At 38.6% G+C, this 144,179-nt stretch overlaps 2 protein-coding genes across 3 annotated transcripts; both read left to right on the top strand.

Moving 5' to 3' along the window:
* Window positions 1-27,487: 27,487 nt before the first annotated feature.
* Window positions 27,488-105,916, top strand: LOC306885312 (AT-rich interactive domain-containing protein 1A-like). Of its 2 annotated transcripts, XM_079441755.1 has the most exons (20): window positions 27,488-28,638; window positions 54,908-55,120; window positions 59,312-59,869; window positions 59,974-60,090; window positions 86,869-87,109; window positions 87,704-87,778; window positions 88,588-88,752; window positions 88,844-89,153; window positions 90,791-90,930; window positions 91,061-91,158; window positions 91,550-91,759; window positions 93,405-93,609; window positions 99,445-99,577; window positions 99,661-99,833; window positions 100,145-100,286; window positions 100,493-100,597; window positions 100,719-100,815; window positions 100,909-101,743; window positions 101,833-101,963; window positions 102,243-105,916. In XM_079441755.1, exons 1-20 carry the CDS (start codon window positions 27,775-27,777, stop codon window positions 104,148-104,150), a joined length of 6,720 nt encoding a protein of 2,239 aa, XP_079297881.1. In that variant the 5' UTR covers window positions 27,488-27,774; the 3' UTR covers window positions 104,151-105,916. The 2 variants fall into 2 exon arrangements, with proteins under 2 accessions (XP_079297881.1, XP_079297882.1); XM_079441756.1 differs by lacking the exons at window positions 59,312-59,869; window positions 59,974-60,090.
* Window positions 105,917-117,256: 11,340 nt separating this feature from the next.
* LOC306885132 (palmitoyltransferase ZDHHC18-B-like) lies at window positions 117,257-135,641 on the top strand (the record flags this gene model as incomplete). Its single annotated transcript, XM_079441480.1, has 9 exons — window positions 117,257-117,784; window positions 119,720-119,880; window positions 124,151-124,306; window positions 126,232-126,369; window positions 127,928-127,993; window positions 128,700-128,788; window positions 131,264-131,376; window positions 131,491-131,587; window positions 135,306-135,641. Exons 1-9 carry the CDS (start codon window positions 117,558-117,560, stop codon window positions 135,639-135,641), a joined length of 1,383 nt encoding a protein of 460 aa, XP_079297606.1. The 5' UTR covers window positions 117,257-117,557.
* Between the last annotated feature and the right edge of the window lie 8,538 nt (window positions 135,642-144,179).

Raw genomic sequence — 144,179 nt, 5'->3', positions numbered from 1 at the left:
TTGAGTCTTTCTGCTTCAAAATTTCACATTTCATTTGATGTGTTACTTTGTAATTGTGCAATTTGATAATAATTTGTGAAAAGATGTCATAAATCAGAACTGCTGCAAACAAACAAGCTAAAATCGAATAACTTGCTCTCGCCGTCCCATATCTGAATTTTCTTATCAAACTATGCATTTGCTGCAGCGTAACACTCAAGGCCTGGACGCTTTTGTCTGCGCGATTGGCGGCAGAAAGGTCAACATCCTTATCCCTCACGCTGCATGTGTTTTGATTCCTCCTGCATTAGCATAAGCTACATCCATCCTGTTTTATCCTTAACACCCCCCCCCCCACACACACACACACACACACACACACACACACACGTTCTCCCCTCCCTCCATTCTTCCTGATTGTCACGTCTGGGTGTCACAAAGTGCTGCCACGGCGGCTGGGTCGCCCCTCCTCTGCTCGCCCAGCTGTCACTGGTTACATAATAGCAAGGCCTTGTTGTGCTTGCTGTCTGGCTTTGTGCGCCTGTCACTGAGCATGATTGCGGGTGAGATTAAGCAGTGGGTGAGAAGACGCCACGAAGGGCTTTCTACCTGCTTCCCAGCAGTGGAAACACAGCCGGCACAGATCTGAGGCCTGTGGAGGAAATTGGAAGCTCTTTTAGCGCTCACTCTCACACTGGTATTTGTTTGTGATGTCTCGCTTGTTGTGGTTTCTGAACGTCTCGACTGCATTAAAGGAGCAGTATGCACACCATGAGCACCTTTTGATTGTTTTTTACCTTTGTTTCCATTCGTTTTGGAAAATAATGTCATACAAATACGCTGTTGCGAGGAGATGACCTGAATGGGATCTTTTTGTTGATGTTTTATTGTGGCGTTGAGTTTTTGGTCGCATATACACATTACAGCTGAATGCGTATGCAAAATACTGTTTGCTCAAGACATTTCATTAAGTTAAGGAAAACGTTTCCACTCAATTAGTGTAGGTTCATTCAACGAGACTAAAACAAGTTCATTTAAACAAAGAATGTTTTGTTCAACCAACTTAAATTTTTAAATTTAAAATTATTTTTAAAATGATGATAAATCACCCCAAAATGTAATTTCTGTCAAGATTTGCTCTGCTAAGTACACATCACTGTTATCATGTACAACCACAAAACTCATAAACATCATTGAAATTATTCTATCTCCAACATAACTGAACATTAAACACTAACAGCTGTTTCTCTTTACTGAAAAACGTTTCTCTCCTGCTAATGCTAATGATTTTAATGAGTTATGTCCAAACACACAAGTTAACTTACATTTTAGAGACTTAGGGGATTGAACATAGTTAAAGGGGTAATATGACGTTGCTAAAAAGAACATTATTTGGTGTAATGCAATGTGTTTATGCAGTTTAAGGTTCAGAAAACACATTATTTTCCAGGTACCGTAAATTATTGTTGCTCCTCTATGCTCCGCCTTTCTGAAACGCGTCGATTTATACAAAGCTCATCGTTCTGAGAAGCGAGGCGTGCTCTGATTGGCCAGCTATCCAGTGCATCGTGATTGGCCAAATACCTCAAGCGTGAGACGGAAATGTTACGCCCCTTACCGTATTGTGATGCCGTGTCCCGGCACGACGAGAAAAAACTCACTATAAACGAGGCATTTGTTGCATCCAGTGAGGACATAATTACTTATTATAATGACTTGTGCAGTCTGCGACAAGCAACAAGTGCTACTCTACACAGCTCAAAACTCACGTTTGAATAGTCAGTGGCAAATTCTTTAAATTAAAAAAACATACTTACAGGCTGTGAGTCAGAAGCGTCAGGCTGTCCTTTCAAAGTTGTTTTTGCCCCACTTTATAGAAACTGCTGTCATTGTAGACTTCTCTCACAGGTTCAGGAAATAGTCCTCTGTAAAATGCGCTGCACACACTCTAATATTTGTGTTGAACTGTTCTGGAACAGTGTTGTAAATATAACTTAACCACTGATTTCTAGTTGTGTCCTCTTCTGGAAGCCCAAACAAAGTAGTTTCGCTTTCACAATGAAACACAGCATCTCCAGGACATGGCGCCGGCAGCAACAACACTACAGCTAGAATAATAGTTACGCCTTCTTTCATTGCGTATATTTTTGGGTGGTGTTTTGCAAATTTTCCCACACCATGACGTAGACATGTGGGGCGTGTTTAAATGAGCCGTTTTAGGAAGGTGTGGACGAGTCTTAACTTTGATAAAGAATATCTCTTTGGTTTTGAGACTTTAGTCTTTGCAACTTCAGGGATCGTATCTATGCACAAACAGCTTGTAACACTCCAAAGAGGAAGGAAAACTAGAATCATATGACCCTTTTAAGCTTCGGTTTATTTTTATTGAACATTTTAGCGTCATCCCTAAGTACAGACAGATAAATTCCTTAATTGTGTATAGAGTCACTCCCAAACACAAACCAGTTAATAAAGTGCTAAACAATGCATTGTTTTGGAGTTTCTCACAAATGTAATCGAAAAATATGAATGCCAGCAGTTCAGTGGTATCATTTTATGAAGCTCATGAATAGCAATACATATTATTTTGACAAACTTTCTGGTCAGTCAGTGTTTTCTCTCTGTAATACATTTTGGTTCATTTCATTTGAAAAATATGTAAAGTTTTTACACGTTTTATTGGAGTTAGGCTGTAGGATGCACTTGTCACTTGTGTAAGACTCTGTTATAGTACAGAATGGCATTCATCAGACTAGTTGTTAAAAGCACGAGACAGTCCATGGAGATCATGCAGCTTAATGAGCATAAATCACACGCATCTGTTGACAGCAGTTTACTGGCAATTGCCGAGCGATAGTGCTAATGAAGCTTAGGCAGATAGGTTTTCACACCTATGGGATTTTTTTAGATTTGATACTAGAGTAAAGGTCAGAGTTTGAGGCGAATAGGGCATTAAATAAGCCTGTTCAATACAAAATTTCAATACAGAGTTTCTCGCTAAGAAATTGCATGCTTTACCCCTCGTCTCTTACTGAACAGCATCCGCATCTGTCAGCTTTGCTCTGAATCTGCGACATTGCAACTGGCATGTTATTCTGTTACAGCGTTCCTTTTCTTATTTGCTATCTAGTGAACAATAAAAATGCTTCCAGACGTTCTCAAACTGAATTTTTTATAGTGCATTTTAGGTTTTGATTCACGGCTAATGCATCTTTATTGAAAATGAAGATCCAATTGAAGCGTTCGTTTCAACTTTTTCGCCGTTTGGTTAAATTGGTGTTTATCGCTGTGGCAGATGGCAACCTTTCTACTTCATATATCTAATTCAGAGATGCATGCGAGCTTCTTCTAAACCTACTTTAATAACAAGGTTATTGAGCTTGAAACTATAAATAAGGGAGTGGAAGGGTGTGGGCATTGTCAATTTACAGCAAGTTTCCCTGATTTCCCCTGGGTGTGGGTTGTTCATTTAATGCGGGATGGCATTGTGGACAACAGGGAATCCTAAAGGCCTTTTCAAATCCAGTCCAGCACTCTGGGTTTTGAAACGTGACCTATTTCACAGGGGCTAGGGGTGTATGATATTTATCATCTGCGATAATATCGTAATTGTTGTTGTAACGATATGCGAGCTGACATTATCGAGTATGCCACTCACTTTGCAGAAAACACACAGAAAAAAACACGTCTTGAAAATCCAAAAGCATTCGTTATGAAGCCTATTAGAATGCAGTTACAATGTTCCTTTAAATCAAATTATGAAAGCAAAAAATATTCCTGTATGAGTTTTTGTTTTTTACATTTATATAGTTACGTAATATCACACCAGCAACGGTGCAGTTTTAGCACGGGAGGTGAGCGTGATCGCGAATGTGATATTAATTTTATACAACAGTTCAGAAAACAAGAAGTTAATACAGAGTAAGTTACATTTTAGACACAACATTGTCTGTTTTTTTTTCTGTTTCGTAGATGATAATAGTTCCAATCAAACCATTTGTGCGTCTCAGAGCAACACTGTGGTGTTTTTTTTTAATGAATCTGTTTTTGAACCAACCATTTGAGTCAATGATCAATTCATAAAGATAGTCACTTGCTTCGTTTCTAAATGAATCAGCCGTTTAATACTTTCTTTGTTTCTAAATGAATCAGCCATTTTGAATGAATCGTTTGAGTCCATGATTCAATGATCCATTCATAAAGACAGTCACTTGCTTAGTTTCTGAATGAATCAGGGTTTTGAACGAATTGTTTGAATCGATGAATCATTTGCTGCCACCTACAGGCGGTTTTAGTGTGATATTTATTTATCCATGACAGGCCTGTACCAGCACAAAAACATACTCAGCAAAATAGTGTTTAATAATCCTTAAATTAAATCTGGTAAATATAGAGATATTTTTTTGACAATATTGTACTCATCTGCAGGACCATCAGTTCACAGACGTCCTGTTCACACGAGCACAGGAAGCTGTTTTTTCATGCCTCTCTCCTTCTCTGTCAGATCCAGACCAGCTTTTCTGTCTCTCTGCCGACCATAACAGGGAGCCAAGCCTTACATTAAATCTGTGTTTCTGCATAACGGGGCCTCTGGTGTTTTTTTCTGGGCTGCTGGGCCTCTCTGTCTCTCTCTTTTGCTCTCCTTGCAGAGCAAGTGCTTTATTGCCTTATACAGGCAAATGCAGCCGTACTCTTTTATCTCTCTGTGTGCATATATATATATATATATATATATATAAATATATATATATATGTATATATATATAACACCAGATCTGAATGCACATCAGAGTCTGCTAAAACTGATCTGATGTTACAACGCTCAGTTATTGATCAGCGATTATGCTGTTTCTTGTTAACAGTGTTTGCTTAGACATCAGTATTATTATTGCTCATACTAGGGTTAATGATTTGAGCAGACCTTAAATATGAAACTTTTGCACATAAATCAGACATTAATTATACCTTAGACATTAATAATACATTAGATTACACTCAGTTAATGTTATTGGTTTCACTGAGGAGTCTGTGGATTCCACCTAACAACCACAGAGAACGTCCTAGAAACCACTTATCAACAGCCATGTAATCAACTAGAACACCCTGGCAAACATCAAGCAATGGTCTAGTAACTACATAGCAACTCCCTAGCAACAGCTTAGTGATTAACTAGAGGAACTACAGCCTAGTAACTACTTAGAACATTCTAGCAACAGCCATAACACCCTAGCAACCACCCAGCAATGGCCTAGTATCTACTTAGAACACCCTAGCAACAGCCAAAACACCCTGGCAACCTCCTAGTAATCAACTTGAACACCTTGGCAACCACCTAATAATGGTCTAGTACTTACAACACCCTAGCAACAGCCACCCCCTAGCAATGGCCTAGTAATTTCATACAACTCCATAGCAACAGTTTAGTAATTAAATAGAGGATCCTGGCAACCACCTTGCTGTGATCTATCTACTTGGAACACCCTAGCTACACCCAAAATACCCTAGTAACCACCTAGCAACGGCCTAATGTCTACTTAGAACACCCTAGCAACCACCTAGCAATGACCTAGTATCTACTTATAACACCCTAGCAACACTCAAAATACCCTCGTAACCAACAAGCAACAGCCTAGTATCCACTTAGAAAACCCTAGCAACATCCAGAACACCATAGCAACCACCTAGCAATGACCTAGTATCTACTTTGAACACTCTAGCAACATCCAGAACACCCTAGCAACCGCCTAGCAATGGCCAAGTAACCTCATATAACTCCATAGCAACAGTTTAGAAATTAACTAGAGGATCCAGGCAGTCACCTTGCTGTGATCTATTGTCTACTTGGAACACCCTGGCAACAGCCAAAACACCCTAGCAATGTCCTAGCAATAGCCTACTATCTACCTAGAACACCCTAGCAATGGCCTAGTTATCAACTAGAAGATCCTGGCAACCACCTAGCAACTGTTAGTAACTACTTAGAACACCCTAGCAACCACCTAGCAATGGTTTAATATATACTTAGAACACCCTGGCAACAGCCCAAACACCCTAGCAATGTCCTAGCAATAGCCTACTATCTACCAAGAACACCCTAGCAATGGCCTAGTTATCAACTAGAAGACCCTGGCAACCACCTAGCAACTGTTAGTAACTACTTAGAATACCCTAGCAACCACCTAGCAATGGTCTAATATATACTTAGAACACCCTGGCAACAGCCCAAACACCCTAGCAATGTCCTAGCAATAGCCTACTATCTACCAAGAACACCCAGCAATGGCCTAGTTATCAACTAGAAGACCCTGGCAACCACCTAGCAACTGTTAGTAACTACTTAGAATACCCTAGCAACAACCAGAACACCCTGGCAACCACCTAGTAACAGTATAGTAGCTACTTAGAGCACCCCAGCAATGGCCTAGTAATTAACAAGAAGACCCTGGCAACCACATAGCAACAGTCTAGGACAAGGACACCTGAAGGAGTTGAGTTTGGATGGCTGCCGCTAGTGGGAAATCTTGTATCCGTGTTGTGTTTTGTGATCTGGTTGCTATATTCACTCAAATCTACGGTCTTCTCTTTTAAATAAGCTGTGTTGTAGTACAAATGAAATGGACTGAAGCAGAAGCTTTTTCATTTCATATTTCACCTTTCCATATTCTCTCATCTAAAAATGTCCCTGTGCTGCCAGAAAAAAATGAACAGTGGATTTGTGCAGCGTAACCTTGTTTCTAAAGCACTAGTCTTTTCTTCTGTTTGTGGCTCCAACTGCTATCAAAAAGAGATGACAGAAAAATACAGCGTTTGCGTCTTTTCTTTCTTCGGCTGATGTCTTGCTCACGTCAGTCATTCTTCATTAGCGCACACATCCTGACAGCGAGAGCTTTGTTTGTTTGCACCTCTGCGCTCCTGTGCAGTGACCCGCCTAAAACAATAAAGATGACGGCATCTGAACATCAGCATCATCGAGTCCTGTTTCTGTTTTCATAAAGGGCCAAACATGACAGGCAATGGCACTTGCCAAGCAACTCCATAGCGGGCATCCTGCCCTCTGCCAGGCACTGTGTTCAAGGGTCGGGTGCCAGCATTGAGCTAATGCCCGATTAGTTCAGAGGCAATCCCAGCATCCTTTCCAGTCGACGGATGTTGTCCAAAGCTCTGGGATCCCGGATATTTCCAATAACACATGTCAAAGGTCAAAACCATATGGTGGTAATACTCCATAAACTGGCAGGATTGTTCTGTGAGGAAATGTGGGAAATTCAACTGAATGGATTTAAAGGTATAGTTCAACCAAAAATGACAATTCTGTCATCACACTGTTGTTCCAAACTATGATCTGTTGAACACAAAAGATATATATTTTAAAGAATGTTGGTAACCAAACAGCCATTGACATCCATAATATATTTTCCCATTTTTGAGGAATTCTGGTAACCAAAAAATTGCTGGTATCCATTGACTTCCATTGTATATTTTTCTGCCCATTTTTGAAGAAATTCGGTAACCAAACAGTTGTAGCTATTGACTTCCATAGTAATTTTTTATTTATTTATTTATGTATTTATTTATTTATTTTGAAGAATGTTGGTTATCCAAACAGTTGCTGATAGCCACTCACTACCATAGTATAATCCCCCCCCCCCCCCCCCCCCCCCATTTTTTGAATTGTTTTTTGGTAACCAAACAATCGATGGTAGCCATTGACATCTATAGTATATTTCCCCCAATTTTTGAACAATTTTGGTAACCAAACAATCGATGGTAGCCATTGACATCTATAGTATATTTCCCCCAATTTTTGAAAAATTTTGGTAACCAAACAATTGCTGGTAGCCATTGTAATGTTTTCTCTTCTTTTTATTTTCATTTTTTTTTGAAGAAGAAGAAGATAAAGAATGTTGGTATCCAAACAGTTCCAGGTAGCCATTGACTTCCATAGTATATGTAGCCATGGCTACCAACAACTGTGTGGTTACCAACATTCTTCAACAATGTTCTTCTGTGTTCAACAGGAGAAACAAACTCACACAAGTTTGGAGTAAATTATGACTTTTCATTTTAGGGTGATCTATCCCTTTAAACATGTTCAAATGTGTTAAACAGAGCTACTACTACACAATTGGTCACATAAAATTAAATTAGCCAAAATAATCCATTCTACAAGCGTAATAAGATATTTTTCCATTTGAAACAGGAGATCCAATGAGAGAAGGAAAAAAATGCTGAGTGGGACGTTATCAGAAATTGACTGAATTGTGAAAAGTGTGTGTTACATACCACAATGTTGGCAGGTGGTTGGAGGAGAGGTGTTGAAAAATAAGAGCGATATATGCAGAGCAAGCTATTACATTTTTATAAAATATCATTATTTATTTATTTAGAATTAATATTTTATTCACAAGAATGTTAATTGCTGAATTGTGCAAGATAAGATCAGGATTGTGCATAAAAATTGAATGCTGTAATTTTTTCTTTCATGTTGACAGAAACTAACACACAAAGGGAGGAGTATGTCGTGAGTTTGAATTCTCAGAAAATGTGTAGGCACAGATTTCATGTGAGAAAACAGGAAAAGCCAAATAAGTGTGCTTAGTTGTATTAACTGTGCACTTGTAGTGTACTTCAAATTTCCGTTTTTAATAGAATAGTAATGAAACAATAGGCCGCTTAAGTGTACTTAAAAACAGGTTTCTTTCATGACTATGTTTAAGTACACATACAAAAAGTCACTTTGTAATAATGTTGAATTAAAAGTTATTTTAAAGTACATTTTAAATCATTGTTTCAATCATCTTTTATCATGTTTTAAAGAAGTACACTTATTTTGTTGACTAACATAACTAAAGCACGCTGATTAAACTGCCGTGTGATATTCAGTATTCAATTTAATATATGCTAAATGTACTAAATTGCAACTTCATTTCATATGTGTATTTACAAAAAATTTAAATACATGACATACAGTTTTCAATAGAAATTACATTGAAGGATATTTTAGTTGATCATAAATGCAGCAGTTCACTTTAACCATATTTCATTACATATTTCATCAAAAGTCCACACCAGCCCCCCCCCCCAAACCTCAAGGAGCATTCAGGCCTCCTGCAGGGCAGCAGCACGTCTTGTTTTCACAGTTGACTGGTGGGTGGTGTTGGAGAGTTTAGGGTCCCGCCTAAAGTGTGCCGCTCCACACAGAGATGTCCCAGCTGTCCCGGAGGTGGACCACACAGTCAACCTGTACAGACCGGGCCGGGAAATATGTGATTCCATCAGTTTATCCCAAATATTAGAGGTACAGGCTGAGTAAAATATGATGTCTACTAGATGCACTTTTCTTTAGGTTTTTTTCTCTGTATTCCTCCATTCGGTCTCCATCCCGCACCGCTTCCCCTCCCCCTTCCTCTCACAGATCAAACTGCGCAGTTAATATATTCCCTGTATTTGAATTTTAGGCCCTGGGTGCACAGCGCTGCTTACACGGCAAACAAGATAAAGTCTAAAGCAGAACCCTACATTAGCCCAGGAGCACAAAGGCACTTCTGCACACTACCAGCCTCTTGAGGGACAATGAGCGATATTATACTAGGAGCAGCAAGACCTGAAACGTACTCCACATCGAAGCATGCTAATGCAAATGCTTGTAGCTACCCTTGAAAAAGAAGTACGCTTAATTGTTCTGAATGTGCACTTTAGAGAATTTCACATCTTAAAAGTGTTTTGTAAAAATATGTACATGCAGTAATGTAATATGAATTTAATGCATATATTAATGTAATATATGTATTAGAATATAAATAAAAAGTCGGTGAAAGAGAGTTGACATTCATGACTGTTTCGTAACACAGTGAAGTAGACTTTTAAAAGGGTTTTTGCACTTTAAGGGTTACTCCACCCCAAAATGAAAATTTTGTCATTAATTACTCACCCTCATGTCGTTCCAAACCCGTAACGCCTCCGTTCATCATCAGAACACAAATTAAGATATTTCTGATGCATCCCATGAGCGCTCTGACCCTCCATAGACAGCAAGAGTCCTTACATGATCAACGTCCAGAAACGTAGTAAGGAGATCGGTGAAATAATCCATGTGACATCAGGGGTTCAACCGTAATTTTACGGCGCGACAAGAATACTTTTTGTATGCAAAGAAAACAAAAATAACGACTTTGTCGAATTTGTCTCCTCCACGTCACCATAGCACCATTTTGGAGAGTATCAACTGAAACAGCGTATGCTATTCTGTGTCAGCCACACCACACGGAGACAAATTCATGTAAAGTCGTTATTTTTGTTTTCTTTGTGCACAAAAAGTATTCTCGTAGCTTCGTAGAATTCCCTTGCTGTCTATGGGAGGGTCAGAGAGCTCTCAGAAAGCATCAAAAATATCTTAAATGTGTTGTGAAGATGAACGAAGGTCTTATGGGTTTGGAACGACATGAGGGGGAATAATTAATGACACAATTTTCATTTTGGGGTGGAGTAACCCTTTAAGATTTACTTGTTTTAATAATCTTTTGTCTTGCTTTAAAGAAATAAGTTATTTTGATGTGTTGACTAACATACTAAGAGGGTGTACACTACATAGTCTTCAACTGAAGAAGGAGAACTTTTAGCATTTGGGCCGTTCCTTTACACGACAGCAGTGTTCTTGGGAGACTGAGAAATGCGAACTTTTTGCGAAGTTTTTGAAAACAATGTTGTTGTTGTCTCCTTGAGAACTATGAAAATGCAAATTTGTAAAAACGGTGACGCCCTGCGAATGTGTATTATGTGTTCAGTCTATAGTTATGAATATGTTTGCGCCATCTACTGGTCTGTGTTTAAAGTCATTTTTGCGAATCCGTGTGAACAGGGATCGTTTTGATAATGCGGTCATTTGTATGCAAAAAAATGCAAAGGAAAATGTTTTCATTGTTGTCAAGTAAATGTACCCTGAAGCACATGTAAAGTACTTGATTACAATTTTAACTACATATATTATAATTGCTATTTTATAATTTTAGTGTTATTCAATATTACATTTAAATTCAATGGATTTTAAATGCGCTAAATTGCAACTTCATCATTACAAATATATTTAAATGCATGGCATAAGTTTCAATAGAAATGACATTAAAGTATATTTTAGTTAATCACAAATGCTTGTCAGTACATTCAGCAGTAACTTTAACTATGTTTCAAAGACAATAGAAGTAAATTATACATAAAAATGTACTTAAGTTATGTACTTAAGCATCAGAAAATCACTTTTAAATTCAAAATGAACATGGAGTTAAGCGTCTGAAAACATTACATTGTTTTTTTATTCATATTCTTTTATTATTTCCATAATAAATACTCTTTTTAAATGCAAGTGCACTTTTTCATGAAGGTTCACAAGCCCGATTTCACCCAAACTGCAGATTCATAGTTGCACGCTGTTGTTACCGGAAAGTGCCATTTCCACTTGATTTAACCCATAAAATGTATGTTTTTCTTGGTATAATGTACGTACTTAGGTTGATTTAGTGATATCAAATAATATTTCTGCCTTATCAGTTATAAAACCAGTTAATGTTTAGATGTTTATCTTTTTTCAGTGCATTGTCTGCATTACCACAAGAGGCGCTATAGCGGGCTTCAGCGAAAACCGTCGTCTTCTGCAGTCAGTTTCTCGTTCAGGTAAATTACCGTCATGATGGTGCAGCAATTTCAAGAGATTCTTGCTGAGCAGAGTTAGTTATAGTTAGTTAAACTGTAAACATGTTTACAGCTAGCTGAACATTGACACACTCGGTTTAAAGGCAAGACATTTGAAGTGAACTCTACTGCCCCCTTAAGTACTGAAGTTTGTTACTCCCACAGCAACGCATAAACACATACAACTGAACAAGCATTCATGCCTTCTTTTGCATACTTGAGGAAAAGCATGTTTATGGCCCTACTCTTGAGGTTTCTTCATCCTGGGCGGTCGCTGCTCTTCACGGGATCCATCCATCTTCTCAGGCTGTCAGATTCAAGACTGATACGAGCAGCTAGGCATGAACTCACTCATCCCATCTGTAGTATGTCGATAGCATCCATTCCAGGGCCTGATCTCTTACTGGTCAACTGAAGCATCTGTAAAGCACAATTGACACTTCCTTGGCCTTAAGATTACAGGGATAATTCATCTCCTCAACAAGTGTCCATCCAAGAGATTGAATCATTAGGGTCTCATTGGAAATGCACAGCAGATGTTATCTGACAAACCAGCTTGTTATAAAAACTCTCTTATATTTCAATGAAGCATGAGCTTTTTAATATGTTTTTCCTTTGGAGAATTAATAAGAGACACAAATGTTGACATACAGCAAGAGTACAGAGCTGTAAATTGAATAGTATAGCTCAAATCATTTGGTCTTGGAAGAATTAGGTAGTAAATATTTAGAAATGTTTGCATTCGATTGCAGATTTTGGTATCTCGGCGAGTGTGAGCATAGTTTGAGGCATTGTTGAGATCTCCTCTGAAACTCTACATCTCAGAGATCTGAACAGTTATTTCATAGCTGTTATTTTGCTCTCAGTGAAAGGACATTTCAGCACTTAAAGAGCGCATGCAATGGTTTGACGAATGTCATTTTCCGTCATGTTAAATCAGAAATGTGGGCTGGTATTTTTTAGATAGCCAATACACGGTTAAGACACCAAAGATCTAACCCACGTTTGCAGTGGCCTTGGATCTGGAAGTACTTTTCCCATATAGCCAATTAAAAATTAAAAATAAAAATAAAACAAAATGAAATCATTATTGGTGGATATTTCAATGCAGAATCATGGAAAATATTGTTTCTAACCAGAAATTCTGCTATTAAACATGTTTACTTAATAAAATTAAATAAAATTAAAAAATAGTTGAAATTATGTGGGCTGATGGCTTCAAAAAAGCATATATCATAGTAACCCAAATTTCCCCATGGGTTACACCATTGGTTAACAGTAGTTCAGTCTTTACAATTCAGTTCTCCTGTGAAGAAAATGAATGGGATTTTAACTATTGCAATAGGACTGTTGCACTGTATTGCTACACTCTCAGAAAAAAGGTACCTTATTCAATGCTAACTTAAAGGTACTTGTTAGTGACTTTTGAAATGTATTGGGGAGGTAAAGGATGGCATTGGGGGAGTAACATAGTCTCATCCCAACTCGTCACATATTGACACTTGGTTTTTGCGTCGCTTTTTGACGCTCAAGGTACCCCTTTAGTGTCACTTTTCGACGTGAAGGGAAGGTAATTTTTTTAAATAGGAAACACTTAGCGTATATTAATCATTTTTAAATAAATTGTGCCAGTACTTGCATCTGCCTCCTATATCTTGCGTTTTCTTCACAGATGGTAGGTTTAGGGGCAGGGGTTGGGTAAGTCATATAAATAAAACTATTTTGACTCTTTACATTGAAAAATCACACCCCTACATACACTCACCTAAAGGATTATTAGGAACACCTGTTCAATTTCTCATTAATGCAATTATCTAATCAACCAATCACATGGCAGTTGCTTCAATGCATTTAGGGGTGTGGTCCTGGTCAAGACAATCTCCTGAACTCCAAACTGAATGTCAGAATGGGAAAGAAAGGTGATTTAAGCAATTTTGAGCGTGGCATGGTTGTTGGTGCCAGACGGGCCGGTCTGAGTATTTCACAATCTGCTCAGTTACTGGGATTTTCACGCACAACCATTTCTAGGGTTTACAAAGAATGGTGTGAAAAGGGAAAAACATCCAGTATGCGGCAGTCCTGTGGGCGAAAATGCCTTGTTGATGCTAGAGGTCAGAGGAGAATGGGCCGACTGATTCAAGCTGATAGAAGAGCAACTTTGACTGAAATAACCACTCGTTACAACCGAGGTATGCAGCAAAGCATTTGTGAAGCCACAACACGCACAACCTTGAGGCGGATGGGCTACAACAGCAGAAGACCCCACCGGGTACCACTCATCTCCACTACAAATAGGAAAAAGAGGCTACAATTTGCACGAGCTCACCAAAATTGGACGGTTGAAGACTGGAAAAATGTTGCCTGGTCTGATGAGTCTCGATTTCTGTTGAGACATTCAGATGGTAGAGTCAGAATTTGGCGTAAACAGAATGAGAACATGGATCCATCATGCCTTGTTACCACTGTGCAGGCTGGTGGTGGTGGTGTAATGGTGTGGGGGATGTTTTCTGGGCACACTTTAGGCCCCTTAGTGCCAATTGGGCATCGTTTAAATGCCACGGCCTACCTGAGCATTGTTTCTGACCATGTCCATCCCTTTATGACCACCATGTACCCATCCTCTGATGGCTATTTCCAGCAGGATAATGCACCATGTCACAAAGCTCGAATCATTTCAAATTGGTTTCTTGAACATGACAATGAGTTCACTGTACTAAAATGGCCCCCACAGTCACCAGATCTCAACCCAATAGAGCATCTTTGGGATGTGGTGGAACGGGAGCTTCATGCCCTGGATGTGCATCCCACAAATCTCCATCAACTGCAAGATGCTATCCTATCAATATGGGCCAACATTTCTAAAGAATGCTTTCAGCACCTTGTTGAATCAAAAACTATCATTTTGATTTCATGGGATCTAAAAGAAACGAGTGGCGCTCTTAACCTTGCAGTGTTTTGTTAGGTCCACGGGGGTCTATTGGTATATTAACATTATTTAAATGTAAATTTAAGTTAAAACCATTAAACCTAAAATGTTGCTACTCTATTTTTTACGGTAAAATTCTGGCAACCACAGCTGCCGTTTTTTTACCTCACATTTTACAGCTTTTTTTTTTTTGTTTACAGTAAATGAGGGTATTCCTCAGAGTTTCAGTGTGAAACACCTCGGGCGAGGTGAGTGTAAAGACAGCAGGAGGAGTCCCTCTCACTGACAGGACAATGCTGTGTGCTTCAGCCTGAATATGTAGGCCTGCTATTAGCTTTGTGTTAGTGTTTGTCAGCGTGACAGCTACAGATTTCTCTGGTCTATTTTCACTTTTTGAAACGGGTGACATGCCGATATGATGAGCCGGGGCTACACTTCTTTGCTAAAAGGGATTAAATGGCCACTTAGCATTTAGTGATAACGCTGTCACAGCAGTATTTGAAGGCAAGCATGATCTTATTCTCTCTCTGTGTGTGTGTGTGTTTTTACTGAGGCTGAAAGGTGCCTGCTTGTAGAGAAAAACAAGACCTTTTCAATATCTCAAATGTTTCTTTTACACAAAAAAATGAAAAGGAGATCAAATGGAAACGTTTGCTTAGTTCACCCCAAAATTAATATTCGTTCATCTTTTACTCACTGTTCTAAACCCGTATTTATTTTTTCAAAACACAAATGAAGATATTTTTCATCTTTTCTCATCATTTTTGTGCAAGTACTTAACCATGCAAAAAAAATTATAATTTGCATACGTCATAAAAATAGTCCATATAATTCAATTTGTCTAACTTCTGAAGAGACACAGTGAGTTTATATGATGAACAGATTTAATATAGGCTTTTATTTATTCTCAAGTCTTCTGTGTTTGAAACAACATGAGAGTGATAGATGATGACCGCAGTGTCATTTTTAAGTGAACTATGACTTTAAGTCTCTTGCTTCCCAAATTTTATCACCAACAATGTCTCCAATTGTGTCTGACTTGCTAACATCTGCTAAAGCCTGCAATCAAAAACCAGAGATTGCGATATGATGTTAAATGATGTTTAAAATGATGTTAAAAAAATTCTCATTAAATCTTAAATTCAAAGTCAGAGCAAATTTGATTGTCCTCAAGGGGAAATCTGAACCTTCAACTATTAAAAACATTGCATTTATACAGGCACAAATGAATTATACCCATTTGAATTTATAATATGGAAATCTGTACCTTCTCTCAGAAGGAAGTAATTCATACTGTAAGTACAAATCTTGAGATGGATCAGTCAGCTTTTTCTTTACCTGGCAAAGTATAAAGTGCTCTTATAAAAACTGAAGCTTGTACTATTCTTTGCACTCCATTATTATTCTCCTTCCTGTCTGTACCAAGTGCAGACATAATTTTATATATATATAAATTTTATTTTGTTGTGTTTTTATCATTTTTATAGTAGTATTTTTTTTTTTAATAAGCCTACATACTTATTCTGTGTATGCTCTCTCTCTCTCTCTCTCTCTCTCTCTCTCTCTCTCTCTATATATATATATATATATGACCCTTGAGCACAAAAGCAGTCTTAAGTCGCTGGGGTATATTTGTAGCAATAGCCAAAAATACACTGTATGGGTCAAAATTATAGATTTTTCTAAGGATTAGAAAGGGTTACTTCCTGGGTTTGTGACGTAACAACCCAGATAAACCCCGCCTCCAGGAACATGCAGCAAAGGGGGCGAGGCCCTGCTGTGCTGCTTTAGAGAAGAGGAAGAGAAAACTAGGGCTGCACCTGCACGGAAAAATCTATTCATATATGAATCGTGATTCTGTCTTCTAACGAGTTTCAAAATCAATGTTCTAAAGCAGCGGTTCTTAATCCTGTTCTTCGCGTCCCCTTCTCTGCATCTCTCTCTCACCTGATTCAGATCATCAGCTCAGCTCCAACAATGAACTGTTCCATTTATACACTTATTTTCACATAGCTATGAGAAGCGTTAAACATGGACTCGCATGCGGTTGCCGTACTGTATTAAAGCTTTAATCATGATAAAACCGTATATTAAAAGCTAACATAAAGAGTAGCATAATAACAGCGTATCTAAAAGAATGAGACAAAAACAACAACAACAAAAAAAAATAGGCCTGCCATTAAAAGCCGTGCTTGCACAGGTTCTGCTCGATCATCTTCACTAATATTCTCTGCGTCTCAATCGGGCTCAAATTCATAAACAATATAGACAATGCCATTGTTTACAATACAACCGGAGCACATGCCGCTGAGCTGAGGAGCGCGCACTAGAGGCGGTTTAACCAATCACAACACACTGGACCAGCTAACCAATCTGAGCCCATTGCGTATTTCTGTGGGAGGGGCTTTATAAAACCAGGAAATCATCAGCGTGTTTATAGGAGAAGGGACAGAGGGGTGTAGAATAAAGGTAAATTGTGTGAAAAATAATGTGTTTTTTTTTAAACGCAACATTAACACAATTAGATTGCACCACATAAACACAATCAAGCCTAGAAAAAAAAAAAAAACAGTCAACCATCCCTTTAAATAAATGAAAACTTTTATTTTGGATGTGATTAATCGTTGCCCAGCACTAATATATACGTATATATATTCTTTATCAATGATTTAAGTAAGATACTACTGACTGCAGCCAAGCCAAAGCCATGTAGATAAATCCAAAGTAATAATGAAAATATGTTGTGTATCTATCTTCAGTACTTCACTGTAACTTTTATAAATTGTCTGTATAGAACTAATAATACTCTTCTGTAGTTTATTTTTCATCAAAGGCCAATTTTCAGCTCTTGACGCTGAGTTTAGAGTGGTGTTTTGATAGGGATGAGTGTGCAGCTGCCAGCTGTATGTCAGTTATGTAAATTTCAGATGTTTGAGCCAAATGCTAAATACACAATCATATCACAAATAACGTCCAATGAAAATGAATTCCATTAGTTTTATCACTGGAGTGTTTGGATTAAATATTCAGGATACAAACCTAATTTTATGTCAGTGTGTGTGAGACAGAGCGAGTGTTAGTCTGGTCAGTTTGGTTATCTGCTTGTCTGTGAATGAGCTCAAATTCAATTGCTCTGCTCAAAGTGCCACTTCCTTCCTCTGCACACTCCAGACAATGTGTTTTACAGCTACTCAACAATACACTGGATTTTGTTTAGTTCACGTGAAGAACACAGCTCCAGTGCCGGTTAGCGTTCACACCAGGCATGTGTTGCTGAATGTGCATGAGCAATACTGTGAACCGTGTGTTTCCATGCCAAACCCGACTCTTGTTAGAAAATTCCACTCTGGATTATTGAGTTGTCTTGACAATCCAATGGCTCCATTCCCAGACTGGATTCCATGGGATTTACGAAAAATTGGGAAAAAAGTACCTGCCATGAGGACTCTTTTTCTCATGCCTGACAGTTTTACTGTCTTTTGACTGGGTCATAAATGATTATTAATTCACGGTACACTGGATTTATCTATGACATTTTTTGATACGCATGCGCTGATTTGTGACTGCGTGCTTTGAGTTTGAGCTCCATCAAGTTGAATATCCATCAACTCCATCATCTATTTTCTATCTTAAAAACAAATTTATACACTATCATTTTCGTTTCTATAACGTGTGAATATATCCACTATAGCATTCTAAAACAGAACCAATCAGAGCACCTTGTTATCACTAGTTTTATTTTGATTTCTCGAGTCTGCTATTAGCTTATAGCCCGTTAGCATCGGCAGCGTGGCTGCCGCTAATCTCGCTTAGATTGCTAATACTCTATTCACACACATTACCATTGCTTCACAGTTACTTGCTTAAATGGCGGATTTGTGTCTACCTTTCAGTGCAGGTGAGGACACATTTGAGCTGCATTCGGTGCAGCTGGAGCTGGAGGCCTTGGAGAAGCAGATCTGTGACCTGGTGGAGAAGCAGGGCCAGCTGAGAGAGCGGAGAGCCGCGCTGGAAACATCCTGGGCTGATGCTCACAAGTCTGGGGTAAGTATACAGCACACTGCTAACACTCCCACCACCTCTGAAGGTAAAGTGCACACTCACTGTTTCCCCGGTGCTCGTGTTCTCAATGTTTCTGCGCAGATACCCGCGATCCTGAAGGGCGACGAGAGCATCGGTGCTGTCGTGCTAATTACAGACCCATTTCAAATCTTCTGTTCATGTCTAAAATTTTAGAAAAAGTTGTGTTTGCTCAATTGTGCTCCTTCTTGCAAAAAAAATTATCTCTATGAAGAATTTCAGTCAAAGTATGGAGTACCACAAGGATCTGTCCTAGGTCCTCTGCTATTTTCAATATACATGTTGCCTCTTGGTAATATTATTAGAAAATACGGGATTAGTTTTCATTGTTATGCTGATGATACTCAACTATATATCTCAACAAGACCAGATGAAACTTATGAAACTTGTAATGCACTGCTAGCTGGTTGTCCTGCATCTTTAATAAACAAGCTACAGATAGTCCAAAGTGCAGCAGCTAGAGTTCTTACCAGGTCAAGAAAATATGATCATATTAACCCAATTCTCTGCACTGGCTACCTATTAAGTTCTGTATCATTTACAAAATATTATTGCTTGCCTATAAGGCCCTAAATGGTTTAGCTCCTGCGTGCCTAACTTGTCTTCTACCACGCTACAATCCAACCCGCTCCCTAAGGTCGCAAAACTCTGGACTTTTGGTAGTACCTAGGATAGCAAAGTCCACTAAAGGAGGTAGAGTACAGGGAATACAAATTCCCTGTCTTCCTGTCCTGTCCACCCCCTTGTCATATTGTATTGTATGTATGTTTGTGTATGTATGGACAGGTTGATGGCTAATTTCGCTGGTACTTGTGACTAGTGACAATAAAGGGCTACTACTACTACTACTAGAGCTTTTTCACATTTGGCTCCCAAACTCTGGAATAGCCTTCCTGATAACGTTCGGGGCCAGACACACTCTACCTGTTTAAATCTAGATTAAAGACACATCTCTTTAGCTAAGCATTCACATAATGAATCTTATAATCTTGTACTGCATTTATATCTGATCAAATGTACATTATTATTATTCTTTAGCTTGGGTTGAACAAATCATTTTTGCTTAGATGGAACAGCAGCTACGCTAATTATGTCTCTATTTGTTTCTCTGTTTCTGATTAACATCCCGTGGTAGCTAGGAATTACAGAAGCTTCAGTCTGGATCCAACCCTTAAATGATCTGAGATGACCGAACACCTGAGAAAAGATAATGCCAACCCCTCAGAGGACGCCAACGCTCAGACAACATACAGAATTACCAAATTTAGCCATAAGTTAAATATATTAAGGTTCTGCAATATATAAATATATTGTGGAAACTTAATTTCCTGTAGAGCTGCTTTGCAACGATTTGTATCGTAAAAGGGCTATACAAATAAACTTGAACTTATTCTTGCAGTTAAAACAGTTAAGTTTTTTACAGATCAGAAAAACCAGAGTGTGGTTACAAACCCTCTCAGTGAACTTTAACAGTGTACAGTTCGAGGAAAACTGCAAATGTAGCAAGCATGCAAAGCTGTGTGGTTGAGTCACACTATGAAGACAAATCTATATAGCCTCAGATGCCTTTGGTTTAGGATCAAAACCTGTGGCTTTCACCTCAGAGCCCTATAATCACAATGTGGTTTATAACGTGTCAGCAGCAAGTGGTTTTCAGCATCTTATAAGAAAAGAATGTGATTTGTTGCCTTTTGGAAAGTGAGAGATTTGGTCACGATTCAGTCCTTAGAAAGCACTGAATCAATTGTCACGATGATACCGAATACAAAGGTCTAGATCAATGAGGCACGTTTCATGAACCTATGACTTCTTTGGTGATGCAAATCTTTCACGCTCCTTATCACACTTCTTAAAAAGTCATTGCGGTTTTGCACTGATTACTGTTGGTTATTTCTAGGCCTTTTTGCTTCCCTTTCTTTAGACTGTGAGCTTAATAACAAACACTTAAGTCAAGCTCAAGAATTAAAGATTATTAAGTCATTGCATTAGACAACAAATTGTCATTTATTTTCAAGAAAGACAGCACAAGCACACTTTTCAAGCAAATATTTTACAAATAGATGTCAGTTATGTTTGAAATGATGGAAGAATAAATACACTGTCAAACTGAAGTTAAGAAGTATTTGGATGCTTAAAACTGTACGAATGTAATTAGAAGTCCAAAAATAACACGGGGACAATTTATAAGGTTTTTCTTTTTTTAAATATAAGATAAAACAATATACAAGTTATGTTCCAATTCAAATCGGAGAAATACAAAATTACAATGTGTCAAACAATTGAATGCATCTAACCTGTATTTACAGACAATATAATATTAATGACATAAAAAGTAAAAATAAATGTGTAATTATAAATATATTTAACTACAATGTTGGGCAAACTTAAAAGTTTAAGGTAACCAGCTTCAGCAGATTTTTTAGTTTTCTCAACATATTTTTGTTGGATATTTTTGGGTTCTCTCAACTTTTTGTTGTATAAACTTAAAACAACAAGTTGAGAAAACTCAAAAATCTGCTGAAGCTGGTTGCCTTAAATGTTTAAGTTCTCTCAACTTTTGATTTTTTTACAGCACTGTAAAAAAAAAACTATAGATAAATAAAAAGTTGAGCAAACTTAAAAAGTTTAAGACAACCAGCTTCAGCAGATTTATACAACAAGAAGTTGAGAAAACTCAGACATTTCCTAAAAAATAAGTTGAGATAACTCAACTCAAATGTGTTGAAGCTGGTTGCCTTAAAGGAACACTGCACTTTTTTGAAAATAGGCTCATTTTCCAACTCCCCAAAACTTAAACAGTTGAGTTTTGAGCAGTTGAACTTTGCTGCCTTGCCATGGTTGCAGCAGGCGCAGTGATATGACGCAGCGCCTGAAAGTAGTCCCCAGCTAGGTAACTGCTTATGATATAGCTGGGGACTAGTTTCAGGTGCTGCGTAATTTCGCTACAGAATGAGAGTATAGTTCCTAGCCATATCGGCCTAGAAAATCACAACTTTTCACTTTCCGTCGGTCTTAGTACACGATGTAACTACATAAGAGTCAAGTATTAAATAGGAAAAATATCGAAACTCTTTGGTCATTTTTGAGCGAGATGCTAACGGTCTAATCAGATTCAATGATCTATGCTAAGCTACGCTAAAAGTGCTACCGCCAGACCCGGAGATCGGCTGAATGGATTCAAAAACGGTCAAACTCAACAGTTTAACTCTTGGGGAGATGCAAAATTAGCCTATTTAAAAAAAAAAATAGAAAAAGAGTGTTCCTTTAAACTTTTAAGTTTGCTCAACTTTTTTTTTTTTTTTTACAGTGTACGTGACATACAAGATTATTAGAAATTACATTAAAGTTTCATTTAATTTACATATTTATTGGCAGTACACTTTAATATTTCAAAGACCACATAAGTAATTATGAAATTAAAGGAGTCCTTGAAAATTTATTAAAAAAAGTACAAAGTTAGCCAAAAAACACAAACAAAAAACAAAAACAAACATAAAATGTACTAGTAAGTAGTTTCTGCTATAGGACACAAAATAAAATAAAATAATACAATAAAAAATCCTTCATATTAATACAGTATACTGTGCCCTATTTTTTCTGTTTTTTTTGTGTAGCAGCATTTCATTATCATGTGATGACACTTCAAATGTGACTTGTTATCTTTGGAATTAAAGATGTTGGCTTACAATTAATACAAAGGTTAAAATATTAATTTCAAGCCAACAGAGCTTCTCTTAATAACTCTAATCAGTGGCTGCTCACCGCGTATCTGTTGTAATAAATAGCCTCCACTTACTATTCCAGTGAGTTTTTGTGCTTAATATTTGAGTAAGGTTGTGTAAATCTTGTGTGTTTTTGGCCAGGCTCCTCGTGGTGGTGGGGGGAGCCCTCGGCGACGGACCACAGGTGATGCATCACGCTCAGACTCATGGTGGAGGGGTACAGAGTAAACAGTCGTAGATCACGCCGCTGTCACAGATGGGCTGTGTCACAGCCAGAGGCCTGCTGCTATCTGACTTTGAGAAAGCTCCTCATCCGAGTTCATCAGAAGGCTTTCACAGCAGAAATTAGAGGTAAAGACACGCATGTAGACGCTTGGTTTATCCTTGGACAACTATGACTAAGAGAGTGAATGTGAACTGCATGTAGGTGGAAAGATCTGTGATTCACTCTTTTCAAGAGGGGGAGAGCTGGCGGCCAAGCATTTCTGTTGCAATACAACCTGGTCCCTCAGTCTGAAAGCCCAGGAGCTGCAGCCGGAGCCAAGGGTTTCAAAGGAGCGTGGCCCCTAAAGTCCATGATGTTCAATGAGCCCTGGATCTAAAGGTCTTTGTGCTGGATTCTTAGCATTCAACCTAAATCTTCCCATTATATCTGCCTATCTGCTTAAGTGCTGTTCAAATGTGGCTTTCCTTTTCAGTAGCCTGCTGTCAGTTTATTCTTTTTGTATTCATGTGTTTATTGACAAATAACATGTCCATGAACCTCATTTGTTAATAAAATCTAGATTTAAGCTTAACCTTCATGAAAAAGAAGCACAGCTTACATTTAAAAATAATATATATATATATTAGTGCTGTCAAGCGATAATCGTGATTAATCGCATCCAAAATAAAAGTTTTTGTTTACATTATATATGTGTGTGTACTGTGTATATTTATCATGTATATATAAATACACACACATACAGTATATATATATATATGTTAAAAAACACTTGCTTTGCATCTATTGTCCTCATTTGTAAGTCACTTTGGATAAAACCGTCTGCTAAATGACTAAATGTAAATATAAGTACACTTAAGTATACTATAACTCTATATTTATATTAACTTTAAATGTAATATTGAATAACACTACAGTTATTAATATAATCAAGTACTTTAAATGTGTTTTAGTATGTTAGTAAGCACATCAAAATAAGCGCACTTCTTCAAAGCAAGACACGATTATTAAACATTGATTTAAAATGTACTTTAACGTACATTTTATACTTTGACATTATTAAGTGCACTTAAGTGTTTTAAGAAACATAAAAGTGTATTTTAAGTACAATTATTTGATTAGTAATATATTATTTTAAATTAGTTTTATTTTTTTTATAAAAAATATATATTTATGATTTGTAATACACTACAAGTGCACAGTCAATACAATTAAGTGTTGTTAAGGGTTAAGTGCATTGTGGGAAAAGTGTTGATTATAGAGTGCAGCCAGAATAAATGTGAGTATGCTAAAAACAAAGACTAATTAGAAATGTTACAGCCATGTGTCATCTGCAGTGAGGGAGCGTCGCATATTCTGATCAAGGGATATGAATAAAAACACTTCCTTAGGAAAAACATGCATCAGTGAACTGCACTCAATATGACTAAGAACATGCATTAAGAAAGCAATTCTGATTTCATATTCACCAACGATAATATTAATTTGCCAGAGTAACAGCAGAAATGCTTCGAAACAGACATTAAATTGATTTTAAATGCAAAAACGCTGGAGAGAGAGAGATCCCAACCCCCTCTGCTGCCTGCCTGTCTACATTCTCCCTGCACAACACTTGCACTTCTGCTGATATAGTGAGCGACTGACCCTCCTCACACACACATGAGTGCGGTTATAACAGCGACTCTATTTTACTTCACAACAGTAAAAACCAGTTTGTGAGCAGCAGCGAGCGACACGGGTCAGACGCAGGCGCAGGTTCTTTCATTGAAGCAAGAGCCTCCCATCCCCCACAGCCAGATAGCAAAGTTCTGCTGCTTCTGCAAGCACAGAGAGAGAGAGAGAGAGAGAGAGAGAGAGAGAGAGAGAGAGAGAGAGAGAGAGACACTCAGAGAGAGAGAGAGAGAGAGAGAGACACTCAGAGAGAGAGAGAGAGAGACTGCACAGCTTCTGTCAGTCATGGGCCCTGTCAGTTAACCACAAAAAGACAAAAATAATGATTTTCAGAAAAAGACCCAGCAACCAAGACCAACATCTTAGTTTTAAATTAGACAACATGCTCCTTGAGCGCATTCAGAACTACACTTATCTTGGCATAAATATTAACAACACAGGGAATATTAACAACACAGGACGCAACAGCCCTACAAAGTACACTGGAATGCTATTTGGCCCTAAATAGAGAATATGAACTGGCAGGATACCTGAGTACAGTGAGTGACCCTAAACTGAGGAAAGTCCTGAGCATGTACAGACTCAGTCAACACAATCTCACTATAGAGACCAGCAGACACAGACAGACCTGGCTACCAGAAGAAGACCGGCTGTGTCCCCACTGCACAGGAAATGATGTGGAACCAGAACTGCACTTCCTGACATCCTGCCCTAAATATGCACAAATTAGGGACACTTTCTATCCCCATTTCACAACTCACCACAAAGACTTCCTTCAGAAACCAAATATGGACAAACTCCCATACCTGCTAGGAGAAAGCCCAGCAAGCTCAACCCTGGCCGCCAGGTGAGGTCCTGTCACGACCAAAGAGCCTCCAGCGGGACAGAACTACCAACACACTCACTATATGCCTAGAGGCACTTCTATAAAAAAATATTAATATTTTTATTTTTTTATAGTGTTATTAAAGCTTTGGCAATGTAAAGATTTCTTTCACCATGCCAATAAAGCTATTTGAATCTTGAATCTTGAGAAAGAGAGAAATAGAGAGAGAGAGACACTCAGAGAGAGAGAGAGAGAGGGAGGGGGTGGGGAGCGAGCAGCAGTGTTTGAGTGGGGGAAAGAGCATGGCTGTTTCCATTTGGTTATTTACTTTGAGCTGTCTCTAAGCTCTCGGTATCTCTTTACCAAACCAAATACACGTTGCGCTGTTGAATTTGGGGTTGGATTCGGTGTGCCAGATTTGATTGCTGCGGCCTACGCAGTTTTTTCTCTCTCTCTCTTTCTCTCTGGCTTGCTCTGCATTTCACTTTTTTTCATTTTCACTTCCTGCTCTCGGTCCATCCCCCATCCTGCTTCCCTTTCCCTCTCTCTCTCTCTCTCTATGAACACATGCGCACATACACATTAGCACACAGGCTGTAATTTCATGCTGTCCTCTGCACAGATCAAACATAATGCTGCTGCAGTAAACCCTCTCATTTGCTGTCTGAAATATGCAAGAACACACTTGGGCCTAAACATTTGTGTATATTAGCAATGCCTTGTTGTACATTCATGTGATATATAATAGTTTGAGTAATATTTTTCTGTTGTTGTATAATTGTTTTATTCCATTATTAGCAGCATGCACGATTTGAACAAACACCTCGTCCTAAACACTGAAGTGTGAAGTGTTTTACCTTGTTGTATCCCAGTTTAATATACCGAGAGACATTGTAAACACTGTGGCACCATTGCAGTGTTGTTATTGTTAACTGAGACAAAAACTACTACTAACTGAAAAAAAAGTACTAAAATTACTGGAAAACTGAAATAAATATAAATGAAAGCTAAATAAAAAACGTTAAACTAAACTAAAAGTGAAAACTGGCAATATAAAAATAGTTGCTAATGCAAAATATAAATAAATTATTATAATAGTAAATAAAAATATATAAAAATAACTGATTCCTCATTGAGCACCATGACAGTCAAACACAGCAACATGGCTTCAACCAATGGCGTGAGTTTGGGGGCGGGGCTTATCTTTTCGCCTGACCAATGGTAGATGGGAGGAGTGTTCATGAAACCTGTTTGAAAACAGTCATGATCATTAATTCTATTTGATGCCACTTTGGCAGTTTCTCCTTTAAAAGTGAACTGTTTTGTGCTGTGGACATGAATGAGATCTCGTTCGGTTTGAGGCGTGCTCAGCCTGAAGACATATTTCCACTTGGCAGGTGATAATTGGGAGAATAAATGCCAGCTTAGACTATAAGAGGGAACTGATGCACAGATACAAAAGTGTTATCAATACATGGAGGTGGGCCACCACCTAGCAACCACCCAAAAACCCTAGCAACACACTCCGAACACCATAGCAACAGCATAATGTCCCGGAAACAGCACCCTGGTATTGTAACAGTGAGCTTTGAACAGACACATTTTCTTATGAAAAAAATTTAGTTTCAATTTTTAATTGCACACAACATATGTTTTTAAATAATAATAATAAAAATACCGTAGATTCATTTACATTTATGCATTTAGCAGACACTTTTATCCAAAGCGACTTACAAATGAGGACAATAGAAGCAATCAAAATAAAAAAAGAGCAATAATATATGTGTTGTGATAAGTCTCAGTTGAGTTTAATATAATAAATAAAAAGAAAACAAGTAGATAGAATAGAAAAATAATAGAGAATGTTAGTGTTAGATGGTCTCTTTTTATTATAAAGAAAAAAAGTCGAAAGAATATAAAAAGAATAGAGGATGCTAGGTTTAGAGGATCATTTTTATAATAAATAAAAATAAAAGATATAGAAAAAGTGAATACTAGTGTTTGAGGTACAACGCAAGCATTGTAAAGAGTGCAAGTGTTAAAGGTCCTGTTTTTAGTTTTTTAAAATAAATAAATAAAAAGAAAACAAGTAGATATAATAGAAATAGAAGAGAGAGTGCTAGTGTTAGAGGGTCAAGTGTATTATATAAAATATAATATAAAAGATTCAGTCAGAAAATATTATATAATAATAATACATATTTCATGCATTATTTCACAATAAAAGCCGAGGCTCACAGGCGTGTTTTGTGTCAAAGTAGCTCGAGATGACACACTTCTCTCTCGCGCTCCGCTCCGCATCCGCGCTCCGTTACGCGTTTTGCACGTGACCTCGCGCTTCGGTAAAATGGCTGTGTCTCGCGGAGCCTCGTGCTGGTTTGATCGGTTTCTCTCTGGCGCTCTCGCTCTGTAAGAGGCCCCCCCTCCACACACACACATACATACAGTCACACACACATTGGTGTCGGTTAAATCCATTCCCGGGACCTTTATTTATATTCTCCAGGAAACTTTTTCCACTCGAGCCGTGTTCGGGAGCGAGGACCGACTCCGGTCTGAAAGTGGAAGGAATGCTACGGGACGCGGGCTTTATAACGTCTTCATAAGAGCGTTGTGTTTATATTCAAAGTGACTCGCGGTGAACGAGAGAGAGAGAGAGATCATGGCCGCTCAGGTCGCCACTCTCAACGCTAGCCCGCCCGCCGAGCTCAAGAAACCGGAGCGGGAGCCGCAGGACGAGCCGGTGCTCGGAGAGAAGCCGCAGGAGAGCGACGCCGGGTCCCCGGGACTGAAGGAGCTGCGCGACGGGGCCGATGTGGGAAACGCTGCTGCCGGGGGAGGAGGAGGAGGAGGAGCAGGCGACCCTGACATGAAGAACGGTAACGGGAATCCGTCCAGGGTGAACAATAACAACAGCCAGAATGATCCCGACGGGAATAACCACCCCGGTATGGCTCCACAACACCCGGCCGCCTTCCCTCCGCCTCCGTACGGCTACAACCGGCCCGCTTTTCATCAACATGGCGGACAACAAAGCCCTGGCATGGCAGGGCCGGCGGGGATGGACCCATATCCGCCCAATTCACACGAGCAAGGCTACCAGAACCACTTTAACAACTCCAGCCCCTTCCTCAACCGGACTCAGTACCACCAGGGCCCGGGCTACGGCGTGAATTCCCCGCGAAACAGCCAGCCGCCTTCAGCCGGGGGGCAGCCGGGCAAGCAGCCGCCTCCGGTAGGAACTAACGTTAACGTGACCGCCGCTTCCTACAACAGCCAGAGGTACAACATGGGGACCCCTCAGCCCACATCCACCCCGACTCTGAACCAGCTCCTCACCTCCCCCAGCTCGGCCAGGAGCTACCAGAGCTTCCCCGCCGCGGAGCTCGCAGGCCAGGAAGCGGCTGCCAAAGTAGCGGGCGACATGGGTCAGTTCGGCGGGGGTCATCCAGCCTGGCAACAAAGAAGCCATCACCCGTCTCCCATGAGCCCTGGAAACACCGGACAGACCCTCAACAGGAGCCAGGTAAACTTCTCTTAACTCGGCGCTCGGCTGCGAGAGAGTCTGCCATTGTTTCTCAGTCTGCTCTAAAATGGCTGCCTGTGTTTTTCCAGAGAACACGGTCCATATAAGCAGCTGTTTCTGAGCGGTGTTGTCTCACTTTGGGCTAGTTGTGTCCAGGGTGAGAGGGGCACGAGGAATCGGGAAGTAATGCTAATTTTCAAAGAGCAGCGCTTAGACTCACTTAGTCTTAAAAGGTTAGTCTAATGTGGTTTCATCTAGACTGCTTACGTTACAGAAATCTAGGCTGGCCCAGTTTGAATCGGAAAAGCGAGACTGCTTATTTTTTGGCTAAGTGCTAACGTTGGTCAAACTAGTTCTTGAGACAGTCTTAACATGGTGGCTATGTTTATGCAGCTGGCTCCAGCACAGATGCGGTTTAAGGAGTGTTTTAGCTTCGGTTTGGAGCGAAATGCTATCGCTAGTTGTCTGATCACGGCTAGTTTATTCCTGGCTCTTCTCTGATGCTAAAAACACCGAATATGTTAGCATCCGCGGGCTAAACGTGAACACTGTCGCCTTGTGAACCGTTAAGCTCGGTTTGCTTTGAAACGCGCCTCGTTTGGGTGTGTTTTGAGGCGTTTTTCGGCCGTGAGTGAGTGTGTAAACAGGCTGGGAGCTGTGAGTAAGTGCAGCGGGCTGCTTTGCTTTGGGATTTGAATTATGGAGGTAAAATCCTTCTGTCAAAGGCAGGAGACAGTTGGTCTTAGGTTGACACGCGAGCTCAAATCTGATTGGCTGCCTCATCTCCTGCGCTTGGCCATTTATAATTGCATCTAATGCAGCAAAGAGCTGCTCCACTTACACTCGCGGTGTGCATGCACGCACTCTTAAGGCTTTTTAAGGGTTTAAATGCATGCGATATGATTGTTAACTAGATAATTAAGTCATTTTTGAGACACGATGGTTGCTATAAAACATTTTGTGCTTGTTTTTATGTGTAGCATTTCGTAAACAAAGGGCATTCACCATGCACACGTCTGATTGGTTTTCAACAATTAAATTGATTAATTAAATTTAAGGTCTTATTTAAATGCATGCAGTAAAGATACACGTGTGTTATTTTTGTAGCAATGCATCTTTTGTTAATTTAGTAAGTTTTAAATGCACATCTTACGAGTCTGTTTAGTTGAAATGCACACATCTTAGTGTTACTATTTGTAACATCCTGATATTTGTAGCATCCAAAGGTCTTAGAAGAATAGTTCACCACAAAATAGGAATTTCTTGATTTGCTTGCACACCAAAAAGAAAAAAAAAAATCCTGAAATGTTTTTCTCCAAAACCGTATAGTTTCTTTTTGGCTGAAGCAACAAAGGCCTATATATCTTAAATGGCCAGGGGGTGTGTAGCATCAAAATGCATGTAATTTAGAGGACTTTTACTTGCATGGCCTGAAATTACCAATAATAGCAGTGTATTAATGTCAGAGATTAGTATTCAGAGATTAACTTTCCATAACTTGAGGATGTTTATGTATGTTATCTACATCCAGGTTTCTTAGTATTTAAATTTCCGGTTGTAACTCATTAGATGCATTAGGAGGGAGAATCCCTGCTGTATGCATCGCCTCTCAGCACTGATCCCAGTACAGGTGATAATGAACGTCACATGCTTGTGTGTTTACAAGCAGTGTAGGAGATCCAAGAGTCACTGCTGTATTATTCTGTCTTTCTTAGGATCACACCTCTCCTGAACGCTCCTCTTGTTTCTGAATGAGAGAATAACGCTTAAAGATTGCTGTGCTCTCATTGTGGAAATGAAGGGTTTTAATGACCCTCAGAGGCAGAGATTTTCTTACTGGGTTTGCTATGCAATAACCTTGATGGAAAAACAAGAATGTTTCTCTTAAAACGATGAATGTGTTTTAATTTTTAGGTGAGAACTTTAAAACTTTGCATTTGTGGTGGTTGTGTTAAGTGCTTGCACAGGTTAATTAAAGTAACAGTCTTATTTTGATTAACATTACAAGTGGTTTAGTGTAGATGTGACTCTTGGATGTTGACGCACAAACGGTTGTTTGTAAGTTTGATTGCACGCACTATAATAGTGCATGGATTTGTGTATTTGAAGGTCTGGCTGTAAGCAAGAGAAATGTGTGGCGTTCAGGGTTTGGGACCACAGATTTGCATCAGTGATGCAGAGGACGACGTGAACTTGATGGTGTGTAATTTTTAACAGCATCCAGCCTTGCCCATATCTATGCTAATACTAAGCAGGCTTGTTTTGTGGACAAATACAGTACTGTACGTTCTGAGTGCCAAAATAAACTAGTGGTTTCTAGTGCATCATTCTTTTTTTTTTTTTCTGCATGTGAGCTTGTTTCATGTCAGATTAATTAGCCCAGCGATAAACGTCCTGAAGATAAAACGAGTAAAACCTTAAGAAGCCAGGAACGATTTTCTCTAGCCGATTATTATTTTGAAGTCATAAACTAGGGCATTAATGTCTGTGTTTGGCAGCTATTGCTTTAATGCAAACAAGGAAAACCATGCAGATATTCTATATTAGCCACTATAGAAAAATGTTCTCTGAATTTTTATTTGCAAATGACTTAAAAGTAGTGCTCTCAAAACGATTAATCGCATCCAAAATAAATGTTTTTGTTTACATAATGTGTGTACGGTTTATATTTATATAAAGACAGAAGTACACACAGAAGTTTAAAAATATTTACATGTATTTACGTGTAGGCCTATATATTTATATTCATATAAATTATCATATATAAATGTTTAATATATAAAGTAACATTTTTCCTAAATGTATACATACATGTGTCTATTTATATATTCATAATAAATATACACAGTACACAGACATGTATTATAAACAAACTTTTATTTTGGATGCCATTAATCGTTTGACAGCACTACCTAAAAGGGTACATTTTTCATTCATTTCCAGAACCCATCATTTTAACCCAAAAGCCATATTTAAAAGTAGGTTCTTTGTATGAAAAATGTGGTTAAATGTTATCGTGTTATGAAGATATTTCTATTAGGTTTTCACTAAAATGTTTTACTAATTGTAACTTGTGCACACCAGTATTACACATTTATTTATTAATAATGAGACTTCTGTGAACTTTTTGAGCAGTTATTTTGGATTGAGCAAGAGTTTTGAATGAATTGAAGTGAGAATAGATGGCAATTATTGAATAGTTTATTATGGAATCGTGGAACTATGTAAATGAATCGGTGGTATTATAACACTGCAGATTATGATTAATATTTACATGTAACACCCAGATTCTCCAAAGGATACTATTGTTTTACAGGTCTGTTTGAATGTGTCCCGGGTTGCCCTTTGAACTGGTCTCAGACCAGTCTTTCTGACCCAGACTTTGGCATTGACCGGTCCGGTTGCGCTGAGAGCAGCGTGTTTCTGATTGAGAGGGAGAATCCTATCCCAGCATCCTCGAGTGAAGGGCACAATCTCAGTAGCCTGCGGGGTAATGAGTGAACTGTTGCTGCCACAGCACACTGTCTGCACTGCTGAGTAATGAATCTCCACATGCTGCCTCACTCTCTCTCTCTGTGTGTGTGTGTGTGTGTGTCATAGATACTTAGGGAAACAGAGCCGGGAGGGGGGTGTTTTTGTGAATGATCCTTTGCTGCCTGCCGGTGACAGCTGTGCGCTTGTGAATGTGGGTGTCTGAGCGCGCACATGTTAGCGGACGCCGGGAGAAGCGCTCTGACCCGCTCATGCTGCATGAGCCACCGGCCATCCGTCCGTCTCTTCAGGAGTGTTTAGGTTGCACAAATTGGCCTCTCGTACGCTTGCTGTACCCACGCAAAAGCACTCGTGCAGCCCTCGAACTCTTCTGCACACAGCATCCACTCCCTGTATTTCTCTGGCTCGGTCTTGTCATGCCTCTGTCTTCACTTTTCACTTGCTCAAGCTGTATACTGCTTTGCATTCGGCTCGGCTGTGCACTAGATAATTCTGGTGAGTGCAAAGAATGTACTTCTAAGGTAAATAAAGCAATAGTATGTGATTTCAAAATGGTCTAGTCGCTGGGTTGCCTGAACGACTAGTTGATTAGTTCAGGAAGCCTTATATAATTAAGCTAGTTTTGAGTTCACCCTGATTGGACACATTTGAGTTTTTGTCATGCTAACTGTATTAAATCAGGTTCTCAGTCACGGTCCTGGAGGCACCCAACACTCAAATTTTGGATGTCTTCCTTCAAGTCCAAGTCTGGTAGCTCTACTAATGATCTGTGTAGAGTTGCTCAAATCATTTGTATTTTTTATTTTTTTTTGCTTGCTTAAATTGGAAAGTAAAATCCTTGTTAACTTTAGTTTGTAACTTAGTTGTGTTGCACGATTGGTTCTTAAGGCAGAACGTTCCTAATAGGTCATGAAATCTTATTAAAGTAATGCATTAGTCTAAGGATTTGACTATCTTAAGTATTGAAATCAGTGTTGACATAATTATAGAAACATTGCAATTTGCTAATTATAATGCTTACATTTCCTCAGTTATTCAAACAGCAGCTACAGAAAACAAAGAACATTTACATTATCAAAGAACATCACTGACTTCAGTCTAGCACGAGTTTATGCTCTTTAAAAAAACACGTGTACGCTGTATGATGAATAAATCTCTTATACTTGCTTTGCACGTACATCTGATTGGTTATATTGGTATGATTGGTTAAAACGTGCAACACCGTAAAAATGCGAAAAAAGAAGAAATAAGCTCTAATTTTAAACGAGATGCTATTACTAGCCTAATAAAAATCTTGCTTCGTCAAAGGCATTAGCCCCAGACTGTATCTTTTAAATATTATATCATCTATCGGCACAACCCTTATTGAAATAACATTAGGCATTTTTATGTTAATAACATTTAGTAATGTGTCTTAAAGGAGGCAGCACATTAATATTGGTTTAAAAAAACATAAATTATGTTCTTTTTTTTTTTTTTTTTTTTGCCATGAACACCAAGTTGCACTGTTTAGATCAGCTTCATGTAATTCATTCACATAATGTTCTCTCTTAATGTAAATATGCATAACATGGACTGAAGTCTGTCAGATAAAACAGGATCATTTAATCAATCTATTTCATTTCAATTTCATACATATTTAGTTTGTACATGGTTACAAGTTTTAATATTCAGTACTATGCAAATAGTAGTCTATTTGGGGAAGTCGTGGCCTAATGGTTAGAGAGTCAGACTCGTAATCCAAAGGTTGCGGGTTCGAGTCCCCGGCCGGCAGGAATTGTAGGTGGGGGGAGGGAATGTCCAGCGCTCTCTCCACCCTCAATACCACGACTGAGGTGCCCTTGAGCAAGGCACCGAACCCCCAACTGCTCCCCGGGCGCCGCAGCATGGCTGCCCACTGCTCCGGGTGTGTGTTCACGGTGTGTGTGTGTGTGTGTGTGCATTTGTTCACTACTTAAACGCAGAGCACCAATTTCGAGTATGGGTCACCATACTTGACAATACGTAAAAAAAAAATAAAAAAATAAAAAATGGCAACCTAACGCCCATTTACGCCACAACTAGGCTAGGCGAAGATTTAATTTGTGCGCACGGCTAGTGCAGTCGTCAGCCCCAGATGATCAAAATATTGTGTTAAATAAAGGCGGCATCCAAAATGTGCCGTTTTGTGGTACTTCACTTCCAGGACTGAAAAGCGCTGGTCTCTCATTTAAAGCACAGCACACTGTGAGCATACTAATTACAGCACTGCCAGTGAAAATATTACTCAACAAAGAAGAATCCAGATAAAATGCATCGATATTCTGCTGACACATTGACTTATTTATATCTAAAAATAAATAAGTGAATGTGTGTTTCAATTGTACCAGTGGGCAATTTATATTAAATATCTTCAGAAGCGTTAACCGTTTTCAAATGCTTTTGTTTTTTCCCCATCTTTTAGTTGGTTTACAGCTGCAAAAACTAAATCTCGTAACAGTGTCTATTGATGTGCATCAGAAAATAGACTTGTTGCATATTTGCATCTGCCTAAATATGCTTACTATAATTGATTATTTTTACTGTAATGCTTTTTAAGCACTTGAAGTGCTGTATTGTAAAACCTTGAACTTTTAATTGTAAAGCACTTCAAGCTGCATTTTTTTTTGTTTTTTTTTTTAAAAGTGCTATACAAATAAAGTTTCTTATTATTAATAATTTGATAACTTAAGTTCTCAAGTATGGCTGGTTCAGTCTTTCATATTTTTTGTCATTTATTTTCACAACCAAGACAGTTGTAAGAGTAGCGCCAGGTGCAAAGCAGAAAAAGCCAAGCATTTAAAAATCCATTTGTGGTGTTATGATTTGGTTTGTACCAAGTCCAATATTACTGTCTAGGACTGAGTGCATGCAAATTCACATGCATCTTGTTTGACTTTATTCAATGTCCCTTGTTTCTTTTCTCCTTCCCTTCTTCTGGGCTGGACGTTCTGCATGTTCCTACAATGAGGAATAGTCTAGGACGCTCATCTCGGCGCAATCAATTGTTAGAAATTCAGTGCTAATCATTTGCCGTAGCGTACGGTTTATGATGAGGTGTTCCCTTTCTCCTCTGTGATTGGGGGAAATATCACATTTAAGCAATTCCACAGGGCTTTTTGGAAATGTGAGGGTAATGTATTTTCTTTTGACATTTATTTTTAAAATATAGCAGATTAGCATAGTAATTTCCTTCTTCAAACTTATGGTCCCGGAGTCTGCAGGCTTCATTTACATGACACACGTGTGTGTGTGTGTGTGTGTGTGTGTGTTGTGCGGAGAACACCATTAACCTTTTACTGCCTACTAGAGTCAAGACACACAAATCAGAAATCACACTAAACCCCAGTGATATGAAACCACAACTTACGAATTGGTGGGAAAGGTGCTTTTCAGGTTGTATCAAAATGCATACAAAATACTTACTGCTGTAATGTCTAACCATACATGTGCATCACTCAAGTCGCCTTTGTCTTTTTATTAGTCGTCTGTCAGTGAATGTCACGATCACACTCTTCAATTTGAAGACTTTTTGTCTTGCTGTTGGAAAACACACTAGTTTTTGGCTACTTGTAATTATTTCTGCGCTATTGCTCCTCTAAAGGTTATAAATCAGAACATAAAGGTGATTTTGAGGTCTTCAGCATTGTTTGTGGAGTTACAGAGTCTCTCCGTTCACAAACATTGGCCTGAGGATTTGCATGCCCGCAATCCAACGGTATCTGAGAAGTATGCAACGGACTGGAGCCGCTAAACAAACCTATTGTTAATGTTACCATATGTTTTGGCAGCGTGATGTGAATGATCTGTCAGTGTGTAGTCTGAAATGTTTTTTGATGTACTTTATTTCAGTGCCTTATTTGTTTTTCAGGCCAGAGTTATTTATGTGAATGCTGCCTTGTTCAGTTTTATTTTATGAAGAAATGTCTGACAATAAAAACCTTTTTAAGCTACAGTAGTGAAGTCCTGTAACTAATGGCTGAGTGATAGTTTTTATTGTATTATTTTATATATCTACATCTCAGTGCTGTCAAAGTTAAAGTCCCATGCACCGTCAAAACAAGTTGCAACTTCCTGACCAAAGAGAACAGAATTACTGGCTGATGCTGCTATTTACTGTTGAGCAGATTCATAAACGGCGCTGACTGGTCATTGTGTTCACGTGCTCAACAGATACATCTGTGATTGGCTACAATGATCATCGCTTCACGCTCTTCACCGCTCGTACAGAAACACTGTTACACTTTATTTTGATAGTCCGCTTTAGACATTCTACTAACTTTAAGTATCTTTGTAACTACATGTCAACTAATTCTCATTCATTTGCATACAGTCAAACATGTATCTTTTATACTCCATTTCACAGTGTGTGCGAATGCAAGCAGTTGACACATGCGCTCTAGAAAGCTTCATCTTTGTCCAGTGTCTGCACTGTTTTTCTCCAGAAGTTATGTTTGTGCTCAACCCTCTCACACAAGTGCTTATCAATGTTATTGTTGCAGTCTCCGCTGTTTTGTTGTTGTTCCGTCTCTTTAGTTTTTATTTTTCTAATGTGAAACAACGGCCTGGGCCAGTGCTGCCACCTTGTGGAACAACTGATTAGTGCAAAACAAAATTAGTGCGCATGTGTAGTCTCCTCCTCAGACGTCACGCCCAACTTCTGATGAATACGGCACACTTAGCTGGAGTCACTTCAGGATTTTCGAGGTCGTCGTCGGATTGGTTAGATTATTCAGGATTTCCGGGAGACGTGTGTGTCGTGTTCTTTGACGTTCCACCTGGAAACAAAAATGCCGTGGCGTCAAACCCCCTCATGAAAGAAAGCAGTCATGTTTACAACTGATAACGAGCGCTCGTCAGGATCAAATAAACGCTGGATTTTTAAAAATACGTGAAAAATTAAGTCGTGGCATAGAATCTTTAAAATATGTCCGAGTTTTACCTGTCAGTCATATGGCCTCTTGGGTGGGCTAAAGTTTCCTGACCTTCTGCTGTCGGTCTGAAGGTCTGGCTACGTGAGACTAGTGCATGTGCGACCTGTGCGTACAAAGTATGCGTGGTTACAAAAATTGGACGTACTATTCTGGTGATGAAATTTGCATCATGCGCACTGTACGCCTCGCATATGCACAAAAAACAAAGTATACTTTGGGCTTTAGACTACTGAAGTCCTATGATTGAACAATGTATTTTTTGTCAACTGATGCCTGTATCTTTGGCCGATATCTTTGTGCTGTCAAAATAAAAGTCCAGTGCAACATCAAAATAAAAGTTCTGACATGGAAAAAAAACAACATTACTGGCCATGCAGCTAAATAAAAAAAATCCCACTTTTCAGCCAGTATATCAGCATTGGCAATATATCAGTCGGCCACTACCTGTAACATCATTGCTTTGTCCTCAAGACTGTCTTTCTAATGTCTCTTCCTGTAATAGTTTGCTGAGGTCATGGCTAACTCTCAGCTGTCACCACAAAGCAGTGAAGCTAACCACCTTCTCCTGATGTTTCAAAAGCACTGGCTGAACAGCGGCCTGGCTGACAGGTCCAAATCAGCGTGCTAACTAGAAATATGCCATCTCTGCTGTCAGTGTAGTCGTTTCCTTAAGGAATGCTTATTCGGACAGCTTGTGATTGACGTGGACTGAGTGCAGCTGGAAACACATGCCACTTTATCACACGGTGACTCCATATTCTCCCACATTGGTCCTGTAGTATGCTAGAAGTCTGTCAGCTGGTAGAGGTTTTGTTTTTGCACAGAGAGCAGGACTGCTTTACTCTGCTTTATTTACACAAGAGGGAGATAAGAAACATGGGCTAATGTGAGAGTGGGATGTGTCTTAAACAAATGAGGTTGGACGTGGAGAGAGTACAACGTGAAGCAAAGTTTGTTTGTTTACTGCTGCCTAGAGACTTGTATCTATATTTGACATAAAATAACAGATTTGAACTGATATGCAGTCACAGGTGTGTATCAACCTTATTTTTAAAGTAAGATTGGATGTATCCTGAGTCTTGTGGTGTCATTCATTTCCAGTTATTTTGTACAAAAGCAGTTCATTATGCTGATTTATATTGCAAACTGGTATTTATCAAATTTTAGTTCATTATCATAATCATAAACATGGTTTGTGGCTCAAATAAGTTTACTGCACTTCATTCTTCTAGTTATTTACCTATAGTGGATGATGAGTCAAAAGGCTCACTTATTGACAGAAATGTGCTTTTCCACATCGTAGGAAAAGGTGGGTTTTGGCAGTTTGAAATATGACTCGATTAAGAGTTTGAGCCATTTAAAAAATATAAATTTTTATTTTTCTGAACTCATGTTTTTGCACACATGCAAAACATTCCAAACCACATTAGTTAAATGAAGTCAAGTAAGTTTTTTTTAATTTTTAAAGTGTTTAATTGAATTAAGGACCATTCACACTATGCATGATAACTGTAATGAAAACTATATTATTTAAATTTTTACATTATTTTTAATAATTTTTAAATCTACCACTCTCAGGCAGTGTTGGGGAAAGTTAATGCATTATAAATATTGCATTACTCCCTAAAAAGTAACTAATTACATTACTCATGGAAAGTAATGCATAACATTACTTTTAGGTTACATTTTCTCATCTGGCCTGGGCTTGCTTGTTTGTTTTTAATTAGGGCTGTCAATGTTAACGCATGCATAAATTAATCGTTTGATAAGGTTTGACCCCGATTTCTTGCCGTCATCGCAGCGCGAAAGGTAATCAATCATTGCCTGCATCCCAATGTGCATGCTATCCATCCTAAATTCTGTGATTATTAGTAATTTTAAATACTATTTAGGGCAGATAGGGTGAATAGTATGCACATTGGGATGCAGGGATTGTGTGATTATGAGGTGCCGGGCTCGACAAAAGTGAAGCGAACATGGAGAGAGAGAGCGAGAGAGATGAGTACTCATATTTGATAAGGGTACAGCGAACCAGTGTTGCCAGGGTCGTGGTTTTTGGGGCTACTTTTATAATGTACCTCGGCCGCCGTGTGTGTGTGCGTATATGCATATATACACATGTGATCGCAAAAGGAAGTTATTACAAACACTTGATGGCGGTTTAAAGTGAGTTCTGAGTAAAAGTGTACTATTAATCTCATAAATTGTCTTATGTAGCATGATGCTAATGTTAGCTCTAATGCACGTCTGCAGATAGGGCTGGGTATCGTTCAAAAATGTTTGATACCGATACCTTGAGTTCGATACCGGTTCCTGAATGATACTTTTTTTCGATATCAGTTTTAATAAGATTACATTATCTCAAAAAACAATTTTTTAATGTTGATATTTATACAGACTCAAAGCCTCATCTCCTGAGCCACTGCACAAAGGAACAAAATATATCCAACACGATAAATAAATAAATAATTTTAATAAAGTTCAAATAGTTTTCAGTTTACACATCTGTTAGGCTACGTTTACATTAGTGCACATCATTTCTAGGTTGTTAAAGACTTAAAGAAATTTAAAATCTTCATCCACTTTCATAAGTGGGTGTTTTATTTTCTTTCACCACATGTTTTATTGTTATTAAATTCTGGTGTAGTATGTCTAATTATTTGAATGCATATAAACAACTTAGTTTATTTAAATTTATTCTTAAAATAGCCTTATGAAATGTTTTATTTTTCCTCAGAAATTCTGTGTTCTGTATCTGGTTTTCAAATGAAGAGATAAAACATTAATTTAATTTCTTTAAATTATTGAAAATCAAAGTTTATTTATTTTGGCAAACAAAGGGGGTTAACTATTAAAATTAAAACATGGAATAACTGTTGTGTGATCATTACAAAAAAATACAATAATAAAGTTTTAATAATTTTAATAGTAGCCTAGTAATCGCAGTATGTACTGTCCGCTGAACAATAATATTTCTGCCGCAGTGTCTTCCGAGTGAAACCGAACTTTTATTTTGACGGGTTTCCGGGAATACCTTTACAGTTCTGTGTGTAGATGATATGAGTTAGTTTTACTCGAATCAAACGGTAAAATGCTCATTAATTGACTCTCACAGCAGTTCTGGAGATGTTGTTCTTGTGTTTATGTCCTCATGTAGTGAGGCGGCAGACGCTGAAATGACCGCGAGCGTCACGCGAGCTTCAGTCTGTGTGTAATAAACAAACCGCGCGATATAGAGAGCAGACTGCTCCGTGCGCTTTCGAATCGCTCTCGCGGATGTCAAACACTGATCTATCAGCGCCGCGCCGCTTCTAGTCAAACACACCTAGTGCTGCAGGATTATTGGCTCACTGACGGTGATGAGATTAACCCCTTAGGTATCGAAATTTGGTACCTAACGACAAGACGTTTTTCGATACTCGGTGGTATCGAGGCAATTCGGTCGGTGCCTAAAAAGTATCGAACTCGATACCCAGCCCTACCTGCAGAACAGGTCCAATTCTTCTTCATAATGCATTTTATCATAATACTTCATGTAAGGTCGCAAGAAAATGTTTTGTTGTATTCATTTAGAAAAACGTTTGATAATAGTTGGGTTAATGTATTCTGGGATTGAAGCGATGTGGCTTGGGAAACGTTTTCTTAACAGTATAAAGGCTGATAATGGCTGAATAAATACAAAAGAATAATGATAAGAATAATAAGGATAATGTCTCATACCTGGCGGAGATATGAAAGGTTATGTTTTCTTAAACTAGTTTACATTTACATTTACATTTATTCATTTAGCTGACGCTTTTATCCAAAGCGACTTACAATTGCTATATATGTCAGAGGTCGCACGCCTCTGGAGCAACTAGGGGTTAAGTGTCTTGCTCAGGGACACATTGGTGTCTCACAGTGGATTCGAACCCGGGTCTCTCACACCAAAGGCATGTGTCTTATCCACTGCGCCATCGCCATCCAGTTTGTCATGCATTCCTTTATTTCAACACATTTACAGGTAAACCCTAGTATTTTAAATTTGCGATTAATTGTGATTTAATTAATTGTCCAGGACTGTGATTATCGTGATTACATTTTTTTTAATCGATTGACAGCACTTTTTAATATAAAAAAGTTCTATTTTTGGCAAAAGTAAAAGCCCTTTCACACCAAAAGTTAAAAAGTGAGTAAGATTCAGGCTGAAGGAAATGTGAATTTGAAGTCATACTTGTTAGTATGGTTGAATTAGATCATCAAAGGTCAGCAGCAATAATAAAATGGGATTAAATACATAAAGGATATTTGTGTTATATAACATTTAATTATTGCAGGTTTGTGTCATTCTTGGTTTGCATTTGACCGTTTTCATTCATTTTAAGGAATACTGAATCTGTTCTTATGTGATTGAGAACTCATCTCAAATGCATGTTCACATCTAGATCTACAGAACAACACCTTACTCCTGATTTCTCTCAACATGGGGACAGGAGAGCTGTCAGGCAATACATCAGGCCGTAACTTATTTGCAAAAGTAATATTTTCTTGTAAATTAAAAAGTAATGCATTACTTTATTAGTTACTTGAAAAAAGTAATCTGATTACAATACTCGCGTTACTTGAATTCCGTTACCCCCAACGCTGTTATCAGACCTCTTTTTTTTCCAGCTGATGAACAAAAACTCATTGAATCCACATGGCTTTAAAGAATGTTTAATGCATTTAAAGTGGCAGACAACACAGCTGCATTGCAGCTTATAATGCAGAACAGAATGTTACTGTCTGTTAGTATGGACCAGGGGTGTCCAAACTACGGCCCGCGGGCCATCTGCGGCCTGCTATCACTCCTGTGGCGGCCCGCGAGGGATTTAAAAAAAAATACGAATCTGCAGAGGTGGGCAAACTACGGGTGTTTTCATCCAGTCCGTGAGGCAGTTGTTCCAATATGCAGTATCAGTAAAATCCAATAGATGGCGCTGTAGCCTGTAGTGCAGTATATAACCCGTGATGTACACCATCCCGCTGCTCCGACGCGAACACCGGAGCTGATCGCGCCCGCTCCAGTCGATCCGCGGCGCGTTTCAATAGCGGCTCTCCGCGCGGCTTCACTAAAGACAGGCGCCGCGTCTATTTTTGACGGACGCCGCCGCGTTCAAACCGCACAGCGAATACAAAATAAAAAGTCAAAATAGCTATATACACTACAAAACTGGCACAATAGTAAATAAGTTAATGTTTTAAAAATGTGAAAGTGTTCATTGGTTTTGAAAAATTCCTTGTATTGGAACTGTTTTAAAAATGCTTAAAAGACTTTCCAGCATCAGAACAAATGCCAGCGTTATCCTCCTGCTCACGGGTGCTGTCATTTTATCTTGGAAAGATATGATTTCTGATTCTGTTTCCCACACACATTTTTGTGAAAATGAATATAGTACTGTTTTTTTCTAGATTACATATCGCATTTTTTTTTTTTATCTGAAACGTGCTGTAATTTCCAAGGTGACTTATATAAAGCAATCAAGGTCAAGCGCAAAGTGTGCTCATCAGGATTGGTGATGAATGAGAAAAGGCAATCGAGTTTAAATTGTGCATATTCCAGCAACCATGCCGCTAGTTTCAGTTTCGCTTGAAATATTTAAGGCTGGGCGTTTATAATATGTTTATGGTGAATGCAACTATAATTTGTTTGTTTTTTACTTATGTTTTTGTTCTTTTTTTCTATTCTGAACACTGCTAAATTTACAGGACTTTTTGTGGAGTGTAGGGAATATAAAAAAACATGTTTCTAATGTTGGTAAACGTTTCGTTTATTTTACATTTATTTCTGAATGAAATGATAAAATGTGTCTTATACATAGACTTGTACACCAATGCAACTTATCTGTGTCATAAAGTGCTCATAAAAATAGGTAGAGATGGTACAAGAAAAGAACTGCCATGTATGCACAAGTATACACAGTACAGTAGTAAGTGAGTGTAAATTTAGAAAATAAATAAAATAAAATCAAAGCTTCATTTGTCATAAACACATTATGCTGCCCCTCACTTAATGTGGAAAATTTGATGTGGCCCTCGAGTCAAAAAGTTTGCCCACCCCTGGTATGGACACTAACATTGAGGTATTCGGCCAATCACAACGCACTGGATAGCTGGCCAATCAGAGCCCTCACACTGTTCAGAATGATGAGCTTTGTAAAAATCGCCATGTTTCAGAAAGACAGGGCAGAGAGGAGCAACAATAATGTACGGCCTGTGGAAAATAATGTGTTTTTGAACCTTAAACTGTGTAAACACATTGCATTACACCAAATAATGTTATTTTTAGCATTGTCATATGACCCCTTTAATATAAAAATATATTTAATGTAAACATGGTGGAAAGAACTATATTACATTAGGATATAATGCTTTGTTCATCCTTGCGTATGTTACATGCTGGATGTGAAGATCAGTGGGTCTTTTCTGCATTTGTAAATTCGTGAAGGTGTGTAACATGCCTTTTTCCTTCGCTCCGGTTCTTTGGAGTTCACCAGGACACCAGGACGAGCATCAGGGCTGTTGAGTTTGTCTGATGTAGTACCATTACGTGAGTCGAGCGCATGGAAAAGCTTGTTGACTGTAAAAGTCACTAATAATTCCTCTTTGCCGTGTCGCCACTGGTGGTCGTTTTCTCAATTTAGAAATAGCTTTTGTATTCCTCAAGCCGGTGAGGTGTAATTGAGAATTGAGGGAGTCCGGCTTTCTCCTTCAGCGAGTCCTTTACTCAACAAATGAGGAGAATTTGCTGTTTAAATTGCTGTTGAGAAGATGAGACTAGTCTAAGAGAGGACCGGATCTCATATGGAGTCGCACTCCCATTGCTGAGAAAATCAGGGGACAGATGAGTTGAAAGCATTGCTTCTGACTCGTGTTTTTGTGACGCTTGACCTCAGACTGTAAACGTTACAAATTGAACCACTGTCGACACACAAGTTTTTGAGAATGATTAAAAAAAATGTTAGTATTCGAATTAAGGCTAGGCGATAAACTATCATATTGTAATGACAATAAAATTTGTCAACAACTATAAGTTTTGGACATAATGTGGTTTTGTCTGATACACAAACTCAAACATACGTGACGTTCAGCATCTGTGTTTCAATATACGAGGACATGACCACATGAACTTCATCTTCAGAGCTCACTTCACAAGCTTTTCACCATTTCATTTGAGATCTTCACAACAAACCACCAAATCAAAAAATGTAACTTGTAGAAATTATGGAAATATATTAATATTGAATCGTGTTTTTCAAAATGAATAGTAATAGTAGTAATAGTAATTAGTGTTGTCACGATACTGGAATTTCTAACTTCGATACGATACCTTGAAAAATATCGATACTCGATACCATTTTCGATACCACGGTGAAAAAAACTGCCACAATATTAAGGGGGTAATTTTTTTTTAATTTAAAGATAAATGTAACAAGTTGAGAACATGCGGTATATTTTACATGAACAAAAAAATGTCTTGAGGTACTGCATTTGTTGATTTATTAATTAATCTTTTATTAATCTTAGCTAAATGTTAATTGAAACTAACGTTTACTAATACATGTACTAATTAAAATCCAAAGTTCTATTTGTTGATATTCTCATTTGCTTCATAACCAAAATATTTCCAGATATAGGGCCCTATGAAATCAGTTTTATTTTTCCCCAAATTCCGTTTTATTTTTTTTCTAAATTAAATTTTTTCCATTTTAATTTTTCTGGATTACGTTTTTTTCCGTTTGAATTTTTCTGGACTCTTTTTTTTTTTTTTTTTTTTTTTTTTTAATGGTCAAATTAAATGCTATTAATCTAAAAGCATGTCTAATTCATTAAAATCATGAAAATTATACAATTTAACATTTAATTTATTAAAAGTGTGACAAAAATGACACGTTTAGGGCCGTATGAAATGTTTTATTTTTTTCTCACCTTATGTTTTATTGTTACCAAATTCTGTGTTTTAGCATGTCTATTAGGCTATTTGAATGCATACAAACTATTTTTATTTATTCTTACAGTAGCCTTATGAAATCTGTTTTCCCCCTCAGAAATTCTGTGTTGTGTATTTAAATTTTACTGGATATCAGATGAAGGCATAAAACAATTTTAATTAATTTATATTTGAATTAATGAAAATTAAACATTTATATTTTTGGCAAATGAAGGGGATTTACTATTAAAATTAAAATATTTTGTGATTATTTCTTTAAAAAAAATGAACAGTAGTAGTAAGTAGTAGTATTATGTACATTCTACTAATAATAGTAATATAGCCTATTTCTGACACACAGTCTTTAATAGGCTGTTAAACTGAACTTTTATTTTGACGGGTTGCCGTGAATACTTCTAAAGTTCTGTGTGTGTATGATATGATGCTAGTTTTACTCAAATTAAATGGTAAAATGCTCGTAAAGTGCCTTTCAGATCAGTTCTGAAGATATTGTTGATGTATTTATGTCCTCATTGAGACGGCAGACGCTGAAATCACCGCGAGCGCCACATTAGTAAACACAACCGCACGTGCAGCACATTCACACAGAGACGCGCAGAACATGCAGGATTCATATTTAAATCCACTTTTGCAGCTTAATATTTACAGATACTAGTCCATATCGCGATTTGATTTAAGTGTAATGACCTACTTTTGATTAATTCATCCAAACTTTGACAAATTCCGTGACATTCCGCGTTAAACTGTAAATTCCGTTTTTATGACTGGATTCCGTGGCGTTCTCTGCATCGCGGAGATCATAGATCCCTACAGATAGCGCTCCTGCTGTGTTCTTTAACAACCAGAGCAGTCATCTTTCTATTCACTTCACTTTTGCTATTTAACCAGAGCGAAGGAGACGAGTGCGGTCACGTGTGGTGCTTGTCCACGCGCCTTTGGAGGGAAGTGAAAGTGACCGCTCGGCTAGTATCGGTGTATCCATACTTCGGGAAATTAATATTGGTACCGTTCAGATATTTCAGTATCGATATTTATCGAAATATCAATATTTTTGACAACACTAATAGTAATAATACCAATACTAATAGTAGTAGTAGTAGTAGTAGTAGTAATAATAATAACAACAACAACAATACTAATAGTAGTAATAGTAATAATACTAGTAGTAGTAGTAGTAGTAATAATAATAATAATAATAATAATAACAACAACAACAATACTAATAGTAGTAGTAATAATAATAACAACAACAACAACAACAATACTAATAGTAGTAATAGTAATAATAGTAATAATTAATAATAGTAGTAATAGTAATATTCAATAATAATAGTAATAATACCAACACTAGTAGTAATAGTAATAACAATACTAATACTACTAGTAGTAATAATAATAATAGTAATAATACCAACACTAGTAGTAGTAGTAGTAATAGTAATAATACCAATACTAATACTAGTAGTAGTAGTAGTAATAATAATAATAATACCAACACTAGTAGTAGTAGTAATAGTAATACCAATACTAATACTAGTAGTAGTAGTAGTAGTAATAATAATAATAATAATAATAATAATAATAATAATAGTAATAACAATACTAATACTACTAGTAGTAGTAATAATAATAATAATAATAATAATAATAATAATAGTAATAATAATAGTAATAACAATACTTATACTACTAGTAGTAGTTAATAATAATAATAATAATAATAACAATACTAATACTACTACTAGTAGTAATAATAATAATAATAATAATAATAGTAATAACAATACTTATACTACTAGTAGTAGTAAATAATAATAATAATAATAATAATAATAATAACAATACTAATACTACTAGTAGTAGTAATAATAATAGTAATAATACCAATACTAATAGTAGTAGTAGTAGCAATAATAATACTAGTAGTAGTAGTAGTAATAATAATAAACGAGACTGCTTAGTGCTGCATCTCATGGCTCTGATGAGAAGAGGAAGAGGTGGTTGCTGCAGGTTACTGTGATGATTGAAATGGTAAATAAACTGCTAAATGTTATGTTTTCAAATACACGCACGGATTGCATTCAAAAAGTGCTGCACGAGCTCTCAACGCCAGGGTTCAAAGTCCAAAGCGAGGAAAATCTTTGCTAAAACACTGTTACTCGTCATTTGCTCAATAACATTATCTTTTTTTTAAGCACATGTGACAATGTGATACGTGTGACACATCTTCCCAAATTCGTAATGAGAATCATTTAAGTATCTGCATGCTGTTGTCAACAAAAAGAAGCTTTAAGATTTTCCTGTGGGTTTCTGCCAAAATAAAATCTAAGAAAAAGCAACAACTCCAACATTCATAAATGTTAATATTGTTATTTTACTGTTGTTCTGTAAAATCAAATAAGACTATAATAATGATAATAATTACCCTACAACAGCTCTATACATATATTACAGATCCCAATTTGAACACTATGTGCGAATGTTATAATACATTTTAAAAGACGTCTCTTCTGCTCAGCAAGGCGGCATTTATTTGTACAGCAAAAAAATACATGCCTGATTCAAGAAGGGGGTCCCAAAAATGGCCAAAAAATATGAATTCAGTAACTTATTAATTTTAAGTTAAATTGTGCATTGTTGGTATAATGTCTGATAGAATGTTAAAAAATGTTCAGTGTAAATATTTTTTAATTGATTTTATTATTTGAAAAGCAGGACAAAACAGTAAAAAGCACATTTTGGCTATTTAATTTCTGCAATAGTGAAAAAAAAAGAAGACAAAATAGGCCTAAATGGGGGAAAAAATGCGAAAAACCGTATTCGGCCTTCAGCCCAGTGTTTCACTTTGTTTGGCTTCGGCCAAGAATTTTCATTTCGGAGCGTCCCTAATCCAAATGCATGCTACGGGATGCGAAAACACAAAGTCGAACCTGACTTTTTTTAATGGACCGTTTCGGAGGCAGCGCTCAGCTTCAGCACGTTCTGGAGGAGCTGACATCTTTACGCTTGTTACGATTGTACAAATCGTCCTGATTTCCGTGTGCCTGTACATGTTCAGCTCTAACTGCTCCGCGCTTTACGCTCCTGGATAAACTACACACGAGTGCTGTGAATTGTATTAGTGTGTGTTGGTGTTTGGCACAGCAATAGTCCTGTGCTGTAGGCCTGGAGCGTTTGTCCGTGTGGAGGATTAAATTAGCAGCAGTTGTTTATCGTCCGTACCCAATCCATCTGTCTGGCTCAGTAGAGCCGGCGCTATCTGTGCTATCATACTTTACTCCAACGGGCCGACGTCTCAAACACACACACACACACACACCCTTCCCGCTTCCCCAGCAGACAGTGAGACATGCCACCCGGTGTAACCTCCTCTGCCAAGAGCGCTTGGCTTTCCTCTATGCAGATTAGCCATGTGCTAATTGCAGTTATTTATTTTTTTCCCACCCTTTTTGGAGAGGGAGTGAGAGAGGAAGGAAATCAGCCATGGACCAGCGATTGATTGGTGGATGAGGAGGAGGGAGGGGTTGAGAGAGCGGAGCCAAATTGCATGAGTTTCTCTGAGCCTTAACATGACTTCAGCGGAGAAGAGATGTTATGCCAGTGATTCACAGACGCTAGTGATGATATTTAAATCAAGGTATTTTAAAATCTGTGGAATCAAAATAAACTATGCATATATTACATTTAAAGGGGTCATCGGATGCAAAGTTCACTTTTACATGTTTGAACTGAAATGTGTGTTGGCAGTGTTTGTACACAACCACACTATAATGATAAAAATCCACCCAGTGTGTTTTTTTTTTTTTTTTTTTTTTAATCCCTATAAATGATATTTTTAAAGTGAACAGTAAAAGAGTAAACGGTATGATTAGAACTGTTTGTGACCCCATGAGAGAGAGGGGCATGGTGAGCAAAGCTCATTAGTTTAAAGAAACATGCACTAAAACGGGTTGCTGTGAAAAGAGCTGATTTTGACGGTAAAAAGGGTATTGTTTTACACTACCATTGAGTAATTTTAACCAAAGTATGTTATAGACTTTCCATTAAGACTAGAGGTCGACAGATTGATCGGCCAATTTTTGGCATTTTTTAAATTAATCGGCATCGGCCGATTGTGCTGCAAATTAGGCCGATTAATATACAGGGCGTCTGCAAGCAGCACGTGATGCTGCCTCGTGCGGCAAGCAGATTGCCATTCCACTGGCACAACGCATAACCCTGTGATGTCCCCCTCTGCCTGCTAACTTTTTGAAGAGAGAACTACCTGGTAGGACTGTGCGATTAATCGAAATCGAATCGCAATCACGATTTGAGACTTTGCTATTTTGCAAAGCCTGCGATGTGGACGCGATATTACTCTGATCCAGATCATATGCACGACTGTATTAACATGTAATACTTTAATAATTGACTAAAGAAATACAGTTTTTTATTTATAAAAAATAAACAAATCTTTCCTGTGAAATTCAGTAATTCTGTAAAGTACAGGTGCATCTCAATAAATTAGAATGTTGTGGAAAAGTTAATTTATTTCAGTAATTCAACTCAAATTATGAAACTCGTGTATTAAATAAATTCATGCACACAGACTGAAGTAGTTTAAGTCTTTGGTTCTTTTAATTGTGATGATTTAGGCTTACATTTAACAAAAACCCACCAATTCACTCTCAACAAATTAGAATACTTCATAAGACCAATAAAAAACATTTTTAGTGAATTGTTGGCCTTCTGGAAAGTATGTTAATTTACTGTATATGTACTCAATACTTGATAGGGGCTCCTGCTTTAATTACTGCCTCAATGCGGCGTGGCATGGAGGTGATCAGTTTGTGGCACTGCTGAGGTGGTATGGAAGCCCAGGTTGCTTTGATAGCGGTCTTCAGGTCATCTGCATTGTTGGGTCTGGTGTCTCTCATCTTCCTCTTGACAATACATAGATTCTCTATGGGGTTCAGGTCAGGCAATGAATCTAAAATATATGAAAGTTTCACTTTTTGAAATAACTTAAAAGAAAAAAATGAACTTTTTCACAACATTCTAATTTGAGATGCACCTGTCCTGTACATAATAAATAATATTTTGGCATTGAAATACATCGCGAATACGGACACATTTGATTTTGTGTCGAATGAGAGACCCAGCGTTGGTTTCAGTTTCGTTTTAGCTTAAATTAATTAGTTTTGGCTTGTCGTTTATAGCTAGCTTCTTATATTTTTAATTCTTGTTCTTTTCTAAATACTGTTAATTGAAAGAATTTGTTGTGGAGTGAGGGGAACTAAAATAGCCTAGCTATGTTTACAGTGTTTATTATAATGTTTGTAAACATTTTGCGTCGGCATTAGGCCTATTTCTGAATGAAATAATAAAATGTGACTTATACATGACTTTTCTCTCTCTGTCTCTGTCTCTAAAAAACAATTTTTTTTTATACGCACAGCATATTTTAACCATGCAGCAAACCTTTTTAAATATTTTGATAAATTACTGAAAAAAAGAACATCCCTGAGATGAAGGGGGGAAAAAAAGAAAAGAAACAAAATCGGCCAAATATATCGGCCAAACAAAATCGGCATCATATATCGGCCATCGGCTGCCCTGATTTCTAAATATCGGCATCGGCCAGAGAAAAACCCATATCGGTCGACCTCTAATTAAGACCCTAAAGAATCATATCAACTTGTGGAAAATGGGCATCCGATGACCTCTTTAAAAGTTTGGGGTCTGTTTTTAAAGTAATTAATACTTTTATTTAGCAGGGATGGATTAAATTGTTCAAAAGTGACAGTAAAGACATTGTCAATGTTTTAAAAAAATAAATAAAATAAGTTAAATTTGAATTATAAATTCAAATTTCAAATAAATTTGAACTTTCTATTAAATTAAAGAATCCTTAAAAAACAAACACATTTTTTCACGGTTTTCCAAAATAAAACAAAACATTAAGCACACAATGTGTGTTCAGCATTGATGATGATCAAATTTTATTATTAAATCGACACCATGGTTTATTGCTGTAAATTAAAGTAATTCTTGAATTAAAATATTGTTATTTTTAGTCTTCATTATTTAATTATTTGTACACTTTAAGAATATATTTCACACTGCTCTTCTTCTTTTTAGTTTTTACTCTGAGTAACTTTGAGCTTTTCTTGAAAGATGCAAGTAAAATATTCTCATTAGCATAATTTTTCCCTGATCCAGTCAGTTGCTAATCAGTAATTCCCACCCTGCACTTATTTCTCTCTAAGTATCCCATTTCAAATAGCCGCTGTTTCAAATAGATTTTGTTTCTGCAAGGTCTTGTTTTCAAGAAAACCCAGTGGTGTTTCAAGAGAAAGTCCCACGACTGGCTCATTGTTATTGTTGCAATAACTAGTATCATTCATTAAAAAAGTGAAAGGGGAAGCTCTAGCCCTCAGAGACTAAGACTGCAGCGGGAAATCCTTGAATTCCCCTCAGGGATCAATAAAGTACGTCTGTCGATTTAAAATGAGAGACTGCGAGATGCGCTGCTGCTTATCTTTGACTTTGCCCGAGGATGAATTAAAAGCACTTCATTTCTGAACAACTGTCATTCTCTCTCTCTCTCTCTCTCTCTCTCGGGCTCTCGCCATCACGTCCCACCCTCATTCCCGCACTTAAGGGAGCCCAGGGGTAATTCATGCACAATACTGTGTGAAAGCAACCTCAGCGTTTCTCAGACTGGATGCAGGAACGTGACGACAACTGCATGTTTACCACGGTCTGGAGCAGAAAGCGGAATTAGACGTCCATTGGCCTGCCGTCTTGATTTGTGGGCCGTTCCCTCAAAGCTACGCACAAAAATGAATTTGTTGTTGAAGTAATAGTTTTCACTGGACATGTTCTTAATGCAGGGGCATTAAATCTTTCTTTTTCGAACCATGTAAAATCCCAAGACTATAAATGGAGATGGCAACTTGAGGTCAGAGGTTTGCTCAGATCTTTGTTCAAGCATAATTCATCTTGTTCTTCCACTTCCATTACCCTTTCGGTCGAAGTCCTCGCTGATCTCAGCCATAACCTCATGCTTCATCGCAGCATGTAGACGAGATAAAGCATCTACCATTCTTAAACACGCAAACACTGCTATAATTAGGGCCCTGTAAAATGTTTTTTTTTTTTCAAATTCCATTTTTTCCTTTTTAATTTTTCTAGATTCAATTTTTTTTTTCCATTTGGTTTTCCAAATGATTAAAATTAAATTTTATTTATTGAAAAGCATGCCAAACTAATTAACTGATATTATAATGTTGTATACATTAACCCCCCCCCCCCCTCCCCACAATTTTATTTATATATTTTTTACCAAATCATTTTTTTAATTTAATGGTTTAAATGAATGGTAATGATCAAAATGGTTGATTATCCTGTGTTATGTAATTCAGTGTTTCTTGTAATCAAATTATGGAAAAGTGCTGCACAACATGGAAGACAATGTGTGATTATTCCTTAAGTAAAGGTTTATTTATTTATTTTAGTAGCAGCAAGATGTACATTATACTGAACAATAGTTATATTTATCACAATTTCTTCAAGTTAAAGCGAACAGTTGTTTTGATGGGTTGTCTTGAAGTATGTGATATGACTGCGGTGTTCCTCAGAGTTCATATTTAAATAGCCTGGTTTAATATTCACAGACAGTGGTCCATATTGTTATTTGATTTGATTGTACTGACCTGCTTCATTCAAAATTTGGCAGATTCCGTGATATTCCGCGTGTTACAGTAAATTCCATTCCGGGATTCCAACCATTCCATGCTTTGCAGAAATCATAGGGCCTACCTGTTGTCAAAAATGAACACTAAGTTTCACAAACAAGGCTTAAGCCTAGTCCTAGACTAAAATGTAAATCTGAGCTGTTTCAACTGAAAGAAACTTACTCTGACTGATCTTAAAATATATCAGTGTCTTCGTTTTGTCTTAAGATGCACACCAGTAATGTCTTTCTTCTAAGGCATGTTTATAAAAACGAATTAAACTATGGCCTAATCCTGGCTTAGTTTAAGACGTGTCTGTGAAACAGGGCCTAAACGTTTTCTATATGCAGGACTTGTGAGTTACAAAACTGTATTTCTTCCATTAATCAACTGAGCTGTCCGCACTAGAAGCATCGGTTGCAGCCCACAGCGCTTCTTCATCTGAAACACATTTAAAAATATCATGTTGTTTCTTCTTTATGTTGATGAAAGAAAGGGTCCAGATTGACCTCAGATGTCAAGAGAGCCTTATTGCAGCTGCTGGAGGAGCAGCGCTGGCTGAGGATGTGTTTTGGTGGCAGATGGGAGTCCTGTCCTGTGTCTCTGTGCCTTCACCGGTCCTACTGATCTTTGAGAAGGGGGAAAGCGTGTGTGTTTGTGATTCTCAGGGGATGCGGGAGTCAAGTGGGTGTATTCAAACAGTTCAGTAAGTTTCAAAGTTACGCCGAGGGGTGGGCGGCGTGACCAAAATATTCTATCACAGTATGAGTCATTTATATGCAACACAATATAATTGCATTTTATATTATTTTATATAGTTTTTGCTGGAAAATCTAAAAATGTATTGTTTTTACAAAATGCTTTAGTTTTTTTTTTTTATATATATTAGTATTTTTGGCGAGATAGTTCACCAAAAATGAAATTTCTTTCTTTCTGTTGAACACACAGATATTTTGAAGAAAGTTGGTAACCAAATAGTTTTCCCCCATGCCATGTCAGTTATAGTGTGACAAATGACAGCTTCATATTATGCTGCACTTGAGTTCAAAATGAAAGACTCGATGTTATCAATAATTGATCAACTTAAAATCACAATTATTTTGCTCAAATTATAATTGGTATTTATTAATCACGTTTGTGATTTGAGGTTTATTTTTACACGTCCACTCATTTGCATGTTATTATATTTATCATATGGATATATACATTTATGAAAACTGTTAAAACAAGAAACATTTGTCTCAATCTGAAACACAAAATTTCTAATATCGCCAACTATTCCAATTTATCTCGTGGAGATTAAATGAAACACTAGGCAGAACAAAAGTATCCGTTTGAGGGGAAAGCCTTGATTGGTTGATTTAAACTCGCAGTGTAGACAGTTTTGCTGGTTTATAATGTGATCAATGTAGTTTTGCTCTTTCTGTATCTCATGTTACATTACTATTCGTTTCAAGACTCCTAAAACAACGCTTGAAAGCGAATGCTGTCTTTCTACAAATAGAAAAAAGCTGAGCAGTTCATTTAAGTTCATGATCTCAGTTCCTGTCCTGGTCGTCTTTGCGTAATTCCCAAGCACCGTCTTCCAGTCCCGTCGTCCCAAAGACTTTATTCCAGTCTCTCTCCTCTGATGTTCGGGTCACGCTCCAGTCTCCACACACACTTGTTTCCTCTTGTCTGTTTTCAAAGGGAAGTTGACTGTTCACCCAGTCTCCAGCCCCTGGCACTCAGGACGGCCTGGCAGATTGAACCGCTGCTTTCATTCTCTCATTCATTCACTGCCAATTTCCCCTCCCTTCGCTGGCACTGTGTTTGAAGCATATAGATCTAGTTTTGATTTGGGGTGGTGTGCCTTCGCTATGCTCCGGCTAATACTCTGTTATGGCGTTGTGATTGTTTTCAATCTTAACAGCGGAAACAAGCCTCTCTTGATATTGATCACCATTGACTTCATCTTAACCAGAGATGCCTAAGTGAATGCTTTCAGAAAATTAATGACCCATGTGCCTGGCGTTCAGTCCTCTCAATGCTGTAGGGAACTGAAACGTACCACAGTAATTTCGCCTCCTGTGTGGCACTAGCTGATTTGAACTGTGCCTCTGAATTATTAGCACTTACCCTCGTTCTGTCTTTTTCAGCCTCCAGGCCCCATGGACCAAGTGGGGAAAATTCGAGGGCAGCACTATGGAGGCGGAAACCCCTATTCTCAGCAGCAGGGGCCTCCCCCTGGCTCCCAACAGGGTCCTCCTTTCCCAGGACAGGGTTACGGGCCCCCGGGACCCCAGAGGTATCCTGTGGGCATGCAGGGCCGCACTCCCGGAAGCATGAGTGGAATGCAGTACGGACAACAGGTCAGATGTTCATGTAGTGGGGATTTTGGGTTGTTTTTTGTTTGGATGGCCGATGCCGAGAGCAATTTAGAGAGCAGGGTGGCTAATGGCCAATAAAGTCGATATACACTGCCATTCGAACGTTTGGGATCAGTAAGGCTGCATTTATTTGATTAAAAATACAGAAAACAGCAATATAGCGAAATATGATTAAAAATGAATAAATAGTTTCTATTTTAATATGCTTTTAAAATATAGTTTATTCCTGTGATGCAAAGCTGAATTTATCAGTGTCACATGATCCTTCATTAGCAATATGCTTATTTTATTATCAATGTGGAATCGGTTGTAATGCATAATATTGTATTTTTGTTTTTCTTCGGGATTCTTGGAATAAAAAGTTAAAAAGAACCGCATTTATTCAAAATAGAAATCTTTAACAATACAAGTACATATTTATATTTTATTTCAATTTATTTTAGATTGTAATACTATTTCACAATATAACTGTTTGTTCTGTGTGCTTTTTTTATTAATCAAATAAATGCAGCCTTTGAGCAGAAGAAACCACTTTAAAAGCGTTAAAAATCTTACTGATGTCAAACTTTTGAATGGCAGTGTATCACAATATTTAATTTAAAGATAGAAAAAAACACATGCATAACAATTGCTGAAATTTTCTATTGTTTTATTCACTTTTGCTCTATGGGGTTAAGGAGATGCTTTCCATCACTCTTCAGCAGCACTTGTTGCTGGTGCATTAAAACAAATCACAAATTCCTTGTCAACTGTTAGCACAATACTTATTAATAATAGAGACAACACTTTAAAGGGGCAGTTAAACCAAAAATTCTGCCATTATATATATAGAGAGAGAGAGTTTGAGACTATTTTAGCCCCATACAGTAGAATTCAGGTCCAGTTATTCTGTTCGTTTGCATAGTAGGCAGACCTTTTCCTCTGCTGCCAGATTTTTGTTTTTCAGAGTCTCAGCTTGAACCTGAAGGCTTCTGACGGTGTTAAGACATTCTTGATCATAGCAGCATGAGCTCATGGGTCTTTTCATCTGTGCTTTCAAAGAAGGTGCTTATGAGGTCACGGCGAGGCTCAGGTTTGTCACATGGGGATTTCCTCGCATATCTGAAGTTTTGTACGTGGCAGTCTTCAAGTGCCTGCCTTTCTTCATCCTGTTGTCTGCGCCAGGTGCCCCATTGTGCTTGTCGAGTAAGCAGATGCACTGGAGTGCCATCCATTTGTAGCCTGGCATAGAATGTGCACTTCAGGTTGTTTTTATTAAACCTCCCTGTCAGAGCTGGTTTTCTTCCCCATTTTTATATTTCCTTTCTCCTTGAGAGGGAAAGTGCCCAGCTTGTCACCATCAGGCTTTTGTGTCACACAGTACACTCTCCAGCAAGGTCAAATTTTATTGTATGCTGCCTGAAAGTAATGAAATTAAAGCGTTTCCCTGAAAGCCTGCGTGCACACTGTTTTTTACCGAACTCTTATCCATTTGAAGAACCACTGACCTCAGTCCTGCTGAAACCTAAAAAATGTCTCTCTGCTGCTATTTTGAGCCTTTTCAGACAGTGTGAAATATGAACCCAACATCTCACAATGCAGGCACATTAACTCCTATTTTACGCGCTTGCTTGTCGAGTTAAATCACATGATATTTGTTGAGAGCAATAAACAAATATTATGACCCATAACTGATCATGAGTGATATGACTTTTGTGTTTATTTTTGAATCGTAATATTGTAATGTTTGTAGTGTCTCTGCTGTATTGCTGGTTGCAGACTGGCCCTGCACAGACACACAGTACACCTCTTACACTATCTATTTCAGGTTTATTTATGGGTTACGCTGGCTCTAAATTGAGTGTCAGTTCACCCCTTTCACTGAAAGTAAACCGTGTCCTAGTGAAGAACTTTCTTTCCCCGTGTTGTTTTCCTCCCGCCACCTCCTCTGCCTTCTGCTGTTATCGTCTGGCTGTCTGCCCGCACGCCCATGAGAAGAGCACCTCAATCAGAACTTTTGAAGTCATAAAAACATCTAAACAAACACTAATTTAATAATACAAATATTGCTGAAAATAATTATAATAAAACAATAGAAGCTGGAGAACTTCTACATTTTATTATGAATAACACTTTATTTATTTAAATTATTTATTCATTTTTCGGCATGAAGGAAGAACGGTTATGACGACATCATAATTATTGATTATTCCCTTGAAATTGTTTTAATAATTACGATCATCACGGTTTAAACTGAATGATGTTTTGAGTAGCTTTATGCCATTGTTTGAAGCAACTGCATGTTATATTTTTATATTAAGAGAAGCAAGCTGAAAACACACTTTCTGAAACACTTTAATTGCATTTCTTTAGCATTAGGCCTCAAATGTCAGCTATACATTGGTTTGGTTTCTTCAAAAAAGTAAAAATGCATGGTATTACAATTAATGCTGTGTATCACCAGCAAATTCACGATACAGAGGCCACGATACGATACATATCACGATACGGGACTGCACTGAATTTCACCTCAATAATTCAGAATTGAGTAAAACAGCTGTTTAATTAGCACTGCAATTACATAATTACTATAGGGCCATTGCTAACTATAGGCAGAACAGGCAGTTGACCTCTGCATTATGAAGGGCCTCCATAACTCTACCACAGTACCATATGGGTAATGGCATATGTTTCATGTTTACATTGGGCACTCCCCACCAGGTACAATATTCTGATTGCTTGCATCTTGTTTTAAAGCCCATAAATTAAAAATGTACTCGTTCATTGCACAAATTAGCACATTCTCTACATTAAAAAATAAAATAAAATTAGAGCGCTGTCTTCACTGTATCTAACGCGCACACACACAGGTCACGTTGCGGCCGCATACAGACATTCAGCAACAAACTTTTTAGCCCTGCAATTTTATCAAAGTAGCTTAATCGTTCAAGAGCTACATTCTTTCTCAACAAGGAGCTGGTAGCAGCATTGTTTCTAAAGTGATTAAAGCCACAGCTTCACTGTTACGGTGGTAATTCATACATGCACAGCATCTCTCTCTCTCTCTCTCTCTCTCTCTCTCTCTCATAAGTGAACACTTGATGAATTACTTTTCTAGGAATAGAATATCGAAGTGGAGATCGCTAAACTGCAAGCTAGCTGGTGTTTTCAGAAAGCAAGTGCGTTCATCCACAGTGGAGAGAGCGCGCGCGTAAACATGGTTGCCAGGTTGACAAAGATACGTTTCGCACTAAGCAGATATTTCCGTATTGCGCAAGTGGAGACTCTATTTCAGGGATTACGTCTCTTTATATCAGGCAACCCAGTAGTGTTCCTCTGCGGCCAGATTAAACATTGTTGTTAAATATTTTAAACCGTGTTCTTGTATTCAAATTAATAATTAAAATTGTATTCTGTCCACTGCTGCACAATCACAATATCGATACAGGGCCAGCTGTATCAATACTCGTATCGTCAAAACTCTGTGACGATACATCGTTGTATTGAACACAGCACTAATTATAATGTTATCCTAAAGCTAAAATTGAAACCACGGGGAAAAGCCCTTAAGGTAACCTGTAGAAAGGAAAAAGTCACAAATGGCAAAATCACTGTAGTAATAGTCAGCATGAAATGAAAATTCACCTTGTCTGTTTTGTAAATGCATGTTATAGACCTTACTGTGAATGATTCATCTGTGCATAAGTTACTTTTTTCTTAAAAATAAACAAAAAAACTTGTTACTCTATCTTCCAGTGAAATGACAGACTTCTGTCTGGTGACGTATGCAGTACTTCTCCAATTATTTAATGCACTTAAACTCTGCCCCTTAACAGTCGACAGCAAGTGCACATTCACTTTTGAGTGCAATGCCCACATCTCGTATGGCACAATACAGAAGAAAAGGTCTGTCGTTATTTCTTTTTCATTGTAACATTAAATGGTTGTGTGATAGGACTGAGATAATCCCATATGATATCAAGGTGGAATCAGTAATTTGTGAATCAGAATCAACTGAGCAAATCAGTTCCAATAACCAGCTCTGGTTCACATGCATGGTGATCAGGAAATAAAGCATTTACTGACAGTTACAGATTTTTCACAATGTCTCTAGTTAAAATTTTTAGATTGCAATTTTTTTTTTTTGCTTGCTAACTGATGGACTATTTGGTTCCTGCTGTGTTTATTCTGTAGATGGGCTATGGACAGCATGGCCCAGGTGGTTATGTTCAGAACCAAGGTGGCTATTACGGACAACAGGGCCCTTCACCTCACGGAGGCCCCCAGCAGTCTCAATACCCCCAGCAGCCCTCCACTGGAGCGGCCTCTCAGCCCCCTTACTCCCAGCAACCGCCTGGTCCTCCCCATGCCCAGAGTGGGCCCCCTTATGGGCAAGCTCAGGGCCCCCATGGCCCCCCTCAGGGCCAGCCTCCATACTCCCAGACTCCACAGGCACAGTCAGGACAGCCACCCTTCCCCCAGTCACAGGGTCCGTCTCAGGGCCAGCAGGGGTCGCAGCCCGGATACTCACAACCACCTTTGGCCCCAGGGCAGCCTCCTCAGCAACCGGGACCTTCACAACAGCAGCAGGGCCCGCCACAATCACAGCCACCCAGCTCCACACCCCCTCAGTCATCCCAGCAAGCTTCAGGACAGGGTCAGCCCTCACCTTACTCCCAAACCCCTCCACTGCAGTCTCAACAACAGCAACAGCAGCAGTCGCCCTTCCAGCGCTTTCCTCCTCCACCTCAGGTAATAACACTACTCCACATACCTGGAGTTGCTTTGATGAACACTATCCTTGATGCCCTTTCAAAAGTGCTTCTACATTTTATTGTTGCCTCTTTACTCCTCAGGAGCTGTCTCAAGACTCCTTCAGCTCTCAGTCCTCAGCTCCTTCCTCCAATCAGCCCATGGTGTCTGGGAAGGGAGGTCCAGAGGAGAACATGCAGGGACGACCTTCCAGCCTACCTGTGAGTCCCATGAAGGTTTCAAACCAGATTAACCTCATGCCATGTTAGCTTTCAGAAGGGTTTGAGACAAGCTCTTTTGACGAGGGGATCAGTTTTGTAGTTCTTGACAAGCATTGACTCTATGCAAGTGCTTTGGTTGTTCATTAGAATATCTCTAGTTGACCAATTCTGCTAGCATATGCTTTTGTGCCTTAGCATGCGAAAGCTTCCCAGTCCTCACTTCTGTCTCTCATCACTGAGCGAATCTGCTAATGAGGCCTTGGGTTGTTTGTCTTTTTCTTTGGGACCGTAATTGGCTGGACGACTGTAGTCATAGACAAAACTAAACAGAAGAGTTTCCCAACCGTGTTCCTGGAGGCACCCCAACACTACACATTTTCATACTCTTCCTAATCAAACATCAGCTCCTCAGTGGAGACTCCAGGACCTGAAATGAAAAATGTGTACTTTTGGGTTTCCTCCAAAAACAGGAGTTGGATGTACTGCTATACAGGGATTGCAAGAGTAAAGGTTAGTTAGAATCTTGTTCTGTGGCTATAAAGTAGTTTACATGATTACTGGCACTGAACCTTTCAGAAAGATTTGAGTTTTGGGGCAGGTAGTAAAAACCGTAAACTATGTTCCTAATGCTGTTTGATTTACCTTGGAAGTCTGTGTCAGAGCTGGAAATGACATCAAACACACGTGGACCATGGTCCAGTAGAGAAGTCAGAAAATGGAGATGGACAAGTCCATTGTTAGCAATAATAGTAGATTAAAAACACACAAAAAGTGATATTTTGCCAAGATAAACGCCATAGTATCATGTCCACATAGAGTTTGGATAGTACTGTGTGCACCACTGATTTTGAGAGACAGACAAGCAAACAATATAAACAATATATTACTACTGATTCTCTTCTGTTGATGCACTGAGCAGCCATATTGAATTGTGAAGTTGGAGTTGTTGCGATTCCTTTGAGATTCCAACTTCCGAGTACTAATGGAAAGCAGCATATGTCATGGGTGTCCAGTCCTGCTCCTAGAGGGCCACTATCCTGCAGAGTTTAGCTCCAGTTCTAATTAAACACAGCTGAACCAGCTAATCAAGGTCTTCAGGATTGTTAGAAATTTACAGGTAAGGGGCTGTTCACACAGAAAGCGTCTAAAAATGCGCACTCAGGATTTAAAAAAAGCGCTGCACAGAATACGGTGTCCTCCATGTTGCCGTCAAATAAAACCATTGCCATGCCAATTTACTTCTGTAAACTAAAACTTGCAATGTTGGCCCCACCTCGAGGGTCTTCTGATTGGTCCACTGTTTTGGAACTGACATGATGAGCAGCGCTGTGTTTAAAAGTTGAAATTGTTTTAACTTGACACGGCTCATGTGTGAGACGCAAGCACAACTGTCATGTGCGTTTACAAAAGTAGCGCATTGGAATGGAAAAATGTGTGTTGTGTGAACAGCCCATTAGTGTATTGGAGCACTTTGGAGATAAACTCTACAGGACCGTGGTCCTACAGGAATAAGCTTGTACACCCCTGCATTAGATTCTCGGTTAGTGTTTTATCGTGGCACTCTGAAGAATTTAGCTTTTTTGCATCTGAATGTTATTGTGGTGGTACTGACTTATCTGATTTAACCAGCATAAACCTTATATCATGCTACACGTTGGTCACATGGTTACTACCAGTCCAAGATAAGCATGGATGCCAAAAGTCGGCTACGTGAGATTAGTTGCTTTTGGAAACCAGGTCAGAGAAAACTCGTAAGGTGTGCACATCATCTGTCATGGTGAAAAACTTTCAGGATATGGTGTGAGTGTGTGTTTATAGGTTAGCAGATACAAATAGCTCATTCAGAGCAACATTGCCTCTGAAATTTCTAAATGAGCTGCGATAATTAATGAGAGAGAGGTGTCTAATAGAGAGCTGGCAAATGACTGGAGCTGGAGGGCTGGAGAAAGTAAAAGAGGGATGAGTGAGTGAGAGAACGGAGATCGTTCAGTCTCTGCCAGTGGGGTATGCCCTCAGGATGTGATTTCCTCTTATTTCTTTATATATTTGGCTCTTATGTAGTCAGTGACTGAGATTGGCCGAGATTTTATTCAATGCCAGGAATGCTTGCGGGAAAGGCAATAATGTAGCCCTCGATTGACCTCTTCTTCCACTAACATCTCCCTCATGCTCTGCTCTCACGGTAGATTAGCCCCTACTGCTAACTTTAGGCCGGCCGACACCAAAGGTAAAACGCCTCCAAATCACTACCTGACCTGCGAGCGAGTTATCCAGCTGTGTAACACAAACTGCTAGAAGCATAATGGTACTACCATGCTGAGAAGCAATACTGGGTATATACGTACGGTTGCAGGGTTTATTTATTTTAAGGTCTATATATGCTACTCCTTGCTGCTTTGAAGTCTATCTGATACAAAAATACAGTTCTTTCGCCACCTGGAATTATCCTAATGAGACTTCTGGATCTTTTAGAGCAAGTCTTTCTTTGTTTGGTTTTGAGGACTGAATTCATGAACGTTGATGTGGATTAAAGCTGCCAACTACAGAGACTTTGCAGCCAATGAATAGGGACCAGTTTGACTGGTTGAGCTGGTTTCCTGATAATCGTTGCTTCACACTGCAATGAATGAACATGTCTAGCAACCGTAAACTTTGTCAGCTCTCTGCGAATGGTTTGTTCTCATGCATGTTGTGTTATCTTTACTGAACGATATTTACAGCATTCCTGGCCGTTTGATTCGGTTGTGGCTGCTGTAGCCAAATGTATAAAGGCTTCATTTTGTTTTGTGCATGTTATCAGTAAAACTTATTTTGTGCTTTAACATGAAGTCAAAATTAACTTCTGTTTACTTTATCAGAGTACATTATTCCAAAGAATAAAATGGTCTTTTTAAATCTTCTAAAATGTAACTTGCTTCACCTGTGAATCCATTTTCTGTTTGGGCTGACGTCAATGGAGCCACACAACTTACACGTACATTGTGCAGGAATACTGATATTACTAGTGCTTTTCTAAAACCTTTAAGCAGTACTTTGTTAGTTCAGCTTGAGAATAACCTTCAAAACACACTTACGAAAACATTTGTACAATATAACCAGCCCTGGTGATGCAGTTGAACACGTACATTTTACTTGAGCAATAATTGATAATAGCTGCTTGTTATCTGCTGTCTGTTACTGATGTTAGCACATACTTTTTGACTTGAAGGGCCTCTAATGTCCAAAATATTCAAAGACCCTTCTCCATATATTATATGGAAGATACTTTTGATATTTCTTATATAGTTAAGAAAAAGCTTCTTGTTTTAAGTTTTTTTTTTTTTTTTTTTTTTTTTTTTTTTTTTTTTTTTTAATTAACAGAACTCAGTGTTAATGTATTAATGTATATACTGAACAAAATTATAAATGCAACACTTTTGTTTTTGCCCCCATTTTTCATGACCTGAACTCAAAGATCGAAACCTACGAAAGTACGCAAAAGAGTCAGTATCTGGTGTGACCACCATTTGCCTCACGCAGTGCAACACATCTCCTTCGCATAGAGTTGATCAGGTTGTCCACTCCTCTTCAATGGCTGTGCGAAGTTGCTGGATATTGGCAGGCACTGGAACACGCTGTCATATACGCCGATCCAGAGCATCCCTAACATGCTCAATGGGTGACATGTCCGGTGAGTATGCTGGCCATGCAAGAACTGGGATGTTTTCAGCTTCCAGGAATTGTGTACAGATCCTTGCAACATGGGGCCGTGCATTATCATGCTGCAACATGAGGTGATGGTCGTGGATGAATGGCACAACAATGGGCCTCAGGATCTCGTCACGGTATCTCTGTGCATTCAAAATGCCATCAATAAAATGCACCTGTGTTCGTTGTCCATACCATAACCCCACCGCCACCATGGGCCACTCGATCCACAACGTTGACATCAGCAAACCGCTCACCCACACGACGCCATACACGCTGTCTGCCATCTGCCCTGTACAGTGAAAACTGGGATTCATCCGTGAAGAGAACACCTCTCCAAAGTGCCAGACGCCATCGAATGTGAGCATTTGCCCACTCAAGTCGTTTATGACGACGAACTGCAGTCAGGTCGAGACCCCGATGAGGACGACGAGCATGCAGATGAGTTTCCCTGAGACGGTTTCTGACAGTTTGTGCAGAAATTCTTTGGTAATGCAAACCGATTGTTGCAGCAGCTGTCCGGGTGGCTGGTCTCAGACGATCTTGGAGGTGAAGATGCTGGATGTGGAGGTCAGGGGCTGGTGTGGTTACACGTGGTCTGCGGTTGTGAGACCGGTTGGATGTACTGCCAAATTCTCTGAAACGCCTTTGGAGACGGCTTATGGTAGAGAAATGAACATTCAATTCACGGGTAACAGCTCTGGTGGACATTCCTGCAGTCAGCATGCCAATTGCACGCTCCCTCAAAACTTGCGACACCTGTGGCATTGTGCTGTGTGATAAAACTGCACATTTTAGAGTGGCCTTTTATTGTGGCCAGCCTAAGGCACACCTGAGCAATAATCATGCTGTCTAATCAGCATCTTGACATGCCACACCTGTGAGGTGGATGGATTATCTCGGCAAAGGAGAAGTGCTCACTAACACAGACTGAACTTTGTGTTCAACAGAAGAAACTTGTACAGGATTGAAACGGCATGAGAGTGGGCTGAAGTAATCTTGTGACCCCTTTGGGTTCTTGCTGAGGCCCCTATTGGGCCCTTACACCCTGCTTAGGAGCCACCGCATTAAAGTCCTTTTATTTTACCAGTACGCCACACAACCACAGTTCACTGTCCCCTATATAACCTGCGCATCAATGCTTTTAAAAGAAGTCTTACTGCGGTAAATGAGAAGCCGCATTCTGTGATTGGCAATTATATTGACAACAAAAATAATTGGACTTGTGGGTTTTTGTTGGCAAGATTCTACCTTCAGACAGCTTTTCATGAGCTTGCATTTGTCTTACTTAATACCCATTTGGCATATTCGTCTGTAGACGCGCTCTGGTTTACCATAATGTCTCTGTCATATGTACGCTGATACGCGCCAAGATGGAGAACGACAGAAAGCTGGAGCCGATTGCATTCTGGGGTAGATCTGGATCCAAAAAACTGATTCCCCAGATTGCGTCTTCATCGGCAGAAAGACTGGGCATCTTTTGCCGTGATCCTGATTAATTAGTTTTGAATTATGTTTTTTCTTTTTCAATTCCCAAATTAATCTCAGTGCAGTGCGGTTCATATCAGTCGAGGATCAAATCAAATCCTCTTCCATTTGGTTGATGATAATGGTGTTTATGTCCACGTATACGAGCGACAGAGATCTGGCGCAAGGAGATTTCCAATAGCCTGGGATTTCAATTGTGGGACGCTCTGGAAGTGAGAGATCCTCTCTGTGTGTGAGAGAACATGAACGCTCCCTCCAGTCATTTCTAATCTCCTTCAGTTCCTTTCTAACGGCCTTTTGTGCCCCTTCCTCAAAGTGCGGCTAATCCCAAGATGTATCCGCCTCCTCTCTGTACTCCTAAACTCCGCCGTGACTTTAGGGGTCTGTCACCCTCAGCCCCTCGCTTCCCCCGCTGCTTTTATATCTCTCTCACACTCTTTTCTTTCCCGGTCAATATCCTCAGCATCCTGTAAGTGCTCTGTTTGAATCGTCACTTAAACTTTTGTCTGTAATCTTTTGGCAGCATCTTATTCCAAGATGCATATTAAGTCAATGTGCTCGGGCCTGGAGGGGAAGGTCACATGTTAGTCACTCGCTTGCTCTGTTTTTTTTCCCTCCTCCTCCCAGTGGAAAGGTTTTATGGAGTAGTAATTCTTACTCTGAGGGGCTCGGCCTGTTGGGAACACGAGTGAGATGCTACGAGAAAATGGGACAGATTAATAGATATCAATACATTAAGATGCATCATCAAAATCACATGCAGTTTTTTGTTAAAATATATGTATATAGGCAATTATTTAATAGCCGTCAAACGTACATCAGGGCAACATGCTTGCATATTTGCACAGTATGTTTTCAAAATTCGCAAATTATGATTTTAAATTGGTTTTACTAATTTACAGATCATACTTACAAAGACTAGTTTAAGATGTGTTCTCAAAAGTTTGTGTAAATATATTTTAACTCTCTCCCTGCCAGCCTCTGCCATTTTCACAAACTCTTCATGGCCCCCAGAATATTTTGTTGTGTGAATATTTAAATAAGCAATAAGTCAAAAGAAAGCACTGAGCCTCTTCTAAACAAACAATAACCTTCTATTTTAGCTTCATGCGTTTTTTTTTTTCAAAACTTTAATATGGGTAAAAAAAAAAAGGAACATTGTGAATTTTTAGTTTTTTATTGTTTCTGTAAAAGACTACGTCTGAAACTGATTCAAAACAGATGGAATAGACTGCTTCCTTCAACACATTCAAAGCTTCACAGTCCTAAACTACTTCCTGAATCAACATTTCATTCGGTAACATTAGGGTTAATGTTTGATTGCGTTATTTTACATATGCATCTGCTTGCATACACGATTGCTGCTTCTGCTGCTTCTTCGCTGTGTTTGGATCCAGGGATTCAGTACTCTTTCAGAAGATGTGTAATAGCGCCCCCTGTATAACAGTAAAGCTCAGAAAATGTTGTCAATGGTGGGAAAAGAGTTAATTAAAACTAGTATTTAGTTATGCAAGTTGCTGCAAAAATTGAGTTTTGCAGGAATGACTGTGATGAAAGCAGATGGATATTTAGTGGGGAAAGAGGGGGTCAGGATGGATTAAGGATGAAAGGAAATAGAAGGGAAGAGAGGAAAAGTGTGTTCGAGCGAGACACTCGGCCATTTTCACACAGGAACCCCGGCGGCTGACATCATTTCAAGACCACCCGCATTTTTCCCCAGCATTCCCACCCTGACAGAGCACCAGTGCCAAGTGCTCCAGTACTGTCAGATGTATGCGGCTCTTTCCATCCATCTTTCCTCTCCCTTTCTGCCCTGTTCCTTTTCACTTAGTTTCCCATCTAACAGCTTTGGCCTTGTTGCGGTTCCCTGTTTTTCTTACTCCCTCTTTGTTGTGCTGTCTGGTTGCAGAGAGTGGTGTATTATGCTTCTCTTTTTTTTTTTCCCTGTAGCTTTTATATTTATTAATAGTGTTTGCTAAGGCAAGCATGACTGTTATACTCACGCAAACTTAGCGTTAGTGATTTCAACAACTGTAGCTCATTCCTGCACTCTTTGCACTACATGAATGATGCCTCAGAAAATGTGGTTTGAGAATAGTTATAGTATTTTACTAAAATATGAACGTAATCAGACTTAAGGTTTTTGCCTGGTGGAGATGAATAGGACTGGTATGGAAGCCCATTTCCACCATGGAATAAAGCAAATCTCAGACTTTTTCTTAATGTAGAGTTTATATTGCTCAACTTGACATTTTTTCCCCTCTGAAATTTGTAATATGTGCTATTGTGAAAAAACAAATCAGAATTGTAAGATGTTAACTTAGAATTGCAATGAATAAACTCAAGATTGTGAGGAATAAAGTCAAAGTTTTGTTGAAGGAGGGTCTCAAGTCATATCATGGGACTAGAAAAGGTTTCATAGGTTTATAGTTGGTTGATTTAGGTTGTAGGGGTGGGTGATGTGACTTGTTTCACGATAGATTCACTATAACGATATGTATATTGTGATATAGTAATTTTTGTTTTATTATTTAAAATCAGATTTAAAACCAACAATAGAACAAATATACAAATTAAAGGTTTTTCAGGTTCAGTAGATTTATTTAACACATAGCAAGAAATACTATAGAATTGAATAATCAAATGTAAAAAAATAAAACCCTGCATAGTCTTCTCTTTAGAAATTATAATAATTTGATTCCTATTAAAGAAGGTTTCTATTCTTATTACAAACATTATACTGTGTTTTTCTTTTTTTGTTGATTTGATTAATGACGCAGACAGCAGCAGGTTTATTAGGCTGCTGTCACTTTAAGACTGAATGCACACACCTAATATACTGACACACTTTCAGTTTTTACCAGTGTTTACATTGACTTAAGGAAAAACTCAACTGTGTTTGCATGAATACTCTACACATCTTGCATTGAGTTATTTTTTGACATCTTATTGCATTTAATAACTCTATAAAACATGATGCATGTGAGCTACCATACTGTGATATAAAATCTCTGATTGACACTTTATACCATCGCCACAATAATGCCTTATTAGGATGGAAACTTTGACTCCTCTTGGCGCTTACAACACAACGCTCTGGCAGTTACTCAGAACACACCAGCACTGTGGTGGCGTTTTGCATGTTAACATGCACTATTCACAATTTCATCAGAAGAAAGTATAATCAAATTTTATTAAGTGTATTTCTGCTGCGAGCTCTTAGAATAACACTGTCCCTTTTGAACTGTAAACTGATTGTGTCTCTGTGTGATCTGAATGCTGTTGAGAAGGCAGCGGTTCAGTGCAGCTCTCGGCCTGTTTTGTGCGGCTGTGCCGTTGCAGTATTCAGAGTCTGGGGCGTGTTTCCTGTTGCTATTCTGGGTCTTCCTGTGTGCGCGTGGCTTATTCAGGTTCAGGGGCCGTTGCTCTCCTTCATGCGCTTTCTGTTGCACACACAGTTTCCCCCTCGTCCTGTGCGATAGTTTAATCAAGCGAGATGCAAGAAAAGCTGCAGTTTTCACTGCACTTTTTTTTTCTCTAAGATTCATGCATCAAATACGTTTTACTTGCATATACTTCTCCTTCCCTCCCTTCGTTGTCTGTCTCTCGCTCTCTTGTTCATACACCCACTCTCAGCCCTCCATTCCCCCTCCCTCTCCCTCTCCCTCTCTCTCTCAGCGCTCCGGCTTGTCTGACGGCAGCACAAAGGTCGTGTCTCACTGCAGCACTCTCTCTCTCTCTCTCGCTCTCGCTCTTTCCCTCCACTGCCTCTCCCAATATTCCTGTTTTTCCTTGTCTTTCCTCTTCCATACTTTTCTAAATTGCATCAATCTAGTGTTTTTTTCTTGTAGGTTTGCAGATGGGGTTTAGAATTTAGAACCCATTCTTATTTAGAACTACTTCCGTTTTAAATCGACACTGTAATCCCTTGTATTTAGATGTTTGGTTACATTAGCGGGTTTTAAACTGACTGGATGGTGTGGCAAAGTGTACCATGTAATGATAGAAATGTCAACTGGAAGATTCTGCTGTGCTGTTTACACCTCTGTATATCTGTGGTGTAATTTAAATCAAGCGGCAAGCAGACGGCTACAGTGTGACGCAGACGGATGTTTTTCATGTTTTGATGTGACTGTGTAAATTACAGTTGCAGTGCTGTAATGCTATTGGATTTCAACTGTTTTGCACGTTTACCATTGTAAATGGCTTTGAATATGCCTTATGCAATAAGATTTCTATTATTTTACTGATTGGAGACTTTAAGATTTTAATATTTTATTTTAACTTGTGATGATGGTAATAATAATTTGCACTGATGCTGACTGTGCCCATTCACTTTATGCACCAGGCCACTTTTAACAAAATATGCAAAGGTGCATGGTTCTGTTTTTAACAGTGTAGCAATGCATTAAGATTTTAGTTGCTTAACACCACAATTCCTTGTTGTGACCAACTTAAATATCGCTAAATCTGTGTGAAATATTGTCTTTGAACAAAATTTAATATTGCATGGATTCTTATTGAAATTACTGGATTTCAACTACAAAAATGTGCTAGAGCAGTGGTAAATGTGGCCGTACCTTTAATCATATTACAAATAATCTTATCCAACAAGTTCTGAATAAAATAAGAGTAGCCTAAATGAGATAAAGTATCTTTCATTTGTAAAGTGTTTATTTGACTGAATGATTAGTCATTTATTAAAAGGTTGCATGAAAAAAAAAAAATACACAAATAACTATATTTTGATATAAAATCCAGCTGTGATTTTTTTTATTTTTTTTTTACTTTAGAAAAAGCAGATGGACAATTGCATTAAAATACTTAATACTGAAGTAAACTATACTTGTATGCCAGTTCATAAGTACATGCTGCTTGTTCTTCAAAAGTACTAAAAGAGTAATTATTTTGTTCTTTATTTAACTAGGAAAATCTCGAGATATTACAATTAGTGATATTGATTTTTATTATAACCAATACCAATTATTTGCATGTTTATGTGCCGATAACCGATATGCAGAACCGATATCTATTTACTGTTATAAAGTAAATAACTGAGTGAAGTCCATACTTCTCTTAGTGTTTTCCTCCTTTCAGTCATCTTAACAACAAAGGTTGCAAATTAACAGTCTTTAATGTTAAATTTAATCTTCACATTGCAACAATAAAAAAACATATTTATAAAAAGCATCATCAGCAACACTGATATTATGGCAAAAGAATGTCTAATGTTTTCAAATGGAGAAAATAAAGGACAGGAGTCATATCAACTTCATTTTAAACCACAGTTTTAGGTTTATAAGCTGTTTAATAGGCTAAAGAGTGAAGAATAATTCACTGGATAATGTTAATTGACTGAATATTGAAATAGGCTGTAACAAACAAAACATTGTATTTTATTGCATTTCTCAACTGGTATATCCGAATTATTAATGTTTTTGTCATTCTAGATTACGAAATGCCTGCTGAAAGCGCGGTTTATCTATGCATTACACAGTGACAGAACTATACTCTAACTGCAATCGTTCGCGGAGATAATAATTAATTTCCATAGAGATGTATTTAGATGCTTATTGGTGAGAAAATGGTTGTATAGTGAATGTTAATATAATTTAGCATGTTTCAAACAAGTGAATCTTGTTAAGTTACATGTGTTGGCTGTGCTGGAGCATTTCCTGAGCATCAACCCACTGAGTGAACAGCAATATGAAGCGGCTTCACAAGATTAATGATGAGCATACAGCCGACCCCAAAGGGTTAACTCATGCAAAGTTACGTCCTTATTGGGAGAGGACTTGATGGATTATCTTACTTGACTCCGAATTCACAAGATTAATGATGACCATATAGACAACAGAGAGGGAATTAAATTCAGCACTTTTATTTCCAACATGCTCTCATTCATGGCTGCATATTATTTAATTCAGGCAAAGTTACGTCTTTGGGAGAGGACTTGACGGCTTATTTTATGTGACTCTTTGAGTTTGTCTCCATTTCTTAGAGCCAAGCTGCATAAACTGCACATTAGGCATTTATGTAATACATCTAATTTGTTCATTAATGCCTGTTATGTTAAATAAAGTTTACTAACTACAGCAAATCAAGTACCTGTGCACGCCTTTGTTGTTGTCTCGTCTCCCCTCAGACGCGCTGCAATGGCGATCCTGTGCAATTCTCAAGACAGCCACAAGATGGCGGCGTTTATCGGTGAATCCGATATTACAAAACCGATATCCAATTATGGTAAAAATGCTTAAATATCGGTAAATCAATATATTGGTCGAGCTCTAATTAACAATCTCTTCTTTCAGAAAGCCCAGGTCAAGATGACAGCACAATATTTTGCACAAAACAAATCATAAAACAACAATATAACAATATATGGTCACTAAATAAGGTAAAATCAAGTGGAATCTGAGTACATTTTGCACTTCATTCCAAACACAAGGAGCATGAAAAATAAATAAAAAAATGACCAAATTCTGAGCAAACCTGCATCTGCATCTGCATGTTCGGAGTAATATTGTTTCAAATCAAGAAACAGGTTTGTTGCCTGATAATATTAATAAAAATATTACTTTTTATATCTTAGAAATGCACATTTGATTGTAGTAGTAGCTTGAGTTAGGATGCAGAAATAAATTTTTTCATTATCAAAATCAGTAACATCTGTAGAAATGGTAGCAACCTCATTTTTATATGGTGAAATTTCATTATTCTGACATTTGCATTATTCATAACATTTATTATTTCATTATTTCTTTTTTTTTTTTTTTTTAGTAATTAACTATTGGTCTTCCATAGTAGCATACATTTAGATCATGATAACCACAGAAAGAATAGCTACAGAATCTGCAGAATCCCTTCCCTGTTTGCAGATCTGAGTTCTCTGGTCTCTTGTGCTCAGTCTGCAGCTCCAGCAGTTTTTCCTGCACTCATGTCTGCGGCCCCACGCTCGGCTCAGCTCTGACTCTGGGGCTGCTCTGATGTGGGAGGGGCGTTGCTCTGGAGAAGACGAGGCAGACAGGCTGTTTTTTTTTCCACTGTGTCAGGCACCCAGCCCCCCAGTATCCACCTCTCCTCCCTTCTCTGTCCCTCTGTTTCCACCCAGACGGGTGGCTGTCTCCCTTACCAAAGCATCTGTGGTTCCCGCTACTATTGTGACCCACACAATAGACCCCCAATGCAGTCACACAGAGAACCCCTCCTGCCGGCATCAAACACTAGAGATTAGTCCAGATGCACGTGAATAATGTTATTTACAGCTCTGATGGAGGTGCCTGTATGATGAGATTGCCTTTGGTTTACAAAATTATTCAGTGTGTTACCGAAGGGTATTTTTACTTGTGGAAACCCTCAGTCAATTGAACACATTTGATCTAGTGCAGTTATTATTAACCAAAAAAGGATGAGAAATACCAAAAGGCACAGAGAGCGTTTGTCAGACTCTGGCTCGGCGGCTCCAGCTTTGATTGGTTTACTGCTAAATCCAATCACTCTTAGAGAGAGTGACCGTGGCATATAGCGCAACAGTCGGCTTCCGGAAAAATCCCATTCATTTTCCCCATGGATAAATTGAGTTGTAGTGATTAATGTGTAAGAGGTTTCAAGACACGCCGGGAGTTCTGAGGTTAAGTGATGTATGTTTCTGTAAAAGCCTGTAGCCAGTGTGATTTCAACTCGCTGAAGAAATTTTCGGGAAAAACAAAACAACAACGAAAAAAACTTTCTAAAAATGTGCTGAATTGCAAGTGAAGAACTCCATTACCCATAATACTGAAGAAAAATCCACCAATCGTAGGTTGCTGTTACCATGGAAACACTGTGCCAAAAGTAGCAGTCTCATAAAACATGGGAGATGAATGCCATAATCGTGTCAGTCTCCCTACAGTCAACTTATGTTGGTATATTTTTAAATATTTTGCAATAAACTACATTTAATCCTGAATATATTTCAGTAGTTTATTGTCATTTGCAGTGTTTCATAGGATGAGTAGATTATTCATTGTAAATTACTGCTAAACAACAAATATTGTAAATTAGTGCTGCAACAACTAATCGATGAAGTCATAATAATAATTGATAACATCAATTTGAAAGTAATTGAAAATAATCAACAATTAATTAGACTTGATGTAATGTATTTACATCACTGTAAATGGACAGCTAAATAAAAAGAGACAGTGAGCGCTGTTGAATGTTCCTCAACTCTTGGTGCCGAGAAGAAAAACAAAACGAAACAGAAACGGCGAGTACTCAGCGTGACAAAGACGCTCGGAACCTCATTACGCTACTTGCGTTTCAAACAATGCAGCTCTCTTATTGAAAACAATTTTAAAAGATACGCTAGCCTTAAAAAAAATAAAAAATTAAAATAATGGTAGACACTAGGGCTATCAATTTTTTTTTTAATTTCGAATATTGTCGAATTTAAAATAAAAGTCCACAAATTTTAGGTGTGCGTCAGGCAGCTTTATCAGTGGTGCACAAGATGCGATGATGTGTCATTGCATTTTAATTTTTTTCTTAGTCCGTCCAGTTGAACCCACTAGATGCAGCGCTGCTTCAGTTTTATTCAAAATACTGCGAAAAAAGAGAACTTCAGCGCAGAGATGATGTTTATGTCAAAACTGAAAGCAAGCCGTTCACACAGAATGCATATTTATCGCATTTTCTAGAGGAACATCTATCACCGTTGCACTCGCGTGATGGTTTTCTAAACATGCGGCTCTCTTGTGCGAGACGTCAAATTAATGTAAGTTCAACTTTTAAAAAACATGTCTCGAGACTTTATACATAATGCTGTTTTGCTTCTAAATGTTCAAGCAACTTATGGTTTATAAACATTATTTTGAACATTATGCATTTTTTTCAAAGATAGTAGTGTTATTTTATTGCTTTGAAGAAATGTGCATTAGTGATATTTTGCTCGATGCATCCTCTTGTGGCCTCAGGAGACAAACCAAAAGCTTTTTTCCCCCTAACTGAAATTATGCCTTTTAAATTCAAATATAATTCGAATATTGATAATATTAAAGTACAAAATACAAATTTAGTCTTTCAGCCATTTTAACAGCCCTAGTAGACATGCACTCTAAGACTTGATATATTTTTGTATTACTTAAATATTTCACACCGATTGAAATTCATTAACGACTATGTGCCAAAAGGAGGCTTAATATTTTATGAGATTCATCAGAGCAATTTTGCACTCTTCATGGTGACTTTGAGTCCGGGGCAGCACTCCAGAGGAGATTAGGGGACGTTCAGACTAGACGCCGCACCAAGACCACTGCGGTCTTGAAGTGCTTTTTTGAGAAGCATTATTTAATAGAAGTATTTATAACTTGGCAGAAAAAAATGAGACTCAATGCAACAGCCAGTTTATCTGTTGAGCATCTGAGTCAAGAAAATTGCCCTAGAATAGGATCCCTTGTCTCGGGTGACTTGAGGATAAGACCCTGAGTGTGAACAGAGACACAGAGCCTTCATGAAAGAGTCTTCACTGTTTAACAGCTTCAGTTTAGAGTTCAACTCACCCATCACTGTTACAGCTCAGCTGATGCAGTAACAGACTGAGAGAAGGCATAAGTCATGATACAGTATCTTTACTGTGTTTTAGTAACATTTGCTGCGTGTGTCATAGTGAAGCGTGGCGTGTACAGTATCTTTACTGTTTTATTTACTTTTGCTGCATGTTTCAGAGTGAAGATACCGTATATGCCCCTAAAACACAGTAAAGATACTGTATATGCCACGCTTTACTCTGAAACATGCAGCAAATGTTACTAAAACACAGTAAAGATACTGTGTATGCCACGCTTTACTGCGTTTTAGTAACATTTGCTACATGTTTCAGAGTGAAGCGTGGTATATACAGTATCTTTACTGTGTTTTAGTAACATTTGCTGTGTTTCAGAATGAAGCGTGGCATATACAGTATCTTTACTGTGTTTTAGTGGCATATACAATATCTTTACTGTGTTTTAGTAACATTTGCTACATATTTCAGAATGAAGCGTGGTATATACAGTATCTTTACTGTGTTTTAGTAACATTTGCTGTGTTTCAGAGTGAAGCGTGGGATATACAGTATCTTTACTGTGTTTTAGTGGCATATACAGAATCTTTACTGTGTTTTAGTAACATTTGCTACATATTTCAGAATGAAGCGTGGTATATACAGTATCTTTACTGTGTTTTAGTAACATTTGCTGCATGTTTCAGAGTGAAGCGTGGTATATACAGTATCTTTACTGTGTTTTAGTAACATTTGCTGTGTTTCAGAGTGAAGCGTGGCATATACAGTATCTTTACTGTGTTTTAGTAACATTTGCTACATGTTTCAGAGTGAAGCGTGGTATATACAGTATCTTTACTGTGTTTTAGTAACATTTGCTGTGTTTCAGAGTGAAGCGTGGCATATACAGTATCTTTACTGTGTTTTAGTGGCATAGACAGTATCTTTACTGTGTTTTAGTAACATTTGCTATATATTTCAGAATGAAGCGTGGTATATACAGTATCTTTACTGTGTTTTAGTAACATTTGCTGTGTTTCAGAGTGAAGCGTGGCATATACAGTATCTTTACTGTGTTTTAGTGGCATAGACAGTATCTTTACTGTGTTTTAGTAACATTTGCTATATATTTCAGAGTGAAGCGTGGTATATACAGTATCTTTATTGTGTTTTAGTGGTATATACAGTATCTTTGTGTTTTAGTAACATTTGCTGTGTTTCAGAGTAAAGCGTGGCATATACAGTATCTTTACTGTGTTTTAGTGGCATATACAGTATCTTTACTGTGTTTTAGTAACATTTGCTGTGTTTCAGAGTGAAGCGTGGCATATACAGTATCTTTACTGTGTTTTAGTAACATTTGCTGCATGTTTCAGAGTGAAGCGTGGTATATACAGTATCTTTACTGTGTTTTAGTAACATTTGCTGCATGTTTCAGAGTGAAGCGTGGCATATACAGTATCTTTACTGTGTTTTAGTAACATTTGCTACATATTTCAGAGTGAAGCGTGGCATATACAGTATCTTTACTGTGTTTTAGTGGCATATACAGTATCTTTACTGTGTTTTAACAACATTTGCTGCATGTTTCAGAGTGAAGCGTGGTATATACAGTATCTTTACTGTGTTTTAGTAACATTTGCTGCATGTTTCAGAGTGGAGCGTGGTATATACAGTATCTTTACTGTGTTTTAGTAACATTTGCTGCATGTTTCAGAGTGAAGCGTGGCATATACAGTATCTTTATTGTGTTTTAGTGGCATATACAGCATCTTTACTGTGTTTTAGTAACATTTGCTACATATTTCAGAGTAAAGCGTGGTATATACAGTATCTTTATTGTGTTTTAGTAACATTTGCTGCATGTTTCAGAGTGAAGCGTGGTATATACAGTATCTTTATTGTGTTTTAGTGGCATATACAGTATCTTTACTGTGTTTTAGTGGCATATACAGCATCTTTACTGTGTTTTAGTAACATTTGCTGCATGTTTCAGAGTAAAGCGTGGTAAATACAGTATCTTTATTGTGTTTTAGTGGCATATACAGTATCTTTACTGTGTTTTAGTGGCATATACAGTATCTTTACTGTGTTTTAGTAACATTTGCTGCATGTTTCAGAGTGAAGCGTGGTATATACAGTATCTTTATTGTGTTTTAGTGGCATATACAGTATCTTTACTGTGTTTTAGTAACATTTGCTGCATGTTTCAGAGTGAAGCGTGGTATATACAGTATCTTTACTGTGTTTTAGTAACATTTGCTGTGTTTCAGAGTGAAGCGTGGCATATACAGTATCTTTACTGTTTTTTTTTTTGTGGCATATACACCATCTTTACTGTGTTTTAGTAACATTTGCTGCATGTTTCAGAGTGAAGCGTGGCATATACAGTATCTTTACTGTGTTTTAGTAACATTTGCTGCATGTTTCAGAGTGAAGCGTGGTATATACAGTATCTTTACTGTGTTTTAGTAACATTTGCTGTGTTTCAGAGTGAAGCGTGGCATATACAGTATCTTTACTGTTTTTTTTAGTGGCATATACACCATCTTTACTGTGTTTTAGTAACATTTGCTGCATGTTTCAGAGTGAAGCGTGGCATATACAGTATCTTTACTGTGTTTTAGTAACATTTGCTGCATGTTTCAGAGTGAAGCGTGGCATATACAGTATCTTTACTGTGTTTTAGTAACATTTGCTGCATGTTTCAGAGTGAAGCGTGGTATATACGGTATCTTTACTGTGTTTTAGTAACATTTGCTGTGTTTCAGAGTGAAGCGTGGCATATACAGTATCTTTACTGTTTTTTTTAGTGGCATATACACCATCTTTACTGTGTTTTAGTAACATTTGCTGCATGTTTCAGAGTGAAGTGTGGCACTGCACACGCGGGAAGCTCATTATCAGGTGTTTTCAGTGTCTCATCGGTTCAGTCACATGAGCTCAGAGTTTGAGTTTGGCACCATTTGGGAATTCAGCATGATTCAACAACCTTTCCAAATGTGTAACGAGAAACTGGCCATTGTCAACAAAAGAGGAGCTTTATGGCCTCCCTGTCTGCCAAAATAAAAATTTGATGTCTTAATATTTTAAAATAAATTAAGCCATAAATATGAACTTTGAGCTGTTTATTATTATTATTATTATTATTATTGATATTTGTTTTACAGTGAAATTACTATAGAATTGTCTTATTTTGTTTAATAGTTATGTTGTTGTTATTATTATTATTATTTGCAATTGCAATTTGCATCATTAATTGCAACTTTTTTGTTCAGTAGTGCTTACTCATGCAAACGTCACAGCCAAGTGTACTGTAAAATAAATGTATTATTATTATTATTAGTAGTAGTAGTATTTTATATATTATATATTTTTCTTACTAGATTTATTTTACAGTGAAATATTACAATAGTATTGTCTTATTTTAATATTTATATAACTAATATTTAAAATCATGATTGCAATTTGTATCAAATGTTTTTTTAGTGCTTGCTCATGCAAATGTCACAGCCTGTTGTACTGTAAAATTGATTATTATTGTATTTTTCTTACCCAATTTATTTTAGTGAAATATTACAATAGCATCATGTCTTATCTTATGTGAAGTTTATTATTATTACTTTTTAACTTCAAATTTCCCCAAACTGCACAGCCGTAGTTAGTGGTGCTCACCCATTAAAACCTCACGGTCACATTGCTGTGGATGGTTTCCATTGCTTGGTGGTTGCTATTGTGGTGTGGGCGGTTGCTCGGTTGTCCTGGGTGCTTTTCAGAAGGATGCTCACTAACACAAGTCCAGAGAGCCCACCCATAAATCCATACGGTGCTCTGTTCTCTAGAATATGACTGGAAGATCAATGGGTGCCAATCAAAGAGGGATCCACAGACCCTGATTGCATCCTTTGTTCACATCCCTAACCCTAAAATCAGCAGCAGCAATGATGCCTGGCTCTGTGTGTGTGTGTGTGTGTGTGCGCGCTGAGAGGGAGGCAGTAATGGCTGCTGGTCGAGGCCGCTCCTCTCACAGTCAGTGGGCTGGTGGCTCCCCCTCATGGCTGACATCTGCACAGCCACTGCTCACTATGTAGGGAACGCTTCTACCCCCAATCCTATTCTGATTTGGGTGTGAAGAGCAAGAATTAGTGGCTTTGTAATCGTACAGTTAATCTGCTCTGTGTGAGTGAACACATCCGGGCCGGTCCGTCACTGAGCTTCAGCGGTGTTTGTTGATTGACGTGTGTGTGTGTGTGTGTGTGTGTGTGTGTGATCTCAGCGCTGGGGGAGGGGCGTCGCGACTTTGCACTAATGTGTCAAGCACGTGGAGACAGTTGCTATGGCAACCTCACCATGCAGCTGCTTGTGTGTGTGTGTGTGTGTTCCTGTCCTCCTTTCCTCTCTTCCACATTCTGCCGTTTTGGCAGCAGATGAATGGGTGTGTGTGTGTGTGTGTGTGTGTGTGAGAACAGAAGTCGTCCTGGGCCAGCGAGGGTCACACTGAATCTGTGACTGTTTCGCCGCTGTCTTATGTCTCTGACAGGATTTCCCTTCAGCTCATCACAAACCGCATCAGAATAGAGTTTAGAAGCGACTCCTTTGAGTTTCTCACTGTGCTGAAACAACATGGCTGCCGGGGAGACTTCTGATATTCTCCACTCACTGGCCTGTTTTATGAGAGAAACATGTTGTTTTTAGACTAGCTGAAGTCACTGCTTCTGCAAATCTGGTTGGAGCTGCAGACGTGTTTTAAGTAGACTAGATTTAGTCTGTTTTGAGAGCTGACCGACAGGCTAGTGCTGGCGCTAATTTGAGCATAAAATGGCTGCCACAGATACCAGCCTCTCTAATAGTATTTTTAGAGACATTGAGCATGTTTAGTGCTGTTTTCTTTGACAGTTTTCTTTGTTTTTTTTAATTTTAGGATGATCTTTTGGCTACATTTGTGAATTTATGTGCTGTCAGGGGCTGTATGTAGCAGCTTTGTGCTATGCTAACAGTGAACTGTTATAATGTTTCACAAGTCAACAAAACCATTTGTGTTTGAGGGTTTTTGTTGTTAGCAGAATGTGGCTTTTGCTGCTGACATGTTATTACAGTAAGCAAAGTTTCTGCATAAATGGCATAGGCTAATCATTGCAGCGTTAATATTGTAAAACTATTATAAACTGAGATCAAGCTGTAATGCATATGAATTTTAAAGTCTGAACATATTTTCAAACACTAAGCATCAAACTTTGTAAATGATCACAGAACAAATTAGGCCCTGTTGAAAAAGGCAAAAGTTGAAGTTGAAACCAGCCTAAGCTGTTTGTCTGGTTTTAGCTGGACTTCCAGCCCCATTCATGTTTGATCTCCAGTGACTGAATGAAGTAGGGCTGTACAATCGATTAATCGCTTTTAAAATAAAAATGTGTGTTTACACAATGTGTTTGTACTTTACTAGGGATGTGCATCTCTATAACTGAGGCCGATGTGAAATAAATCTTGATGCATAGCCAGCGATACGATACATTAGATGCATATGAAGCAGATTTTTACCAAAGCAAATATGATGGAAACAATGCATTGTGATGCAAATGCCAACTTGTACCAATACACACTTTTTTTAAATCGATGCATTGCGTCTTTTATGCCGATGCACTGATGTGGTGAATCTTACCATCCCTAATATTTATGTGTATAAATACGCATGCATGCATGTATAGATTTAAGAAATATATGTAATATATTTTTGTGATCCTGGAGCACAAAAGCAGTCTTAAGTTGCTGGGGTATATTTGTAGCAATAGCCAACAATACATTGTGTGGGTCAAAATTATTGATTTATTTTTTTTTTTATGCCAAAAATCATTAGGATATTAAGTAAATGTTCCATGACGATATTTTGTAAATTTAATACTGTAAATATATCAACTTAATTTTTGATTATTAATATGCATTGCTAAGAACTTAATTTGAACAACTTTAAAGGCGATTTTCTCAATATTTAGATTTTTTTGGCCCCCTCAGATTCCAGATTTTCAAATAGTTGTATCTCAGCCAAATATTGTCCTATCATAACAAACCATACAGCAATGGAAAGCTTATTTATTATTTATTAAATGTATACACGCTTTCAGGTGATGTATACATTTCAATTTTGAAAAATGTACCCTTATGACTGGTTTTGTGCTCCAGGGTCACATTTAGATTATTTTGGATTAATCGTGATTAATCAATTTTACAGCCCTAGAATCAACTCTCAGTCTGAAGATAAATGTATCAGAACGTGTCTGTTATTCACTACAACATTAACTGAAATCTGTCAACCCCAGCTGACCAAAATCTGCACTCACATAAGAGTTTTTGCAACCAAACGTGGACTTCTCTGGACTGTGAATCAGGGCAAAAGTCATGTAGGGTGCTCCAGTGTTAAGAAGCACATTTGTTTTGAAGCTCAGCCAGAGAGAGAGAGAGAGAGAGAGTAAAGGATAAGCGGCGTCTGTCTGTGAACTGGTGCTGCGGTCGGTGTGATGTATTGCTGTGGTCAGACCATGTAACGTGTTGCTCTCGTGCCGTGACCTCTAGAGATCACGGGGTCAGACAGGTTCATGTGACGCTCCTGTCGGGACAGCAGGGGTTAAGATAAACGCTCAGCCGTCGGTCAGATGACTGCTCTTATGGTAGTGGCCTGAAGCCACAGTTAAAGAGTGGGATCAGCTATTTCTTTCTGTTATTAAGCAGTGAAACTCTCTCACTGTGCTTTTGTCTCTGTTTATCCCAGTTTGTTTGAACTCTCTTCAGATTAAATATTAAGGCCAATAGCACTTAGCACAAGACAGCTTTGTCTGTTTTCAACCAGCTTTGTATTGTTACTATGTGAGTAGTATATGTTAATGAACTTTCTCCATGTTACCTGCTCACAAATATATTTGTCTGCAAAAATCACACACATTTTCCTTCATCTGGCTTTTTTTTTTTTACTTTTGCCAACAAATGATGTTCATTTACATAATCTACTGTCATTTACATGTGCTACTGACAATGCAACTGTGCAAAGTTATCCTTTAAGAGTTATCCTTTAAATGTATTGACATTTATATAAATTTATTTGTTCAACTTACAGTAATAACAGTAAAGTTGTGAAATTATTGCAGGTTATAAACCTATTTTCTATTTGAGCATATATAAAATGTAGTTTATTGCTGTGATCAAAGCTGTATTTTCAGCATCATGACTCCAGTCTTCAGAATCACACGATCCTTCACAAATCATTCTGATACCGTTTTGTTGCTTATTTTTGTGGAAACCATGATACGTTTTTTCCAGTATTCTTTGAATAGAAAGTTAAAATGAACAGTATTAATTGAAATAGAAATCTTTTGTAACATAAGTCAAACTGTATTTGTACAAAGGCAATTTAATTGTGAATGAAAAAGTAAGATGCAGAAACAGATTTCTCTATGTAAATGAACCTTGATTTCTTTTTGTGCATTTTTTGTTTTGATGTTGGAGGAAAACTTTGAGCAATTCTCTCAGTGAATTTCTGCATGGTTAAATGTATTAAACAGAGCTAAAGTACTATAATTCTGTTGATGGCAAATGCAGTATTTGATGAACTCCAAAGTCCTTGGACATTTTTGTGGGTTAGTTTGCAGTGCTATTCATATGCTAATGTGAACATGAATGTGACGTCATTTGTTTTCTGAAAAGCCTTGCATTTATTAGTCCTTTGTGAACATTGACATTAATGGAAAAGGTACAGAGTTTTGTGACGTAACGTAAACTGAAGTGTCTGAACAGTCTTAACCATTAATCGTCAGGCAAAACGAATTTGTAGCAATCCTTATGTAAATTGCAGAAGTTTCCTGAATGTGATTTTGTTATTGGGTTTGTATATACACACACAGAGCCTCAGTGTGTCTTCATTAATTAATGCCCTCGCTTTGGGATCAGTGATGGTTTGAGATCACATTCCCAAGTGCCATTGCATCATGTTGTGCGCACACACACACACACACACACACACACACACACACACACACACACACACACACACAGACTATGGATGTGCAGGTCTAGTCGACTAAACGGTACAGCTCCTACTAGTCGACACTGAAAACAGTCAATTACACGAGAGAAAAAAAAGATGATTTTATCATTCAAATTACCATCATTTTAACGTTACATTTTAAATTTTAAATAACACGTTAAAAAAAACTTTTGAAAGAATACATATCAAAATATATAAATATTTTTAAAGCGTATCTGGGCAGAAACTACATTTTTTTACCTCAGGTCTCACATGCGTTTTCTTCATGTCAGTTGCGGCGAGCTCAAAATGACTACGCGGAATCTTATTCAATACAGGCACGCATGCGTTAGCTTGGAGGCTAGCTGAAGCCAGCAAATGTCAATCTTTCATACACTACAACCCGTCCCTGCGGTCCGTGATCCCATCCGCGCCGTCTATTCTTCTAAACGAAGACCCACTTTGGTGGTGCTGCGGGATTTCCAGGCTCTTTTTCGAAACGGTCTGCTTGCTTGTAGTTATTTCTGCGTGCCTGTGACTTCAGTTCCTGCCGAGCGCGTTTTTATTTTTTTTCCAAGTGCAGAATCGCCTCTAGTCCCGTCTTTCTCCAGACCACGTTAATGTGTTAAATTCACTGAACAAATGCGCCTGGTCTGAGTAAGTGAAACTAGCATTGTTTTGTTTTTAGACAATATAGCCAACATGAAGTACATTTTTAAAAGCCGTTTTAATGCTATTGATAAACGTTCCTATTTTTACTTTTTTTTTTATGTTGGCTAACTTTATATGAAAATGAAGAATTCTGTCAGTCTATTGATTTGATTTGTCCATTTCTGCATTGCTCCAGCCGATCTGAATAAATACGCTATGCACTGGTTTGTTGAGTGTATGCTCTCTTTTTTTCTGTTAAAAAACTGCCTAAAATTATGATAATGCGAGGCCAGCATACGGCATAATCGTGACCTATTTTTAGCAGAATTCATTGAGGGATTTGACAGTGTGGTTCAAACATTTAAGTATTTCAAGTGTAGGCTGTTATATAGACACGCACTTTTTTTCTTTTTTTTTGCCATATTTGGGGGTTTCTAGCTTTTAGACTAGTCTGATACAAAACTTCTGTTTAAACAACAGTCAAATTAGTCGTAGCGCACATCCCTAACACAGACACACACAGACATTAAGACTCTGGGTTTATGCCACACTCTCGGGTAATAAACCCCTTCCTCATGGGTCACACACACACAGGAATCTCCTGTTAGATGCACACATGCCAACATAAACACCAATCTGCCGAGGATTGTTTCCTGTTAGGAGAGCAGAGCTGGGTCATGCAGACGCTGTGTGTGTGTGTGGCAGCTAAAACAGGAGCCTGAATCAGCGTCGTCCTCCTGTCTCTCCCTCTGGGGTTCCTCCAGCAGGTCACGGCCCAAAAATAGCACTGGGCGCCGTTTCAAGTGCAAAACCGCCGACTTTGGGGCCGCAGCCAGTCTGTGAGTGTGAGATTTCTATGGGAATACTTGGCCATGCTCCAGTCGGCCTCTCTCTCTGTGTGTGTGTGTGTGTTTCTCGTTCCACTCCCATTTTTTTCCCTTTCCCTCTCTGATCTGACTGGCAGATGAGCTTGCAAATTTTCACTGAGCACATGCACTCCACGTGACGCGAGTCGAGTGTGTAAATATTCCCACACACACACACTCCTCCGCCCGCTGAGAGGCTTTATGACTGACTGCCAGATTGATTTCAGCATCACACCCCATATGGACTCGCTGCTCATTTCGCTCAGGCTTGTTTTCAGGCAGCCTGTGTTCTGTAAGGGCAAAACCATCAATAATCCAAGACACATGGTCTCACAAAATATCCACGGTTGCTTTATGTATATTGAGTGAACATTTTCTGGTCTTTTATAGTAGTTTATTTGTTTTTTTGCAAGATATGTTCGCCTAGTTTTTCTGTTATGTGTTTTTGTTATGGACCGTTTGTGTAAATTTCACTGATGTTTGCCCTGCTTTATGACACTTTGTCACTCTGTCAACTGGAGTTATTTTATACAGAAATTGTAAGCAGTGTTCGCCTGTGCTAAACAAGATGCAACAATGCTAGGTTGTTTTGGTCAACTAATCATCCAACAACTGACTAGCCAATTGCTTAGGTCTACCAGTATGTTTACCTAGATGGATTTACAGGGATAGTGCACCCAGAAATGAAAACGGTCATTGTTTACTCACACTCATGTGGTTAATAAACCTAAAAGACTTTCGTTCATCTTTAAAATACAGTTAAAGTAGTTTTTTTATCTTCTTCATTGAAAGTTCACAAAACCAAACGTGTCAGACTTTATGAAAAATGAATTTGAATGAATTTGAACATATATTTACAAATATGAATTAAGATTTTTTTTTTCTCACAAACATTGATCAGCACACATCGGGCTCATCAAATATGGGAAACACCAGCTCAAATATGCTGGCTTGAAAATGAATAAGTTTTTCTCACACGTCCGTGAAAGCATGTTAGAGCTTCTGTTTAGAAGACCTGATTAAACCGCTTGGTTTATTTAATTGCTTTTACCTCTTTGCGCCGTTGGGGGGATGAAAAATGTTGGATGTGTGGACTTTCAATAGATGAAAAGAAATGATAATAGAAAATATACTCGTACAGCTATGTGTAAAACAATGTAAGAGACCACTTAAATTCTCAGTTTCTCTGGATTTACTAGGTATGGGTTTGTAAGATTTCGTCCAAATGTAAAAATTGGATTCAGTGGCAATAGCCTTGTGGGCAGTGCGCTAACATACATCGCCGTTGTGCTACTGGCGTCCCGAGTTCGAATCCCGGCTCGAGGACATTTCCCTATCCCGCCTATCTCTCTCTCTCCTACTTTGCTTCCTGTCAGTTCTGATCTGTCCTGTCATAATAAAAGTAATTTAAAGCCTTTTTTTGTTGCAGAAAATGACAATTGGCCAAAATAACAATTTTCATCTGTTGTGGTTATTCCACCAAATATTGATTTCTAAACTCTTCTGAAGTTAAAACGTCGGTATTGGTTGTTTAAAAATGAATGTAAACATGTCTGAAAACATGGCATCTTTTTTTGTTGTTTTGACCTATTGTCATTTCATGCTTTAACATGAAAGAAATGTCATCAGTAGTTTACAGTATGAAACAAAAATGACATTTTACTCAAACTATAAATCATAAATCCAGAAGAACTGAGAATTTTCCTAGTGGTCTCTTAATTTAAGATTTTTGGGTGAACTGCCCCTTTAAGATTTAAATTGAGACTCCAAATGCCTCAGTGAGGGTTTTAGCATGATGTGATGTATTATGCTAACAGTAACTATTACATTGTTTCTAAAACAGAAGCAAGATGCTGGTCCCAATATACCAAAAGTAAAGTTGCTAGGGGTTTTTATGTTGCTGTATTTGTTGTTTTGAGTGGTTTCTGGCTAGTTGCTTGTCAAAACAGCCTATCCTCAATTCTGTACCTTTTTTTTGGTTTGTCGACATGGTTGAGGTTACTACTTCAATGAGAGTCGGTTCAATAATTGCTCATTTTATCAGCCACAGGTTTTTATTTTTTTATTTTATTTTTTTTAAATGGTGCTCTTATGGGCAAAATATGAGATGCATGGAAAAATAGTTTGTGAGATCACTTGCAAGACTTTTGCATTCTCTGGAGTAACTTTCTTTGTACATTCACAAAAGTATTGTGCTCCCCAGAGAAACTTTGTGAAAGCGTAGAAGTATAGCTTTTCCTCCCATCTCATATTTCAATCAGCAGCAAAACGTCTGAGAGCGAACGCGAAAGTTTAGCAAATGAATGCAAAAGAATTGAAATAATTTCATATTTTTTTCCATCAATATGTCCTCTTAGGGCTTCCATAGAAACTACTAGCATGTCTCTCCTCAATAAATCATGTGATTTGAGCTTTCATTCATGTCTGTAGTACAGTGTGGGACGAGCACTCAGGGGTTTGTTCAAATGGCTGTGAATGAGCCGCAGTAATGGAGAGGCTTGCCTAATCAAACGCCACTAACACCACGTTTCTGTTGGTCTGGTTCTCCTGTGCAGGATCTGTCTGGCTCCATCGATGATCTCCCCACAGGCGCGGAGGGCGCTCTGAGTCCGGGTGTCAGCACGTCAGGAGTGTCCAGCAGTCAGGGGGAGCAGAGCAACCCAGCGCAGTCACCCTTCTCGCCCCACACCTCCCCTCACCTGCCCGGGATCCGCGGCCCGTCGCCCTCACCTGTGGGCTCACCTGCCAGCGGCCCAGCCTCGCGCACGGGACCCCTCTCACCCGGAGCCATGCCTGGTGGGACTCTTATTTATGCAGTTTGTTTAGTATTATTTGCACTAACAGTATAGTTCAGTGTAGGCAGAAATGCAGAAGTGTATTTCGTTTTTTCAAAGAATAATGTGACCCTGGACCACAAAACCAGTCATAAGGGTTTAATTTATTATATTTCAATTTATACATCATCTTCAATTATATTTAAGAAAATAAGCTATAATAAATAAGCTTTCCATTGGTGTATGGTTTGGACAATATTTGGCCGAGATACAACTATTTGGAAAATCTGGAATCTGAGGGTACAAAAAAATATTGAGAAAATCACCTTTAAAGTTGTCCAAATTAAGTAATTGGCAATGCATATTACTAATCAGAAATTAAGTTTTGATATTTATGTTAATAAATGTACAAAATATCTTCATGGAACATGATCTTTACTTAATATCCTAATGATTTTTGGCATAAAAGAAAAATGGATAATTTTGACCCATACAATGTATTTTTGGCTATTGCTACAGATATACCCCAGCGACTTAAGACTGGTTTTGTGCTCCAGGGTCACATATTATCATAAGTTGCCCATTAGTTTAACTTTGGCGTTTACCCCTCTTATAGGAACCCAGATGCCCCCCAGACCCTCGAGTGTCCAGTCGGATGGTGTGTTACATTCCTCCATGGGTCAGGATAGAGGTGAGTCTTGTGACCTTTTATAAATGTTTACAATTTGACTTTGCTGCACGATTAATTGAAATAAAACTGAAATCGCAATATGGATTAGTGCTGTTTTCTAATTGTGAAGGCTGCGTTTTAATTAATTGTTTAGTCTGAGTAAAGCATGGCATTGTGTGACTATTTTAGTCATATTGATATTAAAGATTTGGATTTTTTAATCAATGTAGTTTTAAATAATTTTGCATTAGAAATAGTAATATTGTTATTAATAGCAATAGTCATTTCATGTTTTGTAATTTTTATATTTTGATTTTGTAATAAATAATGAGTTATTATTATTTAAAGAAATATTATTATAGGTTTTTTTTTATCATTTTATATTCATATTGATGTATAATCATACAATTTTGGCTAAATTGTGCAGCCCTACAAACATGCACATGAAACCATATCCCCCCCCCCCCCCCCCCCCCCCAGAAAAAAGGCAATTAGTTTTTTTTCCCTCGTAATCTTCAGCCAAAAGTGGACTATATTTCCTGATGTATTCTGGAATTAGGAATAAGGTCCCTGAAAGCTATTTCTATGGACTCTCTACATAAACATCGTACATTGTGGTTCGCTTATGCATATTTGACCATATTGTTTTTGAGTTGTGAGCTTCATTGGTGTCTACACAAGCTGTACGGACCACCATTTTCACATTTACTCTGTGCTGTGCACACGAGTTCAGCTCGGATGCGCCTGGATCCACACCAAAAGCACACCTAGCATGAAAGCTTAACCTCGAGGGTGGTTTACTGTAGCGTAACTGTGTCTGCTCTCTACAGTATACATGAGGAACCCTCAGATGACGTACGGCTCTCCTCAACCCGGGTCAACTTTATCCCCACGGCAGTCATCTGGAAGCCAAATGCATAGTGGGATGGGTTCCTTCCCACAAAACAACACCATGGGCAACTATGTGCCGCAGGGTGGCCAGTATGGACCACAAGGTGAGAAGCTTCGCTTTGACTGAACACCAGAACATCAATCATATTTTACACGAGCCTATAGAGTGTACATTAACCTTAATCTGTTGCACAGGTTACCCGAGGCCGCCGGGTTACGGAGGCATGCCGAACGCTAACTATCCGAGTGGTCCTGGCATGGGCGGCTCCATCAACCCTATGGCAGGGCAGGGTGGAGGGGGGCAGTATGGAGGGATGCCTCCGGGACGCATGGGTCCGGGGCAGATGGGTACGAGGCCGTATGGCCCTGCTATGGGCCCCAACATGGGCGGCATGCCTCCTCAGGTGGCGTCAGGAATGTGTCCGCCGCCTGTGATGAACAGAAAGCCTCAGGATCCTGTGGCAGCGGCGGGGATGCACCACGGCCCGTCCAACTCCATACACCGGTATACGTGTGCTTTTGAACTCACTGAAACGAGCCTGTGCAGAATCCACTGGGAAAAGTTTGGGATTGCCAACACTGATGCAGAAATGCTTAGCTTGGTCATAGGAAGCGTAGTCATTGGACCTCTGATTGTCGAAGCGCGGTGTAAATGAAGCTTGGGGCTATAAATCAGCTGATTTCACAAATAGGACATTTCTCAAACAGAAATTGTTTTTTTTTTGTGGCCTTTGCTATAGCTTGACTCAGAGTTGTTATTTGCTTTTTTGTGGTGTTTTGTAGTAAAAACACCAATAATCATGATGTACTCATGTTCTTAGTGCTAGTGACAGTAACAGTTGAATCACCTGTAAATAGTTTTGTGTATAATTACTGAAATTATAGTCCTCTTTCCCCATTCACAAGGCAATGGTGTCACCAGCATAGAAATACTCATGATTCTACTTTACTGATTCAGCATCAGTATGCAAGTTAAGGTGTTTAACATTTTTCTGTATTTTCAGCAAACAATCTACATTTACATTAAGCAGATGCTTTTATCCAAAGCGACTTGCAAATGAGGACAATGGAAGCAATCAAAATCAACAAAAGAGCAGTGATATGCAAGTGCTAGAACAAGTCTCAGTTAGCTTAGCGCAGTACACGTAGCAAGGTTTTTTTAAATTATATAATAAATAAAAAGAAAACCGATAGAATGGAAAAAGAATATAGGAAGCTAGTGCTAGAGGCCTTTTTTTTTTTTTTTTAGCTTTTTTAAGTGTATAATAAATAAAAAAACAAATAGATAGAATGCAAAAAGAATAGAGAAGATGGTGTTATTTAAAGAAAACAAGCAGTTAGTAAATTAATAGAGTGCAAGTATAAAAGGGACAAGTTTTTTTTTTTTTTAACTAAATATTATTTAATGTTGATTTTTTTTTCATTATGTATATATTCTTACAAATGTATTTATTTTTATTTATTGTAAGTGATTGCATACACTCAACATATTCAGAGTTAATATCCAGTAAAATAATGTGCTTATTTAAATGTAATCTACTGGTGAATTCAGGCATGATGAGGACTAATCTACAGCTTTTATACAGATTAATATACAGAGAGACATGGCTGCATCTCTCTCGCACCTTTTGGAAGCAAATAGGATGGAAATAGACAAGCTAATGTCGTGAATGAATGATTTGGAGAGATCACTTGATTATAAATATAAAATACACTCTCCATCGCTCAAATGGGTCTGTCTTACATCGAATCTTTTCTATTCCTTTTAAACGCTTCCATATAAACCTGACTGTGCTAAAGGCAGGACACGTATTGATTAATTTGTTTGGGCTTGGAATTATGGATTTTGATTAACCTGCGGCTCAGAAACTATTTAATGTTTAGCAAATGTGGAAATGAGGTAAAAGCAAGCCTGGTTGTATATTTAAATACTTTGTGAAAGTCTAAAGGCACTGCTGGTAGACTCAGACTTATAGCAGAGATTTTACAGTCCTGCAGAGCACAGCTGGATTCAGTCTGATCACGCTGTGAGAGATGAAAATCAGATCATGACCGTACGAGTGAAGGCAGTGTGTTGAAAAAGGGTCATTCCATACCATTTAAGATCCAGTTTAGCTAAATTCTCATTCATTTCTCTTCTAGACCGCCTGGATATCCCAACATGAACCAGGGAATGATGGGAGCCGGGTCTCCGTATGTCCCGCCCATGAACAGCATGCAGGGTATGATGAATCAAGCGGGACCGTACCCCATGCCCGGAAACATGTCCAATAACTCTGCCGGTAAGCAGCGTATCTTGCTTGCTTTGCTTCCTGCACTTTAGTTTTTTTGCTAATGGATCAAACTGTGAACCTTTGAATTGAATAAAATGCTTTTTGGCCCACAGTGACAGTGTTTGCATTTGTCTCCTAGGCATGGCTCCCAGTCCAGAGTTTGGCATGGACAAGCTCAACCAACCTCAGAAGTTGAATAACAAAGCGGATGGGACGCCTAAGACCGAATCGAAAAAGGTGAAGCGCTATTAATATTTAAATGGGTCGGGGCCGTGCTGTTGCAGGCCGAGGGACGCAGGCGGGCAGCCCTGAGCCCTGTGAACAGCGCTTGACTGATCATCTGTATGGAGAGTTGTGATAGCCGGAGAATGTAGAGGAGGAGTAACGCTCATTCAGGGCTTTTGAAATTGCTCCCTGCGGTCCTGGCTTTATACATCATTAATGAAAATGCTTTTCCGCTGAAATGTGCATTCCACATATACAGTGCAATGATATACCCACTAGTGTGCTTCCTGTTTATGAAAATTGCATGGGGCAACCCCCCCCCCGCCAATTACTAAACAGCAGAAATATAATACTTGGCTGCATTTTACCATTTTCTGCTCTTTTTTTGTTTTTGTCCTTGTAGAAGTCCAGTTCCTCTACCACCACTAATGAGAAGATAACCCGTCTGTACGAGCTGGGCCCAGAACCGGAGCGCAAAATGTGGGTGGATCGTTACCTTGCGTTTGCTGAGGAGAAAGCCATGGGCATGAACAACCTTCCTGCGGTGGGCCGCAAGCCCCTTGACCTCTTCCGCCTCTACGTGTCTGTCAAAGAGATTGGCGGCCTCACTCAGGTGTGATATGAAAGCTGTCCATTACAGGAAGTTTTTTAGGAGATATTATAGGACATGAAATGGTATAAACAAGGCTTTTAACTTGCTACAACGACAGTATGGTTTTCGAGTGGATAGGACTAGTGGGAAATAATTTAGTAGGGCCCTATGATTTTCACGATGTGGAAAACGGAGACGGAATTAAGGAATTCAGTCATAAAAATGGAATTTACTGTATAACACGGAATGTCACGGAATCTGGATTTGGACTAGCATCTGTGATTATCAAGCCACAAAAAGACCTTTTAAATATGAATCCTGTATGTTCTTCGTGTCTCTGTGAATGAATGGCGCAGACGTGCGCTTTCATTTACTATAAATACTGAAGCGTCCGTGACCCTCGCTACTGCAACCCGTCAAAATAAAAGACCGGTTCAACTTGAACAAATTGTGACCCACATATATTACTTTCATACTGTAGAATGTATATCTTAATGTAATACTACTACTAATGAAATTATTAAACTTTATTTTTAAGGAACAATCACAATTTTTCCACGTTTTAATTTGAACAGTACACCTGTTGTGCAGCACTTTGTTTACAAAAAAATGTAAAGGGTTTAATTTTAATTGGATTTCAAAAAATTAAATGAAAGTTTCATGGCTTCATTTGAATACCTGAAAAAAAAAATAAAGCCCATTTCATAGGGCCCTAAAAAAAATTTTTTTAAGCACCGAAATTTCACCTACCGAAAATAGTCGTCTGAAACCGAAAAAAAAAAGAAAAAAGTCGACCAATACAGTGGTTTATTTATTGCTGCTTCAAATGTGCATTTTGAACACAAAATTTGTGAATACAGTTTGGATAAATTACAACAGGCTAACTTGCGCTAAGGTTTGATTAGCGATATTAATTTATCATTTTTAATCGATACTGAGATGGCTTCTTAAATCTCAAGATCAATCTTTTAGTCTGTGCTGTTTTCTGTTAATGCGTGAACTTCACTAAACATTATTTACAGTGTACCTGACAGCCAATAATCTCTGTATGCATTGTGCATTGTTACTTTTAATATCAAACAAAGTCACAGATTTCAAATTCTCTTAATTTGATCACAAAATACATGTGGTTTTGACCTATTTTTTTAATGTGGCATGATATATCGTAAAGCCAGCTCAGTTTAAGCACCACGTGAATCAGAAATCTTCTCTTCTTTGCAACTAGTTACTGCATGAAATAAACATGAAACTTGGAAGGTGTGTTGTAAGAAACCGTACAACTTACTGAAATGTCACTCAAATAATGTTTCAACTGCAGAAAGCGTCAATAAAACCGCTTGTAACATTACAGTTACTTCAGGAAAGCCAATCAATTTCTGTAAACCGCTAGAAAAACAACTCTAGAGAGGAGCATTTTGATAAATGCATGCACTGCATATTAATTTATATTTTACATTAGATCTTCATTTTGTATTGTTTGAGTAAGAAATGAAAACTAGAAATTATCACTATAAATATTATCTTCTATCATGTTTTTGCTATCTGCAAATAATATTGGTTATTATAATTTTACTAATTTTACTATTATGATTTGCACAATAAGACCAAGAACATCATTCAGTTTGAACCCACTCAGTCATTAATTCTGTCTGTCTGCTGTTTCTAGGTGAACAAGAATAAGAAGTGGAGGGAAATGGCTACAAACCTGAATGTGGGCACATCCAGTAGTGCTGCCAGCTCTCTGAAGAAACAGTACATCCAGTGTCTGTATGCCTTTGAGTGCAAGATTGAGCGAGGGGAAGACCCGCCGCCCGACATCTTCAACAATGACCCTAAAAAGAACCAGGCCAAGGTCCAGCCTCCTTCACCAGGTCAGTGCAGACAACTCTTTTATATGAAAAGTCCAACCTTATGTACTTGCCAGGCTTGATGCAGAAAGGCATCTTTTCAGTGTCAGTGCGTCAATCCTTATTGCACTTGGTAGCTTTGCCATTTTGCGTTCGTATTTGTCTACAGTCTGTCTTCAAAGAGATGTGTATGAAACATCAGATATGTTCTGACTAGTCTTGGGATTTGGTGCTTTCTTTCAGCTTTTCTTATTCTGATGTACGATTGGCGTGTTATGCAGAATTGAAGGAATTTGAATGCGGTATTATTCTGAGCCAGTTTCCCAAATGCAGGTACAATGTGTTCATGAGACCCAGGAAACTGACATAATCAGACTTGAAAGACGTTAACTGTGTTGACATAAACCCCTTCCCATTGCTCCGATAACGCACCTATAACAGCTAGATTAATGTGATCGTAAATATGAATCTTTATAGTGTGCATGTCTTGTTTTAATGGAGTTTTGCTTTGATGTGGTTTAGTACAGCTGGTAATGTTTGGACGCCAGCGTTTGACGTTCATTCCTCGTGTTGTTTATAGTGATTTACGGTACTGCTAGCTACCACACTACTCTGTTCTGCTGGGATAGCATTGCTTACTTATGCCCTTCTGTGTTCAGAGTAGAGCTGGGAAATATTAATCAATTTTGCTGCCAATATAAACAACATTATTAATATCATAATTTTTAATGCACTTTATTTCGCCATTTAGTTTTATCACTAGTGAGTATGGATTATTTTTTTTTTACATTTCAGAAAAAAACAAACACTAGTTTGTAGGATAAACATTTCTGTGAGATTTGTTCAGGAAGTTGGCTAAAAACATTCATGCCATGATTTGTTTGCTTGATCAGTCAATGTTTACAGAATTCCAAAAAGTACTGAAACAGAAATGACAGTTTTCATTTAGCTGAACACACTGAAATTAAAAAGATGAAGTTTGGATGCTTATATTTGGGTAATTGGGCACTTGATCTCAGTGTGTTGTTCAGGGTGTTGAGTTCTCTTATGATAAGGTGCCATAGACTGGAAAACTGTGTTTACAGATCATCATGGATAAACTGTTATGTTCCAGGCTGTGCAGGGGATGTGAAGTGTAGGGATGGGTTGGTGTCTGTATTCAGAAAGGCACGGAAAGCAAATAACGCGAGCCACTAAAGGGACATGGTTAGCTTCTACATTACATAAGATTTCACTTGCCACATAAACAGAGTAAGGAGAGATGAGGATGATGGTGAATGATTTTCAGATCCTGAGCACCACTGACGAGCATCAGATCTTGTAAAATGTGTGGTAAGTACTGCCGCTCCATAATATAAACATAGTTCATGCGATTGCAAATCTCGAAAGCGAAAGTAAAAAGCGATCGTGCATTGGAAAGCAGCTTCAGTGCCCCGCATATTAATAGCGGCTCCCTGATGCCCGCATTTTATATACAGTATAATTATTGAATAACTGCTAGAGAAAGTATTGAAATTTTCTTCCCTGTGTCCTTCCTGTGAGCAACTGAATTGAGCCGCACTGTGAAACAGCCAATCAGAGCATAGCTCAACATTAATTAATATTCATGACCCTTCCAAATAAGCCAATAACAGACCATTTCATTCTAGGGAGAAATCCTAGGGTTGTAAATGCACATGTAAAACCCTTTCTGGAGATTTTTTGCCCTTACCTCTAATCCACATACCTTCTATTTAGATATCAGAGAACAATTTAAAATACTTTATCAATGCATTCTATGGCACCTTTAAACCAAAGTAAAGTTTTTCGGCCACAACCCGTTTCCCATTTCAGACAAACAAATTGTACATATTGCTATTTGACTGTTTAGGGTATGGTAAAGTGTGTCCACAAAGCTCACGTTTACCTGCTATAGTTTATCTACGTTGTGCACATGAAATAGTCAATGACATGCAAAAAGAAGCACTGTTTTGGTCAGTTATTTCTGCCCACCAAAATTATTTTGACCTAAAATTTTGTTTTATTTATTTTTGTTGCTGAACATTTGGCGCATCAGTTTTTTTTTTAATTAGTTTCCTGTCATTTTTGTTTTTCTAAGCTCTATATCGGTGCCTATAAATAAAAATGCTTAAATATAATTTTTCCAATTGTTCCAAAGTGCATAACTGTTTTGCAGCTACAACAGCAATTGTTGTTTAGACTGGTTGAAAAGGGTGATTTTATTAAAAAAAAAATTTCATCCTCTTGAACAATGTATATCATCACATTGTACACCTCTCTTTCTGCGACTGATGGACATCTTTGTTGCGTCCTTGAAGTTCCCAGTTTTTTAAATATTGTGTCTTGTTAAAAATACCTTAGCTGTTGTTATGCAGCACATGAATATTATAATTTTTTTTAAAATGCATCAATCAGAAGCAGCTGTGCACCGGACAGGATTCCCGAGCGCATTTACTGTAGCAAGCACAGTGTTTGTCTGCAACAATGGCAGTGTGTCCGGCCTATTGTATGAAATTGGCAAAACGCCTGGGTGTTAAATACGCTTAAGGAGCCGATGGGTTGGTTATGCGCTCCGTCCAGAAACACATCCCATGTAAAAGACTGTGAGCCAGAGAGTGAGTTCAGCAGAGAGCGACTGAGATTACAAGAGAAATGGGGCGAGTTAAAGGGGATCCCCTGTGATGTAGAGCATGTCTGCTTGGCACCGGGTCTGGCGCTCCAGGCTGACTGCTTTTTTTCCCCTGCTGTAGACGGCTTTTTCCTGGCCTTAGGATTCAGAGGCAAACCCCTGGAGGGCTGAACCAAGCTAGAAAAAAAGATGAATGGGGTGGAAAAAAAAGAAGCGGGTGGTGGTATGTAAAGTCAAGCTGGGATTTTCTTTCTCATCTTTTTTCTTTCCCACCCTCCCCTCTCTTTATCTGCGTTCGAGGGATATCCTTGCCCAGAGGAGGGAGGCTGAGGTATTGTGTGTGTGTGTGTTAAGGAGCATGTGTGAAGTGCGAGATACGGATATGTCTGACCTGCCGGTGACCCCAGTCTGTGTACGAGCTAATGAATGGAAGCATGAGTCATCCGACAGGCGTGCCAGTAGTAATCGTCCTCTAGCTGGCCGCAAGATGAGCCGCAACATGTGGCGCGCAAACATGCTGTTCATCCACACACATTTGTGTCTCTCTGCTTCATTCCTTTCGCTCTCTGACATTTACACACATACACATTGCCTCATGTCTGCTGAAATGAGGCACGTGGCCTCATAGTAATCATGTTGGTGGGATGGGCATGAGCACTCAAGGACTTGAAGTATCAGGAATGAGAAAAATGGGGCCTCCTTTGTAATTTTCTGAGTATTCTGCCCGTTTATTTGTTGAGTACTCAAGCGATCAAACTGATCAAGGTGCAGCTTGCTTAAAGGTGTTGAAGTGATTTATGAAACACCCAAACAAGTACAGCCCTACCTAAAAGAAACACACCCCTGCCTTCATTGCTTTGCCTCCAAATTCACAAACAAGCTATGCAACATCCTTCAGAGGCCTTGCAGAAGTACGGATGAATCTAATGCTAATGTACAACAGCATATCTTGGTTCTGTGAAATGGTAGAGCTAATGTTATGCGTCGAGCAGAAATAAAGCAACCTCAGCATCTATTTTTGGGCCTTCCCGCTCTCTAACATCCAGCGCTGGAAAGCTTTTCCAATAATGCTCGTTCCTGATTACAACTCTTCTTTATTAGGTTATATTTCTTGGATATTTTCCTAATTGTTAATGTCTAGGCCATCTCTTTCTACAGCCTACAAATCTCCAGCTTGCTTCCCTCTATCTCTCTCCTCCCCATCATGGATGTAAAACGCCCCCTATTGCTAATTGGCTGTAAGGCTGATGATACACGGGGCAACTTTTTTGAGCACTTGTTGCTTGAGGACATTCCCACTGTGAATGGTTAACAATCTGGATAGTTTAAATCAGTCATAGGCACCTGGTTGCCCATTGAAGTTGCCTGGAAACATTGCTCAAAAAGTTGCCTCGTGTATCATCAGCCTAAGAGTGTTGTGGTGCTCGGTCTGATCGCTCCAATTCACTTCGGTTTTTCTCCATTTATCCCAGCAGAAATATGTACAAACACCGTGTTTTTTCCAGCATGCACAGAACCGACAGCAAGTATTCGCAATTGTTTGTTTGGGTGTTGACTTAAATTTTCAGTGTTTCTCAGAAATCGCTTACTGCACCTTTCAGTCGTGACATAAGGAATACTGTTTCCAGGTCCAAGTCACTGTACATTTGAACTGAACAGCCATTTATGAGCACTATTTATTTATATCACACTAAAGCTAGGCTTTTAAAAAACTCATGGTGTGCACTACTGTCTCTGGCAATGTTGGGGAAAATTACTTTTAAAAATACTGCATTACAATACTGCATTACTCCTTAATAAAAAAGTAACTAATTGCATTACTTAGTTACTTTTTATAGAAAGTAATGAGTTACTTTTGTGTTAATGTTTCTAATCTGGGCTGAGCTTGCTTTTTTTTTTTTTTTTTTTTTTTTTTTTTTTTTTTTTTTTATAAATATAAAAAGTTTTACTTCTGGCAAATGACAAAGCCTGTTGAAATAAACAACCTTTCAGCTGTGCTGCCATTCTGGATTGTATGAAGAATAGGATGCAGAAGAAAGTTTAACACTCTTCAGCAGTAAAAAAAAAAATCATGAAAAACAGATGTTATGTTTATATAAAGTCAAGTTTGCTTATTAGTAGGTCAGCAGCAAACACATTGGTTAATAAAATGGGATTAAATACATAAAGGATATTAGTGTTGTTTAACGTATTTAATTATTGCAGGTTTGCACCATATTCTGAGTGCATTTTAATGCTTTTATTCATTTTGAGGAATGCTGAATCTGTTTTTGTACACAGTGCCTCTGCACTTCTGGTTTCTCTCAACATGAGGACAGGAGAGCAGTCAGTCGGTACATTGGGAAACAAAGTAACTGGTGTTGTTTGAAAATGTAACTCAAAAAATATTTTCTTTGTAAATTTTAAAAGTAATGCATTACTTTACTAGTTACTTAAAAAAAAAAAAGGAATCTGATTACGTAACTCACTGTACTTGTAATGCGTTACCCCCCAACACTGCTCTCTGGGCTCACGGCATCCCAATATTTTAACGTTTCACACAAGACGAGTCACTGTCTGGCCATCTGAGATATCAGTGTGGAGATAAAGGTTAGTGTTACAGCAAACCGTGAGTGTATATTAGCGACGTGTGTTCCTTGCTTTTGGCATCTGACAGAGTGTTTGGGCCCAGAAACGGTGACGCGTGACATCAGAGTTAAGCCGATTGCCTCATCTCTTCTTAAACACATGACTAAGCACTTATCTGCGTGGTAAGTGTGTTGTTAGCTGCTGGTTGAGTGGTAGTAATGGAGACTGTCATGCTGGGATATGGAGCCTCAAACCTAAGGATGATACTCTCTAAGCACTTAGCTGGCAGAGCACCTCTCCCTGTGTCACCGGTGGGGGAAAGTCCTCAAATGAGATTAAGCGGCATGAAAAGCAGCATGATTTCAGGCAGGGGAAGGTTGCCAAATGAGCCGAGCTCAGCACATTTCTTCAAAAGCGTGTCGCTGCTTGTTGGCTTGCTGTCTGTCCACAATGACAGTGAAAGTGCTGTGAAAGCGACAATCGCAGGCAGTCGGAACGCATTTGATGTTTAAATTACTGCCATGTGGAATTTGGTTTTCTGGTTTGTGGTTCTTTATAAAGCACAGTGTTTACAACACACAATATGACGTCGATTAAACCTCCTTTAGGATTTTCTGATTGACAGATCCAATCTTTTTTTTTTTCTTTTTTTTTTTTTCCAGCTGGATCAGGATCGTTACAGGGTCCTCAGACGCCTCAGTCGACCAGCAGTTCTATGGCCGAAGGTGGAGACCTGAAGCCCCCTACACCTGCCTCAACACCGCACAGTCAGATGCCGCCCATGCCTGGTGCTAGGTACATCTCAATGCTGTCTCTCAGTCTTGGGACAGGACATTCAGAAGGGCCAGAGTATATCTGACATTATCTGTCTCACACAGGAGCAGTGTGAATTTGCAGGACCCGTTTGCTGATGGTGGGGATCCAGCTTTTTCCAGACGAAACTCTGTGACCCCCAATTCAGGTTATCAGCCTGGTATGGGTGGACCAGACATGATGGGCCGCATGGGCCCTTACGAGCCCAATAAGGACCCATTCGGTGGTATGAGAAAAGGTGACTGGTCTGGTCATATCCTTACAGTGGAATTTTAAGGATCTCTCCTATGAATTTATCTAGTAGTGCTACTATAATATTGAACTATTACTGTTGAGTTTATATGTACTTTGCTACATGAACATTTTGCATCATCAACCCATGATTCTTATCCCAGTGACTGGTTTGATATAAGAATCATTATTTTAAACAGACATTATTTACTAATTATTTTGGCATGCGGTAATTAACTCATAAGAATCATAGGTTGTATGTAATATTTTAAAATACAAAAGAGGACACTCATTTTGACTCTCTGCTTACATTTTCAGCGGGTGAGCAGTTCATGAGCCCAGGTCAAGGCCCAAACAGTGGCATAGGTGAACAATATAACCGAGGCCCCGCAGGACCTATGGGAAATATGCCGATGGGTCAAAGACAACAGTACCCATATGGTCCAGGATATGAAAGAAGGTGAGTGTATTTATTCCAAGTATTTGCATGAAGTGTAGCCGGTGAGTTTTTCATAGCAATCCATTGATACAAAAATCAGACTGAGTGTTAATATCGCATGTCATAGTAACTTTGCAATGGTTTTTCACATTTCAACACACAACCCAACCAAGGCGTAGTGTCTTCAGTTGCTGTTTCTCAAACACCGTTTCTTTATTTCCTCACAGACCAGATTCAAGTATGGGCCCAGATGGCAGTATGGGTCCACAGCCTAACATGATGCCTTCAGATGCAGGGATGTATTCACCCAACCGGCCCCCACAGCAACAGAGGTTAACATTTAATCAAATATGCTTAAAATTTTACAAATGCTCATTTCTTTTTTTTTTTTTGCTACTTGCTTTTGTGCATCCATGCTTTTTGGGCCTTTCTGAAACTGCATGTGTTTTGCAGGCTTGATTCTTACAGTAGTCAATACCCTGGCCAAGGTGCTCCCCCTAGTGGACCATACCCAAACCAACAGTCAGGAATGTACCCACAACAGCAACCGGTCAGTGAAATACAATCTTTTTTAAATTATAATATTGTTAGGTGTGGCATTGCCTAAAATCTAAAAAAAATAAAATAAAATTCTCAAATACAGAATTACACACAGAAGAGACCAGTTGATGGTGTTTACGGTCCTCCTGCAAAGCGTCATGAAGGGGACATGTACCCTTTCAGTGGTCAGCAGCAGGGACCCCAGGCCCCAGCTGGACCTCAGTCCCAACCTGTTATGTATAATGAGTATAACGCCTATCCAGGCTCCGACAGACGCCCACCAGGCCCACAGAGCCAATTTCCTTTTGGTTTTGGGAGAGATCGAGGACCTAACGCGGGTGGTCCAAACTCCCAGCCCTCCATGCCACCACAGATGATGAGTAGCTCCATGAGTGGCTCCATGCCTTCAGTCCCCGATGGACCCCAAGGTCCCATGTGGCCTGGGCGTAATGAGATGAACTACCCAAACTATCACAATCGCCAGGGGCCCCCTGGTGTCCCTTCCCAAAGTCAAGGCTACCATGGCATGAATCGTTCTGAAGACATGATTCCTTCAGATCAGCGCATGAACCACGAGGCATCTTGGGCTGGCCATGTTAACCAGCGGCAGCCCCTGTATGCGCCTGGATCCTCTGGGCCGCCAATGTCCAGACCTCTTCAGTCCAACTATCAGTCCTCCCAGAACCACATTCCACAAGTGCCCAGCCCTGCACCCATGCCAAGACCAATGGAGAACAGGACCTCGCCCAGTAAGTCTCCATACATGCACACAGGGATGAAAATCCAGAAGGCTGGACCTCCAGTTCCTGCATCACACATTGCCCAGCCGCCAATGCAGCCCCCTCTGATTCGGAGAGATGTGGCATTCCCACCAGGTTCAACAGAGGCCACGCAGCCTATTCTGAAACCGCGCCGTCGGCTTACCATGAAGGAAATTGGTAAGAGGCTCATTGCATTTGTTCCCATGAATACTTGTGTCCCAAACCATTTGTGGGGTAGTCTATAAATTGCTTTTGTTCGGTTTCAGGAACACCGGAGGCCTGGCGAGTCATGATGTCCCTCAAATCAGGCTTGTTAGCCGAGAGCACTTGGGCTTTGGATACCATTAATATTCTTTTGTATGACGACAACAGCATTTCTAACTTTAATCTGAACCAGGTGAGTAGTTTGTATAGACCATGGGTCACCAAACTTGGTCCTGGAGGGCCGGTGTCCTACAGAGTTTAGCTTCAACACACCTGCCTGGAAGTTTCAAGTATACCTAGTAAGACATTAATTAGCTGCTTCAGGTGTGTTTAATTAGGGTTGGAGCTAAACTCTGCAGGACACCGGCCCTCCAGAACCGAGTCTGGTGACCCCTGGTATAGACTGTATGACTTGGGATGGGTCAGGTTGGTCAACTAGTGTGACTAATTGATCTTTATCTTCTGATTTCAGCTTACTGGCTTCCTTGAGCTCATTGTTGAGTATTTCCGAAGGTGTCTAATCGAGATCTTTGGCATCTTGAAAGAGTATGAGGTTGGTGACCCTGGGCAGCGTACATTAATTGACCCAGATGCCATTGACCCCGATATGTCTGATGAGGAAGGGCCAGAGGCAGAGCAGATGGAAGAGGATGATGAGGATGAGGATGAAGATGTAGAGAGCAACACCGTGGAAACGTCACAAGTCCAGGTCAAGCAGGAGAAAGAGGAGTCTACGCAGGTCCAAAAATCCAATGACAAGAATGACGTAGAAGAGAGGAAAGACGAGGATAATTCTTGCAAAGATCATTTCCGATCATCCACCCCATTGCAGGACACCAGTGCCTCCCAGGAGAGGCCAAAGCAGGCTAGTAAATTTGACAAGCTTCCCATCAAGATATTGAGGAAAAAAGACCCGTTTGTGATTGGGCGCACTAGTAAATTGGGTCGCCGACAAGCCTTTGATAGCGGCCTTATCCATTGGAGTGTAGGTGGTGGCGATACCACAGAGCATATACAAACCCATTTTGAGAGCAGGATGGAGCTTTTGAAGCATCGGAAACGGGTGCCAGTAAATGTCGAGCCACGCAAGAAAGTGTCTCAAGTAGTGGAGACTGTTACGGAGGATGCTGAGAAGCCTCAGACAAACGAAGAGCATCAACAAGTACAACCTCAGCCATTCCCAGATCAACCATCGTCCCAAGGTAAAAGCACTACAACAGCAAGCACATCGACAAGTATAACGGCCACCATCGATGACGTACTCTCGGCTCGGCAAGGCTCTGTGACGGAGGAAGTGGTCCGAGGCAGCCAGGACGGCGACAAGGAGAAGAATACGTTTCTCTTTGGCATCGACCTTGCGCAACAGAGTCGCAATATCAAGATTTTGGAGGATGAGCCGCACAGCAAGGATGAGACCCCGCTCTGTATGCTTTCGGATTGGCAAGACTCCCTCGCTCGCCGCTGCATCTGCATTTCTAACATCGTTCGCAGCCTTTCCTTCATTCCAGGCAATGATCTGGAGATGTCGAAGCATCCAGGACTTTTGCTGTTACTTGGCCGGCTGGTTCTGTTGCACCACTGGCATCCTGAACGCAAACAGGCCCCGGTTACCTATGAGAAAGAGGAAGAGGAAGACGAAGGGGTCAGCTGCGAGCGAGACGAGTGGTGGTGGGACTGTCTCGAGGTTCTGCGGGAAAACTGCTTGGTCACTTTAGCGAACATCTCAGGCCAGCTGGACCTGTCCATCTACCCTGAAAGTATTTGCCTGCCGCTGCTGGACGGCCTGCTCCACTGGGCTGTGTGCCCTTCGGCGGAAGCCGTCGACCCTTTCCCTACGCTGGGGCTCAACGGGACACTGTCTCCCCAGAGACTCGTCCTGGAAACCCTCAGCAAGCTTAGCATCCAGGATAACAATGTTGACCTCATTCTGGCTACGCCGCCTTTCAGCCGCCTTGAGAAGCTCTATGGCTACCTCGTGCGCATGGTTGGCGACCGCAAAGTGCCCGTCTGCCGGGAGATGGCAGTGGTGCTGCTAGCGAACCTGGCGCAAGGCGACAGCATCACGGCCCGGGCTATCGCTGTGCAGAAAAGCAGTGTTGGAAACCTTCTTGGCTTCTTGGAGGACAGTCTTGCAGCCACCCAGTTCCAACAGAGTCAGGGCTCGTTGATGCACTTACAGGGTGCGCACTTCGAGCCCACCAGTGTGGACATGATGCGGCGGGCGGCACGTGCCCTGCATGCTCTTGCCAAAGTGGAAGAGAACCACTCTGAGTTCAGGCTGTACGAGTCACGGCTACTGGACATATCGGTGTCCCCGCTCATGAACTCTTTGGTGTCCCATGTAATCTGTGACGTACTTTTTCTGATCGCCCAGTCATGACAGCCGTGGGGGGCGATCATGTTTTTCCCCACTCTGTTTTTTTTTTTAATGTGTGTGTGTGTTTGCGTGAGTGGAGAAAATTTAACAGCGAAACTGACTGACTGTGTTAATTTTTTTTAATTTATGCAAAATCACCTCAGATTCCACTGTTTGTCCTTGTCTACCCTTGCTTCGCTCTCAAGGACGGATATAAGTCGCGATGGATTTAACACATATGGATAAGAATTAAACTAACACGGATGTGCCGATCGAGATCCTCGCCTGCAAGAGTGTGCTGCCCTTTGGACTTTTTTTTTTTTTTTTTAATGAAAAATAATGACAAAAAGACAAAAAAAACAACAAAACTGTAACCAAAGTTGCTGTCACGTTTACAGTGAGTTTGGGGAAAAACCGTGCCAGTGTTCACCTTCCGGGTGAGGACGGGCACGGAGACGACCATTATCTGGTTCTTCGAGGCTAAATGGACTCTCAGACTCTGGTGTGTGGTATAAATTGCTGTAACTTGGATCATATATATACTTAGCCCTAAAGGAACCAGGTCGTTGGCTGTGAACAGACATGTAAATGGGAGGCCTGTGCAGTAGATTGTAGGACTTTTTTCTGTACTGTACACCTTAAAACTGTAAACATACTGTAACAATACTGTTTCACACTGAGATAATGCTGGCTTCGCAGCGAAAAAAACTGTAGTTTTTAAAAATGATGATTTTAGTTCATGTTGAGAGAGGAAAAAATGGCTTTCCCCCCAAAGTAACGTGAACCTACAACACCCCGACCTCTTCTTTGTCCCTCGATTGTATGACTTGACCCTTAAAGAAATCACCTCTTAGGACTGGTCTTGAGCTCTAGATGCAGTCCAGGCTGCAGTGTATATAATGATGTTGTAAATTACACTTTGCTCTTTTTCTTTCTCTCTCATCTTATGGCGCTCTTCACCGTTTTTAATCTTTGACGAATTAAAGGTTTCACTCTACAGATCTCTCATTGCGCATTGCCATGTGTTTATTTACCACCTTCCTCTCCTTACATCTCTGGCTGTAGGAATGCAATCTTCTGCCCTTGCGATCCCATGCACATAACATTTCAGTCCCTTTCGTTAAAGCTGTAGAGGCATATATATCAAACCAGGCAAGTCCATTACTCCAACTGATTTCATCATCATTCACCGGAACAGATACAGTAAACGAGTTTGGTTTCCCCTCTTTCCCAGCGGTTTCCTTAGTCGATTCCAGTGCTATGGATTCATATTTGTATTTCAGATGATGTAGCTAAAAACTTGTTGTAAATTCCTTTTTCCCCTTTTTTGGCTTAACGAATATCATTTATTCCGTATGAAATCTTTATACTATATGTTCCACGTGTTAAGAATAAATGTACATTAAATCTTGGTAAAATGCTTGTGATTGATTCATTTATAACGACTTTTATAATCATGCAGTTGGAGGTCCATGAATCTAATACGTCAAGCTCTACAGACTGCATTTGTTGCATCGCTAATTACCCTAGAAAACATTTTGATTAAGCTCCCTTTAAAAAAGGGTAGTAGTAAAGCACTTCTAATGGAAGTAAAATGGTAAAGGTTCAAATGTCACTGATTTGCAAGCCACAAGACTTAAATGTAATGCATGTCAAGTTATTGTGTATTCTTCACGTTATGATTCAAATTTTAACATGCATTAAGATTCCTAACAGGACCAAATCCTTATGTATTACGGATGTTCGTTCATCTATTCTAGAACAGTAGTATCACCACAGAAGTGATTTGCACAACCAAAAAAAAAGTTGTCAAAATTCAGGTAAGTGCTTGAATACAAACTCAAGTCTCATGTTTCTTCAGGTAAACGTTCAGTGCATGTCCCATTCGCTTGCATTGTGTCTACCACACTGTAACCAGCAAAAATTCATTTCTGTAGAACCATTAACCACAATTGCATAATTAATAAGGCTAGACTGGAGGTCTGACTCCACAGGCATTTGTTTCTCTACTGCAGTATGGAAAAAGTCCCAAGTTTATTCTTAGGATTAATGGTGTCCAACCCAAAGAGAAACACATAGGCTTGCTTGAAATGGAATAATTGCACACTCCACAATATAGGACACTAGGCTCAAAGAGATGGTAAAATCCCAGCTGTAATTAGGCGGGAAAGTGAAGGTCAAGGAGAGCGCAGTGCATTGTGGGATTAATGGCACATCCCATGCATACAGAAAAACAGTTTCCTGTTAACAGTGTAAATGTTTCGTACTGCAAAACTAGTTATCAGTGATGAGTAAGCAATGCATTATAGATGTATCCCTCCCAATGCATTTCACATACACATTTGTGGTATAAGCATATTCCAAATCCTCACTGATTATTAAATAGTTTTAAGGTGTATTATATCATGCTTGCATGTTATGCGCTTTTGAATCATGATGGCGCACGCAGACACGTGGCTGCATTAATGCCATTATATATCAGAGGAAACAGAGTTTATACAGCAATGTTTAATCCCACATCTCCATCTAGTGGTTATGTGCAGATAACAGCTTTGTAGGAATACAAGCCTGATTATTTGATCCAATACATAGACATAGATTAATAAACAGGACAGGAATGAATGCAGGAATGCAGTGAATGTTCTCTCTAAAGTAGTATGGGTCTAGATTCTCTTTATTAACATGATTATGCATGCCAGGTATAAATCAATTCTTCTGTGTGATATAAATATCCGGAGGCTTTTGAATGGAGCATTATTATTGTTATTTTTTTCTGAGCCATCCAGCGTCCTCTAGAGGAAGAATAATAAAACATCGCTCATTTTATGTTGAATACAAATAGCACTTGGATTTAACATTTGATTAGATTATTATTTCAGTGTTTAATATGTAATTGCATGGTTACTTTAGGCTACATGCATTAGAGTGTGTGTCATGGAGATCCAGTAGCACATCTATTGAAATATTGAGTTCTGTATTGTAGTCAAGACCACCTAATCCGAGACCACATCAGCATTGCTCAAATTCATCTAAAGGATCCACATTTACTGCCTGAGAAATGCCTTATTTTGAATCATTAAATACAAGACGCTTCCAGAGCTGTTACCAATCAAATGAAATCTCTAACAACATTCATCTTTGCACTGCAGTGGTGGCACAGAAGCTGCATCTGAATTGGTACAATTACATAATGTTGAGAATAATGTTAAAAATTGAAAGCAATAAAAGCAATATCTTTTTTTCTTTCTCTTGTGATGTTGCTTAATTATATCATACTATAATATAAAAATCCACATCTCGTACATTTAAACACTTATACTCTCAAGCACTTTGTTTTTTTTTTGCAACAATATCTTGAATTTTGTGGGTGTATGTAGACATTTTGGTGACTTTTTTTAACACAGTCCCTCAATAATTTCTGACCCGGCATAACTGTATAAACCATTGTTCTCAGCCAGGGGCCACTATGGGGCCTCGAGATGACTTAAAATGGGTTAAAAGACTTTGCAACACTTCCAGAAGAATGAAAAGAATAACTCAACACAGCTGTCTTTTATTAACGGTTAACATTAGAACAAAATTGGTTTCTTTTCCTAATAATATTGATCTTTTTTATTATTATATTAATATTGTATTATTAGTGCACTAAGTTATGTTGCATAGAAATAATGGTTTTTGAAATATAAATGCAATATAAATGCATCAAATAGTGCTGTTATATGAACTCTATTATGGGAACTGTATGAATGGGATCACAAAGACATTCATACTCAGCTAAATTCAAGGTGCATCAGAATATATTTATTGATTCAACTAGTACTTTTAAGCTGTGTCCGGCTCTACAGGATTGGGCTGGGTGTATAGTCCACTCTGGCAACCAGCCCATCTGTCCAGCTTATACTGTAGAGCTGAGCTTGTTTTAATTATACATCGAACACAAATGATGTGAGCATAAGTATTGGGACAGTTGAACATAAGGCAGATATAAAATATTAAAAGCTATTATTTAGTTGCAGATCCCTTGCACTCAATCACAGCAGTGAGTCTGTGACCCATAGACATCACCAGACTCTTGGTCTCATCCTTTGAAATGCTTTTCCCAGCCTTTAATGCAGCCAATTCCAATTGTTGCTTGTTTTGGGGAGTTTCTGCCTTTACTCTCCTCTCCAGCTGGTGAAATTCATGTTCAATCGGATTTAAATCTGGAGATTGACTTGGGCAATCTAAGACTTTCCATCTCTTTGTCCTTATAAAGTCCTTGACTGAACTGGCAGGGTGTTTTGGGTCATTGTCCTGATGCAATATGAAGCACTTCCCAACGAATCTGGTGGCATTTTCTTGAATATTGGTAGGCAAGATGGTTTTGTACCCTTCCAAATTCATTCTGCTACTGTCATCATACATTAAGTCATCAGTAAAGTTGAGAGGGCCTGTTTCAGAGACAGCCATACATGCCCATGCCATGACACCACCTCCACCATGCTTTACAGATGAGGCTGTATGCTTGGGATCATTGCAGTTCCCTTTTTTTCTCCACATTTTTGCTTTCCCATCACTTAGATAAAGGTTCATCTTTGTCTCATCGGTCCATAAACACAGTTCCAAAACTCTTCTGGCTCACCTTTGTGCTTTTTTGCAAACTCTAATCTTGCCTTTCTATTTTTGGTGCTGGTCAGAGGTTTGCATCTTGCTGTGTAGCATCTGTAATTCTGTGTCAAAGTCTCCTGAGGACAGTAGATTGTCAGAGCATCACCCCAGCTTCCTGGAAGTTGTTGCTGATTTTACAGACACGTCTTTTATGGTTCATTTTCACAGCTTTTATGATTTGTCTGTCATCAACTGTTGTTTTCTCAGCCGATCAGGTAGTTGTTGGTTGCTGGTGGTTTCCAAACTCTTGATTTCTCCATGCCCTTTGTTTATGCTATAGCTCTAACTGACTTCCTCTTTTCTTTTAGCATCCAAATTGCTTGCTTTTCTCTCAAAGTCAGCTCCCTCGTCTTCATCCTGGTTTGTGTGTCATCATCAAATGCAAGATTCAGAATACAGAAGTAATGGATATAACCGATACGACACATTCCCTGCTTTTAATATCTGAAGAATTAATGCAACAGGACACAGCTGATCACTTAGAAAGACCTGAGAGGCAACTGCTCCAATACTTATGCTCTCATCAGATAGAGGGATGAACTCTAAAAGTGCTGAACTTCTTAGCTGGTAAAACATCTATGTGTTGAATCACCCAATAATAAAATGTGACATTCTGTAGTTTTGTCTCATATTCATCTTTTAATCATATTTGTATATTTCTTGACTCCACAGCCAACAGAGCAATTTTGTCTTTACTGTTCCAATACTTTTGGAGGGCACTGTACAATCATGTATATATTTAAGAAAAATATGTTATGTTTATATTAAATATATTTATATATAATATAAATTATATGAATATAAATATATACATGTAAATATTTTCCAAATATATATTGCATGTTTGTGTATTTGTATATACATAATAAATATACACAGCACGCACATTATTACACACATTATGTAAACAAACTTTTATTTTGGATGCGATTAATCATGATTAATCGCTTGACAGCACTAATTTATTTTATTTATTTGTAAGTCTTGACTACAAAACAGCTATTCTCAATCAACACACTGACTCTAAAGTGGGGCATGTTGTCAGAAATATAAAATACTGGCCAAAAAAAAAAAAAATGTTTAGCAACAGTACAACAATTTTTTTAATATATGTTTAAAAATATAAAACTGAAAATGTTTTTAAATAAATCAGTCCATTGTTTTGCCAACAGATATTAATGAATTTTACACTTTGGGGTTGGGAAGATTCTAATGTTATGCCTCTTATGCTCGGCTGAATTTCTTTGATAAAAATACAGTAAAATTGTGAAATATTCGTACAATTTCCATGTGAATATATTTTAAAATGTAATTTATTCCTGTGATCAAAGATGAGTTTTCAGCATCATCCTAATATGCTGATTTGCTGCTCAAGAAACATTTCTGATTATTATATCAGTGTGAATTTTATTCATTTATTTCGTGAAATCCTTTTCAAGATGAATAAAAATGTCAAAAGAACAGCATTTACTTAAAATAGAAGTGGTTTACAGCAAATATGATGATATCCTTTTCTCTAAAGGGTTACAGGGATGCATTAGATTCAGAGACAGTTCAACAATTATCTTTCTACTGCTGCTTATGGTTTTCTCTATTCTTAGTATTGAGAAAAGGAAAAGATGAAAATAATAAAGACAAACATTAAAAATGACCAAGAACTACAGTGCCTTGCGAAAGTATTCACACCCCTTAATTATTTTTCCACGTTTTGTTGCTATTTTATGTTAAACTGCTTTAAATTACTTTTTTTTTTCTACACTCCATACACCTCTATATATATATATAAAAACTTAAATAATTCCATTGCATAAGTATTCATATCCTTATCTGGGACAATTGAAATTTAGCTCAGGAGCATTCATATTGCTTGTAGATGTTACTGCACTTCGAGTGAAGTTAACCTGTGGCAAATTCAATTGAATGGGTGTGATTTGGAAAGGTACACACATCTTAATCAAAGGTCTAACGGCTGATAATGCATATCAGTGCAAAAACCAATCCCTTAAACCAATCTACAGGCAGTCAAAAGAACTGCTGTAGAGCTCAGAGACAGGATTGCATCAAGCCACACATCTGGGGAAGAGTCCAGAAAATAATTCTGCTTCATTGAAGTTTCACAGAAGCTTGTAGCCTCTGTTACCCTTAATAGAAGAAGTCTGAAACAACCAGGACTCTTCCTAGAGCTGGCCTCCCGGCCAAACTGAGCAATTGATGGAGAAGAGCCTTGGTGCCGAAGAAGCTGATGGTCACTCTACTTGAGCTCCATGATCATATGTGGAGACAGGAGAAACCTACAGAAGGACAAACATCATTGCGACGCTCCACCGATCTGGGCTTTACGGCGGTGTGGCCAAACTCAATCCTCTCCTCAGTGAAGATACATGAAAACATTGGAATTTACAAAAGAAGCACCTAAAGGACCCTCAGACTGTGAGAAATAATATTCAAGGGTCTGATGAACCTCAGTTCCAAGCATCATGTTTGAAGGAAACCAGCTCTGCTCATCAGCTGCAGAGTACCATCCCAGAAGTAAAGTGTGCCGGTAGCAGCCTCATGCTGTGGGGCTGTTTTTCAGCAGCAGGGACTGAAGGACTCGTCAGAGAAGAAGAAAAGCTCAATGCACCAAAATATTGAGATAGCCTTAATGAAAACTGAGTCCAGACCATTCAGAACCTCAGACTGGGCAGAAGGTTTACCTTCCAACAGGACAATGACCCTAAGCACACAGCAAGAGTGGCTTATACACAACTCTGTGAATGTCTTTGAGTGGCTCAGCCAGAGCCTGAGCTTGAACCCAATCAAATATTTCTGGAGAAACCTGAAAATGTGCATCTGCCCCCATCCAGCCTGACAGAGCTTGAGACGTGAAGCGATGAGGAGAAGAATGGCAAATAATTGCCAAATGTTGATGAGCAAAGCTTGTGGCAATAAAAAAAAAAAAAAACTTCAGGCTGTAAAGGTGCTTCAGCTAAATAGTTAGTTAAAGGTATGAATACTTATGCAATTTAGTTATTTCAGTTTTTCTCATTTTTAATAAATTTACAAAGTTGAAAGTATGAATACTTTCGCAAGGCACTGTAATCATACAAGTTTTTTAACACTAAACAAGTCGACAGACAGACAGACAGACAGACAGATAGATAGATAGATAGATAGATAGATAGATAGATAGATAGATAGATAGATAGATAGATAGATAGATAGATAGACAGACAGACAGAGATGGACGGACGGATGGGTGGGTGGATATTACTGAATGCCACTGATCTCTGTGTCAGAATGACACGCTAAACACCATTGATGGATAATCCATGAGAAGCTTTCAAAAGATTATGGCATGAGCGATATTACGCAGCCTGCTGCCGTGTGAAGAGCGTCTGAGGACTGTAGCGTCACATCCTGTGTGCAAGCATCTTCTGTGCGCAGATCCTCATTCATTGCGCTCGTCATGTAAACACTGATGCTCGCGCGGCGTGCGTTCGCGTTATCACTACACCACGGGACTGAAGCATGTAGAGAGGACGCCGCTGCACATCGCGTTCCGTCACGTGCTGGTAAATCCGTCGCGTTTCGTCGCGCACCGATCGAATTGCGATCTGTTCGCTAATAAATTGGGACGCGGTCGTGGAATGACGCCATTGCGCGACATCTCTCCGCACAGCAGCTGATGTCTGATGGACCCTGAGCGCCGCGAAGGATGAAGACCCGCGAATATCAGCAAATAGATCCGCAGGCGCTCGCGACGCCTCCGCCGCGACCTCTGCCCGAGCACAAGCCCAAACGAGTCCGGAGAAAATGGGAGGTGTTTCCCGGGAAAAACCGCTTCTGCTGTGACGGACGCATCATCGTGGCGCGTCAGAGCGGCGTGCTGCCGCTCACTCTGGGGCTCATCCTGCTCACCAGCGGACTCTTCTTCATATTCGAGTAAGTCTGCTGCCTTCGGCTGGCATACAGCGTGGCCACGAGCCCATCGAAGCGAGAAGTGCTGACTGAAAGCATGAGGACGCTGTAGTATAAGCCTAGGAACGTCACAGGTGCATCTCATGTCTGTTTACACCTGCTTCAAAATGCCCTTGAATCTGGACGTGTTTGTTAATTAAAGCTAGATATGTCTGCAAAGCATCTGGAAAACATCTGCTGTCTACAAACGTCTGTAAGATGTCAGTTTTACATGCATTCTAAATCATAAACGTCCTTTAGGCATCTAATATACATCTATTTGACATCTGATAGGAAACGTCCTATAGACGTATGACAGACGAGCAAACACTCTAAACAATACGTATTGCAGACATTGCAGATGCCTATTAGATGTCTTTTAAGATGTTTATGATTTAGAATGCATGTAAAACTGACATCTGAAAGACGTCTGCCAGACGTTTTTAGACCGCAGATGCTTTCCAGATCAAGAGATCTTTAACAGACATCTTGGAGACGTACGTGTGCTATCTGGGTTTACATACCTGCTTCAAAATGCCCTTGAATTAGGACGTGTTGGTTAATTAAAGCTAGATAGCACACCTACATGTCAGTTTTACATGCATTCTAAATCATAAACATTTTAAAGACATCTAATGTATGTCTATTTGACATCTGATAGGAAACGTCCTATAGACGTATTGCAAACGCTCTAAAAAATACGTCTTGCAGACGTCAGATAGACGTCTCCGTGATGCACGTGACAAATTAAAAGGACAGTTCAATCACTTGTCATAATTAGTTCACCCTCATGTCATTATAAAAGTGCATGACTTCCGTGTGTGTGACTAATATAAAGATCTGTCTGTCTGTCTGTCCAAAACTGTTTGGTTACCAACGGTGCTGGGTTGATTACTTGCAGTCCGTTGTATGGATTACTTGTATTCTGTTACTGATTACAAAGTACATTATAAAGTGTAATGTAATGCATTATACTTTTTAGGTAATACACATAAAAAGAAGAAGAATCAAGGAGGACGAGTACATAATGAATAATTTATTGCTCTTATGTGAAATGTGAATAATGTTATCATGTAAATACGAGTATTTTATGTAATCTAATCTAATTACAAATACTGACTACTGATGTTTAAAGTCTGATTATGTAATCTTACATGTAATCAGTTCCTACCCATTCTTCAAGAAATCTTTTTGTGTTCACAGAAGAAAGAAAAGGAAATAGAAATGAAAGTATTTTCATTTTTAAGTCAAGCATAAACTACATAATGAAGATAATATTGAACAGCAACTGCAAGATAAACAGTAGGTTTCCGTTGTGACAACTTACCCCCTTTATGTCATCAACTGTTGTTTTCTCAGCCGATCAGGTAGTTGTTGGTTGCTGGTGGTTTCCAAACTCTTGATTTCTCCATGCCCTTTGTTTATGCTATAGCTCTAACTGACTTCCTCTTTTCTTTTAGCATCCAAATTGCTTGCTTTTCTCTCAAAGTCAGCTCCCTCGTCTTCATCCTGGTTTGTGTGTCATCATCAAATGCAAGATTCAGAATACAGAAGTAATGGATATAACCGATACGACACATTCCCTGCTTTTAATATCTGAAGAATTAATGCAACAGGACACAGCTGATCACTTAGAAAGACCTGAGAGGCAACTGCTCCAATACTTATGCTCTCATCAGATAGAGGGATGAACTCTAAAAGTGCTGAACTTCTTAGCTGGTAAAACATCTATGTGTTGAATCACCCAATAATAAAATGTGACATTCTGTAGTTTTGTCTCATATTCATCTTTTAATCATATTTGTATATTTCTTGACTCCACAGCCAACAGAGCAATTTTGTCTTTACTGTTCCAATACTTTTGGAGGGCACTGTACAATCATGTATATATTTAAGAAAAATATGTTATGTTTATATTAAATATATTTATATATAATATAAATTATATGAATATAAATATATACATGTAAATATTTTCCAAATATATATTGCATGTTTGTGTATTTGTATATACATAATAAATATACACAGCACGCACATTATTACACACATTATGTAAACAAACTTTTATTTTGGATGCGATTAATCATGATTAATCGCTTGACAGCACTAATTTATTTTATTTATTTGTAAGTCTTGACTACAAAACAGCTATTCTCAATCAACACACTGACTCTAAAGTGGGGCATGTTGTCAGAAATATAAAATACTGGCCAAAAAAAATAAAAATGTTTAGCAACAGTACAACAATTTTTTTAATATATGTTTAAAAATATAAAACTGAAAATGTTTTTAAATAAATCAGTCCATTGTTTTGCCAACAGATATTAATGAATTTTACACTTTGGGGTTGGGAAGATTCTAATGTTATGCCTCTTATGCTCGGCTGAATTTCTTTGATAAAAATACAGTAAAATTGTGAAATATTCGTACAATTTCCATGTGAATATATTTTAAAATGTAATTTATTCCTGTGATCAAAGATGAGTTTTCAGCATCATCCTAATATGCTGATTTGCTGCTCAAGAAACATTTCTGATTATTATATCAGTGTGAATTTTATTCATTTATTTCGTGAAATCCTTTTCAAGATGAATAAAAATGTCAAAAGAACAGCATTTACTTAAAATAGAAGTGGTTTACAGCAAATATGATGATATCCTTTTCTCTAAAGGGTTACAGGGATGCATTAGATTCAGAGACAGTTCAACAATTATCTTTCTACTGCTGCTTATGGTTTTCTCTATTCTTAGTATTGAGAAAAGGAAAAGATGAAAATAATAAAGACAAACATTAAAAATGACCAAGAACTACAGTGCCTTGCGAAAGTATTCACACCCCTTAATTATTTTTCCACGTTTTGTTGCTATTTTATGTTAAACTGCTTTAAATTACTTTTTTTTTTCTACACTCCATACACCTCTATATATATATATAAAAACTTAAATAATTCCATTGCATAAGTATTCATATCCTTATCTGGGACAATTGAAATTTAGCTCAGGAGCATTCATATTGCTTGTAGATGTTACTGCACTTCGAGTGAAGTTAACCTGTGGCAAATTCAATTGAATGGGTGTGATTTGGAAAGGTACACACATCTTAATCAAAGGTCTAACGGCTGATAATGCATATCAGTGCAAAAACCAATCCCTTAAACCAATCTACAGGCAGTCAAAAGAACTGCTGTAGAGCTCAGAGACAGGATTGCATCAAGCCACACATCTGGGGAAGAGTCCAGAAAATAATTCTGCTTCATTGAAGTTTCACAGAAGCTTGTAGCCTCTGTTACCCTTAATAGAAGAAGTCTGAAACAACCAGGACTCTTCCTAGAGCTGGCCTCCCGGCCAAACTGAGCAATTGATGGAGAAGAGCCTTGGTGCCGAAGAAGCTGATGGTCACTCTACTTGAGCTCCATGATCATATGTGGAGACAGGAGAAACCTACAGAAGGACAAACATCATTGCGACGCTCCACCGATCTGGGCTTTACGGCGGTGTGGCCAAACTCAATCCTCTCCTCAGTGAAGATACATGAAAACATTGGAATTTACAAAAGAAGCACCTAAAGGACCCTCAGACTGTGAGAAATAATATTCAAGGGTCTGATGAACCTCAGTTCCAAGCATCATGTTTGAAGGAAACCAGCTCTGCTCATCAGCTGCAGAGTACCATCCCAGAAGTAAAGTGTGCCGGTAGCAGCCTCATGCTGTGGGGCTGTTTTTCAGCAGCAGGGACTGAAGGACTCGTCAGAGAAGAAGAAAAGCTCAATGCACCAAAATATTGAGATAGCCTTAATGAAAACTGAGTCCAGACCATTCAGAACCTCAGACTGGGCAGAAGGTTTACCTTCCAACAGGACAATGACCCTAAGCACACAGCAAGAGTGGCTTATACACAACTCTGTGAATGTCTTTGAGTGGCTCAGCCAGAGCCTGAGCTTGAACCCAATCAAATATTTCTGGAGAAACCTGAAAATGTGCATCTGCCCCCATCCAGCCTGACAGAGCTTGAGACGTGAAGCGATGAGGAGAAGAATGGCAAATAATTGCCAAATGTTGATGAGCAAAGCTTGTGGCAATAAAAAAAAAAAAAAACTTCAGGCTGTAAAGGTGCTTCAGCTAAATAGTTAGTTAAAGGTATGAATACTTATGCAATTTAGTTATTTCAGTTTTTCTCATTTTTAATAAATTTACAAAGTTGAAAGTATGAATACTTTCGCAAGGCACTGTAATCATACAAGTTTTTTAACACTAAACAAGTCGACAGACAGACAGACAGACAGACAGATAGATAGATAGATAGATAGATAGATAGATAGATAGATAGATAGATAGATAGATAGATAGATAGATAGACAGACAGACAGAGATGGACGGACGGATGGGTGGGTGGATATTACTGAATGCCACTGATCTCTGTGTCAGAATGACACGCTAAACACCATTGATGGATAATCCATGAGAAGCTTTCAAAAGATTATGGCATGAGCGATATTACGCAGCCTGCTGCCGTGTGAAGAGCGTCTGAGGACTGTAGCGTCACATCCTGTGTGCAAGCATCTTCTGTGCGCAGATCCTCATTCATTGCGCTCGTCATGTAAACACTGATGCTCGCGCGGCGTGCGTTCGCGTTATCACTACACCACGGGACTGAAGCATGTAGAGAGGACGCCGCTGCACATCGCGTTCCGTCACGTGCTGGTAAATCCGTCGCGTTTCGTCGCGCACCGATCGAATTGCGATCTGTTCGCTAATAAATTGGGACGCGGTCGTGGAATGACGCCATTGCGCGACATCTCTCCGCACAGCAGCTGATGTCTGATGGACCCTGAGCGCCGCGAAGGATGAAGACCCGCGAATATCAGCAAATAGATCCGCAGGCGCTCGCGACGCCTCCGCCGCGACCTCTGCCCGAGCACAAGCCCAAACGAGTCCGGAGAAAATGGGAGGTGTTTCCCGGGAAAAACCGCTTCTGCTGTGACGGACGCATCATCGTGGCGCGTCAGAGCGGCGTGCTGCCGCTCACTCTGGGGCTCATCCTGCTCACCAGCGGACTCTTCTTCATATTCGAGTAAGTCTGCTGCCTTCGGCTGGCATACAGCGTGGCCACGAGCCCATCGAAGCGAGAAGTGCTGACTGAAAGCATGAGGACGCTGTAGTATAAGCCTAGGAACGTCACAGGTGCATCTCATGTCTGTTTACACCTGCTTCAAAATGCCCTTGAATCTGGACGTGTTTGTTAATTAAAGCTAGATATGTCTGCAAAGCATCTGGAAAACATCTGCTGTCTACAAACGTCTGTAAGATGTCAGTTTTACATGCATTCTAAATCATAAACGTCCTTTAGGCATCTAATATACATCTATTTGACATCTGATAGGAAACGTCCTATAGACGTATGACAGACGAGCAAACACTCTAAACAATACGTATTGCAGACATTGCAGATGCCTATTAGATGTCTTTTAAGATGTTTATGATTTAGAATGCATGTAAAACTGACATCTGAAAGACGTCTGCCAGACGTTTTTAGACCGCAGATGCTTTCCAGATCAAGAGATCTTTAACAGACATCTTGGAGACGTACGTGTGCTATCTGGGTTTACATACCTGCTTCAAAATGCCCTTGAATTAGGACGTGTTGGTTAATTAAAGCTAGATAGCACACCTACATGTCAGTTTTACATGCATTCTAAATCATAAACATTTTAAAGACATCTAATGTATGTCTATTTGACATCTGATAGGAAACGTCCTATAGACGTATTGCAAACGCTCTAAAAAATACGTCTTGCAGACGTCAGATAGACGTCTCCGTGATGCACGTGACAAATTAAAAGGACAGTTCAATCACTTGTCATAATTAGTTCACCCTCATGTCATTATAAAAGTGCATGACTTCCGTGTGTGTGACTAATATAAAGATCTGTCTGTCTGTCTGTCCAAAACTGTTTGGTTACCAACGGTGCTGGGTTGATTACTTGCAGTCCGTTGTATGGATTACTTGTATTCTGTTACTGATTACAAAGTACATTATAAAGTGTAATGTAATGCATTATACTTTTTAGGTAATACACATAAAAAGAAGAAGAATCAAGGAGGACGAGTACATAATGAATAATTTATTGCTCTTATGTGAAATGTGAATAATGTTATCATGTAAATACGAGTATTTTATGTAATCTAATCTAATTACAAATACTGACTACTGATGTTTAAAGTCTGATTATGTAATCTTACATGTAATCAGTTCCTACCCATTCTTCAAGAAATCTTTTTGTGTTCACAGAAGAAAGAAAAGGAAATAGAAATGAAAGTATTTTCATTTTTAAGTCAAGCATAAACTACATAATGAAGATAATATTGAACAGCAACTGCAAGATAAACAGTAGGTTTCCGTTGTGACAACTTACCCCCTTTATGTGCCCCCCCCCCCCCCCCCCCCCCCCCCACTATAGCTCATTTCTATGTTATATGCACCCTATATGCAATTGTTCCATTTATAATAATAGTAACTAAATATTCAGTAGGCAAGATTATTAAACTGAGAATGAACTATTAGGTATATATTCACTGGAGCAAAGTGTGCCTCCCTGTTCTGATTTATCCAGTAATAGAGATTATAATATGAATCTGCTTGTGAAATGTCTCTCTCAGGACATTATTTGTATTGAGGCCACTTTTAGGACTTAATTAACAGTGTATGGTTACTTAAATGTGGCTCATTTAATTGTAAAGCTTTTCCCTGTGGATGCAGCACATTAAGTAGAAACCCAGATTCTAATGTTCAAATCTTTATATTATGATGTTTATTTGCAATGCTCTGCAACACTTTAGACATCAGTTTGCTCGTTCTCTTTATAGGGTGTTTGTTTAGCGTTAGATGTGGGATCGGGAATCCGCAGAGCTGCAGGGAATGGAACAGTTTAATGGAGCAGCACAGTATTTTAAAGCCTCCTTGTTCCACAATCAATGTTTTCCTAATTGAAGCGTTGTGTGGTTCCAGCTGCCCGTTCCTAGCCAAGCACCTCACCAGCTGCATCCCGGCCATCGGAGGGGTCCTGTTTGTGTTTGTGATCATCTCTCTCCTCCAGACCAGCTTCACGGATCCAGGGATTCTGCCCCGGGCCACACCAGAGGAGGCCGCAGACATCGAGAAACAGATCGGTGAGGGAGCACACATCTCATCCACACGTCTCCGGATTACTAGCACACTGCATAGTGCACTCTATATGTTGTATACTGCATACAGTTATCATCTACAGAAATAAATTGGATTGCGTGGGTTTGCTGCATTGACCATCTGAAAGCTGCTTGGTTTGAAAGTGACTTCTGTGTGAACTTCATATGTGACCCTGGAGCACAAAACCAGTCTGAAGTCGCTGGGGTGTATTTGTAGCAAAAGCCAACAATACATTGTATGGGTCAAAATGATTGATTTATCTTTTATGCCAAAAATCATTAGGATATTAAGTAGAGATCATGTTCCATGAACTTATTTTGTAAATTTCCTACTGTAAAAATATCAAAACTTAATTTTTGATTAGTAATATGCATTGCTATGAACTTAATTTGGACAACTTTAAAGGTGTTTTTCTCAGTATTTTGAATTTTAATTCACCCTCAGATTCCAGATTTTCAAAAAGTTGTATCTCGGCCAAATATTTTCCTATGGAAGGCTTATTTATTCAGCTTTTAGATGATGTACAAATCTCAATTTTGAAAAATGGACCCTTATGACTGGTTTTGTGGTCCAGGGTCACATATTAACAACAGACAGTCGACCTGTTATCTGCAAAAGTTTGTCAATTTTGCCTATGTGACCGCATTTTAAGATATCAAAACTGGCAAACTCTTTTACAAGTTTTCATCTTTTACAAAATTTTGTAAATTTGCAGTCACTCTTACCTTTGTGTAATGAAATTCTGCTGGTAAAATATAGTCGTCTCAATAGCAGTCCATACGATCTGGAGTTTTCTGAGGTAAATCATTGACCGAATGGATTTTACATTAGATTCTAGTAGTTTGTTAAACTTTTAACATTCAAATTTGCCATGTTGACCAGTTTTTGACCAGAGTTTCATGCATTGCTACACTAATAATGCGCTAATAATGGAAAAATGGACCACCTTTGTTTGTAAAATTGAGCAAAATATTTGCTAATGTGACCATGATTTGGAAAGCAGATCTATAATAATCTTGTCTAACAAATCTGGCATTGTGTGCTATGGATATCGTTGACTCTTTTCCCCTGTTGTAAGTCACTTTGGATAAAAGTGTCTGCTAAAAGCATAAACGTAAATAATAACCCTGTTTGAGAGATGTGCCTGAGCTGGTTTGATTTGGGAAATCTTTTTAATTTTGGCTTCTAACAGAGAAAGCCGCATCCCACGGCCCTGAATAAGCCTTTGAACTGCTCTGAACGTGCCGCCATCTCTTCTTCTCCATGACAAATTAGAGGACATTCTGTCCTAATTACACAGGACGGCTCTGACAGGATGACTGTCACATGACAGGATCATTGTCATGAACACACACTCCTCCAGGACTCAAAATGCGATCTTCACCTGCTCAATAGTAGCACATTCACGTCTGGTTGTTGCACTGAGAGGTTTGTATCTCTCTGACCAAGGTCACATGATTGCGATGCAGACTCGTCCATTATTTTAGATGTCCTCCAAACAAGAACATAATCTGCCAGTCAGAGAGCTGAAGCGGTCTGCAGTTATTAGTTTTCATAATAATAAAAATAAGCATAATAGTTGAATTTCTGCTCTTCTTAAGTGGTTCAGACTGACGTGTTTGTGAGGAACTGGGAAATGGAGAAGTGCATGATGTATCTTTTTTCTGTGACAGTATTTTTTGTGTGTTTCAAGACAAATTTATAGCAGTCTGGCTTGCTTTCACCCCTCTGACCTCTTCTGGAAGAAAGGCTTAGTTTGTGTGTATTTGTCATGTTTTATATCTGTGATGCATGCTATTTCTGATCTGCAAATTTTCCATTTGCATTATATCTGTTGTGCTGAACTTAAGTGGAAATTTCAAATCAGAATTGATATCCATGGGGCAGATATTAAGCCGAGTTTGTTTTTGAGAGCATTTGAGGATCAATCACTGTGTACTGTGTTTGACTGGATTGCAGTAAAGCATGTAAAAAAACAAACCAAACAAACAAAAAACCTAATTAGTGCACAGACAGAAAATCACAGATTAGAGGCCGTTCTCACACAACGTGTTTTTGCATTGCATTGCACTTCTTTCTCTTTGTGTAAACATGCACTAGATGGATGTCTTTGACTGTTGCCCGTATGTTTTTTGCAGCGTCTCGCATGACAAGACCTTCTAAAAACATGCAGTCAAATAAGTTCAGCTTTTTAGGAACACGTCTCTAGATCTGAAATAAAGTGTTACCCTTGCTTTTTACCCCTCTAGACTTTTATATGCACAAATGCTGTGTTGAACCGGCTGTAAGGGGTCATTCACATGTTTTCACTGCTGTTTTTACACTAAATGAATGTCTTTGACCATTGCACTCAGTTTTCACATCTTTTGCAGCTTTCCAAAAATGCAGTTGTCATTAACAGACGCAACGTTAAATTAAAACTATTATCTGTAGACCTTAAATGATTTTTTTTTAATCTTGTGTCTTTAAATGCAAAACTGTGAGACGCAGTGTAGTGGTTTTTAAAATGTGTCCTTTTAAACATCTTTTTAATTTATGTGCCGTGTTTTTAGAACGCCATGTGAGAGACATTGCAAATTAAATGAACTGTAAAAAAAAAAATCCGTAAAATTTATGGTAAAAAAAACGGCAGCTGTGGTTGTCGGAATTCTACCGTAAAAAAATACGGTAACTACAATTTAGGTTTTAACTTATATTTACAGTTAAATACCGTAATTTCATTAACTGATATAATGTTTTGTACTTTTGAAATACACTCATAACCACCAATTGCAGGTGGTGATGAGAGCCACATGCTGAACCCGAGCCCATCACAAGCAGCTTTTAAACAATAACATGTATAGAAAGTGCACAGTGTCATTCACACAAGCAGTAAACACCATCATGGTGAGACTCATTAAACTGAAATATGCAATAAACATTAATTTAACAACATTAGATGTAACATACAACCCTGATAAGAAAAAAACTAAGAAGAAACATAGTTATTTCAAAGAAAAAACATCAAATTCAAACAAAATTTAGAATTTTCAGTTTATGGGTTTTCCCTGTAAACTTTACAGGAACTTACCGTTAACCAATTACTGTAACATTTTCACAGTTTTTTTTACCGTTAAAATCACGGTAATTTTTTACAGTGTATGTTCACATTCAAAAACAATGCAAATTCTAAATTAAAATTTTGAATAAAATATCCGCTTATTTTCCTATCAGCTTTCATGCATCTGCGATTTTAAAACTGCAAAAACTCATTGTGTGTGAACCGGCTCTAAGGGGTCATTAATTCGCTGCTTTTTGCTAAATGGGTGTCATCTTTTGCAGTGTTCTTAAATTAAAAGAAGCAACTTAATTATCGGTGTGTGTGTGTGTGTGTGTGTGTGTGTGTGTGTTTTGAGACACAGTGGAGTGGAATTTAAAAAAAGCAGTGTTTGAGTAGCAATTTATTTTATTTTTTTTAAACATTGCCATGTGCCAGGGTTTTAAACCATTGTGTGCCATTCACAAGACTGCAAAAGATGCAACACATGTTTACATAGAAGCACAGTGGAAAAATCAGCGCAGTCGAATGCCAAACCTTGTTTGCAAGTCTCTGAACTATTAGTGTGCTTTAGTTTGTTGAGGGGATAATATTTACATTCATCTGTTGCCATCGTTATAATCACATGTTAGAATAAATTTAGTGTAGGTGTGTGTGTGTCTGCTTTGATCAACTGGTGATCACACACCTCTGTTTTCATCATGATAGCAAAATATTACAAGAAGTGAGTTTAAAATGAGTTTAGCCCATATGAAACAAGGTGGTATGCATTTATTTAACAGATGCGTTTACTCTGTATCTGGAATTATTATATTGACTTTGCGGTTGTATAAGTCACAAGGTTGTTTTGATTGCCTCCTTAATGCTTTTTATGCAGCATATTCTTAATGTATCTTTTTTCATGTGAAGTGGTGAAAGCAGCACCTTTAAATAACGCATTGCTCCAATGATTACACTAAATTGATTTTTTTCAAGCTTGCAACACAAGCAGTTCTCCCTTGCGCCAGTGGTTTTGTTGTTCTAGAGCGAGTGCTCAACTAATTTCAAAAGACAGGAAGTGTTTGAGCTGTTTAGAGAAAACTCTGTTAAACTTCAAGAGCCTTTAATAATCAAAATGATCCCAGCTGCAGAGTTGAGTTGTTTTCTCTAATGTTTGTTATTGAAATTCCTTCCTGACATCTCATCCTCTGCTGGAAATGTGTTTTTCTCTCTCGCAGACAACCCGACGGGCTCGTCCTCATCCTACCGCCCCCCGCCGCGCACGAAGGAGGTCGTCATCAATCAGCAGGTGGTTAAACTCAAGTACTGCTTCACCTGCAAGATCTTCCGGCCGCCGCGCACCTCCCACTGCAGCCTGTGTGACAACTGTGTGGGTGAGAGGAGCTTCCAGAAATGTACAGCAAATCTAAGGCTGCTTTTAATGATAATTATTAGTGGCGATTGCTAATGCAAGTGTCATTATCGCTATTGCTCATACTAAAGGTTACAAGTTAACATTTAAATTCATGCATCTGGCAGATGCTTTTATCTAAAGCTGCTTACATTGCACTCATGCATTATTTTAAATTCATATCAGTTCATCAGTCAAAGTGCATTAACGCTGTTTGATGTGCAGGAGCAACGCTCAGATATAACTAGAGCAACATAGCAGTGTGTGTGCACTGATGCCTGTTAGGGCTGCATGATTAATTGAAATAAAAACTGGAAATGCGATATGGCTTAGAGGGATTATGAAATTGCAAAGCTGTAGTTGATTCATTATATGTGCGGCGTGTTTCAGAGTGAAGAGCAGAACTGTGTTTATTTACTCGTGAGCAGCTCGTTCTCAGTGTTTTCAGCGTCTCGCAGGAAATGCTGCTCGTATGAACTCATCTCTGCATCTGCTCTGAGTTTGAGTAACGCGCATTTGTGAACGCAACATGTGCCGATCGTCTAGAGGAGCTGTCAACAAGAGGTGTTTTAAGGCTCCTTGCTGTTTTCCATCAAAATAAATGTTTGATGGTTGAACTGAACATTTGAAAATGAAGACGGACATAAATACTAGTATTATAACTTTACATTAAATGGATAGTTCACCCAAAAATGAAAATTCTGTCATTAATTACTCACCCTCATGTCGTTCCAAACCTGTAAAGCCTTCGTTCATCTTCAGAGCACAAATTAAGATATTTTTGATGAAATCTGAGAGCTTTCTGACCCTCCATAGACAGCAAGGGCTTAGAAACGTAGCAAGGACATCGTTAAAATAATCCATGTGACATCAGGGGTTCAACCGTAATTTTACGAAGCTATGTGAATAGTTTTTGTGCGCAAAAAAAAAAAAACGTTATTCAACAATTTGTCTCAGAATTTTCCTTTTTGGGTGAACTAACCCTGTAAGTAATGTAAAATAAAATATATTGTGTTTTCTTATATACTTTATTATTTTGTTTTACTGTAAAATATCACAGTAGTAGTATTTCATGTTTTTCATTATTATTATCATTATTTTTTTATTTTTTTTCCTCCCCCTCATTTATAGCTATACAATTTTTATCAGGAAAAATCACAAAAACACATTTTTGCTCATTGTGCAGCCCTTGTGCCCGTCCCCTTTTTTTTATTGGTCTTTGTTCCTGAAGTATTTTTCTGTTCATTTCTCCCATAGGGATTTTAAAAAGTTAGTTTAAAGCATTGGAAGCCATTAATCAAACCAATGCACTATGCGATCAGCTACTAGTTAATAGTGAATTTGTTCCCTAATCTAAAATGTTACCAAAACCACATACTTTGAGTGTCTGAAAATGAAACAAAGGTTCAAAAAGGTGTAGTTTTATGGCTTTTAATGAGGAAAAGTACAGTCCCGTGAAGCATCAAATCAAATTTAAATCCGTTGGTTTCAACAAATGCATATACCGTTGATTAACAACACTGTTGCTCACAGTAGCTCTGTCTTTAAATGCTTGTAATTTAGTTAAAAAATCAATTCCTCTGAAGAAAATTGATAATTTTTTTCTTCACTGTTGCTCTTGTGTTTTGTATTTTTTTATAGGCAAACACTGCTCAGAAAATGTAACTAATGTGGTTACTCCTAACATTCAGAATGAATTGCCAGTGTTTACTGTGTGCAGTTTCACACTCTCCTGCTTGTGAATCCACGTAGGATGCTATCTTTCTCAGATTTAGCTGTTATTTATAGCGTTTGAAGCGGTCTGCATCTCTGAAGTTCTCACTTGTTCTTAAGCCAGCAGATTAGTTTAATTCCCGCTGTAATAAATCACGAGCTGTGTGACGGCCTGCTGTCGTGTGTGTTTGACAGAGCGCTTCGATCATCACTGCCCCTGGGTCGGCAACTGTGTGGGAAAACGAAACTATCGCTTCTTCTACACCTTCATCGTCTCGCTGTCTTTCCTCACGGCCTTCATCTTCGCTTGTGTAACCACACATCTGGCTCTAAGTATGTTTCATTTTCCTTGACAACTCAAACAAATATATACATCGCTGAGTGGTGTGTGAATTTAACATCCGTTCAGGAAGGTCATATCACTTTCTGTTTATGAGCTATTTGTGTATATATACAAGGGCGTAGTTTTGGTTTGAACATTGGTGGGGTTGAAGTGTGAACTGCTAAGTAGAGTCCCAGGTCATGCTCACTTTATTTGTTTGTTTGCTTTTATATTAATTTTTGTGAAATGGTCTTTTGTGCTGTCATCTATGCAAAGTTGTTGCAATAAAGTAACATCATAGTTAACAATTTCTTGTTTACATAGGATATATATGTAATGTATTTTATATTATTTAGGCACTTATAGGCTATAGTTTGACAATGTTCTAATTCAACATGCCATGGGAAGTCAATCTAATTTAACATTTTCTTATGTTGATATGGTTTATTTCTCACAGATAATCAGGCTCTTAATATTTTAATCCATGCCAGAATGTTACAAAAGATTTCCATTTCAAATAAATGCTGTTTGTTCATCAAAGTATCCTAAAAAAATCCTAATAAATCATGCTTTTCCTAAAAATGCTAATAATAAAATGTATTTCTTGAGCAGTAAATCAGCATATTAGAATGATTTCTGAAGGATCGTGTGACATTGAAGACTGGAGAAATGATGCTGAAAATACAGCTTTGATCAAAGAAATAAATTACACTTTACAATATATTATAATAGAAAACAGTTATTTTAAATTGTAATATTTCACAATATTACTGTTTTTAGTGTAAAATTATACCTACCCAAACTTTTGAATGATACTGTAACTTATAACTTCATGAGGTGCATCTTGGGATGTGTTTGAACAGCAACAATAGTTGAAAGAAAATGTAATATGTCACCGTGGACCACAAAACCAGTCATAAGTGTCAGTTTTAAAAAATTGTGATTGATGCATCATCTGAAAGCTGAATAAATAATCTTTCCATTGATGTATGGGTTGTTAGGATCTGACAATAGGCCGAGATACAACTATTTGAAAATCTGGAATCTGAGGATGCAAAAAAAATCAAAATATTGAGAAAATCACCTTTAAAGTTGTTCAAATGAAGTTCTTAGCAATGCATTTTGATATTTACGGTAAGAAATTGACAAAATATCTTCATGGAACATGATCTTTACTTATTATCCTAATGATTTTTGGCATAAAAGAAACATAATAATGCCATGATTTTGACCCATGCAGTGTATTTTTGGCTGTTGCTACAAATATACCGCAGCGACTTAAGACTGGTTTGTGCTCCAGGGTCACATATAACATTGTTCCAAATTGGAGCAATTTAGACACAACTAATTTCCAGTTTTTAAGCATGAACCATTTAATTTAGTCAGATGTGTCCAGATAATAGAGTGGTAGTGTTTACATCGGCTCTTTTTAATCAGAGTTGGTTTGTTTGCACTATGCTGTATTTATAAAGGCAAGCACAGATGCCAAATGAGCATTGAATCTCTTATTGGACCTAAATGGCTTAAGATCTGATAAAAGCTTTTAGTGACTAATGCTCTCTTTTATAGGGTCACAAGGAGGAAATGGGTTGGTTTTCGCTCTCCAAGCGAGTCCTGCCAGATATCCTTTTATTTGTTGTTCGATTTCAGATGTTTAACTTGCAAAAAGTCTGTTATTGCTTTAAAGGAATGTGCTGGGTTAAATGCAAGTGAAGTTCAGTGAACAAGAAATGGATGCAGAAAATAATGTCAACTTCTGCCTCAGTTTATAAAAACAAATAAAGTCGGTTTGTAATAATGTGCTTACAATGTAAATCTATGGGGCAAGTCTTCATACTGGAAAAAAACAACAGCAATGTAAAATGCAGGATTTTTGATAATATTATATAGCTAGTATATTCATAGTGGTTTTTACAATGCACGTTTGAGTGCCTCTGAATGAATTGTTCCAGTCACCCAAAATGTCACATTTCTGCTTTGAACACTTCGGTATGGAGTACCGCACATGACATGTGGGGGGAAAAATAGATTTATAATAGATCATTCCCTTTAGTTTAGTTAATCTGTGGCCATGATTTAACTGAAACAAGGGAATTATTCCTAATCCATGGCCGTAAAATCTGTTGTTTTTTTCCCCTCTGCATGTCATATGCAGGGCTCAGCACTTTGCTACACTTCCATCATAAGTGCAATGTTTGTACAAACCGAGGGACTAGTCAAAAGGATGCTGTTGATCAAGTTATATTTAACCCAGAATATTCCTGTACTGTGTGCTATTAATATTCATTATTGGTGCAAATTCTGAAGTTTTCCTTTACTTTCTTCACTGCTCTTGAGTTAGTGGTTTGCTTCTTTTCAGTTTGGTCCATTTTGGGCCTCTCAGGCTTCCATACATACCTGGTGGCTGCAAATCTTACTACCAATGAGGATGTAAGTGTTTACCTTTCATAACTTAAGAGGTGTAAATGTTGTTTTTACCTCTAATACACTCAGCAATTTAGGCCTAAATTTAAGATAATTTATATGTAATTCAAATACATTTTTGTACCATTTGAATTGCACTGCTTTGTCGTAAATGAATAAACTTAGTGTGTTGCTTATTTGTTAGTAGGGCTGCCCTCGACTAAGGATTTTTCTGGTCAACTAGTAGTCGTTCATTTGAAGCATTAGTCGACTAATCGCATGTTTATTAATAAACCATTTAAATCATTATAATGAGCCTTTTATTGCCTACGTAGCCTAATAAGCGCTGAAGTGGATAGTGGATGCTGTTAAGCTGGCATACTCTTCCTTGGGCCTACAATGTCCCATTGGAGTATGAGCCCATTCGAGGCATCGCCTCGTCATGGGCTTGGTCTAGCGGTGTGTCCATTACAGAGATTTGTGCGGCGACCGGCTGGGCCTCGACCGTCCACATTTGCTAGGTTTTATAACCTGGACGTACCAGCCTTACAGGTCAGGGTCCTCTCTGCTTAGATGAGCATAGATTATATGCTGTGGGAATACTCCTGACAGACAATCCTTGACCGCGAGGCGCTCAAGCTCTCTGGTGGGGTCCTTGCATACTTCGGTCCTAGTAGTACCTAGTATGTAAGAGTTTCATGGAACGATCACTCAGGCCGAGTATGACCTCTATGAGTTTAGCTCGCTTTAGCCTGGAGTACACTGTTGCACTTCCCTAGGAGCATTTACATGCTTATGGAAGTGCATTGGGCAGTCGTTCCTCTACCTTGGCATGGCGTGATTGAATTGTGTTCCCAAAGCGTCTTTAACGAGACGCAGTACGAGTGGAGTATCGATAGGGAACGTACTCGGTTACTGTTGTAACCTCAGTTCCCTGAGATACAGAACAAGTACTGCGTACTTTGCCGTGCCAGGTAGCTGCACGACTCAGTCGTCGCTTCAGTCGAAGTAACCTGAGGATCCTATGGCGAAACGGCCGCTTATATAGCCAGATAGCCCCACCCATTCTGGTGGGCTCCGTCGCCATAGGCTCGTGCAGCTCTGCTGCCGACCCATTGGTTCGTTTTACACACACTGCACGAACCAATAGCCGTGCAGTTTCACTGTGTGATTGAATAAGACTTCCGTTCAGGAGAAAAAAGGCTTTTTCCCATAGCGTCTTTAACAAGACGCAGTACTCGCTCCGTATCTCAGGGAACCGAGGTTACGATAGTAACAGAGTACGTTTTAGCTATATGGAGTTTACACAAGACTAGATAATGATCTGAGATATCATCACTTTGCTGCAGAATTTCAACACCACTAACATCAATTCCATGTGACAGTATTAAATCTAGAGTATGATTTCGACAATGAGTAGGTCCTGAAACGTGTTGTCTAACCCCAATAGAGTTCAGAATGTCTATGGATGCTGATACTAATGCATCTTTTTCATTATCGACATGGATATTAAAATCGACAACAATTAAGACTTTATCTGCAGCCAGTACTAACTCAGATAGAAAATCAGCAAATTATTTAATAAAGTCTGTGTGGTGCCCTGGTGGCCTGTATACAGTAGCCAGTACAAACATCACAGGGGATTTATCACTAACACGTGTTTCTCTAGATAATGTTATACGCAGCACCATAACTTCAAACGAGTTATACTTAAAGCCTGCCCTCTGAGAAATACTGAGAATATTGCTATAAATTGTAGCAACACCTCCCCCTTTACCTTTTGGACGTGGCTCATTTTTATAGCAGTGATCTTGGGGGGTAGACTTATTTAAAGTAATGCATTCATCTAGGTTATGATCATTGATCAAATCATTTACAAAAAGTGCTTTTGTAGAAAGGGTCCTCATATTCAGAAAGCCAAGTTTTATCAACTGTTTCTCTGTATTGTAAACATTTTTTATTTGTTGAACATCAATTAAATTGTTACTCTTAATTTGGTTTGGACGTTTTCTGTATTTTCTAGTTCAGGGAACAGACACATTCTCTATAGTGTGATATCTAGGTGAAGAAATCTCTATGTGCTGAGAATTAACTGACTTCTGTGACGTGAGGCGGCTAGCAGACGGTTGGTCTGTCTGCTTCCTGACCTGGGCCTCAGTTAGTCAAGTACGGACTCTAAGACTATGTGCCATAAACACTGTTCAGAAACACTGAAAATACTTACATAACCAAATACAGAAACACGCTGCAAATACTCACAATGCAACTAAATAAAGAAACACTGAAAATACTTGCATAACCAAATACAGAAATGTGCTGCAAATACTCACAACACAAACAAATACAAAGTATTTGGTCAAATTGTGCGTATTTGAGCATTTCTGTATTTGGTTGTGCCACCATAGAAAATACATACAAATTTATATATATTTTCTATTGTTATTATGATGTAGGCCTAAATATTTAATGGATTGTATGTGAATTTTTGTGTCCGTATTACAGATTAAAGGCTCCTGGTCAGGGAAAAGTGGAAATGAGGATGTTGGAAATCCTTACAGTTACAACAGCATTATCAAAAACTGCTGTTCTGTGCTCTGTGGACCCATGTCACCCAGGTGAGACGTATGTAGATGAGTGTATATGGTCTCCAGTATGCCAGTGAAAACTATATCTCTGTTTATCACTGTGGCTTTGTTGTAATTCCTGTGCCTCCTTTCTTGTTTTGTCAGTTTGATTGACAGGCGAGGCTTTGTGCCCTCCGATGACTCCGTCCAGACCAGTCCTGTGGAAATCGAACTCCCGGCTGCTAAAAACGACATAAACATGGTAGGACGAGCAGTCACCTCAGGCCGACCTCCTCCTCCTCCACCCCCGGTCGTAACCCTACAGCAACCTGCCATCTCCATTCAGAGCCACTCAACAGCCTGACTTCCTGTGTCTGATCCAAAGCCAGCATTTTCTCCTCTTGCTGTGTTGTTTGATGCGTTTTGGCATGGGTCACACCCTTCATTTAGATGTCAGACAGCGTTTGGACTGCTGGGCTGCAGCCAAGTGCAGCTGTCTCAGATTTGTTTGGTGTTGAGGAGAGCTGTTACGGCTGTGCCGCCTTTGGTCAAAGTCACATATATAGATGAGATTTGTGTTGTTTACTTTGAGTTTGAAAGGGAAATTAATGTTTATGTACTCATTCTCTATGGTTTGACTCCCTCGTAGATCAGTGGGTTAGAGTGTAATGGTTAGTATGGTTAGTATGGGGTTAGTATGGTTACTGTGCACAACCGTGCATCTTCTAATTACAAAAAAAGGAAATGAAACTTTTGGCTTCCTGTGACACTAGGTAGTTTGTGAGCAGGAAAGACGCTGTAGTTTCAGGTGATGGTGTTTATTTTTTAAGCTCTTCGAAGGTTCAAAGGCTTGTGAGATTATGACACACAATTATGGTGCTCTTAAAAAACATCTGAGGATAAGCAAATGCTGTTTATTTTTCATTAAAGTTGTTTGTTTTTAGTATAATCTGAGCATGTAAAAACAACTCAAGCTTGTTTTTGTATAATTCAGGTTGTTTGATTCAAACAAACAAGCAACTCGTTTGTTTTTGTATTTTCTTGTGGCTGTTTATCAACTTGATAAACTTGTGGCCGTTTTTTCAGATCTTATTGGTTTATGCTCAGATGTTGAACTTGTCACCAAAACAAAAGTGCCTCTCATCAGTGAACAAACAAACCAACAGCTAACAACTTTAGTGTTATTGTACATTTCTTTGGTTGTAACTTGCCGGAAAAGTCCATGTCATCCTGTTTTGTGAAGTTCAAAATAAATAGCCAGGTTAAATAGGACTTCTATTAAACTATTGAAAAATATCAGTTTGATACAGAAACAAATGCAGGCAAAATGAATAAGGTGCTAATGCATCTCTGCACAGTAGTGTAGGGATCCGGTACTCACACTTGACGTGTGGTTGTGTCTGTGTGCATGTGCATATATTGTGAAATAGTTGCATGTGACATGGAAATTTCACTATGGGATTTTATGTATTATGAATGCATGGGTTTAAATCCATGATTTGATTTTATTTTTGAAATGAAGAACATTGCTGACATTTTGTACTTTTTGAACATATTTGTGCTTGTATATATTGAAAATGCATTTTAATGTTAAATAAATATTTTTCAAACTAAACCACAGAATTCTTGTCCTGCATGTTGTTTGGAGTATGTGGGTATCGAGTTTGTTTACTCACAGTTGCGTATGTTTTCCTAGCATGTTCTGATGCATTAGTGCACATTAGTGCTGTTACACTTATCGGTCTTAGCGCATTAACCCTTGTCCTCTATATGTGTGTGTGTGCATGTTTGTTTAGGAGAAAGATTGCCTGGATTTCGCCCTGTCTTGTGCCGGCTGATGGTTCAGTGGGCAGAAGTAGGGGATTGTGGGGAGGTTGGTAAGACTCAGGCGGGTGTTTGGGGCACACTGATAGATTCCTGTAGGTGGCGTCACATGGGCTCCACGTGCTTTCGGCCTGCATGCTGCCTGAATGAATGCTGCTGCCAGAGCTAATAGTGCTGATGTTTTACAGCATCAGCACTGCTCCTCCTCCCATTCTGACCACTAACCACTATTTCATGTTTCGTTTGTGTATATATGTTTTGACTTTGATTTAGTCAGTCTGGTTAAGCTGTAGTATCATGCCATAGACCAAAATCTTAAAGGGAATTCATCCAAACATAAGTCATTTTTATGCCCTCATGTTGTTCCAGATCCTTCTGTGGATGACAAAAGGAGATGTTAAGCAGAATGTCCAAGCTCTTGTTTTCCATACAATGAATGCATGTTCAAGCTTTACAGTCCTTGTTCCTGTAAAATTATCATTAAAATAAATTCAGTAAGTCAAAATGATCTATGTTTTGAGGCCACATGATAGCTTTGTGAGAGGAACAAGAAAAAAGCATTATTTACATTATTCACACAATTTTTTTTTAGAAATGCTTTAGACCATATTATTGATTCATTATGTATTACAATATGCATCTTTAATTACACATTGTCATATAAGAATATTGTCAATAAATAACCAGAAATGACTTACATCAGTCTATTTCAAATTGTATATAGAAAATTTAGTGGTTTAGATATGGAGTCCGACTGAGTGGGTATTATTCAAACCGCTAAATCACTAGGCTGACCGAAACTTTTGTAAATCTTTTTCGTTTATTGTTTAAATGAACAGCTTGTTTTGTCTGAAGCTTGGAAAGCTCCGCTAATTTCTTCTGTCTCGACACAAAAATAATTACTTTTGTTTTAGGCAAACAGGCCTGAAGACGGCTAAAATTGCAGCCAGTCATTTGTTCATTCATATAAAAAAAAAATCTACATATATTTATGCATGATAAGCAATATTTGGGCTGTGTGTGTTCTGGCAACTGATGTGATGTCCAGTGTTGCCAGATTGGCTCAATGATTTTAAACACAAAAGCCCTTTAAAACCTGCACACTTAAAAAAAAACCCACCTAAAACATTCAGCTCTTTCACTTTTTACTGTAGCTACAACTTGTATAACTTGTTTATATTTATATAAACTTTTACATAGTGATCACTTGAATATACAGCTACAAATTAAAAATTTGATTCCTTGTTAAAAACCCTTCACTCATGAATCATCACATCTGCCGTCTATAGGCAAATTAGTTATTTGCCTATAAAATGTAAACATTAAAAACTGCCAAACTGTTTCCAAACTAGCCAACATTTTGTCCACCCACCCAAGCCAATTTTGACCCACACAATCAAACCCAAAACTGCCCAATCTGGCAACACTGATGATGTCAGCAACAGGGGGTGTGGCTTCTTATGGTGTTCCACCCATGAGGAGGGGCCAAGTTTGAATGTTTACAAACAACAACTTAAAATGTCTGCATAGTGGACCTTTAAGAATCACATTTGCGTGAATTGGACATGCGCAGATTTATTTTTTGTCACATTTGCGGTTAATTAGTCTCATTTTAGAGCCCTTGTTTTGTTTTTGTGCAGCACATCTACTTAGAGCAGCTTGAAGTACTGCTAAACATCTCCTTTACTGAATGGGAGATACAAAGATATGTTTTAACCAACATGAGGTTGAGTACATAACCATATAATTTTGATTTTTCAGTGAAATACCCTTTAAGATAGTATTTTTTTTCTAATCTGTTCTGATTTGACTCCTCATCTGTAAATCTCATGATTTTGCTGCTGTTAATTTCCATTGTCGACTCCTAGCAGAATTTATACGAGCACTTCAATATGACTCATTTGGTCATATTTAGTTCTGTATAGCAGAAGAAGAATTATCTGCATGAGTCATCAGTGACGTTGATATTTGATTGGCTGTGGCTTTACTGCTCAGCTAAATAAGCTTTTCCTTTTAAACCACCTCAAAATATATTACTTCCACTCTTTCTAACATGAATCTACTTCCATTTTTGTCTTTGTCACACCCATTCCCTTATCCCTGGTTCTTCATTTCCATCATAACTCTCCATCCATCTTTCCCATCTTCCTCCACAGTGCACACAGGGAACCAAAGGTCTGCTGGAAACGGCCTCTCGATCTCCTCTCCTCACGAGCTCCTGTCCGCAGGCCAAACCTCAAGCCGTGCCGGCCGTCTTGGAGACTCTTCCAGAGATCGTCCCGTCACCTGCCCCAGAGCCGCCCAAGACCACTGGAGGACGCCAGTCGACCAACACCCCTCACAAACATCACTCACACCACAGATCCAAGGCAAAACAAACCACTCATCCCACCCACAAAACCTCCAACCTCTCTCCAAGACCTCATCACAGCCACAGTTCAAGACGGAAAGACTCCAAGAACAGAGACCCAAAATTCAGTTCTCTGCGCTGAGCAATCGGACCTGTAAGGGTGCATGTTAATGCATTTCTTGGATTAATTGAATTTGTCCTCAAGAGATTGATTGATTCATCGAGTTTTGGTTGTGACTTCAAACAAACAGGTATGATATTCCCAGAAAAACCTCCAGGTTACGAAACTGGCGGCTGTATTATTCTTCTGTAGAGAAATACCATCAACTCTGCAACCTGGAGAGCAAATAAGAAGTATGGACTTCCGTTAATAGATTGATGACTGGAAAACTTTGTAAAGTGTTTCCATATAAACAAGCACAAAGGTCTCAAGAGTGAACTGCACAGCAATTGTCTTTAAAACAATTGTCAATATTAACAGTGACTTCCAAAATGAGCTTCATCAGAACAGCAATAATGGAACAAGAACACTGTCGTCCTCGATGTGGACGTGAACTCTGGGATCCATTTCTCTGGCCTCTTTTAGGTCTCATTGGGGATGCATTGATCAAGCGTCAGTAAGCAAAGGACCAATCTTCTTTATGCAAAAATAAGAGCATGCCTGGAGAATATAGCTCACAATCATTCTTCATCCGTCATAGGGCTGCACGATGAATTGTATTATAATCATGATCATGGTTTCTGTTCCTCTCAAATTTTTAAGCATTTTTAAAGTCTGTGATATTGAAACGTTTCAGTTTAATTTGTCATTTGCGTTATCGTACATTGGTATCAAGACTCCACTATTGTTCATTTCTGCGGTTGCCAGATGTCAAGAGTTTAAATCCCCCCAATCATAGCTCTTTTCATGAACTCTGACCAGTGGTTTACTGAATCAGTGTGGCCAACTTAGCGACTTTGTCACTAGATTTATCAACTTTTCAGACCTTATAAGCCACTTTTTTTCCCAAAAATATCATGATGCATTTCTATTACAGATTTGCAATATTTTATAAATGTCGATAAAAAACTATTGCGAAAACAATTTTTTGCTCTCACGATAAGTCATGGCAACGGATGTTGATAGGTTTATGTATATCGTAGCCACCGCATTAGCCTTTATTTTTAGGAGACAGAGGCATTATCTTTTGCGAAGCATCGTGGATCCGAGCCTCTTCTGGGATGCTTCTGAAAGGCGCGACTGGTATAAACATGAGCGTTTACTAAAGTGGCCGTGATCAGCTCATGGCCGTGTCAGAGCCATAACGCGCCACAGACGTGTGCAGTGGAAATAAGGGGTTATTCAAGCGTTAATGGCAAGGAAAGCCTTTTATGCTTGAGAGCGACCACATATGAGGTGTTTCTTGGAGGTTATAGTACATCAAAGGAGTTTTATGAAATTTTCCTTTTTCGAATTGCCTGAAAAACCACCTCATGTGAGCGGATAAACTTTTTGCGATACATGGGAGTTTTTGTGAAATTGACGTGTTTCCATTTAACGTATTTTCAGTTTGTGTAATTTGAAGGTTAATGGAAACTCAGCTAGTGACAAATCTAGCCACTTTTTGGACAGACTTTAGCTACTTTCCAAGACTACTTTCAATTGAAAATAATGGCCAACACTAATCTTCCCAACTAGGCAACCATTCACACATGCTTTCTCTGCGTTACGGAAACACCGGTTTAGCAATCTCTGTTGAGATATTCTGCTCAAATAAAAGTTGTTTTCTTTCACACGGTAGTTTGTGTTGCTTGCAGCAACTAAATCTGCAAGGAAACCATGCGAGTTGACATTCTCTTGATTTGTGCTAAATGAAAGTGCAATAATTCTGATGAAATGTAAAAAAGAGAAAAAGACAATAGTCGGCGAATATTTTTTGAGCAAAATAATCAACCATTTCACCATTATAATGCAGCCCTGATCCATCATGTTGAACAAGAATCTTCTCACCAGTAATTCATTATTTTCCCAAAAGGACTTCAGCATGATTTTGTAACATATTGTGTTTGAACATGATTCAAAGTGTGCACAAGTACCTGCTAATGTGGATGAGATGAAGCCTCTGAGTTCCCTGATCACCGTGTTGAAGATCTAGTTGAAAAGTAAACTGGTTAATCTGAGTGCTTCTCTCTAAACCTCGTCACGTCTGCTGTTCTTCACGTTGCATTCCTGACCCACTGCTGTCTATCAGTAATTAGTAAAGGAACAGTCTTAATGCACTAACTCTCAATGCAGCAATACTGTAATGTTTTAGTTCTTCATCGTTGGACTTATGTGCTACTGTATGTGTGGACACTTTGTGTTCGAATGGGAATGTGGGTGTTGTATTGTTATCCAGGTTTTGACTTAATATGCAAACTGAATGTTATTTATGAATGCTGAAATTGATCCTCTGTTTCTCAAGACCTCTGCAACATTTGCACAAATAAATACAAAGTACTAACAGGCAAATCTGGAGTTTGTCATGCATTCTGCTGCCTCATAAACGTCAGACATGGTGCACATACATTTGTGACCCTGGAGCACAAAAGCAGTCTTAAGTCGCTGGGGTATATTTGTAGCAATAGCCAAAATTAATTGTATGGGTCAAAATTATAGATTTTTCTTTTATGCCAAAAATCATTAGGATATTAAAGATCATGTTCCATGAAGATATTTTGTAAATTTCCTACTGTAAATATATCAAAACTTAATTTTTGATTAGTAATATGCATTGTTAAGAACTTCATTTGGACAACTTTAAAGGCGATTTTCTCAATATTTTGATTTTTTTGCACCCTCAGATTCCAGATTTTCAAATAGTTGTATCTCTAACAAATATTGTCCAAACCATACATCAATGGAAAGCGTATTTATTCAGATTATGATTTCAGATTATTTGACCCTTATGACTGGTTTTGTGGTCCAGGGTCATATTTTCTAGTGTGCTTCTGAATGCCAGAATATGCGTGAAGGTTGGTATTTTATTACCATGTTAGAGGAAATATGACTTGGCAAATCTGATATTCAGGATTTATTGATTTAAAAGTGCACTAGAGCTATGATCAGGACAGAATATTGGCCTGCTGCATACTTATGTCTTGGGACAATTATAGGCTGCATTTAAATAAAAATGTATTATAGTTTACATTTATAGTAAATGTAATTAGCTTATTTTTGACCCACATATAGGACTTTAGTACATCTTCATATGTCCTTTCATAATTCTGTTGTCTTTGAAATAGTGTATTGCAGCATGTATTGACAAGCATATAACTAAACTAAAATATACTTTAATGTCTATGAGAACATCATGCATTTAAATATATTATATATACACATTTGTAATGATGAATTTGCAATTTAGGACATTTAAAAGTAATTAACATTAATATTAACAATAAATTTAATATTAACACTACAGTTCAAATTTATAATCGAGTACTTCACGTGTTTTAGTATGTTAGTCAACACAAAGTAAGTGTACTTATTGAACACTTAACAAAAGATGATAAAAATGTGATATAAAAACTTTTAATTTTGATCACTTCTAGTATTCAAATCAAAAAGAATCCAAAACTTGTGTGAGTCTCTTCTGCTTTAGCGGAACAGCACAACCCTTCAAAAATACCTGCTTATTCTGAAGAAAAAAAAAATAAATACAAGCAACATTTCTCTAATATTTGCCAGTGACTGATCGTTTTTTAGGAGTGCTCTTTCTTAATATGACCTCGACTCATATTTCCACCGTCTGAGATCTTGTTCGCCACTAGATGGCGCTAGTATTTACCAAATCCAGCCGGAGGATTGGGATTTATTTGAGTGCCAAGAAAACAGTTTGATCCATGCAACTTCTCCGGAGACTGTTCTGTTGGAATGCATACTGTTTATTTATAGTTGCTCTGTTTGCTTATCTCAGTGAGGACATATTTTATGTTATTTATATCATTAAATCATTGCATATCATAAAAAATATATATATATATAAAATAAAAACCCTCCCACTAATAGTTCCTAAAATCATTAAAATGTTTTATTAGCTTCTTCTGGAACTGATCGGAGACATTTTAATGTTTTTTCCAGTGTACCCACAGATCTGATATACAGCGTTTGGAAAAGTGGTTTTACGTAGGCTATTACTCACACAACAGCATAGAGATATGCTTCTCCAGAACGGATTCTGTCTGCAGTTTACAGATTTTGTGTATAGAACTGACATAATAATGAATGCAACGCACTTGACCAGTTCCAGCGTGATACATAAACTAGGAGCAATTCGATCTGTGATTTTAACACCTCTGACTCATTATTTGATTTTACTGCCTGATATTAAGATAATTCTACACAAAATTGGAAGAGGTCATGTGAAGATGTAACAGTGTCATTTCAATCAATGTTTCATTCAGTTTTAAATAAGCAGCATTTAGTGAATAAGCCCGTCTATTCTGAACACAGCCACCTCATGAGAATCACACTGATGCAACACTGTTAACACATTTTTTCAATTAGATCATCTGTGACACTGTAGAGCAGGAAAACCAAAATCAGTACTCACTGGAAAGCAGTCCTTATTCGTGCATGCAGATTATTCAAGCAAATTAACATGTGATTTGAGCTGTTCCACTGCTTTAGGCACTTACGTTTGCCAGCCACAATTTGTTCATTTCATTTGACTGAAGTGAAATTAAATCAAAGATGGAAATGCATTCAACGACTGCAGCTATTTCTGAAGAAACAACACCATGCAGCCAATGTTTTAAAGACATTAATTGGTGCTCTACAAAAGATTATCAGAAAGTTCTGTCTGTGATCAGAATAAAACACTAGTATACTGCTCACAGTAAAAGGTAAAAAGGGGTAAGATCCCCCACAAATTTATTCTCAACCACAAAGTGCACAGAATCTCATCTCAGCACTTTTTATGAACACACATGCTATTTTTTAATGTTGTCATTTCATCTGAATATCAACATTTGCGAGAATTAAGTCATTTGAAGCTGTTTTGAGGTTTGTATAATTTTGTGTTTCTGGAAAATAGTGCTCTATGACATTGTATTATGTCAAAGTTTTATCAAATATCGCATAAACGTATTTTTTTGTGTCTATTTGCTAAAGGATTTGTGGGCATGCACATGTTTTGGATGTGTGGAGTAAAAATGATAGTAAGTAAAAAGATAAAATTGGACCCTTCTGGTACGATGCCCTCCCAAGTTACTTCTCGCCCATCTTAATTGTACATTTTATGCTATATGATAACTAAATTATTAGATATTTCTATTTATTTCCCTTAACACATTGGCTGATGCATCATCATCATCATCATCATCATCATCATCTCGCACATGCTGAACTTATATCGAAATATTTAAAAGTAAATGCACATTGTTCTAAATCAAGATCCTCCCCAATCTTAACCTATAGCTACTCCTGCTGTATTTTGCGTGATATTTAAATTTAAGCTGGCTGCACACAGCGGTGAAGTTACGTTCTCGAGCCAGTGTTTTTAAACATTCTTTTTGTAGCGCTGTACACCCATATCACCTCATCTGAGAACATGATTCGTGAACTCCATTCATCTCTTAATAGTGAAAACGACGTCTCCCATCGTTCCACCCGTCTTCACAGCATCATCAAGCTTCGCCTGTCAGGGATCTGCAAGAAATGGGACCCAGATGCAAATGAGCAGACAATGGCGGATTATTGACGAGACATTGGCTAGAAACAGCAGGGAGAGGGAGAAGTGAATCGGTCCAAACAGAGGGGCAGGGCAGACAACACAATACAGGCAGGAGGGATGACCACTGAGCCTGTCCAAGGTGGCAGCGGACTCAAACACGGAGGCAGCAGCTCCAGAGGAAGGCAGGAAGACAGGGACCCCATAGCTTGAAGTGAATCGCAGAAGTCGCACCAGTCTAGCCGCCAAGTAGTGACTCACATAACCAAAGGCCTGACTCGTGAGAGTGGAGAGCTGCTTCCAGGGAGTAGGGGTCAGAGGCCAGGGAATCTGGGTAAAGGGCAGGACAGGGCAAAACACGATAACAAACAAGACAAGACTCAAGACAACACAACGACACAAGGCAAAAGAAAATCTAAATTCAAAATAGAAAACAAAACTAGATAAGAATGCACAATCAAAAAAACAACTAGACAGAACTAGAGAAAACAAAAAGGAACTGAGGATATGAAATAAGAAAAAAAAAATAACTTGAGCAAGATCAAAGGATATCTTTAGGACCAAGAAACAGGTAAACATAAATACGAACCAGCAGACACAAGGGAAAGGAACACAATATAAAGTAGCAGAGCACACAAGGATCAGGTGAACACAATCAAGCAAACGAGGACTAGACAAGGACTAAACAAGGGGGGGGGGGGGGGTGACCATGGGAAACAGGGAGGTTGGACAGGAGGAGCACATGGCAAACACAAACAGAGACAGAGCCATGTGCTCAGACACAAAACAAACAAAGAAACATTGAACAGGGACAAGACAGACAAGACTGTCAGGGTAGGATCCTGACATCGCCTTTGTTACTGTTTTAAACATGTGACCTCTAGCAGCGAAAACTTACATATGTAAGGGATAATCAACGGCTAGCCATGCATTAAAGGATTTTAATGCACAATGTGAAGCGAAGGTTGCCTCCGCGAAGTGCCTTAAAATCCTGTAATGCACGGCTAGCCGTTGATTATCCCGCTTATTCCATGGTCATTTGCCAAGTTATAGACAAGTTAAAACTTGTATTGCTTTTTTGCAGCGCAATATTTGACCGGAATGATTTTCGTCAGTTACGGCTCATTTCAAATCAGACACAGAGATGAAATAGTGCGGTAAGACTATATTTATTTGAATGAATTATAGCATGTATTTCAATTAATTGTCGATTGAGAGAGAGAGAGATGACAGTTGTGTGTACCTGCTTGCTGCGTCTGCGCGTCTCTCTCTACAAACAATTACTTCAAAAACAGCGATTTTATCACCTCATTGCTGGGGAATATAACGTAGCGATCTAGTATCTATCTTTTATTTCAGTAATAAAAATCGTGGGGAAGCGTTGACAATAAGTTTATGTGTGTGTGCAGCACAATCTGCGACCTCCTCTCTCTCTCTGTGTGTGTGTGCGAGCAAGTGATGTGTGTTGGTTAGCATGCATCAATTAAAGCAGCGCATTAATATGGAGCGGTGATTAAACTGACCGGGAACTACCTGTGCAGTTAAACAAATTTAATCAACACCTGCCAGCCAATCAGAATCCAGTATTCAGACAGACCATGGAATAATGTTTTTTATCTATATGGCTTCATAAAGCACCTTGAAGAAGCTTTCACCACAGGTTCTTTGTGGCGAAAGAAGGTTCTTCAGATTATAAAAAGGTAAGAAAGAGATGGTTCTTTAAAGAACCTTTGACTGAATGGTTCTTTGTGGAACCAAAAATGGTTCTTCTGTGGCATCGCTGTGAAGAACCTTTTAAGCTTCTTTAATATTTATTTTTAAAGTGTACACTACAATTTTCATCATGTAATTTGTAATCAGTAACAGACTACGGTTTGTAAGTAATACACCCAGCACTGTTAACAAGGACCTGCAATAAGATCTCAACCTTCTCTCCACTCCACATGCCATGAATTCTCCTGCTGTTTGTCAGATCAGATGAGGGACAACAGAAGAGGAGAAAAGCAACTCTGAAGCATTTATGAGCTCTTTAGAAAAATAAATATGGGTTTGGAGAGCAGCCAGGCGGGGGGTTGTGCACGTGTGGCTGGCCGGTATGAGATGAGAGGGATATCCCACGTCTGGGGCACATGAGAGACACCTTTGTCTGTGCAACGGTGCTCCGGGTCACAATTTACTCTACACTCCTCGACAAAGCTCATGTTACTCCAGTCTTGCCTGAGCATGTTCCAAAAAATCGATGAAAAACAATGTACGCATTTGATGTGAGATAAAGTGTCTTTGAGTATCATATGCTTGTCTGAGAAGATGAAATGGAGGCGGTGTGCTCAGCATGTCAGTCATAAGCACATCAGGTAGGAATGATTTTGCTTGTTTATGGGGTGGGTTCTGGCCTCAGAGGGCCAGGGAAACAGTCACATGTATCTGGGGTGTGTTTGGAGATGTGGTACATTACAGTATGTCCCTCTGGGGCTGGGCAGTGTGTGAACTGCCCTTCCTTTCTGGCTGCCTGTGGCTGCAGTGAAAGCAGAGAAACAAACTGTGTGAAAGTGTGTCACGGCTGTCTTATTCAGCATTCCCACGCTCACTGAAAAGACAGAAAAATCAGGGAATTTTGAAGTTGCGATTATTGTGGGGAAATCATGGAAATTACACTCTGTTTTAAAATACTTCTGTCTGTCTATGTGTGATTCATTAGATGGAAAATGTTACTAACTAACTACCATCCTTGTGATAAAGTAAAATGGTTGATTTTTTATTATTATCATTATTTTAATGATAGACGCCAGTATCTATATAGCAGGGGTTTCCTAACATTTGTCAGCCAAACCCCTTAGATGTTAAATATTTACTTGAAGTCTGATGTTGGCTAATGGTCACATGACATGCAGGTAAACAGACAACATTTTTAATCGTTTTTGCAGTTAATGTTTTATTTTAATTTAAAAATGTTTACATACAGGGCTGAACAACTTGGCCAAAAAGAA

Source organism: Barbus barbus (genome assembly GCF_936440315.1).
Source record: "Barbus barbus genome assembly, chromosome: 19".
NCBI lineage: Eukaryota > Metazoa > Chordata > Actinopteri > Cypriniformes > Cyprinidae > Barbus > Barbus barbus.
This window is presented reverse-complemented; position numbering and strand designations above follow the sequence as displayed.

Excerpts from the sequence above, each read along its gene's own strand:
- LOC306885312 (XM_079441755.1), top strand. The coding sequence starts at position 27,775 with ATGGCCGCTCAGGTCGCCACTCTCAACGCTAGCCCGCCCGCCGAGCTC. Across the intron at positions 91,760-93,404 it reads AGATTGGCGGCCTCACTCAG|GTGAACAAGAATAAGAAGTG; the intron begins GTGTGATATGAA and ends TGCTGTTTCTAG. Across the intron at positions 99,834-100,144 it reads ATTCGGTGGTATGAGAAAAG|CGGGTGAGCAGTTCATGAGC; the intron begins GTGACTGGTCTG and ends TTACATTTTCAG.